We start from the raw sequence: 125,243 nt of genomic DNA, 5'->3' as shown, positions 1-125,243 counted from the left end.
AGCATCATCTTTCAGGATTTGAAATAGCTCAACTGGAATTCCATCACCTCCACTAGCTTTGTTCATAGCGATGCTTGGTGGCTTATTAGTTCTGTATCCCTTATCAGGATCTCCTGTCATAAGACAACTCATGCAAATGGTGCATGGCCAGGGTGGGCGGTTTTAGTCAGTGTGCTTCCCCTAACAATGACATAACTTCAACTGTTATCAATTTATACCCAATTCTGTTTCTGCTATATTTTCCCTCTCTTCTCCCAACCCCCAAAACAGATGACCCCCAACATCTTATTTCATCTGCCAGTGTTTCCATATATCTCTAAAAGACAATGAATCTTTAAAAAATAGAACACAAAATCACCATAATGAAAAAGATGTTAATAACAATTCCCTAATATCATCTCCTATCTACTGTTTAAATGTCCTATCTTGTTTTTGAAATGAATTTTTACAGATAGTTTGTTGGCATCAGGACCCAAATATTGCACTGGGTTGATACATCTCTTTGGTCTCATTTAGTCTTTAGGTTTTTTCTCTCTCTCTGCAAGTTTATTTGATGAAGCAGCTATCGATTTGTCCTGCAGAATTTTCCACAATCTGGGTTTTGAGAGAGTATCCTTGTGAGACTGTGCCTGTTCCCTGTACTTCTTCTGAACCATTAGGGAATTCTAATAACTGGATGAGATTCTGGTTCTAAATTTTGGTGAGAACGAGTTATAGGTGGTGATGTGCATTTCTAAAGAAAGCACAGTTAGCAGGCATGATAATCACTGCTTAGGTCCCATATTTCATTAGAAGTTGCAAATGGGAATATTCTATCATTTCTTCTTCATGTATTAGCAAAATACCTCTATACGGAGAAATTTTTCTTTATCAAGAGTTTGTTTCCCAGGAGTTATAGTCATACAGAAAAGAAAGGATAAATACTTGCTTTTCTTCAGAATGAAGGATTTTTCCAAAGGTGACCAATTTGTTTGTGTGTGTGTGTGTGTGTGATCATTATGAAATAAAGGATTTTAACTTGCTTGATAGGCTTACTGCTTTTGCTATTGCATTGCTAAGTCACTTCAGTCGTATCTGACTCTGTGCGACCCCATAGACGGCAGCCCACCAGGCTCCCCCATCCCTGGGATTCTCCAGGCAAGAACACTGGAGTGGGTTGCCATTTCCTTCTCCAATGCATGAAAGTGAAAAGTGAAAGTGAAGTTGCTCAGTCGTGTCCGACTCTTGGCAACCCCATGGACTGCAGCCCACCAGGCGCCTCGGTCCACGGGATTTTCCAGGTGAGAGTGCTGGAGTAGGGTGCCACTGCCTTCTCCTTACTGCTTTTAGTATTCTGCTTTTGACTTTTTGTTTTGCTTTTGCTTTCAGGATTCTTATTGATGCTCAAACTGCCCTAGTGTTTGGTGAGCAGGAGCTTCTTCAGATTGTCTCCTGTGAGGGCTCCCTCGGTCATGCTTAACAGTTTTGTCGTTTTCAGATATGACTAAATATTTCAGACTCATACATTTGCTGTTCTAGGCCTAGAATGAGCCATTTAGCAAAGGAGAATTTTTTTTCCCTTTTAATAGGAAATAATATGTAGAAGCCAAAGTTTCAGTGCGAATGAGTTTAATTAATCCTAGAATAAGCAACCAAAGTAAAAGTAGGACCTGCTTTGGCACTATGTACAAGTGGTAAACCCAAGGCAAGTGTATTTTGGGCAATAAAAGGGAGTGAGTCTGGGTCTATGGCTGGGGCCTCAGAGTGGTGGCTCGGCTGCACTGGGTGGGCTTCATGGGATGGCCACTGGCCCAAGAAGCCAAGCTGGAAAGCAGAAGGCCCAGCAGTAAGGACATCTTCCTCATGGGCCTGCAGCTTGGTGTCTGGAGCAGAGCTGGCCACCAAGCACGGGAGTGCTCTAAAAGAAGGGGAGGTCAAGGTTACTTCCTCTTCCAAAGCAGTCTGAATGCTGAGACTGTGAAAAGCTCAATGCCCAACTGTCTGAAAGAGTGGATCTGTTTAAGAACACCCTTCCTGGTGCACACTAAAATGGACTAGGATCTATTTGAAAGTGCCTTGCATGTGTGCACGTTCAGTTGTGTCTGACTCCTTGCGACCCCATGGACTGCAGCCTGCCAGTCCACTGGATTTTTCAGGCAAGATTACTGAAGTGGGTTGCTATTTCTTCCTCCAGGGGATCTTTCCAACCCAGGGATCAAACCCACATCTCATGTGTCTCCTGCATAGGCAGGCAGATTCTTTACCACTTAAGCCACCTGCGAAACCCTGAAAGTGCCTTATTATATCCTATATCCACCAAGAATCTGTGATTGATTAGACTAACTACGGGTGGTATTTTATTTTACTTGCACAGAATCTCTCATCTGTTACAGCGTGTGTGTGCGCTAAGTCATGTCAGTCATGTCTGACTCTGTGCAACCCTATGGATTGTAGCTCACCGGGCTCCTCTGTCCATGGGGATTCTCCAGGCAAGAATATTGGAATTGGTTGCTGTACCCTCCACTAGGGAATTTTCTCGACCCAGGGATTGAACCCGCCTTTCTTACATCTCCTGTATTGGCAGGCAGGTTCTTTATCACTAGAACCACCCAAGAAGCCCCATCTATTATAGGCTTATAATATATCCAGTAAAAGACAATGTATTGGAAATTCAGACCCAGTACACGCTGGCTGGGACAGAGTCCAGAAATGATCTTAGATTACTTTGGGTATCTGCTAACACATAAATAAATTATTTGGGGGCAGAAAAGACAGGTATTGGCAGATTCTGTGTTCTCCTAATACCTCTCTCTTTACTTGTCCTGGTTCAGTTTAACTTTGCACAAGACACGTGATATGCATTAATTCAATACCATGCCACACCCCACAGAGAGTCAGGGAATTCTGAAGCTAAATTTCGTTACCTAGTTAGAAGAGAACAGAATGATCAAAGTGAAATGGAGTTTAAGTCAAATGACAATATTGAAGAAACTCATGGTATCATAAGACTTCAATCAGCAGTGCTCTCTCACACTGTCACTTCGGAGAAAGACTATTCATGAATGCTACAGGAGTACTTCATATGCTGCTTAGTCAAATCTGTATGAGACTGGCTGGAAAATGTGGTAATCATTTTGATGATCCAGAGTTCTGTTTAAACAATAAAAATGAGATTCTAGAATTCAAATCCAGTATATGATTTTGCATCAGTTGAATACCTTTTTGTATCTAAATATAAAAGATTACCATCGGGGAGTTCCTTTGTTAGGTGGTTAGGATTCTGGGCTTTCACTGGCATGGCCCAGGTTCAATCCCTGGTCGGGGAACTGAAATCCCACAAGCTGAAAGACACGACCAAAAAAAAAAATTTATCGTGGATCTAGAGATTATCATACTAAGTGAAGTAAGTCAGAGAAAAACAAATATCATATGATATTGCTTACAAGTGGAATCTAAACAAATTATACAAATGAACTTCTTTACAAAACAGAAATAGATCCACAGACATAGAAAATAAACTTATGGTTACCAGAGGGGAAAGAGGGGGGAGGGATACATTAGAAGTCTGAGATTAACATGTACACATTAATATACATAAAATAGTTAACCAAGGTCCTGGTGTCTAATAAAGGGAACTATACTTAATATTTTATAATAGCCTATAAAGGAAAAGAACCTGAAAAAGCATATATATATTTACATATGTAACTAAATTTAAACATACAAAACTGAATCACTTTGCTGTACACCTGAAACTAACACAACAATATAAATCAACTCTACGTCAATAAAAAATATCAACTGTATTTCAATTAAAAATAAATAGAATCAAAACAAAGGGGAGCACAGACATACAGATTGTGGACAAATATGAAAAATTTCAAAACCTAAGCTACAAAACCTAGCACTTACCAAATAAAAGACTTTATAAGAAAAAAAAAGATCAAAGAAGAGTGTTTTGCTGGATGATATAGAGCTTAAATACGACAGCCTCTAGCCACGTGTCTACTTGATTTTAAATCATTGAATGGAAATAAAATTAAAAATCCAGTTCCTTGGTGGCACCAGCCCTATTTAAAGTGCTCAGTAGTTACGCTGTAGAAAGAAATGTCAGACAAATGTGTATGTGAGGACAAAACACTCTGCTAGTTGTTTCAGTTTTTCGTTTCAAGTGTGTAGACATAAACTTAAAAATTTATGGTTTCCTTTCTTTTAACATTTCTCAGCTATGGGAATCAGCATCGTGAAAGACATCCAGAAGACTTTTTCCTGCTCAAAGGCTTTTGGGTAAAAATCCTTGAAAGAAGAAAAGGAATCATCCTTTCAAAAAGCTCAACAGGCTAGGTTCCAAATCTGTTTTGTGTTTGTTATTTGAATTTATATGATGCTGACTCAACAACAAAAAAGCTTCTTAACATTTTATCACTTTCCTGGCACGTTGATACCTTTGCGGTGGGGGTGGGGTGGGGTGGGTGTTGTCTTTCGATCTCTTGTAACCACTGGTTCTGAAATAAACTTCAGAAACCGAAGAGGCCTGGGCAGCCGAGGAGATGAAATCAAAGTGAGGCCAGGATCAAAGGGGCCAACAGCTCTGGGATCTCAAGGTGAAAGCAGAGCCATCGACTCCCCTGGGCTGCCTTTTCCTGGCTCTCTCTTTAATAAACACCCGGGGCTCCAGGGCCAGGTTTGAGGGCAGCGCAGAGGGGAAGAGAGTACTTAGCACTTGGAGAGGAAAGGCAGGCCTCTGTGAAGTTTGGGGGAGTTGGTGACAGGAACCGTGGTAGGAAATGTGGAGCAAGCAGAACAGGACGGTGACCCCGAATGGCTGCATCCTCCCCAGCCCGGCTGCCTCAGAGCCATTGTGGCTCTGGAGAATGTTTTCTGTCTGCATCACTTTTCTATTGCATTTTTACTTGTATTTTACCAGACTTCCCTCTTAATACAGGAAGCAACCTTGAAAATTGTCTGCTATTTCATCTTGCCCTTTCCTGTGTCTCTTTCAACAGGCATTCCTGACAGGCCGAATAAAATAATGGCTCCAAACTCTCAGCACATCAGTCGGTGAGGAGCAGAGCCCAAGTATTGGCGATGGGGAATCAGACCCCGATCTCAGTGATCCTCGTCTTCAGCTAACCCTGAACTTGTCTGCTATTCTGAAACTGGTAAACTGACTTCCTTTGATAGAAAACAAGTACTTTGCAGAGCTTATTTAAAATGTACTTAAATTTCACAGATCATCTACTTTGGGAAAATCACTTGGAATAACTGTTTTTTAAGATATTGCCAACGATCGAGCTCTTTCCACTTTGCATTTGGAGAAACAGGTATAGGAGAAAGAACGAATATTCATTGTGTGCTTGCAGCACAGTAACTGAGTAAGGAATCTAAAACTTGGATTTAGAGAAAACCACTCATGATTTTAAGACTTCTCTGGTGGATCAGATGATAAAGAATCCACCTGCAATGTGGGAGACCTGGGTTCGATCCCTGAGTTGGGAAGATCCTCTGGAGAAGAAGAGGGGAATGGCTACTCATTCCAGTATTCTTGCCTGTAGAATTCCATGGTCAGAGGAGCCTGGTGGGGTGCAGTCCACAGGGTTGCAAGGAGTTGGACACAACTGAGCAACTTTTACTCACTCATGATTTTATAGGTGTTTGTCAAACAAAGGAGAAGCAGAAAATAATTTTCAAGTGAATGAACACCTCAGAGCTTTGCAGAGACCCTCTAGACACTTATAGCTTACTGATATTAGTCAATGAAAATCCAAGAGAACTGGGAAATCCATTCCTACCAGGAAGTTTAATATCTCTTTTCAGATATATTTCCCTGCATTCTTTGCTTCAGTTTTTAAAAGTTAGTTTGTTAAAAAAAATTCAGCTTTTACCAGTTTTTCCACTAATGTTCTAAGGAAATGGCAACCCACTCCAGTGTTCTTGCCTGGAGAATCCCAGGGACGGCGGAGCCTGGTGGGCTGCCGTCTATGGGGTCGCACAGAGTCGGATACGACTGAAGCGACTTAGCAGCAGCAGCAGCAACGACTCAACTCAGAATACCACAGGACATTTAGTCATCAAAAAATTAAGTTTTAAAAATATACTTATAACAACAGTACAGGCCATGATTAAAAAAGTAAAAAAAAAAAAAAAAAGACAGCACTGAAGGGCATACAATGAAGTCTCCATCTCTAATACTTGACTCCAATTTCCAACCCTGGGTTTGCAGCACAGTCTCCTCACTGAAGTTATTTTGTAGGTATATACAAGCACATGCCATTAAAACTTCATTATAGAGCAAAAGGAGGAGAGAAGGGGAAAGGCTGAAATCTTATTTTAACATTGAGGATTCTAATTCCACATAGACTCTCATAGATTCGCAGGAAAAGTCACAGGTAGATAATGCTTGTTTAGTCAGTTTGGAGGATTATCAAGCCACAAATTGGACACTGCAATTTCCTGCCACTAGTTTAAAAGACAGAGAGAAGACTGTCTTATAGGTTTAGATTCCTTCATCAGATCATCACCAGGCACTCCATTTGTCTCTGCAGGTCCATTTTCCTGGCCCACTGTAAAACAGGCAGGCTTGGGGGAAGGGGGAGGGCCCCTCACAGGTGAGCAGACAGCAGCAGAGGAACAAGGCCTGGGCACTGGACTAGTGGGGATTTTCACATAGGCTAGCGAATTCCCATGACTCGACCTCTGCAGAGAGTTTCTGGGTTGCTGGGCCATCTGGCTGTTAGACCTCAGCTGGCAGCCAGCAGCCAAGCCAAGCTCTGCTTTCCCCGCTTGGTTGGCCTAACGGTGCCAGAGCGAAGCAATGGAAGCAGTGGATCTGGCTCCATCACCTCCATCGCCTGTGCCTGGGAACCCTGCAGGCCCATTGTGCCTGGAAGAGAACACCCTGAGGTGGGAGAGGGCCAGGGGCTTCACCCCCCTCTGAGGGCGGCTGGGAAGATCAGCAGGGGGCCCAGGGGTCATGTCTGGAGACTGGCTTAGCACAGTGGCTTTGGAGTCATCTGGGCCTCGTCTAGACTGTGGAGTACTTCTTGATCTGGAAAACTGCGATAGGAATATTGACTTCACAGGTACATATGCAAAGCACAGTCTCGTATAGTGACACTTTATAAGTGGTTTTGAATTAATGAAAGAATGAAGGGACAGAGTAAAATAAAAGGGTCTGACCTCCCATCCCATACAGCCTATGTCTGAAAACCCCAATGACTGGGCTAAGGAATAAGAAGGAAGGAGGAGGGGGGAGAGAAAGAGGGGTGCGGTGGGGTCGATGGAGGAGCAAGCAGGCTGTGAGAATGGTCAGACTGCCTGCAAGAGCCTCTGGGACTGTGTCCCAGACCCCATCTTCCACCCCCACACCCACAGGGAGAGAATCAAGCACAGGGCTCCTATTTGCAGCAGCCCCAATAATCCTTTCTGGGGACTTCCCTGGCAGACCAGTGGTTAAGACTCCATGCTTCCATTGCAGGGGGTGAGGGTTCGATCCCTGGTCGAGAAAGTAAGAAGTTGCGCAGGTGCAACCAAAAGGTTAAAAAAAAAAAAATCTTTTCTGCTTTGACACCTGGAAGGTCCACTCAGGACGAAAATATCCAGCTCTTCCTGAGGTTGTCTCCGAGCATTCTAGAATGGATAGAGACAGGCAGGGGCTGTGGCCTTCTAGCTCAGAGCCCCCCTGGAGCCAATGACAGTACACGGTCCTAGCAAAATCAGGGCTCAGGTTCTGGGAACAAGAAGAGCCGAGTCTCTGAGCAAAGTCTCTCTCTCCTGAAGACTGCACTGTGGTGGAGCTGCTTCTGTTCTGGACCATGAGTTTCGATAAATCGGTTCAGTGGCATCCACTTCTACAGACCTTCACTGAGAGTCTGGCATGGTGCCTTATGCATACATAGCAGTAGACAGACAAAGCAGACACTCCACAGACTTGATCAAGAGAAGTGGCTCCTGCTCCCTAAGCCTTTACAACTAGGAGCGGAGGCAGGTACAGGAACCATGACCACAGTACAAATAAGAATAAAATAGGAATCTTAAGTGAGGCCCTGAGGGCAGAGGCAAGAGGGAGTGAAAACTTCGGGGTGCCCCTTTCATCGTCTCCCTTCCAGCTAAGAGAAGCCTTGAGCATTGCAGGGTATCTCCAGAGAGGCCAGATCAGGAGTCAATACCTGAATCTAGAAAGGCACATTCCTAACTCTGCTGTGTCTAGGGTACCCTTATTCCTAGGCCCACTGGGACATTCCAGACAAAAGGTCTCCTCCCCTCCAAGGTGAGTTTACTGCCTCTCTTTGAGGTCCCTTTATCTGCACCCTCTCCTTCTGATTCAGGATTTGTTAGGGAGGTCTGAAGAGGACAGGGGCTGGGCTGTTTGACCAACCTGGTACTGGGTCTAGCACATAGCAGGGGGCGTAAATAAATACCTCTGATGACTACAGACAGGGCAGCGGGCAAGGCTCTCTGCCTGGCCATGGGAGAGATAGGCGGCTGGCCCCTCGCTGCCCTGCGTGCGGGACCTGGCCCTCGAGGAGGGTGGTTCTGCCCCACTCCGCCCACGCACTCGGCCCGTAGGCACTCTCCTCCAGGACAGACCTGCTCTGGGGGTTGTTGATTGTGGTGGCGGTGGTGGTGGGGCTGGCCCAGCAGATGGACGGGGGAAGGGGCGGAGGGGGCCCAGGCCCAAGTTCACGCCTCCCTCCCTCCATCCCACGGGCAGCGGAAGCGATTATTCCCCACCGGCGTCTGGCGGGGTTGGGGGCGGGCTCGCACCCCAAGAGACACGGGCCTCCCCGCGTACACCGCTTTGATCGCACCGCCACCCCGGGCCCCCGCCCTCGGCCCCGGGGCCAGTATAACTAAAGGCCGTGCTCCTCCCGGCTGTGCACTGGGGTCGGGCAGCAATGGCCACAGCCGAGTCCAGCCAGCTCCAGTTCGAGGAGATCGCCGCGCCCCCCGCCTACCTGCCCGCCCACCCCGGCGGGGCGTTCCTGCCGCCCCCGAACCCCTCCGCTGGCCTGCTCCTCACGGGCCCCTCGGGCTCCGCTCCGGAGCTCGGCGCCCCGGTAGCCTTCGCCGGCTTTCTCGGGAGGGGTCCCGGACCCGCCGCGCCGCCCCCCGCCGGCCTGGGCCCGCCTGCTCCCCCTAAAGGCGCGGCCGTCTCGTCGGCATCGCAGCGCCGCAAGCGCACGTCGTTCAGACCCGAGCAGCTGCAGCTGCTAGAGCTCGTCTTCCGCCGGACCATGTACCCCGACATCCACCTGCGTGAGCGCCTGGCCGCGCTCACCTTGCTCCCCGAGTCCAGGATCCAGGTGAGCGGCCCGCGGCGGGCTGGCGAGTTTGCCGGTGCCACGTGCTTGACGTTGGGCAAGTTATTTCTCTCGAGCCTCAGAGTTCTAGGCTGTAAAATCAGTGTCTATTGGCTACGGTGATGGTGAGGCTTGAATGAAATAATTCAGGCTCACGCTCAATGACTTCTGTCTCTCATTGCTGAGTATAAGGGCTCCTCCCGGGAGGCTAGCTGGTCTCTTAAAATGGTCAAAAAATAAATCCTCAGCAGGAAGGTAATAGGGAGTATTTTCACACTTTTTTCCTTGTCCAGGAAGAAGGGGCAGATGAGGTGCAGTTGGTGTTTCCCCCTGCTGGCTCACCAAGTTGCCCCCCTGGGCCCCTAGGCCACTTCCTTGTCAGGTGTTGGATTTGGAATGTGGGTTGTAAAGGATGTGTCTTGGGGGTAAAGCCTGAAGCATATGGAGTTTCCTGTCACGGTTTGAAAAGTTTAGTGCAAGGTGTGTTTATTGCCTAAAGTAATTTAGATCAGAATCCTGGAGCTTGGTGGTCATAAGAAGCCTGCCTTTTTTGCCTGGTCTGTAGCACCATGGTCTGTACCTAAGAGCAGTTCTAAGTAGGAACCCTGATTTTCACCCTGGGAGAGAGTGGACTTGTTTTTCTGCATCTTCGGTAGAATGCATGTCAGTTTCAACAGCTGGCACAGAAGCTTCCTAAGCAGGACAGGTCCTCTGGTATTTGTTGGGAAATAGTGAGCAAAAATTTTATTCACCTAAGTGAATGAAGTCCGCTGAGAAAAATGTCTCCTTAAATAATTTGACAAGGGAGTACACTTTTGAAAATTGATTCTCCAGATTCTTTTAAGGCATAGTAGCATTTTTTCCCCGGGAGAAGGCAATGGCAACCCACTCCAGTACTCTTGCCTGGAAAATCCCATGGGCGGAGAAGCCTGGTAGGCTGCAGTCCATGGGGTCGCCAAGAGTCGGACACGACTGAGCAACTTCACTTTCATGCATTGGAGAAGGAAATGGCAACCCACTCCAGTATTCTTGTCTGGAGAATCCCAGGGACGGGGGATACTGATGGGCTGCCGTCTATGGGGTCACAAAGAGTCGGACACGACTGAAGTGACTTAGCAGCAGCATTTTTTCCCCTTAAATTTCTAAGTGCTGCTGTTGCTGTGCCCTCATTTTTTCATTGCAGATGTCCCTATATAAAGTAATAAAGATGTCCCTATATAAAGAACTAGGTATTACTGCAGTTTTGCACCTGGGAATGATGAGGTTGAGAAAGCCAGGTGCTCTGATTTTGTGGAGTGTTGTGTGAAAACCATAAGGTTCCAGAGCAGGGAGCCAGGGCATGTTAACTGGAACTTACAGTGAACTATGAAGGTAAAAGTAGCACGAGGATTCCAACCAGAAGCAGTTTCTTTCTTCCCTCTTCCAGGTGTGGTTCCAGAACAGGCGTGCCAAGTCACGTCGTCAGAGTGGGAAACCCTTTCAACCCTCAGCCAGGCCGGAGCTGTTCCTCCACCATTCTGGTTGTGAAACTGAAGCAAAATATTTGAAGGCCCAGCCGCCTCTGGAGGTAGATGTGAACTGCCTGCCCGATCCCAACAAGGTTGGAGGAGGCATCTCTGACCCTAACTCCCAGGGTCAGAATTTTGAAACCTGTTCTCCTCTCTCCGAAGACATTGGTTCAAAGCTGGACTCATGGGAGGAACACATCTTTTCTGCCTTTGGTAACTCTTGAGTCTGGGAGGATTCAGGGTGAGCTCAGAGGAACCATGACTGACAGTCGGGGATGCACATCGGAATACTGTCCTTTCTGGCTTCCATGTTAAGGACTCATCCGTGTTAACCTTGATAATGGTCTTGAGTCATCTCTTACCTGTGAAGCCTCCTCCCCTGTTACCCATGGCCTGTTCCTTCTTCATAGTACACACCACCTAGGAGTTCTGGCATTTATTTTTACCAACACATCTCCAAATATGCACATTCATTTTGGTCTCCTTATCTGTTCCTTCTTACCAACCCTGTTGTAATTTTTTTGAATTAGTTTCTCAGAACTCATTATTTTCACAAGAACTCCTCAGTTTGACTCAATTTCCCCTTGTGCTTGACAGCTGCTGTCTTCATCTGGCTTCTCCAAAGACTAATAACCTTAAACTTATGTTAACCCAGCTCCTTCTACCCTCCTCCTATCAAGATTTACTCCTTTTAAAATCGGGCCTCACATCTTTACACGCCTTCATAGTTCTAGTGATTTTGCATCCAGATTATTCAAGAGACCCCTGCCTCTATTTTCTCAACTTTTAAAAAACTACTCTCTAAAACCTGTAGTAGCTTTCAGTTGCTACCAAATTATAAAGACCTTTTGGTTACTCTTCTAGGTAACTGACATAGATAGCCTACAGGACAGTTGTGCACATCTTAATTTCACCCATCCACAATATATGCCTGTCTCAAAGCCATTTCTTTCAGCTTTGGAAGCAAATGCATAACCTCTGTCTTTCAAAACACTCTAGACCTCCCTATTGCTGTAGGCTATAAATTTCTCTAATCCTGATTTTGTACCTGTTACTTCAGTCACTGCCACATTACCCTTAGCACTTGTTAACTGTACTTCTGTGCAACTTTAGTTTATTATTAAATGTTTCCCACAAATGTTTCACTGTTAATTCTATTTAAATGAGTTCTGTTCTTTAGACAGCTCTTAGTACAGCACTCACTCCGTAACTGCTCAGCATATTCTCTGGCCATGAAAAACATTTCTGTAAGAACTTTCTGCAAATTTAGTTTCTAAAGCCAGTCATTGTTATATCCAGAGGCCACTGTATTGCTTAACTTGGTTAAAAGTCTGTTGAGCTTGTTCAAAGTTTAGTAACATGAATCTTTTGGTTCCAGATTTCTTGTTCCCAATTTATATGATAAGGATGTATACAAATTATTGTTTTCAAGTTATTCTGAGTTATTGTCATTTTGAGGATTTTTAAACGTTTAAAGGCAAAAGGAAACTCTTTGTATATGAGGTAATCACAGGTGAGGTTTTTTTGTAAATTGTACTTTGGAGGCAGCTCATGAGAAACCAGGGCTGGGGCCAGGACTCGGGTGTTTCTGTTTTTTTAATGGAATTTTTTAAAATTTGAATATGCCTTGGCATGGGGCTTCCCAGGTGGCAGTGCAGGAGACAAGAGACGTGGGTTAGATTCCTGGGTTGGGAAGATCCCCTGGAGGAGGGCACGGCCACCCACTCAAGTATTCTTGCCTGGAGAATCCCCATGGACAGAGGAGGCTGGTGGGCTTAGAGTCCATAGGGCTGCACAGAGTCCGACACCACTGAAATGACTCAGCACACGTGACTTGGCATGGATATTAGTTCCCCAACCAGGGATCAAACCTGGGCCATTGGCAGTGAAAGCAAGGGCCCATCAGGGAATTCCCCAGGACTGGACTACCAGGGAATTCCCCAGGACTCAGGTCTTGATTACTAGAAGACTGTGAACTACGCTAAAAACCTGAGATTATACATGCCCGTCACCCTGATTTTCATAGAGGTGTTGAGTGGCCTGTACTTTTCCAAGCAGCAAATCCACTATTATAGGCAACCAGGATATAGTTCAGACTTTAGTAGCAGATGACTTCTGAAAACTGTCTGAAATAAAAAATGGGATGATAAACATTAGGTCTTATTTTCAGTACTTGCTTTGTATTATACATCATGGTTGGGGCCTACTATAGGGTTGACCAGGAGGTCTCACAATCACAGCTTCCTTCGCATTTAGACTTGTGACAAGGCCAAATGAGATAATATAAATGCATTCACAACTGAGAGGCATATCATTTAAACTTAACAGTCCATTAAGGATTACATTTAAAGAAATCTTGTAATAAGCGTATTAATTTTATTATTGTATTTATATTATGTTCTCTTTTCCCCAGTGAACAGTTAAAAAAATCTACAAATGTTCAAGTACTGTCACAATTTTAAATACAGGATCCTCTAAGAGTGGTCTGTACTGCTCTGAAACTCTTAAGAGACCCTAACTGTTGAATGTATTACAGGCATTATAGGTTTAATCCTTAAACTGCCATGTAAGGTAGGGACTGTTATTATTTTAAAAATTACAAAATTAAGCAGTGGTTGAAAGTCACATAGCTAATAAATAATGGCCAGGACTCAAATCTAGGACTCAGTCCACCATTTATTCACCACCATATAATGCCTGTTATATTGGCCTGACCTTTTAGTTAGGACTAACCTAATGATAATATGATAGGTTTAAAGGCAACTCCTTAATCAATATTTGTACATCCAAGTACATATGTCTCATCTTTCAAAGCAATCATCATGAAGGACCCTACTTTTATTCCAGGGACACAAATGTTGCTTAGAACTCCTTTGACTCTTGTTCATTTATTCCACAAATATTTGGTGCCTATGAAAGGCACTTTAGCAGGGCCTGGAAATAAAATGGTGAACAAAACCAGCAACAGTTCCCCACCTAATGGACCCAAGAGCCCAGGATGGAGACAGAAGAAATACAAAATTGCAAATGTGACCAAGTGCTGGATGGAGGAGGCCTGTGAGGACGTGGTGTGGTCAAAGATTATCTTCCTTTTTGAAGATACCTTCAGACAGGGATGCTGAAGGTAAAATCTGCAGGATCATCAGGAGTTACCAAAGTAAAGGGAGAGGGAACACAGAGGGCACCGAGTGTGCAAAGACCCTGGAGACTTAAGGAGCAGGGTGGAGAAACTAGGGGAGGCCAGATCAGGCATGGCTGTGTAGGTCTTGTAGAAGAGTTCTGAATTTGTCCTGAGAGACCTAGGACTTTAGCTGGGGATAACCTGACCAGTTCTTCATTTTAAGAGCATCACTTTGGCTGCTTCTGCGGAGAGCTGAGTGGATGCTGGCAGACAAGTTAGGAACTGACTGCCATGTTCCAGAACAGGGATGATGGCACTGGGCGGACAGTATTGGTGATAGTGAAGATGGAGAAAGGGCTTGAATTCGAGGAAAAAAAAATTAACAGGCAAGTTTGTTTGTAGATTCTCAATGGTAGCAAGTGAATCTGATTTTTGGAACTAATAGAAATTCAGAACCAAATCTACATAAAGCATGATGTACTTGCTTGCTCGCTCAATTTGGCTTTGATAGTTTTCTTTAGGGTTCCATAAAGGTATTAAGCAGTGGCAGCATCATTTAAATTAATGCACAGCCAATCCTAAATGACTACTTTGAATTACATAGATTTCTTCTTCCTTAAAAATAAAATTCAAATATATTCTTAGGCACAGTTCTTGTCATCAACACATAATGGCACTGAAAGATACAGATGATGCTTAATTACATAAGCACAAAACTAGGTATAATTTAAGTGTGACAAGTCAGCCTTAAATGCAGAAGAAAAAATATAAAAAATGCTTACCTGAGTCTAGGCAGAATATATTAAAAATCAACCTTTCTCTAGGTCTATAGTAAGCCAAGTAACTTACATGCTCACAGTGTTTTCCATAGTGATTACTTAGCCATGGGAAAAAAAAAATCCTAATGGTATTTTAATTCAAAATGATTTAGTAATAAATTTGTACTGTCCCTCCTAAAAATATAGTTTAGTGGAAAAGATAATTTTAAAAAACATTTTAAATAGAAGAAATATTTATCAACTTACATTAATTAAATGAAAAAGATCATTAATTTTCATAAATCAATTTATTTAGAATTACAAATATTAAGAATAAAAGATTTATGCATTTCTTAATTAAACGTAACAGTTTAGCTAAATATAAACTCTGCACTAAAGTTCTGCAGTGGCACAATACCAACAAAGAATATGGAAGCATTTTTAAACTATACAAAAATTTCAAATGGAAAATAATCTTCAGTTTTATTATACATTAACATATAAAAAGTCTCATTTTATGAGACATCTAAAAGAATCAAAGCCACTTCTACAGCTATATCTTAAACTCCAAATCTGAAAACAATTTATTATATTTTGACTTTATAATATTCTATTAAAACAGAGAAAATTCCAAATACACACTTTTTACAAGATTAACATCTTAGGCAGGGTTTTCCTTAAAAAACCGAAAACCAAAAAAGCCCACAACCAAATACAAACCTTTTTTCTCCATTTTCTAGCACTGGCTATTATATTTGTTTTCCTTATAAAATTTTTTTACTTTAAAAATTGTGTAACTGTTGGATTTTAACCAGTAATCTGGTTCAAAAATTGTGCAAATAAACAAAAAAATATGAAAATAGTGTGTTATCAGTCTTTTGAAAATAAATCCCATAACAATAGCACTTTTTGCCCTGAATTGATGGGAAAAGACATGCCAAATCCATTTGCTGAAATTTAGCATCTTGCAGTAATGTTTCTTTCCTGCTCCTTCATTTTCTTTCAACAGACAAACAACAAAGGTTTCTTTTATAAATTATGATAAATTAAAATATTTATTATTATAAAATGATCTATAGAACCATGTCACATTGCAAGTATATATCATATATACTTGTAAAGTCCGTATTTCCCACCTATATTCCAGTGGCTTCCTAAAAATGAGGACTTCCCATATCTCATGATGTTATCTTTTGAAGACTGAAGTGGTGATCAACTAAATGAACTGGAGGTGTAATTTTCTAGATGGAGTTTCCACATTGCCATGCATAATGCACAAAAGACCATGTTTCTTCATGTTCTCCACTGCAGTAGTTGTCTGCCTGGGTTGAGCTGAATTCATGCACATTAAAAAAATGGTCAACATATTCTTCCATGAAATTATGTTATGTTCAGACATTTTCAGTTTAAAAATACTTGCTAATAAACATATATAACATAAGCAGTGCTACTGCAGCTGAGTAATAAAATAAAAATAAATATAATGCTGGTCAGCAATGCTGGTTCAAGAAGCAGTAGAGTATATTAAAATGCCTTATTTGGAGATTTAAATTTTCCTTGTTTTCCAGCAGATAGGTTATTTGGTGTTGGAAGCCTATATAAAGGAAGAGAACTTCACAAAAACAATGTCCTATGCAGTTGGGATAATTGAATCTTCTATTCAGTCTCTGTTGGTGTTATTTGCTGCAAAGGCATGTAAGTTTCCCATCTGGCTCAGGCCGCTCTGAATATGTGCAACATGAATTTCTACATTATTCTGAAAGCAACTAAAGAAAGAAGAAACATGGTTAACTACTTTATCTCACAAAATTAAGAAAAACAGTTTTTCTAAAAAGAAAAAGCTCAATTTCAGTTAGGAAATAGCTAAGATAACAACCCCACATAAGTAATATATCTTCCCTTTACATTAGCCATAATTCTATTTCAGTAGTAACTGAGAAGGTATGCTTGAAAGAAGCAAAGAAGCCATGGGAGTACTGGAAAGAGAGGATGGACAAATCTCTCTCTGGGGAAGACTTACTTCAAAGTTAAACCTCTATGCCAAACCCAAACCTAAATATTATATGTCTTTTGATTCCTTTATATAAAAAAATCCATCTGAAAATCCTGTCAATAGACTGCATATAAAATGAAAGCTCATTTACAATTTACTTAAAGGATAAAAATCATGACTAGTTCATAAATATGTACAATTCTTACAGTACTTATACTGGAAATCACTATGAATTTCATATAAAAATAGAGTACATCTAATGAATTACCTGATATTAGAAGCATCTATTGTACTCTTGATATCATTTAGTGAATCTGTAAGTGATTTAAATTCAAAGGAATTCAAGTCTCCTCCTTCTGCTAGACACTAAAGAAAAAAAAATATTTTTCAAAATTTAATTGTACTTCGAATACAGACAAAAACTCTGCTCTAATATACAGTTAAATTTTTTAGCACCAAATTAGCAGTTTGTTTAGGTGTCAAAATGAAGAAAGTATTCTTAATATTTTCTCCAAAAGGTCCTCTGAAATTTACCTTAATTTGTAATAAAATAGCTGTAAGCCTGGAGATTAAGTCTGTCAGATTTTCATTTTCAACACAGGGCTGTCCTGTTGAGGAATTTGCATGCCGAACTATTTCCTGTGCTTCTTCCTCACACCTTCGTCTCATGTCTGTTGGCTGATCTGCAGGCTGGAGCCCTTGGTCTGGAGCAAGCTGAATACAGATGATTAAAACATAAGATATACATTCATAAGGCCATGATGATTTCTGTGTGTTTGTGCCCTGTTTTCAGATTAGGATTTTTATAAAAGTAGCATTTGTATAACAAAAACAATCTCACTCTTACCTTAGAAATTTTTTTTCCTCTAACAGTATTTATTTTTTATTTGTTTTATGTTTTGGGTACCTTTTAATTTTGAGGTACTTCTAAAAAAAGAATAGAACAAAAATTTCTTGATAACCTTTTACCCAGATTCACTAACTGCTTATGGTTTACTGTGTTTGAGTTAACATTTGACCTTTCTCTGTATATAATTTTTTTTCTCTTAACTATTTGAGAATAAGTTCCAAACACTGTGCCTCTTTACTCCTAAATACTTAATAACCACACAGCAATGATCTGATCACAATCAGGAAGTTTAGCACAGACATAATACCATTTTCTAACAGTCTATATTCAGATTTCATCAACTGTCCCAATACCTAGCTACTTTTCCCCCTGAATACATCTGGTTGTCCTGTCTCTCTAGACTCCTTTACTCTGGAACAGTTCCTCAGTCTTTCATAACCTTGATAGCTTTGAAGAATATCAGCCAAATATTTTGCATAATATCCCTCAATGTGGGTTTGTCTGTTTCCTCTTGATTAAACCTAAGGTAATAGGCCTTTGGCGGGAACACCACAAAAGTGATATTGTTCTCAGTTCATTGTGACTAGGAGGCATCTGATGTTTATCTGTCCCACTACTGCTTATGTTATCTTTGATCACTCGGTTAAGGAAGCTATGTGCCTCCATTAGCACAGAGAGCTTCCTTGATAGTTCTTACAGCAGCACACCGCTCCACTATGGGATGCGCCATAAGTTATTCAGCCAATTCCCTATGTATGGGCATTTAGGTTACTTCTAATATTTTCTGTCAGTATCACTGCAATGAATAATCTTGTCTTCTAACACTTAACATTTTTTTAAACTGAAGTATACATAAATATATAATACTCCAAAGGTAGCCACCATCCTGACTTTTATATATATATATTATAACACAATACAGAGCTATATATTATTATATATATTAGTTTTTGCTGGCTTTTGAGCCTTACATAATATGAAATTATACATGATATATTCTTTTGTGTCTGACTTCATCTGTTCAATATTTGCATGTTCTCATATGAACAAATATGTTCACACATTCATTCTTATTGCTAAGAATTCCATTGTATATTATATGATAATTTACTGATTCATTTTAGTATTGATGGGTATTTGGGTAATTTCTAATTTTTGGCTATAATGAACTAATTGTGATACTATGTATGTTCTAGTGTCTATCTTTTGGTAAATACATGTTCATATATCTTTGATATATACACAGAAGTGGAATTGTTTGTTCTTATTTTAAAATTAATATTGTACCTCCTAAGAGCTTTGTGAAAATTAAATTAAATTTACTCCATTAGGAAATGAGTATCACATATGGCCTTGTGTACGCAATGAGATACAAAAGGACATCCACTTCTGCATGTTTTATGCCATCTTGGGCTGCTTGGTTTGCACGTCTTGTGGATGGTTGCTAGTCCAGAGGGAGAACTCTATTTGCTAGGATGACACATATTGCTATGTAGGTAAACGACAATTATCAGGAAAATAAAAATAATAATGGATGGCTAAAGGAATGAGCAAAACATACTCAGAATTTAGTTAAAGCTAATCGCAGTTCATTTCCCTCAGTTCAAGTGGACTGATATCAACAAAAATGGCAGATCTTTGGGACTCAGTGATGAGGCTAGTATCATAAAAAGCTGCTTATCTCACATCACACACAGATGTGGTTGTAAATAACCAATGCTGTGCTTAGTTGCTAGGTCATGTCTGACTCTGTGAGCCCATGGACTGTAGACCACCAGGCTCTTTTGTACATGGAGATTCTCTAGGCAAAAATATTGGAGTGGGTTGCCATGCCCTCCTCCAGGGGTGCTTCCCAATCCAGGGATAGAACCTCTCACACTGCAGGTGGACTCTTTACTGTCTGAGCCATCAGGGAAGTCCTAGACCCACGCACTTATGGTCAATCTACAACAAAGAGGCACAAATATACAATGGAAAAAGGTAGTAGTCTCTTCAGTAAATGGTGCTGGGAAAACTGGACAGCTATATGTAAAATAATGAAATAGAACATTCTCTCAGTTCAGTCGCTCAGTCGTGTCCGACTCTTCGCGACCCCATGAATTGTAGCACGCCAGGCCTCCCTGTCCATCACCAACTCCCGGAGTTCACTCAGACTCACGTCCATCAAGTCTGTGATGCCATCCAGCCATCTCATCCTCTGTCATCCCCTTCTCCTCCTGCCCCCAGTCCCTCCCAGCATCAGAGTCTTTTCCAATGAGTTAACTCTTCGCATGAAGTGGCCAAAGTACTGGAGTTTCAGCTTCAGCCATCAGTCCTTCCAATGAACACCCAGGACTGATCTCCTTTAGGATGGACTGGTTGGATCTCCTTGCAGTCCAAGGGACTCTCAAGAGTATTCTCCAACACCACAGTTCAAAAGCATCAACTTTTTGGCACTCAGCTTTCTTCACAGTCCAACTCTCACATCCATACATGACCACTGGAAAAACCATAGCCTTGACTAGATGGACCTTTGTTGGTAAAGTAATGTCTCTGCTTTTGAATATGCTATCTAGGTTGGTCATAACTTTCCTTCCAAGGAGTAAGCGTCTTTTAATTTCATGGCTGCAGTCACCATCTGCAGTGATTTTGGAGCCCAGAAAAATAAAGTCTGCCACTGTTTCCACTGTTTCCCCATCTATCTGCCATGAAGTAATGGGACCAGATGCCATGATCTTTGTTTTCTGAATGTTGAGCTTTAAGCTAACTTTTTCACTCTGCTCTTTCACTTTCATCAAGAGGCTTTTTAGCTCCTCTTCACTTTCTGCCATAAGGGTGGTGTCATCTGCATATCTGAGGTTATTGATATTTCTCCTGGCAATCTTGATTCCAGCTTGTGCTTCATCCAGCCCAGCATTTCTCATGATGTACTCTGCATATAAGTTAAATAAGCAGGGTGATAATATACAGCCTTGACATACTCCTTTTCCTATTTGGAACCAGTCTGTTGTTCCATGTCCAGTTCTAACTGTTGCTTCCTGACCTGCATCCAGATTTCTCAGGAGGCAGGTCAGGTGGTCTGGTATTCCCATCTCTCAGAATTTTCCACAGTTTATTGTGATCCACACAGTCAAAGGCTTTGGCATAGTCAATAAAGTAGAAATAGATGTTTTTCTGGAATTCTCTCACTTTTTAGATGATCCAGCAGATGCTGGCAATTTGATCTCTGGTTCCTCTACCTTTTCTAAAACCAGCTTGAACATCTGGAAGTTCATGGTTCACGTATTGCTGAAGCCTGGCCTGGAGAATTTTGAGCATGACTTTCCTAGTATGTGAGATGACTGCAATTGTGCGGTTGTTTGAGCATTCTTTTGCATTGCCTTTCTTTGGGACTGGAATGAAAACTGACCTTTTCCAGTCCTGTGGCCACTGCTGAGTTTTCCAAATTTGCTGGCATATTGAGTGCAGCACTTTCAGAGCATCATCTTTTAGGATTTGAAAGAGCTCAACTGGAATTCCATCACCTCCACTAGCTTTGTTCATAGTGATGCTTCCTAAGGCCCACTTGACTTCATATTCCAGGATGTCTGGCTCTAGGTGACTGATCACACCATCATGATTATCTTGGTCGTGAAGATCTTTTTTGTACTGTTCTTCTGTATATTCTCGCTACCTCTTCTTAATATCTTCTGCTTCTGTTAGGTCCTTACCATTTCTAGTCAATCTAATTACATGGACCACAGCCTTGTCTAACTCAATGAAACTAAGCCATGCCACGTAGGGCCACCCAAGACGGGCGGGTCATGGTGGAGAGGTCTGACACAATATGGTCCACTGGAGAAGGGAATGGCAAACCACTTCAGTATTCTTGCCTTGAGAACCCCATGAACAGTATGAAAAGGTAAAATGATAGGATACTGAAAGAGAAACTCCCCAGATCGGTAGGTGCCCAATATGCTGCTGGAGATCAGTGGAGAAATAACTCCAGAAAGAATCAAGGGATGGAGCCAAAGCAAAAACAATACCCAGTTGTGGATGTGACTGGTGATAGAAGCAAGGTCCGATGCTGTAAATAACAATATTGCATAGGAACCTGGAATGTTCGGTCCATGAATCAAGGCAAATTGGAAGTGGTCAAACAGGAGATGGCAAGAGTGAACGTCAACATTCTAGGAATCAGCGAACTAAAATGGACTGGAATGGGTGAATTTAACTCAGATGACCATTATATCTAATATCTAATCCTGTGGGCAGGAATCACTCAGAAGAAATGGAGTAGCCATCATGGTCAACAAAAGAGTCTGAAATGCAGTACTTGGATGCAATCTCAAAAACAACAGAATGATCTCTGTTCATTTCCAAGGCAAATCATTCAATATCACAGTAATCCAAGCCTATGCCTCAACCAGTAACGCTGAAGAAGCTGAAGTTGAATGGTTCTATGAAGACCTACAAGACCTTTTAGAACTAATACTCAAAAAGATGTCCTTTTCATTATAAGGGACTGGAATGCGAAAGTAGGAAGTCAAGAAACACCTGGGCTAACAGGCAAATTTGGCCTTGGAATACAGAATGAAGCAGGGCAAAGGCTAATAAGAGTTTTGCCAAGAGAACACACTGGTCATAGCAAACACCCTCTTCCAACAACACAAGAGAAGACTCTACACATGCATATCACCAGATGGTCAACACCGAAATCAGACTGATTATATTCTTTGCAGCCAAAGATGGAGAAGCTCTATACAGTCAGCAAAAAAAAAAAAGCTGACTGTAGCTCAGATCATGAACTCCTTATTGCCAAATTCAGACTTAAATTGAAGTAAGTAGGGAAAACCAGTAGACCATTCAAGTATGACTTAAATCAAATTCCTTATGATTATACAGTGGAAGTGAGGAACAGATTTAAGGGACTAGATCTGATAGAGTACCTGATGAACTATGGATGGAAGTTCATGACACTGTACAGGAGACAGGGATCAAGAACACCCCCATGGAAAAGAAATGCAAAAAAGCAAAATGGCTGTCTCATGAGGCCTTACAAATAGCTGTGAAAAGAAGAGACGCGAAAAGCAAAGGAGCAAAGGAAAGATATAAGCATCTGAATGCAGAGTTCCAAAGAAGAGCAAGGAGAGATAAGAAAGCTTTCTTCAGCGATCAATGCAAAGAAGTAGAGGAAAACAACAGAATGGGAAAGACTAGAGATCTCTTCAAGAAAATTAGAGATACCAAGGAACATTTCATGCAAAGAACATTCTCTAATACTATATAAAAAATAAATTTAAAATGCATTAAAGACCTAAATGTAAGACCAGATACTAGAACACTCTGACATAAATCACAGCAATATTTTTTTTGATCCATCTTCTACAGTAATGAAAGCAAGAGCAAGAAAAAACAAATGGGACCTAATTAAACTTAAAAGCCTTTGCACAGCAAAGGAAACCATAAATAAAAAGGCAGCCTACAGAATGAGACAACATGTTTGCAAATGATGTGACCGTAAGGGATTAATTTCTGAAATAAACAAAGAGTTTATACAGCCTAATATCAAAAAAACCTAAAGAACCTAATCAAAAAATGGGCAAAAGACCAAAAGAGACATTTCTCCAAAGAAGACATTCAGATGGCCAACAGGTATATGAAAAGATGCTCCACACTTCTAGTTATAAGAGAAATGCAATCAAAACTACAAAAAGTTATCACCTCACATCAGTGAGAATGGCCATCATCAAAAAGTCTACAAATAATAAATGCTAGAGAGGGTAGGTACAAAAGGAACCCTCCTACACTGACGGTAGGAGTGTAAATTGGTACAGCCAGTACAGAGAACAGTATGGAGGTTCCTTAAAAACTAAAAACAGTTACCATTATGATGTAGTAATCGCACTCTTGGAAAAGATGAAAACTGTAATTCAAAAAGATACACGGACCCCAAAGTTCATAGCAACACTATTTACAATAGCCAAGACACAGAAGCAACCTAAATGTCCATCAGTAGAAGAATGGATAAAGAAGATGTGGTATAAGGAAAAAAAAAACAAAGCACAGGAATATGTGGTACATATATACAATAGAATATTACTCAGCTGGAAGAAAGAATGAAATAATGCCATTTACAGCAACATGGATGGACCCAGAGATTATCATACTGAGTGAAGTAAGTCAGACAGAGAAAGGCAAATATCATTATGATAACACTTACTTGTAGAATCTAAAAACATGGTACCAAAAAAAGGATCAAAGAGTGATACAAATAAAACTTTTTACAAAACCAAAATGGACTCTCAGACATAGAAAAGAGGACATAGAAAGGATTATCAGTGGAAAAGGGATGGGGGAAGGATAAATTAGGAAGGTTGGATTAACAGATATACACTACCATATATAAAACAGATAAACAAGGTCCTACTGTATAGCATAGGCAACTATATTCAGTAATAATCTATAATGGAAAAGAATGTGAAAAAGAATATATGTCTCTGAATTACTTTGTGTATACTTGAAACATTGTAAATCAACTGGTCTACAAATAATAAATGCTGGAGAAGGTATGGAGAAAAGGAACCCTCCTACATTGATGGTAGGAATGTAAATTGGTAGTCAGTATGGAGAACAGTATGGATATTCCTTAAAAACTAAAAACAGAGTTACTATTATGATCAAGTAATCCCACTCATGGAAAAGATAAAAACTTTAATTCAAAAGGATACTTTTTGAATGCTAATTCAAAAAACTCTACTTCAAAAAAAAAAAAAAGAGTGGCTTTACTGGAAATATACAACCTCTAAGAATGTAAATGCTGGAGCATACTAAACTCATCACAATCATTTCATTCTTCCTGTAAGAAACTCAAATTTTTGGTGAAACTGGTGAACCACCTTCATACATATAATTATATGTGCATAACAATAATGATAATTCACAAATAATCCTATAATGTATGTGACTGCAGTTCAAGAATCCATAGTTCTAATGTAAAGTTTATTTTTTAAATTTCTATTTATTTATTTTTTTGACTGTGCCTCATAGCCTGTGGGACAGAATTAAGAGTAATTATTTTTTTGGATGTTTCTAAATTATTTTAGAGAGCTATAATCCCTCAAGGTCACACCCCCACAACTTCATACAAACTACCTACCTCATAGCAGTACTGTTGAACTTTATGCAAAACTTTGTTTAGGTCCTTGTTCAGTTGTTCAAGCTCTAAAACAATCGTTGCATATCTCCGTTGAAATTCAATGCCAATGGGCATGGAATATGATTTCTGAGAAGGAAAAAAAGTCAGATTTTGATAAGGTTTTTTTTTTAACAATGCAATTTCAACGATCTACTAGGATACTGGACTTATTAAAAATAGACAAACAGGCTATTAAAACAGACTATGCTCAATGTTATACTACTTATATGTGATAATGGTATTATTGTTATTTAGGTGATTGTTCTTAGGAGTGTCATGATGTCTGTCATTTACTTTTTAAAAAATAGAGATTGTACAGAGAGAGAGAAAGAGTGTGTGTGCAAGACAGATTAAATGAAGCAAAACTGTTGAATCTATGTATGTTTCTTATAGAAATCCTTCAACTTTTTAGTAACTTTATCATTTTCAAAAATAAAAAGTTGGTAAAAAATTATATATATTCATTTGAAGTGTTCTAGTTATTTAATTGATTCTCCATTTGGACTCAATTCAGTATAGCATAATGGATAACAGTTATGGGTGCTAGAATCAGATTACATGTTCAAAACCCAACACTATTACATACTAGCTGTGTGACTTTAAGCAAGTTCCTTAATTTCTCTGTGCCTGTTTTCTCATCTGCAAACGGGGGATAAAAGAACTTCTATCTAATGAGATTATGGCAAAGATTAAATGAAATAATATACGGTAGCATATTGCCTTCCACATAGAAAATATTCATTAAGTATCCGCTATCACCATTGCCATCATTTCGTATCTGCTTCCTACCAGTAAGTGTAAATGGACTTTGATTCCATTTCCTTTCCTGTCTTCATAACACCTCCAATAAATTACACTATCCGTTACACTCCAGCTACAAAGGCTGCAATGAGACTTCTTTAGTCAAGCCAAATTGAACCACACTTCTGGTTGCCACAGGATTTCTGAGAAAGCAGATCATCATGCACTGGGGAAACAAGTACAATTAAGAAAGAAAAATGTGCCTAGACTGGTAGGGACAAACTACTTACACTAGTAACCAATCACAGAGTTTTAATTTGAGCTAACAGAAACCTGGCGATCTTGTTCAGCCTTGTCATTTTACAGATGAGAAAACAGGCCCAGGAAAGTTAAATGTTTTGTTCAACAGCACACACTATTAATAATGTACCAGGTACATTATGTTTAAGAGAATCTCACAGAATCCTTACAACCATCCCAAGAAGGATACTATAATTATCCCCACATTACATATGGAGGAATCTGAGGTCCATGTACCACAACCAATAAGTGGTAAGCATGCAAGATCTGAAGGTAGACTGCATCAGAATTCCTCCACCATGGGATCTGATGCAGTGAAAGAGGAGGAAGGGAAACAATGTCACAGGGAGATAAGGATAAGTCATTTAAAGATTATTTATTTCATAGTTAGTTTTTAAACTGAGGTAAATTGACATACAACATACTATTAGTTTCAGGTGTACAACACAATGATTCTATATTTATATATATTGCAAAACAATCACTACAAGTCTAATTAGCATCTGTCACCATACATAATTTTCCTTGTGATGAGAACTTTTAAGATTTACTTGGCAACTTTCAAATATGCAATACAGTATTATTAACTATAGCCACCATACTGTATATTACATCCCTATGATAGTTATTTTATAACTGTAAGCTTGTACCTTTTGATCCCCTTTACCCATTTCACCCTACCTGCCCCTCTCCTCCATCAAGCTCTGGCAACCACAAATCTGCTCTCTGTACTTATGAGCTTGGTTTCTTGTTTTTTTGTTTGTTTGTTTGTTTTTTTTTTAGATTCTATATCTAAGTGAGATCATACATTATTTGTTGGAAAGGTAAGTTCTATAATAGGCTTCGCAGGTGGTGCAGTGATAAGGCATCTGCCTGCCAATGCAGGAGATGTAAGAGATGTGGGTTCAATCCCTGGGTAGGAAAGATCCTCTAGAGTAGGAAAGATCCTCTAGAGTAGGAAATGGCAATCTGCTCCAGTATTCTTGCCTGGAAAATCCCATGGACGGAGAAGCCTGGTGGGCTATAGTTGATGGGGTTGCAAAAAGTTGAACACAACTGAGCACACACATACAAGTTCTTATACCGGCCCAGAGTCACACCCAGTACATCCATTGGTGATTCCTGAATTCCCATTCCTAAGCTTTAGTTTTTGTGGAGTTAGGCCCACTCTATCAAAAAATTAGTATTTCCTATGCAAGGATAAACAGGACATGGTGAGTTTAACTCCATTTCCCTGTTGGCTGGACTGGGGACACAGTTTAAGTTTAATTTGGTCAAATTTTTTTGAGTGTTAAGTGTGTATTGTGGCAGACTCAGAAGTAGTCAAAATTATTAGAGGGTGAGGGTATCAAAAGTCTTGAGCCTCAATTTTGTGTTCAACATATTCATGAGTTATTTAAATAAAGACATACAAGGACTTTATCTACAGTGAAATAACAAATGAATCATTTTCGAAAAGAATCCTAAATGAAACAGATATCATCCTCTTCAAAATTATCATCTGCTTGTATCTCCAACTTCTCAAATATTGCTGGAGCCCCCTCTTTTGAAACTGCCCTCAAAGTCTTCAGCACTTCTTTCTGAATATCCTAAATGAAGACAAGTATTTCCCTTATGTTTTAAAATGGTCAAATAATTAAGTACTAACACAGAAAATAGAATAATAAATGTACAAGAATGACTAAAGCCATTTTGAAAAAGGACAAACAGGGAACTCATACTGGCAGATGGCAGATTAAACTGTGGAACTGGCATGGGTAACAAATCTTCCAATGGAACAGAACAGGAGGCAGTCTTTAATATATGGTAATTCCTATATGTATATGTATATGTATGCTTGTGTATTTATTCATACATGGGAATTTAGTATACAATAAAGTTGCCCTTTCAAATCAGTGGGGAAAAATAAACTATTATTAAATTGAGACTATGGCTCTTTGTTTGGGGGTAATAAATAAAGGAAATCTTTCTGCAGAAGTTCTTAGAAGTGCAACTGCTAAATCAAAGGGCTTGTGCATTGTGCATTTTAAATTTCAATAGATACTGACAAAATGCCCTTCGCAGAAGATGTACTAATTCATTTTTAAGAATGCTTATTTCCCCACATTCTCACCAATAATTAAAAAAATTTTTTTGGCTGCGTGGTGCTTGGTGGCTTCTCTCATTTTGGAGGCTGGGCTCTAGAATGTGCAGGCTCAGTATCACCGTAATGTTTTGTTACAACTTTTAATTTTTTTGCTAATTTCACTAAAAAGTAGGATCTTTTTTAACTGTTTCTTTGACCACCTTTTCAAATGGGGCTTCTCAGCTGGTGCTAATGGTAAAGAATCTGCTTGTCAATACTGGAGATATAAGAGACCTTGGTTTGATCCCTGGGTCGGGAAGATCCCCTGGAGGAGGAAATGGCAACCCACTCCAGTATTCTTGCCTGGGAAATCCCATGGACAGAGGAGCCTGGCAGACTACAGGCTACAGGTTCACAAAGAGTCAGACACGGCTAAGCAACTGAACACACACACACATACACACCCACCCCTTTTCACATATTTAAGAGTCATTTGTATTTTTTTTTCCTATGAACTATCTATTCACATTTATTTCATTAAAAAAATTCTTAGCTCAAGATCTTAAAATTACTCTCCTAATCACCTCTAGAAGCATCATAGTTTTGCCTTTCACATTTAGATCTAATGTGGCAGTCATCTGGCTATGTTATGAGATTTATCTCCCTCCCCACACGGATATCCAGTTAATCCAGCACCATTATTTCAAAGACCCTTCTTTCCCCACTGCTCTGCAGGACCACCTTTTCATAGATCAAGAGTGTGCACACATGCAAGTCTATTCCTGGGCTCTCTATCTGTTGCATGGTCTATTTCTCTGTTGGGCCAGTAGCACACAGTCTTCAGAAACCCCAGCTTTGTAGTAAGTCTTGATATACAAGAGTAAATCATCCTACTTTATTGCAGTTCCACATAAATTTTAGAATCAGTTTATCAGTTTGAATGCACTTATGCATACATGTGCACACACACACATGCAAAATTCACATGAGATTTCATACAATTTATGGATAAATTTAATGAAAATGACTCTTCAAAAAATAGTTTTTGAAATCATGACTATCTCTTTTTATTTAGGTCTTCTTTAATTTCACTCAACATTTAATAGTTTTCTATACAGAAGTTTAATATATCTTATATCTATATCAAGGTATACAGTTTTAAATGGTATTTTTTGAAATTTCATTTTTAACGGCTTATTGCTGATAGCAGAAAAACAACTGCTTAAAAAAACTGACCTTGAATCTTACAACTTTGCTAAACTCACATATTAATTCTAATAATTTAATTGCATATTCTTTTACATTTTCTAGGTACACAACAACATCATCTGTGAATAAAAGAGTTTCATTTTTTCCTTTCCAATCTTTATAGCTCTTACTTCATTTTGTTTTATTACATTGGCTAGGCGCTCTAGCGTACTATTAAATAAAAGCTGTGATTGTAGGCTCCCTTATCTTATTTCCAGTCTTAAAGAGAAAGTTCTTAACATTTCACTAATAAGTATGATACATGCTATGTTTTCTTGGTAAATATTCTCTATCAGGTTAAGGAATTTTCATTCTATTCCTAGTTCGATAAGAATGTTTGCTTTTCCACCATGAAGAGATGTTTAATTTTGTAAGATGGTTTTTATGCATCCATTGAGATGATCTTGTGGATTTTTTTTACTTTTTCTGGGGGGGTGGGTGGGGCATGCTGCACAGCTTGTGGAGGTCTCTGTTCCCTGACCAGGGATTGAACATGGGTCATAACAGTGAAAGTCTGGAATCCTAACCACTAGGCAATCAGGGAAATCCCCTTCTTTACTTTCTTACATTGTAAATTACACTTAAAAAATTTTTTTTGAAATTAGTAAGTGATTAGCTTTAACAGTCTTATCTGTTAGTCTTTTAAACAAGTTATCTAAGGCAGTTTTATAGTTCATTTAAAGGTGAATAACACATTTTTACAACTTGGATACTTTATAAAACAGATAAAAGGAAAACTGCATCAGACCTGTCTTTTTTTTTTTTTTTTTCCAGATTAGGGACCTCATTTTGTTTCTTTCTTTTTTTTTTATTTTACCTTATTTTACTTTACAATACTGTACCGGTTTGGAAAATAGCCTGGCAGTTACATAAAAGATTAAGGAGAGGGTTAACATGACTCAGCAATTCCACTTTTAGATACATATTCATAGAAATGAAAATATACATCTACACAAAAATCCATACGTGAACATTCATAGTCATCTTACTCGAAATAGCCAGAGTGGAAACAACTCAAATGTCCCTCAACTGATGAATGGATAAATAAAATGTGATACATCCATTCAATGGAATATTATTTGGCAATAAGAAGTACTGATACATGTTACAACATGGATGAACCTTCAAAACATTATGCTACTTGAAAGAATACAGTCACAAATGATTACGTATCACACGATTCCATTTACATTAAATGTTCAGAACAGCTGGAGAGAAATTAGATTATCGGTTGCCTAAGTTTGGGGTGGAAACTGATTTGGGGGAAATGAGGAGTAGCTGCTAAAAATATAGGTTTTCTTTTTGGGATAATGAAAACATTCTAAAATCAACTCTGATGATGCTTGCACAATCTGTGAATTGAACCGTAAACTAAATACCACAAAACTGTCCACATAAATGGGTGAATTGTATGGTATGTGAATAATATCTCAATAAGGTTATTTTAAAAACCTATCCCTTTAAATAAGTTATTATAATTAAGCATGGTTTCCTATCCCTCCTATATAATCAACTAATGAGCTTTTAGGCTGTCACATACAGGTTGAGTGTGGCACACAAAATGGACTCTTTTTTTTTTTAATGTATTCTACTTTCAAATTAATAAGCAGATTTCTGCAGAGATTCATAATTTCAAAAATAAAGAGGACTAACAATCATGATAAGACAATGCTGAGAACATATTTGTAAAAGAACAACCTTCATAGTGGTGATGGAGAGAGGGAAGTACAGAGAAAACAGTATCTAGAGTTTTCCAAAGCCACTAATACAGTTTTAAAAGTGGTTTAAACAGAACTGTCTAGGATAAATCCCCTTCCCTACTTCTGAATTATTATTAATGTCCATGTATGACAAGACAAATTTTCAAAGTGGAAAAGCAATGATCAGAGACTGACTACTTTTATACAGTAGATACTACACTAGTAGTATCAAATCAATTCAAATCTATTTTAGGAAATTCCATACACTAATTAATTTGTATGTGGATGTTCTGTATATGTATTTTAAAAAGGTTTTGATAGTCCAAAATCAAAAAGGTATACTGAAGTTAATAAGCTTGGACAAACCTTCACTGACTTTAACATACTATATAATTAGGTCAAGAAAAGGTAGTTCAAAACTTTAAATCTAAAAGAACTTGACAAAAATTCCTCAGATGTATGACTGAAAACTTTTTCCTTGTTGTATCATAAAAGTGACTAAAGTATTTTAAAGTAATTTTCCTCCCTTTGCTTTGCAAATTGAAAGTCTCAACATTTAATTTCATATTTTGACAAGTTTGCTTTTGCTGGGTAAAGTAAGAGTGAGATAAACATTTAAGTGTTCCAAAATTGAAGGAGACTTTATCAGACCAATGTTCCCATTTTTAATAAATTCCATCAAGAAATAAATTTGTGTCTCCATTAAAAAAAAGTCCCAAAATAATAAATGCTGGAGAGGGTGTGGAGAGAACTTGGGAACACTCCTATATTGTTGGTAGGAATGTAAATTGGTACGGCCAGTATGAAGAACAGTATGGAGGTTCCTTAAAAAACTAAACTAAACCATACAATCCTACAATCCCACTCCTGTGCAGAGAAAAACATGGTCTGAAAGAATACTTGCACCCCAATATTTGGTGCAGCACTGTTTACTATAGCTAAGGCATGATAGCAACCTAAATACCAATGAACAAAAGAATGGAGAAAGAAAATATGGTATATACAATGGAATAGTACTCAGCCATTAAAAAGAACAAAATAATACCATCTGCAGCAACATGGATGGACCCAGAGCTGATTATACAGAGAAACAGAAATATTGTATGATATAGCTTATATGAGGAATCTAAAAAGAAATGTTACAAATGAACTTATTTACAAAACAGAAACAGACTCACAGACTTAGAGAATTGAACTTATGGTTACCAGAGGAGAAGGGTGAGGGTAAAGGATAGTTAGGGAGTTTGCTGCTGCTAAGTTGCTTCAGTCGTGTCCGACTCTGTGCGACCCCATAGATGGCAGCCCACCAGGCTCCACCGTCCCTGGGATTCTCCAGGCAAGAACACTGGAGTGGGTTGCCATTTCCTTCTCCAATGCATGAAAGTGAAAAGTGAAAGTGAAGTCTCTTAGTCGTGTCCAACTCTTAGCCACCCCATGGACTGCAGCCTACCAGGCTCCCCCATCCATGGGATTTTCCAGGCAAGAGTACTGGAGTGGGGTGCCACTGCCTTTTCCATTTGGGACTGATATATACACACTGCTATATTTAAAATGCATAACTAACAAGGCCCTACTGTATACCAGAGGGAATTCTGCTCAATATTATATAACAATCTAAATGAGAAAAGAATTTGAAAAAAATAGATACCTGTATAACTAAATCACTTTGCTGTATATCTGGAACTCTCCCAACATTGTTCAACTATACTCCAGTATAAAATAAAAAGTTAAAAAGAAAAAATATATATATTTGGACAAAGTAGTATGTCCAGTCCTTTGAAGGGCAATATAGTGAAATACTCAGGTCATTTTGGTAAAAACAGAACAGAAATTAGCTCTCAGCTTCAAAATAAAGTTATACTGATTAAATAAAAGTAAGTATTTATTAGAGCAGAGACTGGGTAGGGATCAGTTCAGTTGTTCAGTCATATCCAACTCTTTGAGACCCCACAGACTTCAGCATGCCAGGCTTCCATGTCCATCACCAACTCTCAGAGCTTGTTCAAACTCATGTCCGTCGAGTCGGTGATGCCATTCAACCATCTCATCCTCTGTCATCACCTTCTCCTGCCTTCAATCTTTCCCAGCATCAGGGTCTTTTTCTTCCCATGAGTCAGTTCTTCGCATCAGGTGGCCAAAGTATTGGAGTTTCAGCTTTAGCATCAGTCCTTCCAATGAATATTCAGGACTGATTTCCTTTAGGATGGACTGGCTGGATCTCCTTGCAGTCCAAGGGATTCTCAAAAGTCTCCAACACCACAGTTCAAAAGCTTCAATTCTTCAGTGCTCAGCTTCTTTATAGTCCAACTCTCACATCCATACATGACTACTGGAAAAACTATAGCTTTGAGTAGACAGACCTTTGTTGTCAAAGTAATGTTTCTGCTTTTTAATAAGCTGTCTAGGTTGGTCATAACTTTTCTTCCAAGGAGTGGAAATCAGTGGAAAATCTGCAGTGATTTTGGAGCCCAAGAAAATAAAATCTGTTACTGCTTACATTGTTTCTCCATCTATTTGCTATGAAGTGATGGGACCAGATGCCATGATCTTCGTTTTCTGAATGTTGACTTTTAAGCCAGCTTTTTCACTCTCCTCTTTCACTTTCACCAAGAGGCTCTTTAGTTCCTCTTTACTTTCTGCCATAAGGGTGGTGTCATCTGCATATCTGAGGTTATTGATACTTCTGGCAATCTTGATTCCAGATTGTGCTTCATCCAGCCCAGCATTTCGCATTATGTACTCTGCATACAAGTTAAATAGGCAGAGTGACAATATAAAGCCTTGACGGACTCCTTTCCCAACTTAGAAGCAGCCTGTTGTTTCATGTCTGGTTCTAATTGTTGCTTCTTGACCTGCATACAGATTTCTCAGAAGGTAGGTAAGGTGGTCTGGTATTTCCACCTCTTTCAGAATTTTCCACAGTTTGTTGTGATCTACACAATCAAAGGCTTTGGCAAAGTCAATAAAGCAGATGTTTTTCTGGAATTCTCTTGCTTTTTCTATGATCCAACGGATGTTGGCAATTTGATCTTTGGTTCCTCTGCCTTTTCTATATTTAACTTGAACATCCGGAGGTTGATGGTTCATGTACTGTTGAAGCCTGGCTTGGAGAATTTTGAGTATTACTTTCCTAGCATGTGAGATGAATGCAATTGTGGAGTAGTCTGAACATTATTTGGCATTGCCTTTCTTTGGGACTGGAATGAAAACTGACCTTTTCCAGTTTTGTGGCCACTGCTGAATTTTCCAAATTTGCTGGCATACTGAGTGCAGCACTTTCACAGCGTCATCTTTTAGGATTTGAAAGAGCTCAACTGGAATTCCATCACCTCCACTAGCTTTGTTCATAGTGATGCTTCCTATGGAGAAGGCAATGGCACCCCACTCCAGTACTCTTGCCTGGAAAATCCCATGGATGGAGGAGCCTGGTAGGCTGCAATCCATGGGGTCGCTAAGAGTCGGATATGACTGAGAGACTTCACTTTCACTTTTCACTTTCATGCTTTGGAGAAAGAAATGGCAACCCACTCCAGTGTTCTTGCCTGGAGAATCCCAGGGACGGGAGGGCCTGGTGGGCTGCCGTCTATGGGGTTGCACAGGGTCAGACACGACTGAAGTGACTTAGCAGCAGTAGCAGCAATGCTTCCTAAGGCCCACTTGACTTCACATTCTAGGATGTCCGGCTCTAGGTGAGTGATTACACCATTGTGCTTATCCAGGTCATGAAGATCTTTTTTGTATAGTTCTTCTGTGTGTTCTTGCCACCTCTTCTTAGTATCTTGTGCTTCTGTTAGGTCCATACCATTTCTGTCCTTTATTGTGCCCATCTTTGCATGAAATGTTCCCTTGGTAACTCTAATTTTCTTGGAAGAGATCTCTAGTCTTTCCCGTTCTATTGTTTTCCTCTATTTCTTTGCACTGATCACCGAGGAAGGCTTTTTTTTCTCTCTCCTTGGTATTCTTTGGAACTCTGCATTCAAATGGGTATATCTTTCCTTTTCTCCATAAAATCACTCAGTGAGAAAATCATTTGAGTTTAACAGAAACATTAAATTAGTTCAATGTCACTAACCTGATGTATCACAGAAAATTAGGAAAAAATACATACCAAGAAAATCTGTAATCCATAAAAATGAAAGAACTGTTATACCTCTGAAGGTATTAAAAAATAACAGTTCTGGATATATTAAAAATAAAATCTCCTTATAATACTTAGGATTCTTCCTTCTGTAAAGAAGGAATTAAACTAATTGAATAATTTGTATTTGTCCCTGAAATATTCTACAAAATTTCAACTCAGAAGTGATATATGAAAAAGAATAAATAATAGGTTGTTACGATTAATGGATATAATTTGATTTTTACTACCTCTATAAGGCACTGTACTTATATCAATATAATAGAAATGGCAGTCTCTGAAGATAATTTTCACGTTTTATTTCCTTTTTAAAACTAATCTCAAATCACGTAAGTAAATGTTAGTCGCTCAGTCATGTTGGACTCTTTGCGACCCCAGGGACTGTAGCCCACCAGGCTCCTCTGTCCATGGGATTCTCCAGACAAGAAAACTAGAGTGGGTTACCATTCCCTTCTCCAGGGGATCTTCCTGGCCCAGGGATCAAACCTGGGTCTCCTGCATTGCAGGCAGATTCCTTACCATTCACATACCATACTATTTCCTTTTTGATGATTCCACTTAAATTGAAGGGTATGGTTTATTAAACAAAGACCAAACAATTACCATGCATGATACATGTTATACACAGGACCTACTGTGAATAGAAATCCATCTCTCTCCACCATTTGTTTTTAATGAGTACAAGGATCAAATAACCTTGAATATACTTTTTATACTACTAGCAGTTATCGCTGGGAGTCGGACACGACTGAGCGACTTCACTTTGACTTTTCACTTTCATGCATTGGAGAAGGGAATGGCAACCCACTCCAGTGTTCTTGCCTGGAGAATCCCAGGGATGGGGGAGCCTGGTGGGCTGCTGTCTATGGGATCACACAGAGTCGGACACGACTGAAGTGACTTAGCAGCAGCAGCAGTTGGCAACTCTTCAAAAAGCAACATGATTTGCAATAGCATTCCTTTTACTTGCTACACTGAACAATTTAAATTTCAACTCTTTCGCCAGGCAAGTATGTGATTTATGCTTTTTCTTCTTTGGGGAACAGTTTTATTTAAATGGCAACCCACTCCAGTACTCTTGCCTGGAAAATTCCATGGACTGAGAGGCTCCTCAGAGCCTGGTAGGCTACAGTCCATGGTGTCACAAAGAGTCGGACACGACTGAGCGACTTCACTTTCACTTTTACATTATTCTAAAGCAGTCTGATACTTCATACCTTGATCTTATCCTATAGAACTGAATTCCAGGTTTATGCTTAAATGACAGTCCTTGATACGAGAAAAAAAATAGTGGCATATTGTCCTCCTGTTGTCTGAAAACATAATGAGTATACATGTTTTAAATACTTTATTACCAATGAAAGAACGTGTTATGTTTACCAGCTGGAATAACTTTATTAAATGTTTGAGATTTTTGCACCATAATAACCAAGCTGGACAGCCCCTAAAATCAACTATTTCTTATATAAATGCCTGCAGAAGTTTCATATTTTCTTTGGACATCATTAGATTTCCTAGTTCTTTTTTTTTTTTTAACCTTTTATCTTCTATTGTAGTATAGTTGGTTAACAATATATATAGTTGGTTGTGATAGTTTCATGTGTGAAGGAAAGTGGTTCAGTTATACATATACATGTATCTATTCTTTTGGATTGACATGTTATACACTGCTATAATTAAAATGGATAACCAATAAGGATCCATTGTATAGCACAGTGACTCTGCTCAATATTATACAACAACCTAAACAGGAAAAGAATCTGAAATAATGTTTTAAAGCTTAACATTTTTCGCTTGATGTTTTTTGCTTAACATTGGTATGTTCTGTGAATCCGCCACCCCATTGGAAATGACTCTTTTCATACTAAGTTTTCTTGTAAATCTATCTAATGGAGGAGCTTCTGGATATTTAGGTCATTTTAGCTTACATGTTTTACATTCTATTTTCGTAATCTGTCTGTGGAGACCATCATTATCTTCTGTGGCTCAAGACTCCACTTATTTATTAGTGAATGTTAAACTACCTTTGCATTCCTGGAATAAATCTACCGGCTGGCGTGATGTACCTTTTAAACATTCCCATTTGTTAATACTTTGTTTAGGATTCTTTCACCTACATTCGTAAATGATATTGGCTAGTAGTTATTCTCTTTTGTAATATCTGTTAGGTTTTAATATCAACTTATTCAAGAATTACAAAAAGGAATTGGAAAATGTTCCTAGTTTTTCTCCTATTCTCTAAAGAAACTTTTTGCAAGGTGATGGTAATGGTAAATATTTAGCTGAATTCCCTGGTATGGAAGAATTCATCTGGTGGTGTAGGTTCTTTGTGGTCAAGTTTACATTACAGATTCATTTATAAGGCACTGATGGGACTATTCAGACTTTTTTTTCCATATCAGTGTTACAAGTATTTTTCTAAGAATTTGCCTCCTTCATTTCAATTTTCAAAAATATTTATAGGAAGCTGTTTATAAACTGTATTAGTCCACTTGGCATGCTATAACAGGATACCATGACTGGTGGCTTAAAAAATAGCAATAAATTTTTTTTGTAGTTATGAAGGTTTTAAGTTCAAGATCAAGGTGCTGTCAGAGATGGTTTCTAAACAGAACTTTAGAACTTTATCTGGCTTGCAGAAAGCTGCCTTCTCATGTGTCCTCAGATGGCCTGCCTTCTGTGTATACATAGAGAGATCTCTTGGGGTCTCTTCCTCTTCTTGTAAGGACACCAGTCTTACTAATTTGGGCCCTAACCTTATTGCCTCATTTAACCTAAATTATCTCCTTAAAGGCCCTATCTCTAAATACAGTTACACTGTGGCTTAGGGCATCAATTTATGAATTTGAAGCACACAAAATTAAATCCCACAGTATCCTCTCAAGATCACTTTCATGTCTGTAGGTTTTATAGCGATGTCCCCTCTTTCTTTTTATGGCTGCACTGGACCTTCATTGCTGCCCTGGGCTTTTCCTAGCTGGGGCTACTCTGTGTTGTAGTGCCTGGGCTTCTCACTGTGCAGGCTTCTCTTGTTGCTGCTCTCAGGCTCTAGAGTGCAGGCTTTGTAGTTGTGGCACACAGGCCAGGGACAGAACTCATGTCTCCTGCCTTGGCAGGCTGATTCCCCACCACTGGACCACCCTCTTTCTTAATAGCAGTAATTTGTATCTTTCCTGATTAGCATTTTCAGGATTATCAATTTTATTAGGTCTTTCAAAGGGCTGAACTTTGACTCTATTCATCATCTCTATTTTAGATTTGTTTTCTATTTCATTACTCTTCTCTCTGGATTTAATTTGTTGTTCTTATTCTAACTTACTGAGATAGATGTAACTCACTAATTTTTTTCAGTCCATCTTCAATTTAAACATGCCTTTTATTCTAAAATAGGTGTGGCTGCATAACAACATTTTGATGTATATAATTTTCAATACTACTAAATTAAAAATATTTTCTGGTCTCTGATAACTCATTCTTTGCTTTATGGTTTATTTAGCATTGTATTCTTTAATTTTCAAGCATGTGTTTTATTCTTGGTATCTTTTAGTTAAGAACTGACTCATTGGAAAGAGACCCTGATGTTGGGAAAGACTGAAGGCAGGAGGAGAAGCGGACGACAGAGGATGAGATGATTTGATGGCATCACCAACTCGATGGACATGAGTCTGAGCAAGCTCCGGGAGCTGGTGATGGACAGGGAAGCCCGGTGTGCGGCAGTCCATGGGGTCGCAAAGAGTCAGACACAACTGAGTGACTGAACTGAACTGATCCTTTAGTTATTAACTTCTAAATTTATCTCTACTGTGGTCAGAGAACTTACTTTGGAGAATTTTAATCATTTTGCAATTTGCTGAAATCTCATCTAAGACCTGTGTACAATTAATTTTTGTAAATATTCCACGCAGGCTTGAAAATAATAGGTATCCTACAGTTGGCAGGTATAACTGTCTCCATATGCTAATGAAATCACCTGTTAACTGTGTTTTTCAAGTATAAATTCTGATTTTAAAAAAAATTAATTAATTAACTAATTTAGTTTTGACTGCTCTGGGTCTTCAATGCTACACAGGCTTTTTCTCTAGTGGTAAAAGAGAAGTGCAGTGCACGGGTTTCTCACTGTGGTGGCTTCTCTTGTTACAGAACATGGGCTCTAGGGCACGCAGGCTCAGTAGCTGCGGTGCACAGGGTTAGTTGCTCTGCGGCATGTGGGATCTTCTTGGACTAGGGATTGAACCCGTGTCTCCTGCAATGGCAGGTGGATCCTTTACCACTGAGCCATCAGGGAAGCCCTCTAACTGATTTTTGACTATTTGTTTTATTAGTTACTAAGAGGGCTATGGAAACTGTGTTGCTACAACAGTGGATTTGTATTTTTCCTTTGAGTTTTGCCAATTTTTGCTTTATATATTTGGATGCTATGTTATTAAGTACATATAAATTTCAAGTTATTATTTTGAAATTATACCTTTCATCATTAAGAATCACACCTCTTTATATCCAGCAAGATACGGTGAATTAAACTTTTCTTCATTAGAAAGCATATCTCTCTATATCCAGTAATACCAGTAATATCTGTTGCCCTACATTTAATTATCAGATACTAATATAGTTACATGCTTTTCTGTTGTTATTTTAAAATTTGTATTGCTGGGGTTTCCCTGGTGGCTCAATAGTAAAGAATCCAGCTGCCAATGCAAGATACATGGATCTGACCCCTAATCTGGGATGATCCCTGCCACTGAGCAACTAGGCCCATGTGCCACAGCTACTGAGCCCATCTACCCTAGAGCCCTGCTGTGCAACAAGAGAAGGCACTGCAATGAGAAGCCCGTGCACCACAACTAGAGAAAAGCCTGCAAAGCAACAAAGACCCAGCATAGCCACAAATAAATAAATAAACAATTGTAGTGTTTATCTTTTCATACATTAACAATTTTATCCTGGATTCTCTTATATTAAATGTGTCTCTTTCAAGAATCATAGAGTTGGGTTTTTTTAAAAGTTGTAGTTGATTTACAACTATTTAAACTAATATAAATTAGTTTCAGGTATACAACACAGTGATTCAATATTTTTTATAGATTATACTTCATTTAAAGTTATTACAAAATAATGGCTAAATTTCCTTGTGTAGTACAAAGAATTTCTTTGTATAGAATCCTTGTTGCTTATTTGTTTTATACATAGTAGTTGTTTGTAACTCTAAATCCCCTACCTCCATCTTGCCCATCCCCTTACCTTTTTCCCACTGGTACCCACGAGTTCTTTATATCTGTGAGTCTGTTTCTGTTTTGTTATATCCATGTTTGTTTTATTTTCTAGATTCCACATTTAAGTAATAACACAGAGTAGTACTCATCTTTCTCTAACTTCTTTCACTAAGCATAATACCCTCTAGGTAGATCCATGTTACTGCAAACAGCAGCATTTCTGTTTTTATGGATGAGTAATATCCCACTGTGTGTGCGTGTGAGCATGTATGCTTGCATGTGTGTGTATGCATGTACACACATATATACAGATTTCATCCTCTTTATCCATTCATCTGTTGATGGACACTTAAGTTGCTTCCACACCTTGGCTACTGTAAATAATGCTGCTATGAACACTGAAATGCATGTATCTTTTTGAATTAGGGTTTCTGTTTTCTTCACATACATACCCAGGAGTGGAACTGCTGAATCATATGGTGGGAACTGGGCTTTATTTTTCATCCAGTCTGGCGATCTGTGTTTTTTATTTAAGAAATTTAGTCCACTTATACTGGATGCTATTTATCAAAATGTTTAGATTTAAATCTACCATCTTACTATTTTCCTTCTATGTGTCCCACTTGTTTGGTGTCATTTTTTTCTTTCCTTTGTTGCCTTCTCTTGGACTGAGTGAACACTTAATTGTTCCATTCCCTCATGCAGCTCCCCCTGATAAGCTTAGTAGTTATTAATCTTTTAGCATTATCTGAATAGGTACCTTAGAGAATAAAATGTACATTCTTCATTTTTCAAAATCCATGTGGAATACACACTCCTTACCCTAACCAACAAACAAATGTTGGACTCTATTATTTTTAAACCTTTATATTTTAAATGCTGCAAGATACAGTTTTATTATTTTATATGGCGACACTTAGGCTAATGTACATATTCATTCTTTTTGTTGTTTTTCATTCCTTTTTGAAACTTTAACTGTCTTAAGCCTCACCCCCAACCCCCGCTTGAACAAAACCTGTATTATTTCCTTTACTTACAGGTATTCTGGTAACAAATTCTATAACTTGCCTGCAAATGTCCTTGTATTAAGTTTACCCTTACGAAATTTTCACTGGATATAGAAATCTAGGTTGGCAGTAATTTTGTTTCAGCCCTATAAAGATGTCATTCCATTCTCTTATGTCCTCTGTGTTTTCTGTGGAGAAGTCAGCTGTCAAACAAACTTACTTTTTTTGAAAGTACTTCCCCATCTCCATCCTACTCTGGGTACTTTAAATACCTCCCACTTTGTGTTTAGCTTTCTGCGATTTTACTATGATATGTTTTGGAGTCATTAGCTTTTTATTTACCTTATGATTTATGGGGGTCTTGAATTTGTAGCCTGTTGAATTTTGAGAATTCTGAAAAATTCTGTTATTATCTCTCAAAAATTCTCTCGCCTTTTGTCTCATTTTTCTTTCTCTTCTCCTTCAGCTACCCTATCAGACATGTTAGACTCCTCACTATATCCCTTATTTCTTATTCCTCTCTTCTGTACTTTCTATCCATCTTTCCACGCTTAATTCTGGACATTTTATTCTGATCTGTTCTCAAATACTAGCTCTCTCTTCAGCTGTTCCTAATTTGCTGTGTTATATCTACCGATTGAATTCTTCATTTTGATTACTGTAGTTTATTTCCTGAGTTTTCGTTAGGTCATTTTTGTTGTTGTTTCTAGCTCTCTTCTAAAACTATGTTTTGTCTCATCTCGTTAAACAAAGTAAACATTCAAAATCTATGTCTAAAACTGACATTCCCCTTAATCTGCCCTCTGTTACACCTTCTTGTGTTTCTTATCAGTGTTACCATGTCTCCTACTGTCTCTGGGATTTAAAATTGAGTATTAGATACTGTATGTTAACACCTGTAGAAATAATTTCAGGTCCAGTATGATATTATATTCCTCTAAGAGGATTACTTACTTCTGGATGGCTGCTTGGGGCCTGTGTGTGTTAAGTTGCTTTACTTGCGTCTGACTCTTTGAGACCCAGTGGACAGTAGCCCGTCAGGCTCCTCTGTCCATGGGATTCTCCAGGCAAGAATACTAGAGTGGGTTGCCATGCCCTCCTCCAGGGGATCTTCCCAACCCAGGGATCAAACCCGCATCTCTTATGGCTCCTGCATTGGCAGGAGAATTCTTTACCACTAGTACCACCTGGGAAACTCCATAATCAACTTAGTTCAATTTCAGAGATAATAATCTGAAGCTGGGCCAATGTAGCCTTTTTGGGGTCCAATCCAGAATATGGAAGGAATTTGCCAATTTCTCTCAACCCTTGCTGGTTCTCTGAACTCTAATTTTTGTCCTCCCCACTCTTGTAAGCCCTCTGAGAACATCACTCGGTTTCTCAGCCATCTTTTCTGAAATTTTGCATAAGCCCCTAAGGAAAAAGGTATCCTAACTGCCAGAACCCTCCTTCTCAGTTTAATTCTTTTCCTAGATTCTATCCCTAAAATTCTTAAATATCTTATTAATGCTCCAGTGTCTTTGGCTTGTTTTTACATTTTATTCCAGAGGCAATAGCTGTTCTTAACTATTTGGATTAGGAAGACTAATCCAAATTATCTAGCCTACCATTACCAAAAGCAGAAGCACATTAACTTTTCCCAAGCAGTATGTTCAAATTCTTTAGAGGAGCGTCAGTTTCTTTCTCTCCTTTTAACTTGGGTAAAAGCCACATTTACATTCTGTCACTCGGATGAAGATTGGAAATGTGGAAACAAATTAAATCAATTCCTTTTAAAGTATAGCATCTCACTTCTGCATTCCTCTATTATATTTGCAACTCTTGGCCTGGAGTCTCTACAGGGTTCCAACATGCAGCCTCTTTTAGCCAAGGTTTTAATTTAATCCAACACGTCAGAAAATGTAAAAAAAAAAACAAAAACCCTTTCATACATTGTTAAACAATCTGTTTCCATATATTCTATTTACTTTTTTTTCGTACTTATTTTATGTGGAAATTGTAAGGGACAAGAAGAAAACACATGTCCAGCCTACCATCTTAAGTTAGGCATACAATTAAATCTTTAAAATGCTCATACATTTTGACCCTGCCACTTTCTATACAAAAAACCAAACCAAACCAAATCAAAATGGTTTAAATGTAAGCCCTGAAACCATAACACTCTTAGGACAGAGGCAGAATACTCTGACAGAAATTGGCAGCAATATTTTCTTGGATCAGTCTCCTAAGGCAAAATAAATAAAAGCAAAAATAAACAAATGGGGCCTAATTAAACTTAAAACTTTTACATAGCTAAGGAAACTATCAACAAAAGAGAAAAACTGTGGAATGGAAGGAAATATTTGCAAATGATGAGGCTGACAAGCGTTCATATCCAAAATACATAAACAGCTCATACAACTCTAAGAAACCAAACAAACAATTCAGTCCAAAAATGGGCAAAACACTTGAATAGACACTTCTCCAAAAGGACATGCAGATAGCTAATAGGCACATGAAAAGATGCTCAACATCGCCAATTATTAGTGAAATGCAAATGAAAACCACAATTAGGTATCACATCACACCAGTCAAAATGGCTATAATCAAAAAGTCTACAGAAAACAAATGTCAGGGCGTGGAGAAAAGGGAACCCTTGTACATGGCTGGTAATGTAAATTGGTAGAGTCACTACTGAGAACAATATGGAGGTTCCTCAAAAAGCTAAAAATATATAGGATCCAGCAATTTCACTTCTGGGTATATATCCGGAAAAAATGAAAACACTGATTCAAAAGGATACATGCACCCCAATATTCATAGCAGCACAATTTAAAATAGCCAAGACAATGGAAACAACCCAAGTGTCCAGCAACAGATTGGTTTTTGAAGACACACACACACACACACAAATGAAGTATTACTTAGTCATAAAAAAGAATGAAATAAAACCATTAGCAGCAATGTGGACAGACCTAGAGAATGTTATGCTTAGTGAAATAAGTCAGACAGAGGAAGGAAAATACTACATGATATCACTTATATGTGGAATCTAAAAAGCAATGCAAATGAATGTGTATGCAGAAAGAAACAGACCCACAGATACAGAAAACAAACTAGTGGTTACCAAAGGAGAGAGGAAAATAGGGAGGGATAAATTAGGGGTATGGGATTAACAGATATAAACTATTACATACAAAATAGATAGACAACAAGAAAATACTGAATAGCACTGGGAATTACACCCAGTATTTTATAACAACCCATCATGGAATAGAAATCTGACAAAAGCACCAAATCAGTATGCTGTATACCTGAAACTAAGACAATACCATAAATCAACCATACTTCAAAAAACAGAACAAAATATGCAAGTAAATGCATGGAAGAAGAAATCCATATGCTAAGGCATAAAAACATATTTATATCATATACTGCTGCTGCTGCTAAGTCGCGTCAATCGTGTCCGACTCTGTGCAACCCCATATATGGCAGCCCACCAGCCTCCCCCGTCGCTGGGATCCTCCAGGCAAGAACACTGGAGTGGGTTGCCATTTCCTTCTCCAATGCATGAAAGTGAAAAGTCAAAGTCAGTCGCTCAGTCATGTCCAACTCTTCGAGACCCCATAGACTGCAGCCTACCAGGCTCCTCCGTCCATGGGATTTTCCAGGCAAGAGTACTGGAGTGGGGTGCCATTGCCTTCTCCAATACCATATACTAGTTTCACAATATTTGAATTTTTATAATAGAAAAGATTTCTAATCATAAATAAAATTATAAAGTCTATCAAGAAAATTAGATTTCTGTAGAGTTCCCACATGCTAAGAAGCCAAGCCAACATCAAAATAGGCCTTTATTTAAAAGTAGGTAACATTAATTTGGCTGAGTCAAATCTAATACGTTAAGGTGTGAAACCCAGCTACAGGGAAAAGTCCTAGCTAGTGGTATGAAAGTAAAATAATTTGATTATGCATGAAGATGAAATGGCTTCCCTAGTGGCTCAGACGGTAAAGAATCTTCTTGTAATGCAGGAAATTCAGGTTCGATTCCTGGATTGGGAAGATCTTGGAGAAGGGAATGGCAACCAACCCCAGTATTCTTGCCTGGAGAATTCTACGGACAGAGGAGCCTGGTGAGCTACAGTTCATGGGGTCACAAAGAACTGGACACAACTGAGGAACTTAAACACTTTTTTCAAGATGGAGAAGATGATGTGATCAGAGGAAATGCAGCGGGGGAACATTGAAAAACCATAGAATAAAGGGCAGAAGTAGGACTAATGGAAACCAAGATAAGAATGAGAGTCTAGTAGCAAAGAAGCAAGCACATTAATATTATTAAGTTTAGGATATACAACAGCAATATGTTATGCCTAATTTTTTTCTATCTTTGATAGTCTGCGTATCTGACAATATTAATTTTATAACATGCCTACATGAGTTAAACTGGGACCAAGAAGCCTGTTTTGGTATCTGTACTACTAAATAGCAGCAAAATCTTACGTCAAAATCCCTTGACATCTTTGGTCTTCAGTTTTCAATTCCATAAAAATGATGGGTTTGAATTGGATAATTCAAAGCCATGTTCAGATTTCAAAAAACGCCTACAAGAAGACTGTTCCTCATTCAGTTCTCTATCTACTTGTCCAGCTGTTTATTCACACCTACCCCTCACACCATTCCATGCAAGAGGTGATTAATATTATGACAACTCCCTATTCTTGTACTCATGACAGACACTGTAATTAGCTAAAGCCCTTTGCCTCCAAGTCTAGTCACTGAGCTATCCTTTTCTTTCATATTTTCTAGCACTCATTTCTAATCAGTTAGAGATGGCATTTGAGATAAAAACTATTTACCATCCTATAAAATCATAACTATGACTTTCATAGTTATGAAAATCATAACTATGAACCAAACTCATCAACTGGAAAACAAAGCCAACAAATCAAGCATTTATCCTGCCTTTCCTATACAAACTATGCCATTAGGTAACCAAATAATAGATTTGGGGAAGTTTTTCCTCACAGAATGATTTCAGCTAATCCACAAAGAACAAGAATTGGCACCATTTTGCAATCCTAATGAATGAATGGATCTAGGCACTGATTAAAAAACTTTCTTAGTGAATATTTTCTACATCTTAAAAAATTCTGATAATTCTCTCCTATGATTTAAATTGATTCTCATATTTTATACTCATTAGATTGATAAAATAGGATATAAGCTTTGTCAAGATAACCTAAAGATACCAGCCTACATATTTCTTGATTTATTCTGAGCCATTTGAATAACCTCTGCTAATATGATTTCCTTAGTTAGAAGCACCAAGGCTAGGAATTCTACACTTATGTAAACTGTCTAAGAATCTAATATATATCCATTAATCCTATTCAATGACATAAGGAGGTCTAGAGTAATGAACTGTACTATATTGCTAATTAAGCATGTGTTCAGTATAATAAAACATAGTGAGAGTAAATCAGGATTTTAAAATAACAGTTATCTCTAGGTTTTCTTTCATAAAATATTTTCAACTCTTAAATATAGAAGCCCCCACCATTTGAAAATGAGACAAGTAAACAAAAAAATATCCTTACCAGTTTTTCTGCTTCTGTGTTCATTTCCCTTAATTTCTTGATATGTTCCTTTTTAATCATGAGAATTTTTGATAGTCTGGTCTACAGACAATGAAAAAGAGATGTTTTGGAATAAAGAGAGGCACTTAAATATACCAGGTAGACATCAAACTTGTAAGTTTCCACTAAGATATTTTAGCAGATGTGTTTCAATATAAATATAGCACAGACACTATTTTAGAAATCTGACTGGCTGAGAGGAAGATATTTTAAAATCCACTGTAAGCAGGTACATCAAAACGAGTAAGAAGTCAACCGGAATAAGCTTTCACTGGAACAACGTGTGGACCAATCAGAATAATAACTAATTAACTGAAGCACAAATAGGTTAAAATCCATGCATTCAGACCGATATTTAAACAAAATTAACCACCGTTGGAGAACACTAGGAACCAAACTCATCAACTGGAAAACAAAGCCCACAAATCAAGCATTTATTCTGCCTTTCCTATACAAACTATGCCATTAGGTAACCAAATAATAGATTTGGGGAAGTTTTTCCTCACAGAATGATTTCAGCTAATACACAAAGAACAAGAATGGCACAATTTTGCAATCCTAATGAATGAATGGATCTAGGCATTGATAATTTGTAGCAGCTAACATTATATTTAAAAAGAGATAAAAAATAGGGGTATCCTATCAGGGCTTTCCAGGTGGAGCTAGTGGTAAAGAAATCGCCTGCCAATGCAGGAGACACAAGAGATGTGTGTTTGATTTCCGCTTTGGGAAGATCCCCTGGAGTAGGAAATGACAACCCACTCCAGTATTCCTGCCTGGAAAATTCCATGGACAGAGGAGCCTGGTGGACTATAGTCCCCGGTTGCCAAGAGTTGCACATGGCTGAGCACTACTACTATACATCCTATCAGAATACAAAAGTATGCATAAAAGTAGTCATATAAAAACAACTATACCAATCAAATAAAAAACCCAAATCAAATCAAACCTTTATAGTCAATGAGCAATTTACATGAAGTACAAAGACAGAAGAGTATACTGGATGTTATTACAAAGACTCAGTCAGCAAAATCCAGACAGTGGGAGACTCCATGGACAAATAATACAGTTTATTCAACAAAGAGGTTAACGGGAGAAAAGAAGAACCAATATTTAAGAGCCAACTAGACAACCGGAATGCTGACTGGATATGTGATGTTATTAAGACATGTTTTTATTAACTTTTTAGATCTAATAATAATATTACAGTTATGTCTCTTTAAAAAAAAAAAGGGCCCTTACCACTTAAAGATACATAACAAAATATTTACAGATAAATGATATGATGTTTAATTTCTCAAAAGAGAGAAAGAGGGTAGGAGTATATATGAAATAGAAATGGCCAGGAGTTTTTGATAACTGCTACAGCTAGATAATGGGTTCAGAGAGGTACATTATACAACTGCCTGCTTTCATATGTACTAAATTTTTGATAATTAAAAAAATAAAAATAAAAAAACTGAACTAAGTTGATACAGGTTGAGGGAGGGCCTGGTAAGATATGTTACATACTTGTTCACACTGACCCTTATTAGTAGGTCCAGAGCTCTGGACTGGTCTCCTGTCTTTAGTTGTTGGGTTTTATGGAAATCTGTGTGATTCTACTGAGTAAGAAACAGTAAAAAATGGACGAAGGCAACATCTTTCTCCCATTTTTAGTTTCTCTTTCAGTTTTGTGTTTCTTGTTAGTTTTTGATAGAATATCATGCTGTTTCCTTCTCATTCTTTTCAAAACTGAGTCCTCTCTTAGAGAGGGCCGGTCAGTCTTTTTAGATTCCTCAAAATCCCTAACCCCAAGAAAAAAAATTCATTGCGAACTATGAATTATGAAACTAGCAAAAAATGATGTTTATTTTGTCATAAGAAAAAATAGTAACAGACAAAGACAAGAATGTATCTTACAGCTCGATAAGAGCAAACTTGAGTTTCATAAAACTTTAGATATTACAAAAGACAAGTACATAAATGGGCTTTTATTTTTACCTGCTAGAAAGCTTAAAATAATGAAAGCAGTGTTTCAACTAGGCATTACACATAGATTTTGAAGTTAAAATTAAGCACTGCAATCAAATCATCTAAGCAGCAATAAAAACATTAATCCTTTAGAAGTAGTGTATTAGTATTTAGCTTCTGACTCCCTCTGCTGGTGGATCTCTTGCTCCCCATTCCTCTTCCTCTTCACCCTCCTTCCCCATCTCACTCTACCCCTTGCCCAAATATGACATATCAGCTTTGTTTTTACTTCCAGTATTTAATAAAAGAAAGAATGTCTTAAAAAAAAAGTGTCCTAGTTGCGAAATGATAAGCCTTGGCTCTTTTCCTATTTTAAATTTTTCATATAAAAAAATCTACCTTTGAAAGTTAAAAGGTGTAATTCTGTAGTCCAAGGATAATTAACAACATATAACTAAGGAATAAGAAATGCCATACAAATGACAAGACTTTTCCTCAAAATAACATTAATTGTAAAAGGTAACACTGAATATTTTAATGGCTTATGTTATAAACATTTTTATTTATAAAGACTTTATCTATCCCAAGCCAAACAGCTTTATTTTCAAAAAAGAAAAAGGAGAGGAAAAGAAAGAAATCAAACATCATTAGACCATGAGTCAAACTAAATAATTTATTCAACCTAATTTTCAAAACAAACAGCTCATTATATTAAGAATTAGGCTATTCAAGAAAACTGTTGTATATAATAATTGCTTTTTGTTTCGCTTTAGCATTAGATTTCTTTGTGTCTAATAATTAAGTACTTAGCAAATGAATAGCTATTTGTAGTCTCAGAAAAAAACTAAAGTTCCTCTTAACCAGAGAGCTGGCCAACACACCTTGGGTTACTAAATAAAAACCTTTATACAATTTATTAACAGCTAACCATTCAATTTCATAGAGTGTATGCTAGAACACTTATGCTAGAGTCCCTAACATAGCAAAATAATAAGAACCAAACCCAAGAAAAGCCCAACAAAAATAGACCTCTGAGTCTTTTTTGGCTGTTATAACTTAATTTCAAGCTTTGTTGGAAATAACAGAGTTCTTAAAACACAATGATTTTAAAAAGTGTAAAAATATTTGGTCCTAGGAAAATTTTCAACTTTAATAACACAAAAGATATTGAATTTTTTTTTTAACAAATGAGCAAAATATTTAGAGCAATTCTTACCACTTGGATAAGGAACTCTACTGGAAAACCACCTAACGTTTCAGTGTCAGAGCCAGAAATTTTACTTCTCCAAGGTGACTGTCCTAATAAGGGATCATTATCCTATGGGAATAAAAGGGAACCATTTAACCACTGACCTTCAAAAGGAAGCATTTTAATTTTTAAAAACTTTATTTTATTGAAGTATAGTTGATTTACAATGCTGTGCTAACTTCTATTGTACAGCAAAGTGATTCCTTTCTACATGTTACATTTTTTAAATGTTCTATTTCATTATGGTTTATCACAGGATATTGAACACAGTTCTTTGTGCTACACAGTAGGAACTATCATAAAATTTTGAATAAAGAGCAAATTCTATTATAATTAATATTCTATTAGAAATCCTATAAAAAGGAAAATATTTCCAAGCTGAAGCAACTATTTTATTTACTTTATTAGCTTTTTATTTAACATCTGACAACTCCAAATAATGCGGGCACCACCTAAAGTTACTACAATCAATCAATGTATATTTCGTAAGGACATAAGTTTACATTCATAATAATCATTTAAATTACTGGTGATATTTAAAAAATATTACTTACTGTAATCGGTGACTGGAGAGGAGGAGTATAATGTAACCGTGGTGGAGTCATAAAAAATCGAGAAGGCCGCTGTTTTTGTCCAAAGGCAGCAATTGGCATCGTCTCATGAGGCTCATTACTCTTTGGGAAAAGAGAACAGGCCCCCAAACTTGAAGAACTTTACCAATCATTTTAGCTTTATAAAAATTCTATTTTAGCATTCAATGTATACTAGTTTATTATGATTTATCATAAAATATATTAACTACAAAGATCAAAGGGCTAGAACTTAAATCAGAGTATGAATACTACTTGGCTCCTAAGATGCTGAACCCACAAAAAGAAGAAAGTGGTCTATGGCCACCCTTGGCTGTCTCTGTGTTAAAAGCTATTTGAATATTACCCACTGTAATTAAAGGCAATTCTTATCTCTAAAGGGAGAGATGTTTTGGTGATCTCATAGGGGAAATTACATTAATGCAACAGAAGAGTAATTTTTCTCTTTTGAAATGGGAGGTTTAAAGATTTCATCCTTTAATGAAAATAATAAAGACTGATATACCTTGCTCTATATTTAGTCCAAACTGTCTTTCTCTTCTGCTGCTGCTAAGTCACTTCAGTCGTATCCAACTCTGTGCGATCCCATAGACAGCAGCCCACCAGGCTCCTCTGTCCCTAGGATTCTCCAGGCAAGAATACTGGAGTGGGTTGCCATTTCCTTCTCCAATGTATGAAAGTGAAAAGTGAAAGTGAAGTCGTTCAGTCATGCCCGACTTAGCGACTCCATGGACAGCAGCCTACCAGGCTCCTCCATCCATGGGATTTTCCAGGCAAGAGTACTGGAGTGGGGTGCCATTGCCTTCTTCGGTCTTTCTCTCCTACTCTTCTCTAAACTATGTTTGATAAGGAAACTCTTACAATAAGCAGAGTCACAGTTTTTTTAAAAGTATGAAGCAGAAAAACAGTCTATTTTTATACTAAGGAGATAAAGAAATTTTGATTTTTAATTATAAGTTCAGAATCCTTAAAAATCAAGTTTATAACAAAGGAATGAAGAGGCAGGGGGATTAATGTAAATAGTTAAATGTCCATTATACTTAGAGGCAAACAATTTTTTTTCAAAAAGTTTTTACTCATTAAAAAAACTATCAGAGTTTTATTTACTCTTTATATTTTAACTTATTAGGAAAGTATATAATCTCCATTACCTTGCTAAATTAAGCATGATCATGAAATAATGGTTCAATAATTTAATGGACTATATCAGAAGTTCAAAAGATCTGGATTCAAGACTCAACCTGGCAAGAATCCATCTTGAAAGCCTTGAATAAATTACCTAATGTACTTATGTCTCAGTTTCACCTTACGAAAAGTGGAGGTTATTAACATCCACCTTGTATATTCTAAGGATAAAACAGGAACATATAAAAATATATATATTTCAAAGTACAAGATGTTACTTCAACTTTCAAAGTTGTTTTACAAAACAACTTATTTTCGTAAACTGGAACAACTTGTTTCAGTTGTTTTATAAAAACAGCTGAAACGCAAGTGTTGTATAGCTATTCCCCAGGTGCAAGTATTGTGCAGCTATTTAGTCAAGACTGATCAGTTGCGTCACACTATAATTTGGTGTAAGGAAGGCAGAGGGATGCTAGATTCTGGAAAATGTAGAAGAAAATTAGAGTTCTGCTCCAGGAGTTCAGGAGGCAGGGCTAGGAACCCCTAAAGATCTCTTCCTTTGAGACTTGAAATCTTCATTCTATCATAAATACAACCCCTAAGAAAACTCTACAAAACATATTTTATAGGCATAAACCAAATATGTGTTGGGAAATAAATACTCACAAGAACTTCATAGTCAGGGATAGTATGAGTTCCAAGCCCTGCCCTATCAAATGTTACTCTATAAGTAGCATTAAGAGTATCCACAGCATCTATTTGTCCAGTGAAGAGACCATCATGAACACCACGTAATCGAGCTGAAAAAAGAAGCAAAAGGGCATTATGGTACTTAGGACACAAAAAACTCCCTCGTACAGAACTGCTCCAAGCATGTACCTCAAAGTAGAGAAAGTACAGTACTGCTGTCTAATAAAGTTCCCAAGAAAGTTATGTACTAATACTTTATTTTAGGTTTAGAAGAACAATTTAAAAACTTTTGAAACAAACAACAAAACTATAAATGGTGATCCTTAATTTGATAAATGAATGAAACCATATATCTACCAAACTAGGAGGAAAATACTTTTTTAAAAAGTCAACAAAAGAAACTTGGTCTTTATACTCATGAATGAAGCACTAGGAATAATTCAAGTGAAAAAAAGACAAGGTTGCTAAGCAGAAAAGATTTACTAGGCTTCAGAATGCTATCCTTAGAAAGGGTCGCCTACAAGGTTGACTTCTGGGAGCCTGAACAGTAGGAGAGTGTTCCCACCTGCTGCCATACTAAGAAAGGTGGTTAACTGTGCCCAGATTGTTTGTGCAAACAATGTGGTTACCAGCTTTCCAATTCTTGTATATGCCAGGCAAAAGGTGCCTACATAACCAGTCCCCTATAAAAACCTTGAGTAATGAGTTTCCCTGGTAGATAACATTTCATCAATGCGATTACAACTTGCTGCTGAAGGAATTCTGCAAGTCCTCTGTGACACCATAGGGAGGGGACTCTTGGAAGCTTGCACTTGTTTTCCTCTAGACTTTGGCCCCATGTACTTTTCCCTTGGATCATCGAAAAAGCAAGAGAGTTCCAGAAAAACATCTTCTTCTTTATTGACTATACCAAAGCCTTTGACTGTATGGACCACCACAAACTCTGGAAAGTTCTTAAAGAGATGGGAATACCAGACCACCTGACCTGCCTCTTGAGAAACCTGTATGCAGGTCAGGAAGCAATAGTTAGAATTGGACACGGAACAACAGACTGGTTCCAAATAGGGAAAGGAGTACGTCAAGGCTGTATATTGTCACTCTGCTTATTTAACTTATATGCAGAGTACAGCATGAGAAACGCCTGGCTGGATGAAGCACGAGCTGGAATCAAGATTGCCGGGAGAAATATCAATAACCTCAGATATGCAGATGACACCACCCTTATGGCAGAAAGTGAAGAGGAACTAAAAAGCCTCTTGATGAAAGTGAAAGAGGAGAGTGAAAAAGTTGGCTTAAAGCTCAACATTCAGGAAACTAAGATCATGGCATCTGGTCCCATCACTTCATGACAAATAGACAGGGAAATAGAAAGAGTGACAGACTTTATTTTTGGGGGGCTCCAAAATCACTGCAGATGGTGACTGCAGCCACCATTAAAAGACACTTGCTCTTTGGAAGAAAAGTTATAACCAACCTAGACAGCATATTAAAAAGCAGAGACAAAAAGGCAGAGGTCTATCTAGTCAAAGCTATAGTTTTTCCAGTAGTCATGTATGGATGTGAGAGTTGGACGATAAAGAAGGCTGAGTGCCAAAGAATTGATGCTTTTGAACTGTGGTGTTGGAGAATACTCTTGAGAGTCCCTTGGACTGCAAGGAGATCCAACCAGTCCATCCTAGAGGAAATCAGTCCTGAATATTAACTGGAAGGACTGATGATGAAGCTGAAACTCCAATACTTTGGCCACCTGATGTGAAGAACTGACTCATTTGAAAAGACCCTGATGGTGGGAAAGATTGAAGGCAGGAGAAGGGGATGGCAGAGGATGAGATAGTTGGATGGCATCACCAACTCAATGGACATGAGTCTGAGTAAACTCCAGGAGTTGGTGATGGACAGGGAGGCCTGGCGTGCTGCAGTCCATGGCGTCGCAAAGAGTCGGACACAACTGAGCGACTGAACTGAACTGACTTTCCCCTTTGCTTATTTTGCTTCGTATCTTTTTCTGTGATAAGCCATGGCCATGAATACAACTATTTGCCAAGTACTCCTGAGTTTTTCTGGGGCTTCCCAGGTGGCTCAGTGGTAAATAATCCACCCGCCAATGCAGGAGATGCAGGTTTGATATCTGGGATAGGAAGATGCCCTGGAGGAAGAAAGGGCAACCCAACTCAGTACTCTGGCCTGGAAAATCCCATGGACAGAGGAGCCTGGTGGGCTACAGTCCATGGGGTTGCAAAGAGTCGGGTACAACTGAGTGACTGGTCACATTTGTACACACACTTGAGTCTTTCTAGTGAGTCGCCAAACCAAACCTGGGTGTGGTCTTGGGGATCCCTCACATAGATGAATTCTTGTTCCACTATTATTTAAATTCAGTTTGAAGTAACATCAGGAAAATCCAAAGAAACAACCAGCACGGGTGAAAAAATAAGAACATTTAAGGTGTTAAACTAGGCAAAATGACACATTTTGCTGTGTGCTGTGCTTAGTCGCTTAGTTGTATCCAACTCTTGGACTGTATAGCCTGCCAGGCTCCTCTGTCCATGGAGATTCTCTATTTTTATACACAGAAAAAATTATATTATTTTAATAGAACACAAATGTTCATTGCAAAACTGCTTGAAACAATCAACTGATTAAAAACTCACGTGCAGAAGACTAAAATATCATTTTCAGTCTTTGACCAATTAAGGGAAAATTAAACAGGTATATAGAATACAGGAGCAATAAAGTTGAATAAACAGAGAATTAGAATTTCTAGTTATGGCAGTATGAAGAGGTTGGTGATTCTTCTCTGCAAAAAGACTTGTATAAACCTGTACAAGATTGTCAAAGACTACCATTTCAAGGTACTGGAAATGGACTAAATGCAGAAAACAATTAAGAAATGAGCACTGTTGGAAAATTGCTAGAACTTCAGGTAAGGATTGGTGATCTCAGTGGCCCTTTTGCAAAAGGCTATTCACACTCCACCATCACCAACAGCCTGACTGGTGAAAGGAGTTTTTCTAGTGTACGGTTGGCCATGGAAACAGTGCTGTTTGTTGCCAGAGGGGCAGACTGGTTGTGGACCAGTGAGTAAAAACCTGTGACTGTGTTAGCTAAGCGTGGTGAACTCAATGAGGAAAGAATAAGAAAACCCTACAACTCTGGAAGCCTAAGATGCAGTCCTTTCTGAGGTGAGTGGCAGAATAGGCAGGAGTTTAACAGGGAGATCCTGTAAAATAGAGAGCCATAAAAAGACTGAAATAAACTCTCCATAAATTTTTGCCTAAATGGAAAACTATGTGATTTGGTGGGAAAGACCCAAGAGTCTGGTAAAGAGCAAAAACTAAAGGATGACCTGGAAACTGACATCAACTTTGTATGTGTTACCCAACTCCACACACAGATTAGTCTAAGGCCTATCTGGATTAAGATGTTTGAGTACAACCTCTGCCTAAGTCGCTGGCTGACCACTAAGTCTGCATGAGTTTATTTATTAAAAATAAATAAAAGAGCAAACAAAAACTGAGCAGAGATATTGGTGGTTGCACAGTGAAAGTGTCAGTTGCTCAGTCATGTCTGACTCTTTGTGACTCCATGTGTGTCCATGGAATTCTCCAGGTAACAATACTGGAGTGGGTTCCCATCCCTTCTCCAGGGGATCTTCCCGATCCAGGGATTGAACCCAGGGTCTCCTGCATTGCAGGGAGATTTCTCTACCATCTGAGCTCCCAGGGCAAGTTACTAAAGGAAATACAACAATTATCAAAAAAAAAAAAGAAAGAAAACAGACTTGCTATAATACATTATCTAAAACATCTAGTTTTCAACCAAAAATTACTAGACATGTAATAAAGTAAAAAAGAGTGATTCTTACCCAGAATAAAAGTATAGTAGGAAGAAAGTGAAAGAGATGATATATCAGCAGAGTCTTCAAAAGTAGGTTTCATAAATATGTTCAGAGAATTAAAGACAATGACTCAATAGGAATCTCACAGAAACTGTACAAAAGAACCAAACAGAAACTCTAGAGTTAAAAAGAAGATATGAAAAAAAGCATCAGGGAACATTTTAGATAATATATGGTAATAAGTTTGGATTCTGCTCTATTAAAGAGAGATCAAGATAGAGATTATCCAATCAGAAGAACACAGAACGAAACACTAAAGAAAAATGAAGACAGCCTCAGAGAGCTGGAGAAAGATATCAAGTGTACCAGCGTATTTGTAATGGAAAGGGAAGGAGAGAAAGCAGCAGAAAAACACTATGGCCAAAAATCTCCCATATTTAATTTTCAAATTAAATCCTACTAATCAATGAAACTCAATAAAGCTCAGATAGGATAAATATAAAGAGCATCAAATCTAGACACAACATAGTGAGATTTCCAAAATCCATAGACAAAGAAAGAATACTGAAAGCTTCAAGAGAAAAATGACTCATCACATGTAGGAAACTAGCAGCACAATGAACAGGTACATTTCTCACTTCTCATTAGAAATGATCAAAGTCAGAAGGCAACAGGGTGACATATTCAGGGTGCTAACAAGAAAAAACTGTCAGTCAAGAATTCCATATCCTGTGAAACTATTTTTCACAAATGCAGGAGAAATGGAAACATTTTCAGATAAACAGAATCTGCTGCTACTAGACAAGATAGAAAGAAATACTAAAACACATCCTTTGTTAATAAAAGGAAACAATACCAGACAGTAACTAAAATTCACAGCAAGAAAAGAAAAACACCAGAAATGGTAAATATGTGGGTGCATATAAAAAACAGTGTATATAAAATACAACACTTTTTCTATATTCTTCATTTCATTTTTAAAAAGCTAAGATTATTTAAAGCAATAATTGTAATACTATATTCTCAGATGATCACAGATATAATCTAATGCATTTCATGATGACAGTAATAAGAAAGTGGGAGAAAATGGAGCTATATTGGAATATTGGAATAAATTTGCAATATTTTATCAGAATGAATTCAGTATTAATTAGATTGTGATATGTTCAAAGTTCATACTGGAAAAAAAAAACCTTCATATTGTATTTCCCAGAGCAACACACACACACAGAACTTCAAAAAACATCTAAAAATAACAACAGAGAAATTAAAATTGTATACTAAATTTGTACACTAATATACAAATCCTAACTATGTAACTATATTAAGTAAAACTGGTATACTAAACAGTACTTAACACAAAGGAAGGCAGCACAGGAGGTATAAAGGAACATGAAGGATAAGAGACACTGTAAACAAACAGCATGACAGGCATAAATCCAACCATATCAACTACTACTTTAACTGTGAGCAGACTAATCACCGATAAAAAGCAGAGGGTGAGCGGGGTCAAAAATTACAAACTTTCAATTCAAAAATACCTGGATTTCCCAGGCAAGAATACTGGAGTGGGTTGCCATTCCCTTCTCCAGGGGATCTTCCCCCACCCAGGGGTCGAACTCAGGTCTCCTGCGTTGCAAGCAGATTCTTTACTGTCTGAGCCACCAGGGAAGGAGTATAAAATAAGTTAAGTCTATATAAAATAGATAACCAACCAGGACCTACTGTATAGCAGAGAGAACCATACTCAATATTTGGTAATAACTTATAAAGGAAAAGAATCTAAAAAAGAACATATATATATATACACATGGACACATCCACACAAACACACATATAACTGAATCACTCTGCTATACATCTGAAACCAACCACTGTAAATCAACTGTATTTCCATAAAATTTTTTAAAATTGTAAACATAGAAAAAGTCATGTACAAAACGTACAACATGGTGACTATAATTAATACTGAATTTTAAACCTGGAAGTTGTTAAAAAAGTAAATCTTTAAAAAGTTGTAACTTTTTTGAAACTATGCGTGGTAATTGTTATTAACTAGAATTATTGTGGTGATCATTTCATATGCTTCCCTGGTGGCTCAGATGGTAACACATCTGCCTGCAGTGTAGGAGACCTGGGTTCGATTCCTGGGTCAGGAAGATCCCCTGGAGAAGGAAATGGCAATCCACTTCAGAACTCTTGCCTGCAAAATCCCATGGATAATTTTATATATTATATAATCATAATATATACAAATACTGAATCATTATATTGTACACCTGAAACTAAGTGTTAGATGTCAATTACACCTCAATAAAAAATACAACTAGATAAAAATTTCTCAAGATTTTAAAAAGGCAGAGGTTTACAGACTGGCTTCAAGAGAGCAAGACTCAACCATATGCTGTCTATATGTTTCTACATGTGTCTGAGACACACTTTATTTTATTGTTTTTAAATTTTTAAATTAATTAATTTTAATTGGAGGCTAATTACTTTACAATATTGTGGTGGTTTTTGCCATACATTGACATGAATCAGTCACAGGTATACATGTGTCCCCCCTGCCCCAAACACCCCTCCCACCTCCCTCCCCATCCCATCCCTCTGGGTTGTCCCAGCACACCAGCTTTGAGAGCCCTGTTTCATGCATTGAACTATTTCACATATGGTAAATACAAGTTTCAGTGCTATTCTCTCAAATCATCTCACCCTCGCTTTCTCCCAAAGAGTCCAAAAGTTTGTTCTGTACATCTGTGTCTCTTTTGCTGTCTCATATATAGAGTTGTACTTACCATCTTTCTAAATTCCATATATATGCGCTAATTCTTTCTGACTTACTTCACTCTATATAATAGGCACCAGTTTCATCCACCTCATTAGAACTGACTCAAATGCATTCTTTTTAATAGCTGAGTAATATTCCATTGTGTATATGTACCACAACTTCTTATCCATTCATCTGCTGATGGACATCTAGGTTGCTTCCATGTCCTAGCTATTATAAACAGTGCTGCGATCAACACTGGGGTATGCGTGAGACACACTTCAGATTCACAGATACAAACAGGTTAAAAGTGAAAGGATGGAAAAACATTTACCATAGTAACAACAGAATACTGGGATGGCTATATAATAAAAACTGAAGATAAGGCATGAGCTTCCCTGGTGGCTCAGCGGTAAAGAATCCGTTTGCAATGCTGGAGATGTGGATTTGATCCCTGGGTCGGGAAGATCCCCTGGAGAAGAAAATGGCAACCCACTCCATTATTCTTGCCTGAAAAATCCCATGGACAGAAGAGCTTGGGTGCACTACAGTCCACAGAGTTGCAAAAGAGTCGGACATACACATACACACAGAGTCAGACATGACTTAGCCACTAAACAAAACAAAGTGAAAGTGAAGTCGCTCAGTCGTGTCCGACTCTTTGTGACCCCATGGACTGTAGCCTACCAGGCTCCTCCATCCGTGGGATTCTCCAGGCAAGAGTACTGGAGTGGGTTGCCATTTCCTGGGTTGCCATTTGCTTAGATGGTAAACAAAACAAAGGTAAGTGATAATATCAGAAACAAAGAGGAACATTTCATAATGACAAGAGAGTCAATGTATCAGGAAAATATGACAAATATAAATAAATATGCACCTTAACAAAGCACCAAAATACCTGAAGCAAAATATGACAAAATAAAGTTAGAGATTTTAATATTCATCTCAGTAACTGATATAACAATAAAACAGAAAATCAGTAAGAATATGGAAGATATGAATAACACTATCAACCAATTCGACCTAATATATGGAATGCTCAACCCAACAGCAAAATACACAGTTCTTTGAAATACACATGGGACATTCTGCAAGGCAGACCAAATGACGGGCCATAAAACAAGTCTCAACAACTTTAAAAGAAGTAAAACTATACAGAATACTTTCTCCAGCCAAAACAAAAAGAAATTAGAAATTACTGAGTCTTCATCAAGCAGACTTTGTTATATAAAATAAACTGAGAGAATACTTATAACATGAATACTGTAAGAACTCAAATATATTCTGGACAGAGGACCATCTTATGTTCTGACATATATTGTATACTTAGATACACCAAACTTTAGAGGGAGATTTATAAAACTTTAGAGAAAACTCTCTTTCTACACTTTGTGGTATTTTTGTTTTGTTTTGTTTGCTTTGAGAATGTATTGCTTTTATAAATCAACAAAAAGAAGACATTTCCATAATTTTTATGTGGATGTATTTATGTCCCTCTACCACAGACCTATGTTTGAAATCAGGTTCCCCTACTATTATAGGAGTATCTATCAGTTCGAGTGATGACTAAATTCTAACCAGTTTTACTTAACTGGTTCAAAGATTTTTAAAAATATTTAAACTTCTTTATCTCTAAGGCAGCCCTCTCATTAACAGCCATTTCTGTGCTACATTACTTGTGTCGACAAAGCAAACTTAAAAAACAGAAGCAAAAGAAGTAATGTAAGTTAGTATATTACACATGATAACTCAGGGTGAAAAACAGACTCTTGGTCAGGAAAGTAAGAAAAAAATATTGTTGTTGTTATCAGCACTTCCTTTATCCTAAGGTTTTGAGAATACTTTACAATAAGAAATTACAAAAACATCAGGTAGAATAAATCCCGTTAATCCATAAATCATACTAGACAATGTCCATTTACACTTGTTACCCTATCTCAGTTATTAACAGCACCTCTTCCTCTATTCTCAGAAGATGCTTATTTGGGTGATAAATTACATGGCCACCCTACTCCTCTGACTGTTTATAGGGTCAAATACACAATGCAAGAAAAAGAGACTTAGATAACCTACATTACTTTTTAGGACAGTTCTAATTCTTAAAATTTCTTAACAAGCCAATCATATAAAAAAATCTCTTCTTAAACCCTGACTTCTCTGACTACACAGAGTTTTAGAACTACTCAGAGCAAAAAGGACAACTGATGAACAACTTCTTAAATTAATACAATGTGGCTAAAGTATGATGTCTAGACATTGCCCCTAAACTTCTCCACTATTCAAATTTTCCATCATTTTGGTGTCTATCAAAACCCTTGGGTTCTTAATTGTGTATCTAAGAATCATCTACAGTCACTTTTTACCTGTTGCCTTTCCACTTACTGCACAATCTCAAATCAGTTACTTTAAAAATTCCTTTTGTCGTTGTTTTTGAGGAAAATTCTGTCTACTACACCTTCTTTACTAAAAATTTTCTTCAATAAGGAGTGTGAAATTTTGCTTGATTATATACTTTTTCTTTCTGGGTAACATTTACATACAGTAAAATGAAAATGTAAGCATATAATTCTATAAGTTTTGACAAACGATATCATCCATCCTTATCAAGTCATGAAATATTCTTATCCCAGAAAGTTCCCCCTTCCCAGGCAATCCTTTCTTCAGAAGTGATCACTCTTCTGATAATATTTTTCTACCATAAACTAATTTTGTCTGTTCTACAACTTCATATAAATTGAGCCATATAATACACATTTTTTAGTTTTCAGTTTCTTTGCTGAGCATACTGTCTGAAGTTAATCTATACGTTAGTAGTTTCTTTTTATTGTCAATTTATATTTCACTGCAAGAAAATACCATGTTATGTTTATCCATTCGCCTGTTGTTGGTGCGAATCTGGGTTTTGGCTATAAAATTAGAACAAAGATGCTATGAATATTCTTGTACATATCCTTCTGTGAATAGTACTTTTCATTTCCCTTACTTAAATACCATGCAGCAGAACCGGTGGGCCATAGGGCAGGAATAAATTTAATTTTATCAAAAATTGTCATGCTTTTACTTAGCTGTCCATCAGCAGACGAATGGATAAGAAAGCTATGGTACATATACACAATGGAATATTACTTAGCTATTTAAAAGGATGCATTTGAATCAGTTCTAAAGAGGTGGATAAAACTGGAACCTATTATATAGAGTGAAGTAAGTCAGAAAGAAAAACACCATACAGTATATTAATGCATATATACGGAATTTAGAAAGAGTAACGATGATCCTATATATGAGACAGCAAAAGAGAAGCAGATGTAAAGAACTTTTGGACTCTGTGGGAGAAGGCGAGGGTGGGATGATTTGAGAGAACAGCACTGAAACATGTATACTACCATATGTAAAATAGATCACCAGTCCAGGTTCAATGCATGAGACAGGATGCTCAGGGCTGGTGCACTGGGATGACCCAGAGGGACAGGATGGGGAGGGAGGTGGGTTCAGGATGGGGGTCACATGTACACCCATGGCTGATTCATGTCAATGAATGGAAAAAACCACTACAATATTGTAAAGTAATAAGCTTCCAATTAAAATAAATTAATTAAAAAAAATTGTCCTGCTTTTTTCCAAAGTGGTACACCATCCTATTAGCAATGAATTACAGTAGATCCACATCTTTGTCAACATTTGATGTCATCAGGAGTTTCAATTTTAGCCATTCTGGTATGTGTAGTGGTATTTCATTATGCTTATAATTTGCACTTCCATGATGATTAATTGACGCTGAGTGTTTTTTCATGTGCTTATTGGCCATTCATATATCTTTCTCTGGGAAGCCTCTACACAAGTATTTTGTCTAGTTTTTTTAACTGAATAATTTATATTTCTTTCACTAAATAATTGAGTTATTTATGTTTTCTAGATGTAGTCCGTTTTCAGATATAAGATTTGGAAATATTTTTTCCTAGTATATGGCTTGCCTATTTGTTTTTTTGGTGTTGGCTTTTAGTGGACAGAAGTTTTAAATTTAAGCTCAATGTAAAAATCACCTTTATTTTTGTTAGATCCAAGAAATCTCTCCCTATTTATAGGTCACAAGATATTTTCCTGTCTCTGCTTACTGAAGTTTTATAGTTTTAGCTTTTACATTTAGCCCTTTGGTCCATTTTAAATTAAGCTTTTTGTATAGCATGAGGAAAGGTCAAGGCTCATTTCCATATAGATATCTAGTTGATCAGTCATTATTTATTTGTATAATAATTTTTTTATTCTTATTGCTATTTTATCTATTCTTTTTTGGCTGCACAGCATATGGGATCTTAGTTACCCAATCAGGGATCAAACCTGTACCCCCTGCAGTGGAAGCGCAGTCCTAACCACTGGACTGCCAGGGAATTCCTGCTCATTTCACTTCAGCTTCAAATAATATTCCATGTGAGGATGTACCAGTTTATTCATCTAATGAAGGACACAGTGGTTCTTCCAACTTTTGACAATTACAAATAAAGCTGCTGTAAACATCCATGTGCACTTTTTTGTGCAAAAATAAGTTTTGAACTCATTTGGGTAAACAACAGGGAGCGTGACTGCTGGATTATGTGGTAAAATATATTTAACTTTGTAAAATACTGCCAAACAGGTTTCCAAAGTGGCTGCACCATTTTGCATCCTCACCTGCTGCTCCACATCCTCACTAATGTGTGGTGGTGTCAAGCTCTTGATTTTGGCCATTCTAGTAGGTGTGTGATGGTATTTCACTATTTAATCTGCATTTCCCTGATGACGCATGGTTGTCTAATGTTGATCTATTTTTTGGCACTGCATCTTCTATGTCTTCTTCCTTATTTTTCTGGCACTAATTCGGAAGCAATCATCTCCATCAAGTTGCACTGTTAATTCCTCTGGTGTGGTGTTTATTAGTTCTTGAAAATATATGCATCTCAAACCCCTTCACCCCCAACCTTTCCCCCCCCTCACCCCATACAGCTACAATCTCTTTCATGATTTCCTTGACTGGCTCTATCAGACTTTTTCTATAACAGCAATGACATCTTCAATGATAGAATCCTTCCAGATTTTCGTGATGTTTTCTCTATTTGCATTCTCTTTCACAGCGTTGACAATCCTTTTCATAGAGTACCATGTGTAACAAGCCTTAAAGGTCCTTAAGACTAGAGGCTACAATTATAGATGTTGTATCTGTGTTCAATGCCTTCAGGGCTGAACTCATGGGATTCCGGGTAGCCAGGGGCGTTGTTCAATATCAAAGAACTTTAAAAGGCAGTTCCTTACTGGCAAGGTACCTCCTGATTTCAGGGACAAAATATCAATGGAACCGACCCAGAAAAAGGGGTTTTGTCATCCAGGACTCCTTGCTATACAACCAAAAGACTGGCAGCTCATGTTTATTTTTCCCCTTCAAGGCTCCGAGATTAGCAGTTTTATATATAAGGGCAGTCTTGATCATAAACCCAACTGCATTTGCAGTTGTTAGCCTATCTCTTTCTGCTTTAAATCCCAGTGCTTGCTTTTCTTCCTTACTAATGAGGCTTTTTTTTTTTTTTAAACCCAGAATAGGACACTTGTTGGCAGTAAAAACCTGTTCAGGCAGATACCCTTTCTCTTCCATTATTTCCTTAAAGGCATTTGGAACCTGTCTGTTGCCTCTTGGTTGGCAGAAGCTGCTTCTCCTATCATCTTGATATTTATTAAACCAAACCTCTTTTTAAAATTATCAAATCATCTTTTGCTGGCGCTAAATTCTTTAGCTTTAGATCTTTCAATCCCTTTTGCTTTGTTGCCCATAGGTCTGTCTTCCTTATATCGATCCTGCACTCACAGAAGAGCTACATTTTCATTATGAGATAAAAAGATATTTCCAAAAATGCATGGTATTCATACCTGCTGGCATAGCTGAAGCTATTCACAAATTTCCTTTTTTTTTTTTTTTTTTACACTGGTCCTTATGTGGATTCATTTATCTTGAAATAGTGGGCAATCATAGCTGAAGACCTCAATCTACAATACATATCAAGCAATTCAACTTTTTCTTGTAATGTCATAACCTTGGGCAGAAGGCAATCACATGCATTTTGCTGCAGACAAACTGATCACATAGAGATGATCACTATTACACAGCATTTTAAGCAGATGCTTGAAACACCTGAGCTCACTGCAATAGCAACAGAAGGTTACTATGAAATTTTTACAGCAGTGCAGTGTGTACTACAGTTAATTTTGAGAAGTTACAGTTTAATACAGCATCCTTATGTTTGCTTCCATTTATCTCAACGGTAAATGTATAGACTATGTTTGTGGGAGTAATTTTTGATAAACTTTACTGTTGTATTTTATGGGAAGCAAATGATAAAATAGACTATGTCTACATATATCTTCTGCATTCATGACATATTAACTTTAAAAATTTTTTTTCAATATTTCAAGGCTAAGCAATTCACCTGCAAGTTCTTTCACACTGTCAAATTTCCCCCCAAATTGTCAATGTTTATTGAAAAAAAAAATCCACAAATAAATGGATTCACACAATTCAAACATGTCAAATCCATGCTGTTCAATGGTCAACTGTAGTTGAGTGTAACTTAAAAAAAAAATTCAGTTTGATAATCTCTACTTTTTTAGTGTTCAGTTCATTGAGATTTGATATAATTTAAAAAGAGTGAGATATAAGTCTACCATCTTGCTAGTTATTTTCTACTTCTCTGTACTTTCTTTTCTGTCATCTTTTCACTTAACTGAGAATTTGTCAGTATGTCAATTTAATTTCTTTATTGGCTTTTTAGGTGCCTCTCTCAATACTTTAAAAAGTAATTCCTTCAACTTGGACAGCCAGATGCAAAAGATGAAACTAAACCACTATGTCACATCATATAGAAAAATCAACTCAAAATGGATTAAAGACTTGAATGAGAGACCTCAAATAAAACTCCTAGAGGAAAACACATGTTGTATGCTCTTTGACATTGATCTTAGCAATATCTTTCTGGATATGTCTCCTCAGGCAAGGGAAACAAAAGCAAAATTGAATACATGGGATCATATCAAACTAAAAAGTTTCTGCACAGCAAAGGAAACCATCAACAAAGTGAAAAGACAACATACCAAATGGGAGAAAATATTTGCAACTCATATATACATTAACTGGCTAATATCTCAAATATATAAAGAACTCAACAACAAAAAGACACACAACCCAATTAAAAAATGGGCAGAAAAGCTGAATAGACATTTTTCCAAGGAAGACATATAGATGGCCAACAGGCACATGAAAAGATATTCATCACTAATTGTTAGGGAAATGCAAATCAAAACCACGACACGAGTAAAAAGAAAAAACCACAAAAAACCACCAAACAACCTAATCGTGAAATGGGCAAAAGATCTAAATAGACATTTCTCCAATGAAGACACCCAGATGGCCAAAAGGCACATGAAAAGATGCTCAAAATTGTTAATTATTAGAGAAGTGCAAATCAAAACTGGAATGAAGTACCACATCACACTGGTCAGAATGGCCATCATTAAAAAGTCTACAAATAAAAAATGTTGGAGAGGGTGTGGAGAAAAGGGAACCCTTATACACTATTGGTGGGAATGTAAATTGGTGCAGCCACTATGGAAAACAGTCTGTAAGTTCCTTAAAAAACAAAATAGAGTTATCACATGATCCATCAATCCCACTCATGGGTATTTATCCAGGAATGAGAAAAACTCTAATCTGAAAAGATACATGCACCCCAATGTTCATCAGCATTGCAAATAGCAATATTATTTGCAACAGCCAAGACAGAAACAACTCAAATGCCCAGCAATAGATGATTGGTTTAAGAAGATATGAATCTCTCTCTCTCTCTCTCTGTATATATATATATATAAACACACATATATCTCACACACACACATACACACACACACACACACAAGGGGATATTACTCAACCATAAAAAAGCATGAAACATTTGCAACAACATGGATGGACGAGAGAATATCAGTAAGCGAAGTAAGTCAGACAAAGGCAAATTATATGATATCACTTGTATATGGAATTGAAAGAATACAAATGAATTTATACACCAAACAGAAACAGACTCACAAACATAGAAAACAAACTTACAGTTACCAAAGTGGAAAAGGAGGTGAGAGGGAGGTGTAAATTAGGGGTACAGAATTAACAAACTACTATACATAAAACAGACAAGCAACAAGGATTTACTATATAGCACAGGGAATTATATTCACAAAATTGTTTATTAACTGTACTTCAAATAAAAAAAAAACCCACAACGAGATATCACCTCCCATCTGTTAGAATGGCTATTATCAAAAAGGCAAGAAATAACAGGGTTGGCAAGGATGTGGAGAAAAGGAAATCCTCATACACTGTGTAAACAGATGCAGTCACTACAGAGAAACAGTCCCCTCCAAATTCAGATTAGAACTATCACATGATCTATTGATATCTATCCCACTTGTGTATTTATCCAAAGAATACAAAAATACTAATTCAAAAAGATATATGCACCTCTATGTTCATCACAGCTTTATTTAGAACGGCCAAGATATGGAAATAACCTAAGTGTCTATCAATGAATGAATGGAAAAAGATACGCTACACACACAGACACACATACACACTAAATACAGCTTCACTGTAAAAAAAAGAATAGTGATTACCATAAATGGTACCACTCAGCCATAAAACAGAGTAGTCATTACCAGAGGGGAAGGAGTGGGATGGGGCGGGGGCGGGGGGTGGGGAGCTAAAACAGATAAAGAGGATCACCTGTATGGTGAGAGATAAGAACTACATTTTTTGTGCTGAGCATGCTACAGTGTAAGGAGAAGAAAAAATATACACATGAAACTTATGTTATAAACCAAAGTTACCTCAATAAAAATTAAATTAAAAAAAAAGAGAAAGTAATTTCTTTACTAGTTCTCAAAGTATAGCCTACTCCAGCAGTGTCAACACCTAATACTTGGAAACTTCCTAAAATGCAAATTCTCAGGCTCTACCCCTGACTCTCTTGAATCAGAAACTCTAGGGCAGGGGCCAGCGATCTGTCCTTTATAAAGCTCTCCAGCTAATCTGATGTACACTAAGGTTTTTGAACCTTAACATCCTAAGGCTTATAATGTGCACTCTTCACTTATTACACTCTATTAATAATTAATACTACATGCCCTCACAACAAACTTAAGAAACTTGAAACACAACAGTTACATTTTATGCATGTATTTACCATTTCTGGAGTTCTTACTCTATAGTCAAGGCTCCATTTGGTATCATTTCCCCTCAACCTGAAATTTTCATTTGATGTAACATCTATCGTTCTTTTCCCATGAGAAGTCAGCAGCTATTTGTATCACTGTTCCTCATATCTATTGTTTTCCTAAGATTGCTTTCAAGATTTGCTCTAACTGTGGGGTTTTGTATACATGTGGGTTGTATGACTTGGGGTTTAGAGTACTAAGGTGTGATACGTGTGTGTGTCACTCAGTCGTGCCCGACTCTGTGATCCCATGAACAGAAGAGCCTGACGGGTTACAGTATCTTTTCAGGCAAAAATACTGGATCGGGTTGCCATTCCCTTTTCCAGGCGATCTTCCCAACCCAGGGATTGACCTCTGGCATCTCCTGCATTGGCAGGTGGATTCTTTACCACTGAGTAACCCAGAAAGCCCAGAGTATTAAAGACCCGTACTTTTTTTTTTTTTAATTAAATTTGAGTAAAGTGGCCAAAATGGCGGCGTAGAAAGATCTTGAGCTCACCTCTTCCCAGTGGCACAACAAAATTTAACTATTACAGAGCAAGTATTGATGAGAAAGACCAGAAGGCAAGCAAAGAAGATCTTCTACAACTAAAGACATAAAGGAACCACAACCAGACAGGAAGGAGGGACAGGGACGCAGTACAGTTAAGAACTATCCCTCCACAAGGGTGACCCACAAAGGGGGGGATAATCACAACTGTAGAAGTTCTTCCCAAGGAGCAAGGGATCTGAACTCCACAAACTTCCAGTTGTGGCTCTCCAAACTGGAAGTCCTGCACTGGGAAAACAAACCCCACAAGGTTTGCCCTTGAAGGCCAGCAGAGCATACATTCAGGAGAGCCAGAGTGCTGTGGGAAAGAAACTCCATTCTTAAAGGGTGCACACAAAACCTCATACATTCTGGGACGCAGTGCAAGAGCAGTAATTCAAAAGGAGCCTTGGTTAGACCCACCTGCTGATCTCGGAGAGCCTCCCTGCGAGGCAGGAGCCAAGTGGAGCTCATCCAGGGGAAAAAGACACTTGTGGCAGGCATTTCTGGAAGCTTGTTCAACCATGACACTGGCGCTGGCAAGCGCCATTTTTTAATCCTCACTCTAAGGTAGTAGGCTCAGGCCCGGCCCCACCCCCCAGCCTGTCGGCGCCAGTGCTGGGACACCTCAGGCCAAGCAGCTATCTGGGCGGGAACACAGCCCCGCCCACCAGCTGGCCAGCAGAGAGTCCCTGAGCCCAGAGCCGCTTCAGGACCTGGCCTTATCCACCAGAGGGCCCAGGACCGACCACTGACACCAACGCACCCCTAGGGCCCTATAGCCAGGGACTTTGGGGCTGGTTTTGCCCACCAGTGAGCTGGCACTAGCCCCAAGGCAGAGCCTCACCCACCCGTAGGTGGGCACCAGCTCCAGTGTCCCAGTCCTGCAGATGGAGGATCCAGGATCTGGCTCCACCTATCAAGGGGTGGGCACCAGTTAGGGGATCTGATACCCTGTCTCATTTTCCACTGGGTGGACGCCAGCCCCAGGACCACCACAGCCCTAGGGCCTGCTATTTCAGGATGCAGCTCACACACCAGCAGGCTGGCACCAGCCCCAAGACCCACTGAGTCCTGGCACTGGCCACCAGCAAGCTAATACCAGCTCTGGGACACCTCTGGCCCCTCAGCTAGCTACGCATGGTGGAAATGCCCCAGGCCCCCAGTGGTGGGACACTAGGCCAGGGAATACCAGGGGCTCTGGTCTGCCAACAGCAGGCTGATAGCTGCTACTAGATGCTCTGGACCCCTCAACCAGTAGCCCCAAGATCCAGATCCCTTGACACAAACTTTGGGATATCCTAGACCATACCCCCACTCCCAGGCAGCCATGCCAGGAACTGGCCCACCCACCAGCACTAGATCTGGGACCCCAGATCTAGATCTGCAACCACTCACCCCAAAACCAGCTCCGCCCACCAGTGAGCCAGCATCAGTTCCAGGACTCTCCACCCCTTTCCACAACCAGCCACCTGATGACCTAGCCCACACACAGAAGCCTTCCACAAGGCAGAGCCTAGCAATCAACCAGAAGGGAGGGTCAGCCATACCTACCAGACTGCCCATAAATAGTCCACCACAACAGAAAGATCCAGGCAGCCCACATAGGGGGCACCCGTAGAGAATATAGCTCTGGTGACCAAAGGGAAGTGAGCTGCTGGGAAGCACAGGAGTTCTCTTACAAAAGGCCACTTCTCTGAGGTCAGGAAATGTTGTGGATGTAAGTTAAATCTTTATGACCTATACTTGACTCGTGTGTTTGTCTGTGCTGTGTACGTGTGTGCGTGCACATGTGTTCAGTTGTGTCCAACTCTTTGAGACCCCATGGACTGTAGCCCACCAGGCTTCTCTGTCTATGGAATTTTCCAGGCAAGAATACTAGAGTAGGTTGCCATTTCCTCCTCCAGGGGATCGTCCTGACCCAGGGATCGAACCCACATCTCTTGTGTTTCCTGCACTGGCAGGCGGATTCTTTACCAACTGTGCCACCTGAAAAGCTATAGTACTGTATGTCAATGATATCTCAATAAAACTGGAAGAAAAAAAAATCAAATCTTTTGTCTTTTTACATGCCACTGTGCCTCTCTTTTTTTAAGAACACTAATTATATGTTTATTTGCTTAATATTGTCCCACAGGTCTCTGAGTCTCTATTGAGTGTTTTTTCCACTTTTTTCCTCCATGTTTTCACAATGGATCATTTATACTGATTTATTCTGAAGTTCACTGACTCTTACTTTTTGTTGTTTTCAATATGCTTTTAAGCCCATTTAGAAATTTTCTTTTCAGACACTATACTTTTAACTTTCTATTTGTTTTATATAAGTAATTTCCATTTTTCTACTGTGATATCCCCATTAATTATGACCATATTTACATGTAAGTTCTTGAACATGTTTAATAACATATATTTTGAAACTAATTCCAATATCTGAGCCACCCTAGCATCTAATTCTGTTGACTGCTTTTGGTCTTAATTATAGAACCTGTTTTCTGTTTCTTCATAGGTTTAGCAATTTTTTATCATATGCTGACGCCTCCCCTAGACCAAACTGAAACTTTCAAAAGTTTGTTGATTCCTACAAACTTCTTTCATATCTTGATACATCTAGTCCCCCTATTCTGCACTGTAAAAAAGTACCTACTTATTGATCCTCTGTAAAATTTTCAGTTGTTATCAAATAATACCACTAGTCCTTAAAATTCTGGAGCAATTAACTTTTAAGGATTTCCTAATTGGGTCTATGAGTCACTCTATTCACGTCAGCGTTTCTCTGATTAGTCTACATTGTAGACTTTGTATGTGTACTTATTTATATGGGGTTTTTAGAACTAATACATTTTTTCAGGAAAGCTATCTCTTCTTCACTCTATCTCCATCCTCATCCCAGACTAATTTTGTTAAGGGAGAGATCATATATATCACCTATAACTTCTGTACATGGTGGGTTATGACTAAATGCATTCTTGTCTTTTCCAACTGCATTTCGTATGCATGATATAGCCTTTTCCCTGTTGTCTACTTTTCCTCTTCACTACCCATTTTCACAATATATTGAAAAAATGTACCACTTTTATAACCAGGAAAAAATGACATAAATATGTAATTCAAGGCTCCCTTTCCTCCAGAAAATACTCTCTGATTAATCCAATGATTTTTTTCAACCTTTAACTCTATCTACTCACTGAACACCTTGCTATTGCTTGTACTGCATAAAATGTAATTTTAGATCACCAAATTATTAAGGATTAACCTAAACTTGAGATTTTAGTGGCACTTTCCCTCCATGTTGTAACTGAAGTGACCATATAGAATCACTACCTACAAATTGACAGAATTTACATCTTTACAAAATTTTGAGCAAACTAAATTATTCAGTAGGTAGTTTAGTCATTTAGTCATTAGAAATGGAGTATTTATAAACCCAAAGATCACAAGAACAATGGTGTTTGTGAACTAACCAGGTAAGACTGGTCAGAAAAGAAAATCAATATAATATAGAAGCAAAAACCAAACAAAATTTTAACAATTTAAACATTACACTTAATTTTAAATTTCATCTTTGTGGCAGTTTACGTTGTGGAAGACATTGCTTTGAAGATGTACACTTTTATGCAACTACTTTAAAAAACAGACTTCATAGATGAAGAACAGTAACCTCTACCGAATATTGCTACAGAAATATAGTTTAAGCTTTCTAAATGTAAAGGCCACTTGTCTAATAAAGGTTTATCTTGGTGAAAACCCACAAGTCAAAATAGTAATAAGCGTATCTTTACCTACCAGTAACTTTGGTTCCAATAACCAGGGGCAAAGGAATTTCGTCTGGGAGATCTTTGAATTGTGAAACATCTGCAACTTTCCTTTGTTGTAAGAGCCTTATTTTCTGCCGTTTCTGTTTTAATGCTGATCTCTCTTCCTCAAAAAATGCAGAAGAACATCTAGAATAAATTATAAAAACCATATAAAGTGATAACTGTCCTATATAAAAACTTCAAGTCACACCATCCATATCACTAATCCTTTTATTTCTTTCATTGAGTACTGTATTTAAAAACGGGTTCTTAAAAACAACAATTTTCTCTTCAAAGTAAATTACCTTTATGTTGTTTTAAAAATAAGATCTTGCAAGATTGAAAGATACATAAGCGAGTCTAGATTGCTTTTTCCTACAAAGCAGGTGGATCTACTGTTCACCATCCTTTGACAAAACTGCATCTGGATCCCAGGTCCTCTCTTAAGAACAAAGTTCAATTTCAATATTCTATTCAAAAGAACATGATACTTTCCCTGTGACCTAGTGAGTGTATCAATATAGGAATTAAAGATGAGACCTGCCGCCATGTAAACTTTTAATCATATTTTCTATCTTTAAGTATGAATACTGAATGTACTTTTATTCTTAGGGCCCATCTTATTTCTATTTTCAAATTCTAGGATGAACCAAAGGTATTTAAACATAGCTTTCATGCCATAAAATATATATCCATAAAACTATCACTACAGTCAAGATAATGAACATATGAAGATATCAATCAGCCTGGACGGGATAGGAATTTGGGGGAGATGGATACATGTATATGTATGGCTGGGTCCCCTCGCTGTTCACCTGAAACTATCACAACATTGTTAGTTGGTTATACCCCAAGACAAAATTAAAAGTTGAAAAAAAAAAAGAAAAGAAGAATGAGCTCTAAAATCATGAAAAGACATGGAGGAGCCTGAAATGCATCCTACCAAGTAAACAAAGCCAATCTGAAAAGGCTACACTTTGTGTGATCCCAATATATGACATTCTGGAAGATGCAGGGCTATGAAGACAATGAAAAGATCCATGGTTACCAGCAGTTGGTGACCTGGTAGACTTGGAGGATTTTTAAGGCAGTGAAAATACTCTGTAAAATACTGATATTATAACGGTGGCTATGTCACCATTCGTCAAAACCCACAGAATGCACACCACCAAGAGTGAACTCTAATGTAAACTGTGGACTTTGAATGAGTATCATGTTTTGATGCAGGTTCATCAACTGTCACAAATGGACCGCTCTGACAGAGGATACTAACAATGAGGGAGGCCACATATGTGGGGGGAGGGGCAGTAAATGGAAAATCTCTGTACCTTCCTCTCAATTTTGTTGCAAATCTAAAACTGCTCTTAAAAAGTCTTATAAAAAAATAAAGGGACAGGAACTGCCAGTTTTTTCAAAGTGGTTATACCATTTATATTCCCATCAGCAGTGTATGAGTTCAAGTTTTGACACAGATTCACCAACACTTGGCATGCTTAGTTGTGTAAATTTTTAAACACTGTGGTTTTAATTTGCATTTTCCTAATGATTAATTATGTTTAATATCCTCTTATTGGTTTATATGATATCTCTACATCACTGATCTATTAAAAAATTTTTTTTACCAATTTGTTAAATGGGATGTTTGATTCTTTTTATTTTTGGGTTGCACCACGCAGCATACAGAATTTAAGTTCCCCAACCAGGGATCAAACCTGTGCCCTCTGCAGTGAAAAGTGTGGATCCCTAACAAGCAGACAACCAAGGAATTTCCCTGTCTGAGCTTTATTACTGAATTTTCAGAGTTCTTCATACCTTCTGGATACAATACATACTTTTGGCAATAGATTATTTAAATAGCATTTTTGCATAATAAATACATTCATAGGCTTCTAATTTAAAAGGTTCAAAAGGCATTGAAAACTCTAGGGCTTCCCTTGTGGTCAAGCGGTTAAGTGTCTCCTTTGCAATGCAGGGGACACTAGTTTGACCCTGGTCCAGGAAGATACCACATGCCACAGAGAAACGAGGCCCATGCAACTGCAACTACTGAGCCCACACTCTAGAGCCCGCGCCCTCAGCAAGGGAAAACTGAGAAGCCTGTAAACTGCAAGGAAGAACAGCCCTGGCTCACTGCAACTAGAGAAAGCCCATGTAGCAATGAAGACCCAGCACAGCCAAAAATAACTAATTAAATGAGATTAAAAAAAGAAAACTAATATTTTTGTCCCTCGGTTTTCTATCCTGTCTTCCAGATGATGACAATAAATTTTGTACATCCCCTTTATTGATATTAAACTTTAGAAATATACATGCAAGAAATACTTATGTTCCCTTCCTATTTTTCTCAAATAGCTTCACTGTGCTCTGTTGTGTTTTCTGCTTTCTTAAAGTATCTTAGCAGTACATAAGAAACTTTCTCTGATTTTAAATTAAATGATTTCAGTTTTCTCCTATATTGAGGTACCCTACTTTAATTAGTCATTCCTCTATTTATGGACACTTAGGTTTTTAAAAATCTTTTGCTTCTATAAATAGCACTGTACATGTCATTTCATCCATGTATAAGTACTCAGAGAAGTACTAGGTCAAAGAGTATGGGAATTTGTAAATTTGCAGATATTACCAAACTGCCCTTCACAGAGATTACATAAATTTACTCTCTCACCACCAGTGGCTTTTTCACCACATCACTGCCAATCCAATATATTCAAACTTTAGGAACTCTGTTCTGATAGCTAAAAAACAGGATCTTGGCATACTTTGATTTTGTATTTCTCATTATAAGTAAGATTGAACTCTTTCATCTGTTTAGAAGAGCCACTTCTTTCTCCTTTCTTAGGTACTGTTTGTATAAACAGACATTTTTATTACAGGTTATTTGATATTTTTTACTGATTCGTAAAGATTATGGATGTGAGAGTTGGACTGTGAGGAAGGCTGAGCACCGAAGAATTGATGCTTTTGAACTGTGGTGTTGGAGAAGACTCTTGAGAGTCCCTTGGACTGCAAGGAGATCCAGCCAGTCCATTCTGAAGGAGATCAGCCCTGGGTTTCTTTGGAAGGAATGATGCTAAAGCTGAAGCTCCAGTACTTTGGCCACCTCATGAGAAGAGTTGACTCATTAGAAAAGACTCTGATGCTGGGAAGGATTGGGGGCAGGAGGAGAAGGGGACGACAGAGGATGAGATGGCTGGATGGCATTACGGACTCGATGAACGTGAGTCTGTGTGAACTCCCGGAGATGATGATGGACAGGGAGGCCTAGCGTCCTGTGATTCATGGGGTCACAAAGAGTCGGACACGACTGAGTGACTGAACTGAACTGAACTGAAAGATTGAGGGCGGGAGCAGGGAACGACAGAGGATGAGACGGTTGGATGGCATCACTGACTCAATGGACATGAGTTTGAGTAAACTCTGGGAGTTGGTGATAGACCAGGAGACCTGGCATGCCGCAGTCCATGGGGTTGCAAAAAGTCGGACACGACTGAGAGACTGAACTGAACTGAACTGATTTGTAGTTCTTCACATATTTAGACATTGGTTCTTTGTGGCAAGAATTATAAATATTTCTGTCACTGTCTTTTGACTTTATGGGGTTTTCTGGGGGTGAGTGATACAGAATGCTTTTTTTTTTTTTTAATAAAATCAAATTTATCAATCTTTTCTTTTATGATTCCTAGCTCTGAGGACTATTAAAAAGATCTTCCCCAATTCAAGATTAACCCAAACTCTTCTACAGATTCCTCTAGTAGTTTTACTGTTTCATTTAAAAAAATCTGAACCTTTGATCCTTTTAAATCTTTCCTGGTGTAAGGTCTGAGGTATGAAATCAACTTGTGTTTTCTTAGATTGCTTCAGAGTGGTCTCAATATCCACTGAATAAATAATTTAATCTCCTTCTCCCCTGTATGCCTGAGATGCAATCAGTGTTATTATGTATTAAAATTCTGTGCACATCTTTGATTCAATAAAGATATTTTAACTTTACTGGAGTATAACTGATTTACAGTGCTGTGTTAATTTCATGGAATTTCTCTCCTTTTCATCTTTTTATTCAAGCACCACTATGACATCATTTTGATTATGATCATGTTATATCAATGTTAATATGAGATAATACATACTACAAACGTATGTATGATACTACATAATCTCCCCTTATTACTTTTTTCTTCAGAATTTTCCTAGTTCTTCCTGCTTGATTTCTTCTCTTTATGTGAAATTTAGAATGAGTTGGTCTAGTTTTTTTTTTTTTTAAAAACGGCTACTGATATTTTCACTGGGACTGATTTTAGAATGCTAAGTATTCTGCACATTTCCTGCTAAGCTCTTTCCTGGCTTCTTTTTTTTAGGATATTTCAAAAAAGTATGTCATATCAATAATTTGTAGTGTACATCAGCTTCCTCAAAAAAAAAGAAAAACTACAAACTTTTGCTGATAATAAAGACTTGATTTAAACTGTTAATTTATCTTGATGAAGTAAAGAACTCTAAGATTCAACAATGTTATGGTAACCCTATTAACAGAGGATAAATTAACAAGAGAAATAATGACAAACTGCAGAATTACAACTAAACAATAAAATAGTGACTAATACCTCATTCTGACAATAATCAGAAACAGTGTGGCTCAATTTACTCAAACATGTAAAGTTACAGCAAAAAGCCCCCAAATGGCCTAATTACCAAAGACCATAAATTACCTGTGTGAAACACAATACACATCGCATTTTAATTTGTTCTTATAAATGAGGGAAATACTTAAAACAATAGCAGCAGTGACACTTTTTAATACAATAGCTAAAATAAATGTAAACCAGTTCAATGAAAAGTTCTCCTTGAATTTCATTATTATCTACAGAAATCATGTAAACTAAATTCCAGGTCTATTTGTTCAAGTCACTTTATATTTCAAGTCTCCCCTAAATCTTCCTACCATTTAAAGTGAAAAACTCTTAAACATGCTTTTACTAGGCTGACAGATCAAACATGAAAACTAATGATATATAGTATAACATTTCACTCAAAAGTAATATAAGATTTTCTGATATATTAAGAAAGGAAGATAACACTAGAAAAGGAAAGGTAGTTTCACATAAAAGGTAATTTGAAAAGCAATTCTCAGGATGTAACATATTAGATATATTCACTTGATTCATTTTTATATAAAGTAAAACATGCATTTGTGGAAAGGATAATAAGTGGATCACTTATTATCTTGAAGCAATAATAAGAGTTTTTAAAAAGGTAACAATAATGTATGTATAATCTCACAGCTTCATTAAATGCTTATGAGGGCATCCTTAAATATTTTCTGGGATCTAGTGGGGCATCAGTTTCAATTCAGTTGCTCAGTTCTGTCCGACTCCTTACAACCCCATGAACCACAGCACGCCAGGCCTCTCTGTCCTTCACCAACTCCCGGAGTTTACACAAACCCATGTCCATTGAGTTGATGATGCCATCCAACCATCTCATCCTCTGTCGTCCCCTTCTCCTTCCTTCAATCTTTCCCAGCATCAGGGTCTTTTCAAATGAGTCAGCCCTTTGCATCAGGTAGCCAAAGTATTAGTTTCAGTTTCAACATCAGTCCTTCCAATGAACATCCAGGACTGATCTCCTTTAGGATGGACTGGTTGATTCTTCTTGCAGTCCAAGGGACTCTCAAGAGTCTTCTCCAACACCACAGTTCAAAAGCATCAATTCTTCGGTGCTCAGCTTTCTTCACAGTCCAAGTCTCACATCCATACACGACTACTGGAAAAACCATAGGTTTGACTAGATGGACCTTTCTTGGCAAAGTAATGACTCTGCTTTTTAATATGCTGTCTAGGTTGGTCATAACTTTCCTTCCAAGGAGTAAGCATCTTTTAATTTCACGGCTGCAATCACCATCTGCAGTGATTTTGGAGCCCAGAAAAATAAAGGTAGCCACTTTTCCCACTGTTTCCCCACCTATTTGCCATGAAGTGATGGGACCAGATGCCATGATCTTAGTTTTCTGAATGTTGAGCTTTAAGCCAACTTTTTCACTCTCCTCTCACTTTCATCAAGAGGCTCTTTCATTCTTCACTTTCTGCCATAAGGGTGGTGTCATCTGCGTTTCTGAGGTTACTGATATTTCTCCCTACAATCTTGATTCCAGCTTGTGCTTCTTCCAGCCCAGCATTTCTCATGATGTACTCTGCATATAAGTTAAATAAGCAGGGTGACAATATACAGCCTTGACATACTCCTTTTCCTATTTGGAACCAGTCTGTTGTTCCATGTCCAGTTCTAACTGTTGCTTCTTGACCTGCATACAGGTTTCAGGTGGTCTGGTATTCCCATCTCTTTCAAAATTTTCCACAGTTTATTGTGATCCACACAGTCAGAGGCTTTGGCATAGTCAATAAAGCAGAAATAGATGTTTTTCTGGAACTCTCTTGCTTTTTCCATGATCCAGCGGATGTTGGCAATTTGATCTCTGGTTCCTCTGCCTTTTCTAAATCCAGCTTGAGCATCTGGAAGTTCACGGTTCACGTATTGCTGAAGCCTGGCTTGGAGAGTCTTGAGCATTACTTTGCTAACGTGTGAGATGAGTGCAATTGTGCAGTAGTTTGAGCATTCTTTGGCACTGCCTTTCTTTGGGATTGAAATGAAAACTGACCTTTTCCAGTCCTGTGGCCACTGCTGAGTTTTCCAAATTTGCTGGCATATTGAGTGCAGCACTTTCACAGCATCATCTTTCAGGATTTGAAATAGCTCAACTGCAATTCTATCACCTCCACTAGCTTTGTTCGTAGTGATGCTTTCTAAGGCCCACTCGACTTCACATTCTAGGATGTCTGGATCTAGGTGAGTGATCACGCCATTGTGATTATCTGGGTCATGAAGATCTTTTTTGTACAGTTCTTCTGTGTATTCTTGCCACCTCTTCTTAATATCTTCTGCTTCTGTTATATCTATACCATTTCTGTCCTTGTCCTTTACAGTGCCCATCTTTGTATGAAATGCTCCCTTGGTATCTCTAATTTTCTTGAAGAGATCTCTAGTCTTTCCCATTCTGTTGTTTTCCTCTATTTCTTTGCACTGATCACTGAAGGTTTTCTTATCTCTCCTTGCTATTCTTAGGAACTCTGCATTCAAATGGGTATATCTTTCCTTTTCTCCTTTGCTTTTCGCTTCTCTTCTTTTCACTGCTATTTGTAAGGCCTCCCCAGACAGCCATTTTGCTTTTTTGCATTTTTCTTGGGGATGGTTTTGATCCCTGTCTCCTGTATAATGTCACGAACCTCCGTCCACAGTTCATCAGGCACTCTATCAGATCTAGTCCCTTAAATCTCTTTCTCACTTCTACTGTATAATCATAAGGGATTTGATTTAGGTCATACCTGAATGGTATAGTGGTTTTCCCCACTTTCTTTAATTTAAGTCTGAATTTTGCAATAGGAGTTCATGATCTGAGGCACAGTCAGCTCCTGGTCTTGTTTTTGCTGACTGTATAGAGCTTCTCCATCTTTGGCTGCAAAGAATATAATCAATCTGACTTCGGTGTTGACCTTCTGGTGATATGCATGTGTAGAGTCTTCTCTTGTGTTTTTGGAAGAGGGTGTTTGCTATGACCAGTGCGTTCTCTTGGCAAAACTCTATTAGTCTTTGCCCTGCTTCATTCCGTACTCCAAGGCCAAATTTGCCTGTTATTCCAGGTGTTTCTTGACTTCCTACTTTTGCATTCCAGTCCCTTATAATGAAAAGGACATCGTTTTTGGGTGTTAGTTCTAAAAGGTCTTGTAGGTCTTCATAGAACCGTTCAACTTCAGCTTCTTTAGTGTTACTGGTCGGGACGCAGATTCGGATTACCATGATACTGAATGGTCTGCCTTGGAAATAAACAGAGATCATTCTGTCGTTTTTGAGATTGCATCCAAGTACTGCATTTCGGACTCTTTCATTGACTATGATGGCTACTCCATTTCTTCTAAGGGATTCCTGCCTGCAGTAGTAGATATAATGGTCATCTGAGTTAAATTCACCCATTCCAGTCCATTTTAGTTTACTGATTCCTAGAATGTCGACGTTCACTCTTGCCATCTCCTGTTTGACCACTTCCAATTTGCCTTGATTCATGGACCTAACATTCCAGGTTCCTATGCAATTTTGCTCTTTACAGCATCGGACCTTGCTTCTATCACCAGTCGCATCCACAACTGGATGTTGTTTTTGATTTGGCTCCATCACTTCATTCAGAGAAGGCAATGGCAACCCAATCCAGTACTCTTGCCTGGAAAATCCCATGGACAGAAGAGCCTGGTAGGCTGCAGTCTATGGGGTCGCAAAGAGTCGGACATGAATGAGTGACTTCACTTTCACTTTTCACTTTCATGCACTGGAGAAGGAAATGGCAACCCACTCCAGTGTTCTTGCCTGGAGAATCCCAAGGACCAGGGATCCTGGTGGGCTGCCGTCTCTGGGGTTGCACAGAGTCGGACATGACTGAAGTGACTTAGCAGCAGCAGCATCCCTTCATTCTTTCTGGAGTTATTTCTCCACTGATCTTCAGTAGCATATTGGGTACCTACCGACCTGGGGAGTTCATCTTTTAGTGTCCTATCTTTTTGCCTTTTCATACTATTCAGAACATGGGGTTCTCAAGGCAAGAATACTGAAGTGGTTTGTCATTCCCTTCTCCAGTGGACCACATTCTGTCAGACCTCTCCCCCATGACCCGTCTGTCTTGGGTGGCCCCACATGGCATGGCTTAGTTTCACTGAGTTAGACAAGGCTGTGGTCCATGTGATCAGATTGGCCAGGTTTCTGTGATTGTGATTTCAGTCTGTCTGCCCTCTGATGCCCTCTCTCAGCGCCTACCATCTTACTTGGGTTTCTCTTAGTGGGGCACAGCTAATATAAAAAAATTATGTTCAAGGCTTGTGATCTGAAGAAAAATGAAATTGTGTATTTAATAACAAGTTGCTTAAGTATAAAAAGCATCTACATTAACACTGGTCAATAGAATATATTTAACATATAACTACTCTGGAAAGTTATGTTTTGGTACTAGTCTTTTAAACAAAAACATTATTTTTACCTCCGTGGTTTCCCCATAAGCCTCCTGATTTTTCCCCATTCCACTCTTGTTAATTTTCTTGTTTTCAAATTAGGAAAAGATTCCTTTAGACATACACAGAAGTCATTGTCACCTTCAAAAAGCGGTCTGTAAAAGAGAAATGGTATTTTAAGTTAATATACAGCTTGAGACATAAAATGCAAAATATGCATTCCAATTTTGAGCATCAATCAATCCCAAGACACCAAACTTTCACTTCTACCCAAAATATATACAAAATGGGCACAAATTCCAAGTGTTAAAATTAAATTAAATCGTTTACATTTATAAAACAAATAATGTATAAAAGTTACTCAAGAGGTACTGTCTGTGCTTGAGATTCTAGGAGACACTGATTTTCATTAAATCTCCTATCCTTTGGGAAGCTATTTTAGCACTATCATTGTATCTGGTGAGGATAAAGAATGTAAACTACAAAGTATCTTTGTCCCAAAGATAATAAATACCATCACCAAGGAGTTTGCTTTGATAGTAAATTAGTTTTAGGAAACTAGGGGACTCTAAAGAGTTAGATTAGTTCTTAGGAAATGCAGAACACAGATTATACTAGGACACCCTGAGAGCTCTCTTAATTAAGATAATGAAAAAATTTGTGGACAAAAATAAGACAATTTTATTGATGAGTTTGAGAAACGAGGAATCAGTCTTAGTAATGACACATGAATGTCTTGGGCTTAAATATGAATGTTCTTGAGATTAACAAGGTTCAGAGTAGGCAACTGCTAATAATAGAGAAAGGAAATAAAGATAAGTAGCCAGCAAAGCAAGTACCACCGACAAGCATGGGTTAGATAAGAATAGATTGCAGTGGATGAGAAATCAGAATCTTTCCTCAATGAATTCTGTTGTTGAATAATTGGATTTCACCCAAATCTCTTACTATGTTCTAAACAAACACTTAACATATAACGAAAAAGTGCATGAATATCATCCCCTAAATAGAAAGACTCTTAAAAATCTTCCCGAATCACTTTTACCATTCACAACTGTTTCTCTACTACTATACTAGCATTTAAAATCTTAAGATTTATAAAACAAGTCCCATTCACTGCAAAATAATGGTGCTTTGTTTTCAGGGTATCTCCACTGCATAGTCTTTGTAAATTATAATATAGAAATTATACTGTCATTTGATTTTTCACAAAAAAGAGGAAGCAAGAAAAGCATGAACAACAGAAACAGATCAAACAAGAATGAGGAATAGGAAAAGAAATTCAGGAAAAAAACAGAATCAAAATAGACCTCTAGAAAAAGTTGAGGCTTTTAACATGTGAAAACCTTAAACTTCTGATTCAAATGATATTTATGATATGAGCCGTGATACTTACTTATCTATATTTGAGTAGAACCACTCATATATGCACCATTTATGTGCTTTGGGAAGCTTGAGTAAGTTACGTAATCGAAAACCAATCTTCTGTGAGGCCTTCTTATCTGGTGTTGACATTGTTGCTGTAAATTTCTATACAATAAAAAAAAGAGAGATTAATTACAGTCCCATTAAGTAAAAGTGAACATCCATAATACTGACTACACTTGTAAAAAGGTAAAGATTATGGTTAAGTACTCAAAAAGATTCAACAATATACAAAATAAATTTGTTATTATTTAACAAATACACATTGTGATTATTTCTTACAAAGTTAAAGCCTCCAGTTTCAAAACAAATTTTGACAAGGAGGGTGAAATATTTGCCCCCACAATGTTTGCTCTACAGTACAATTTCAATTTAGGTATATAGGAAGAAGATATTTAGGAAACTATTTCCGCAGTTCTTGGCCTAGAAAAGACCAGTAAGGACTCTGATACAATTGTGAGCGAGATTAAGAGAAAGAACATGCAGGAAATATCACTAATTTATATGAATTTTAAAAATGCTGGCAAAGATGTTTTATATTCATGGATTGGAAGAATATTGTTAAAATGTCCATAATACCCAAAGCAATCTACAGATTGAATGCAATCTCTATTAAAATTTCAATGGCGTTTTTCACAGAAATAGAAAAAGCAATCCAAAAACTGTTATGAAACCACAAAAGAACCCTGAGTAGCCAAAGTAATCTTGAGAAAAAAGGACAAAGCCAGAGGCATCACACTCCCTAATCTAATAATATAGATTATAAACTATATTACAAAGCTATAGTAATCAAAATGTGATAGGACTAGCATAAAAACAGATAGGTTAGGCCAATGGAACAGAACTGAGCCCAGAAATAAATGCATGCAAATATGGTCAATTGATATTTGACAAGGTAACCAAGAATACTCAATTGGGGAAAAGATGGTCTCTTTGATAAATGGTGTTGGAAATGGTTTTCACAAGGAAAAGAATAAAACTGGCTACCTGTCTTACATCACAAAAATAAACTCAAACAGATTAAAGCCTTAAATGTAAATACAAGACCTGAAACTATAAAATTCCTAGAAGAAAATATAGGGGAAAATCTTGACATTGGTCTTGGTGATAATTTTTTTGGAGATGACAACAGAAGCAACAATCAACAAGTAGGACTACATCAAACTAAAAAGCTCCTGCACCACAAAAGAAACAATAAACAAAATGAAAAGGCAGGCTACAGAACGGGAGAAAATATTTCCAAATCATATATCTGACAAGAGGTTAATACCCAAAATATATAAGGAACTCATACAACTCCACGACAAAAAGACAATCTGATTTAACAATGGGCAGAGGAGTTGAACAGACATTTTTCCAAAGATGAAACACAAATGGCAAAAAGGTACATGAAAAGGTGCCCAACATCACTATCAAGGAAATGCCACAGGAAGAATATTACCTCACATCTATAAGAATGACTATTATCAAAAACACAAGAAATAACAAGTGTTGGAGAGCATGTGAAAAAAGAGAACCCTGGGTAAACTGCTGGTGGAAATGTAAATTGGTGTGGCCAGAAAGCAAAACAGTATGGAGGTTGCTCAGAAAATTAAAAATAGATGTACCACATAATCCAGCAATTTTAATTCTGGGTGTTTATCCAAAGAAAATGAACTCACTATCTCCAAAAGATACATGCACCCTCAAGTTCACTGGAGAATTATTTACAATAGCCAAGGCATGGAAACAACTGCTGCACACACTGACAAATGAACAAATAAAGAAAATGTGTTATATATGCAGATGGAATATTAGTCAGTCATTAAAAAGAAGGAAATTTTGCCATTTGTGACAATGTGGATAGGCCTTGAGGACATCATGCTAACTGAAATAAGTCAGAGAAAGATAAACACCATATACTTTTACTTATATGTGTAACTTAAAAAAAAAAATCACTCCTCTCCCCTCAAAAAACCCAACTCAACAGAGAACAGACTAGTGGTTGCCAGAGAGGGTAGGGGGACAGATGAAATGAATAAAAAATGGTCAAAGGATACAAACTTCCAGTTATAAAATAAGTATGTTATGGGTATGTAATGTACAGCATGGTGACTATATCATACCATATATCTGAAAGTTGCTAAAAGAATAAATTTTTGGAGTTCTCATCACAAGAAAAAAAAATTGTAACTACAGGGATGGATGTTAACTAGACTAGACTTTCTATGATGATCATTTCACAATATACACAAACAGTGAAATTATCATATTGTATACCTAAAGGTAATATATCAATTATATTTCATTTTTTAAAAAGCTTAAAAAACATCATCAGAACATCAAAAAAATACAACACAACCAAGTGAAATTCATGTCAAGAATATAAAAAAGGGCCAGTATTAGAAAACTATTAGTGTAACATGCCATTATTAATAAATGAAATAATGAAAATCATATGATCACTTCCACTGATGCTAAAACACTTGATAAAATCCAGTATCTACTAAAAAAAAATCTTAATGGAATAAAAATAGACAAAATGACTGAAAAAAACACAATATGCCAAAAGTTAAGTGATACAGCTAAAGCAGTACCTGAAAGAAAAATTTAATTCATTGGGTAAATGCTTGTACTAGAATAAAAGAAAAATTTCAAATATGACTTATCCTTCCACCTTAAGAAATTAGAGAAAAAAAAGAACAAAGAAAACTCAAAGCAAGTAGAGGAAGAAAATAATAAATATCAGAGCAAAAATAATAGAAATAAAAAACAAAACCAATAGAAGAAAATTCAATACAATAAAAAATTGTTTGAAGAAAAAAATCAACAAAAATTAATAAGCCTTTAATTATACTGACCAAGAAAATAAAAATAGATGAGTACTTTCTTAACCTTCAAAACACATTTCTCGGGCTTCCCTGGTGGCTCAGTGGTAAAGAATCCACCTTCCAATTCAGGACACATGAGTTCGATTCCTGATCTGGCAAGATCCCACATGCCACAGAGCAAATAAACCCACGTGCCACAACTATTGAGCCTGTGCTCCAGAGCCCGGGAATCGCAACTACTGAGCTCACGTGCCACAATTACTGATGTTCATGTGCCCTAGAGCCCATGCTCCATAACAAAAGCTACTGCAATGAGAAGCTTGTACCCGGCAACTATAGAGTAGCCTCTGCTCTCCACAACTAAAGAAAAGCCCATGCATCAAGGAAGATCTAGCACAGCCAAAAATAAATAACACATTTCTCCCCAAACCAATCCAAAAGTCAGGATCATATTCAGCGTTAAAATTGTGAACATTTCTCATTAAAGGAAGGAATATGATAAAGATGTTGATTATACTATTTTTGACGTTGATTTGATGGTGGAATTAGCCAACTGAAGAAAAGGAATAAAACTGTAAATTTGCAGGTGACATGACCTCCCCAGAAAACTCAAAAAAATCAACTATAAGAATTTAATAAAGCAGGAGATAACAAAGCTGTTATCCAAAATTCTCTATTTTTAAAAGATATTATCTTCTCTCTATATAAATGAAAACAGATTAGGCAATAAAACAAGAAATATATTGTTTATTACAGCAAAAATGGTGAGAACAAAGTATTAAACACCTAGGAATACACTTAAGAAATGTGCAAGATTGACATGGAAAAGAAATTTAAAGTCTGGAATCAAGATTGCCAGGAGAAATATCAACAACCTATTGGCAGATGACACCAACCTAATGGCTGAAGGAGAAGAGGAACTAAACAGCCTCTTGATGAAGATGAAAGAGGAGAGTGGAAAAAGTTGGTTTAAAAACCAAATATTCAAAAACTAAGATCATGGCATCCAGTTCCATCATTTCATGGCAAACAGAGAGGGAAAAAATGGAAACAGTGGCAGATTTTATTTTCTAAAGCTCCAAAATCACTGTGGATGGTGACTGCAGCCATGAAGTTAAAAGACGCTTGCTCCTTGGAAGCAAAGCTATGACCAACCTAAACAGTGTATTAAAAAGCAGAGATGTTACTTTGCCAACAAAGGTCTGTCTAGGCAAAACTATGGTTTTTCCAGTAGTCATGTACAGATGTAAGAGTTGGACTATAAAGAGCTGAGTGCTGAAGAATTGATGCTTTTGAACTGTGATGTTGGAGAAGACTCTTGAGAATCCCTTGGACTGCAAGGAGATCAAACCGGTCAATCTGAAAGGAAATCAGTACTGAATATTCATTGAAAGGACTGATGCTAAAGCTGAAACTCCAATACTTTGGCCACCTGATATGAAAAACTGACTCCTTGGAAAAGACCCTGATGCTGGGAAAGATTGAAGGCAGGAAGAGGTAAAGGGGGCAAGAGAGGATGAGATGGTTGGATGACATCACTGATTCAATGGACATGAGTTTGAGCAAACTCTGGGAGATAGTGAAGGACAAGGAAGCCATATGCTGCGGTACACGGAGTTGAACATGACCTAGCAACTAAATGACAACAAAAAAGGGGCAAAAAAAGCTTGAATAAGTGGAACTACAAGCAGTTCTTGGATGAGTAGTCCCAATGTTACATGTCATATTCCCCAAATTAATTTATAATATTACTGCAATATCAATGGAAATCCCAACAGACTCTTTTTCCTAGTCAAGTTGATTCTAAAGTTCATAAGGAAAAATAAATGTGAAAGAATACTCAGGAAAATCTTAAAATAAAATAAGTAATGTTATATCAGAGGCTAAAACACAATATAAAGTCACATTAAAATAATTTGATACTAGCACATAGAGAGATATACTAGATATAAAGAGATAGGAAGTCTAGAAATAAACACAAATATATACAGAATTTAGCTTGTCATGCAGTTGCATTATAAACCAATGTAAAAAAGATGTATTATTCAGTAAATGTTACCAGGACAACTGAACAGTCTTCTGGAAAAAAAATCTGGTTGCAGTCTTACCTCATTCCTTACTCCAAAATAAATTTCAGACAGTTGAAAATTTAAACATTTTTTTTTAAAAAATGAAATAATAGGGAATTCTAAAACTATAAATTTTAGACTAGGGAAGGTTTTTCTGATCATATAATCAAAAACTCATTAAAAGGAAATAGATATATTTGACCTATAGGATCTTTTTCAGTCCTCTTTGGTAAAAAATACAGAAACAAAGCAAAAGACAAACTATTATACAAACTCTGAAAAAAATTATAATATAAATAGCCAAAGGACTAATATTCTTAATATATACAAAGTTCTTACAAATTAATCAGAAATGACCAACAATTTAACTTTTAAAAATGGGAGAAGGACTTCCCTGCTATTACAGTGGATAAGAATCCACCTGCCAATGTAGGGGACACAGATTTGATCCCTGGTCCAGGAAGATTCCAAATGTTGTGGAGCAACAGCCCATGAGCTACAGCTACTGAGTCCACACCCTAGAGCCTGAGTTCTGCAACAGCAGAAGCCACTGCAATGAGAAGCCCGCACACTACAACAAAGAGTAGGCCTTGCTTGCTGCAACTAGAGAAAGCCAGTGTGCAGCAACAAAGACCCAACACAGACAAAAATAAGTAAATAAATGAATAAAGTTTAAAAATAAAAAAAAAAATAGGAGAAAGTTTAAAACAAAGGAAAGAACGTTTATAAATGTATATGAAAAGTATCTCACCATCACTCACAGATGACATACCAACTAAAACAAATGAGATGCTGTTAGGAGAATAGCAAAAATCTAGCTGTTTGGTTATATACTGGGTTGATAAGCATTAGATAAAATAGGTACTGTGATATATTACTGGTTGAAAGTATAAGCCAGTACAATTTCTTTGGAGAATAATCTGGCACTACTTTAAAAACTTTAAATGTGCATATCCTGTGATCCAGTAAATCCACATTTTAGGCATCTGTCCTAGAAAACACTTGCAAATTTATAAAAACATGCTTGGGATGTTCACCACAGCATTGTGTGTAATAGTGAAAATTCAGAAACCACTTGAATGCCCATAAATAGAGAACTTATAAATAAATTATGGTATAAGGTTGAATACTACAAAATAGCAAAAAGAAATGAAACACTGAAGCCTGTCTAAATCAGTCAGCATGGCCAGATCTCAAAAACAAACTTTTGATTCCACTGCAGGGGGCCTAGCTTCAATCCCTGGTCAGGGAACTAAGATCTCTACAAGCCACAAGACAAAAAAAAAAAAAAAAACAAACCAACAGACTTTTGAGTGAAAAGATAAATTACAGAATGATGACTGATACAATATCATGAAAATACTACTATAAATGTAATTTTTAAACTACATACAGAAAACAATACTATATATTTTCTATGAATATATATAGAAAGGTTTAGAAGTATTAAAGAGGTCTAAAATTGGTTGGTTACCAATGGAAGAGGGAAGCAGATCTGAAGGGTAGATGAAGGTTAAAATTAACTTTTTATTTTTAAATATAAAACTTTACTTTGGAAAGACTGTAGATTTATAGAAAAGTTGCAAAGACAGTACAGAGTTCCCACATGCCCTTCATCCAGCTTTCCCTAGTGTTAACATCTTATACAACCATGGTTTGTCAAAACTAAGAAATTAACACTGGTATAATACGATTAAACCATAGACTTTATTTGGATTTTTTCAGTTTTTCCATTAACGTCCTTTTTCTGGCCCAGAATCCAATTCAGGATACCATATGGTACTTAGAAAGTTGACTTTTTAATGTAAATAAAAATTATATGTCATGAGTCATTTAGCATAAATAATAACCAAATTATCATAAAATATTACTATCAGAAAGAGTGCTATTCTTATTTCTATTGAGTTATTGGTGGCTCACTGGACATAAAACTGTATTGAAGATTCCTCTGTTGAGTATGAAGAAATACAGTCAATTTGTTAGTGGAAATATAAGTTATTACAATTGTTATAAATAGATTATTCGGTAGTATCTTCCAAAGTTTAAGTGTAAATACCCTTGCAGCAATTACACTTCTAAGGGTTTATTCAATAAACAGAAAATGGAGAGTGACTACTACTGCTTTTTCTTTTTTTGAGATGATGAAAATGTCTTAAAATTGGCTGTGCTAACTGTTGCACACGTCTATGCATATATTTAAAGCATACTGAATTGTCTGCTTTCTTAATTACATCTCAATAAAGATACAACAGAAAAAAGAAAGGCTCTGAAGACAGGCTGTCTGCCACTCAGTATCAGCTTTCACTTCCCAGCTTTATGATCTTAAACAAGATAACTTCTCTGTGTCTGCTTTCTCATCTGAAGAATGTGAAATAAGTAACCTAACTCATGAGGAATTTGAAGATTAAATCAAAGTATTACATACGAAGTGCTTAGAACAGGATCTGGAACATATTAAGGACTCAGTAAATTTGGATTTTAGTAATTTTTCAGCTCTGAGTGGTGCTCTTTAAACAAAAAGAACACAACAGATCAGAGGCTGTGACTAGGAGGGTAAGAAAATAAGACATATCATATAAATGAAGACTGAATGAACTAGGCATGTAAGACTAAAAAAGAGAAAACTCAGAGGATATAAAATTTTTTCACATATTTGAATAAGTCTCATATCCTATCTGTCCTATGTTACATTTGTTCTGTATTGCTCAGAAGTTGAAAGGTCTTTGTAAACAGTCCCAGAAGGAATGAAATGTGCCTGGGGAGGGCTTTGGATAGACGTGAGGGAGGATGGTTTCACAAGTCACAAAGATCAGAGTTCTCTGTATGTTTGAAATTTTTCCTAATAAATAGCTGAAGAGAGATTAAAAAAAAAAATTAACTCCATGTTTGGAAACTTTAAAAAAAATCTAAATAGAATTAAGGCATCCAAATTATCGTAATAATACAGCTCTTCCAAGGTCAACACAGGGGACTTCCCTGGCAGTCCAGTTGAGGCAGGAGGTAGATGGGACTCCCGCCCAGGGTAAAGCAATAGGAGATTCATTCCCTGTGGACTGAAACTCCAAGATAAGAACAGCAGAACAATTAAGAGAGGAGAAATGGACCCTGCCCAGACCACATATTTCTCATTCTTGAAGTCAGGAGATCTTCCTGACCACGTATGTGCAGAAAGGCTCCTTGGAGGTCAAAGCAGAGTGTTGCTAACTGATACTCTACCCATATGTCTCTTTGGTGGGCGAATCCTGAAATATGCCAAATATGGACTCTGAACCAGGCAAATCAAAATGACTGGCCAAAGGAAGACAGGAAGAAAAGCCGATAAGTGATTCAAACTGCTGTGAGGGGATGACTCTCTCTCTGAGTCTGGCCATGTGTCTGTCCACTGTACTTTTTTATCCTCCTAATAAATACTCGTTTCACTATTTCCCATCTTTGTTGGAATCCTTTTTCTGCGAAGCTGAATGGCCAGGGCCCTTGTCACTGACCACTGGTCTAGCGGTCAGTATTCAGTGCTCTCATCAGTGCTACCAGCCTCAATCTCTGGCTGGGAAACCAAAGCCTCATTTCAAGATGCTGCAGGCTGAGGCCACCCAAGATCACAGTGGTTAAGACTCTGAACTTCCAATGCCGGGGTGTGGATTTAATCCCTGGTCGGAGAACTAAGATCCCACATGCCACATGGTGTGGCAAAAATTTTTTTTTAATAAATAAAACACAAAGTCAATACAAAAATAGTTGTTGACTATTCTTTTTTGTTGTTGTTATAAGCCTTTTATTTCAAAACTATACATAGTGCATAGTTTTGATAAAAAATAAACTCTTCTTGCCTGGAGAATCCCAGGGACGGGGGAGCCTGGTAGGCTGCCGTCTATGGGGTCGCACAGAGTCGGACACGGCTGAAGTGACTTAGCAGCAGCAGTAAACTCTTAACAAGGTAAAAAGCAGGAGGAATTCTGATGTATTACAAAGGTTAAAAACCACAGCAATGTCCATAATAATACTAATAAGAACTAGATGGCAGGGTGGAAAAGAAGTTAAACCACATTATTTTATTCTCAAGGCCACTGATTATTGCCCCTGCTGTTTATATGGAATTCTCTAGATGATAAAGAAACATTATATTCCTTCCCCAAAATAATAGTTCCTGAAAAGTTGTTGACTATTCTTACATTCATTCAACCTGTACCAACATCTACTGAGCCAAGCTACGCATGTTGTGTATTAGTTTAAATTGGTTCAAATTTTTAAGTTGAAATTTAGATGCTTATGTACACTTGTCCTTGATGTTAAAAAAAATTCATAATTTTTGTTCATTTTATAGATAACAATATATTTTACTATTTGAAATGACCATAAAGGTATGTAAAAGCTCTTTGGATTTTTTTGGTAGGGCGTATTGCTGGTAATACTTCTGATTTATTTGATGCCAAATCTTTGGTTAAGAAAATTACCTCTACTATAATATATCCTACTAGAAAATCTTAAAATGCTTTTGAAAAAAAATGAAGGTAGGGAATAACTTTATCAAAAATTTTAAGTTTCATAGGAGAAAATTACTTTATTTTTAAAGTTAATATTTCCTTGTCTAATTTTCATTCATTCCTTTGATTCTTATATGTCTACTATCACTTTTTTTTTTTTTTTTAAAGATGTCAAAAATGAAAAAGCAAATACGATTTTTCACTATACATTTTCCTCTTCTGGATAAAGAAAGTTTTCAACATACTTCCCTTAGTGATAAAGTAAAATGATTTTTCCTCTCTGAATATCATGCAAAATGCCAAGCTGATCCCAATTTGCCAAATTCATCTGTTTAATGTCCACTCTCTCCATGCTTAAAAGGAGTGTACATGGGCCTTCCCTGGTGGTCCAGTGGTTAGGATTCTGCACTTCCACTGCAGGAGGCACAGGCTAGATTCTTGGTCAGGGAACTAAGATCCTGCATGTCGTGGGGCAGAGCCCCTGCCCCCTAAAACAGAAGAGTGTGCATTTGTAAGACTGAGGATTGGCTTTCTACTCTGGTTTAAAGTTTATCAATAAAATAATGCCCCTTTTCAGGTAACTAAAACAGAGCTGAGCCAAAGTAATGATTTAAGGAAAAGAACTTGTCACTCAAAATGTGATAGAATGATAAATATAAACTTTATTATGCTGAGTGATTGTTCATTTCCTTTCAATGAAACAAAATTTTAGCACACACATACCTGTGGAACCATTGCTACCCTCTGGTTTCTTTTAGGTGATCTTGTATTTATTTGTCTGTCATCTTCATCAGAAAAGAGCCGACTTCGTTTTGAGTTTCTGAAAGGCTATGATACAAATTTTTTATTTAATGAAATGGCCAAACATATCTCATTTTTGTTCCAAAGCACAATTCTACACTTGGAAAATATAGCTAACTGAATTATCATCAGTACTGAAGAAGGAAGAATGGAAAATACAAAGCATACAAATAATCTTAGATTTTATAAAGTAGAAATATACATATTTATGCAATTTGTTTAAAAATGAAACACCCAGCTGATAATTAAAACTAGAACCCAAGCCTTCATGTAATATGCTGGTAGTCTTGAAAATTAAGTTCCGGAAATTCCAGTTCTCATTATGTTGGTGCTTGGATTAACACCAACCAATTGCGTGTTTCACATGGTGTGTCTCCTGTGTAGAACTGGGTTGGGACAAATTTACTAGACTTTGAGTACATTTACTCACTTTAGAGAGTAAATCTAAAGGTATATAATATTATGCTAGATCTGCTATGAAAAATTGTTGACAAATTTCCATTTAATAAAAAGAAGAGATAATAACAGATGCTTGATAAGTGCATATGAACTAAAAACTTTTAAGTATCCAAAATATATTACAAACTTAAGGATCTGTAATATGAAAAAACTTACAGTCCATCCTAGGTTCAGAGTCTTTATTAATAGAGAAGAACACCAGAAATAATATCCCAGTAACATCCACACCCTTTTCAAATCCTTCTTTCATCATTCAAGACAGTTCCTTGCCTATTTTGAACTGAAGCAGGGGCAGTGGGATAGCAACATATGGGAAGCATCCAACTGAAATGACACTAGAGGTATGGACCCTTGAAATTAAACCCACTGAGAGCCTTAACAACGCATAGCCCTAACAGGAAGTCCCCTCTACCCTGCTTCCCTCCCCTGACCGTGGGTAGAGAGGAAGAAGAAAATGATGATAACAGGATTGATAAGAGTAAGGCCAACTATCCAGGCTACTGAGACAGCTACCGTCTAACCCAGCTCTGTGTTTCATGATTAACCCCTAAAATTTCCTGGGGCTAGGGGAGGAAGAAAGGCCCCCAAAATTGTTAGTTATGCCAATTAGTGCTCATCTCTACTTCCCAACTTAAATGCATTTACCCTTGACCTCCACAAGATTTCAATATCTTACCACTTATCTAGAAATCTTTTTGTAGGGTCTGGAGTCACACACATTTTTTTTATTAAAAAAAAAATCTATTAAATCATTAAAAATCTATTAAAAGTAAGATTTGGGGTTGTTGAGTTTTTTTGGTTTGCCTATTTAAAGCAAGAATTACTTACAAATGCTTAATGATGAACAGATATCACAGATTATTTATCTAGATATGACCAAATACTATTTAATGACATTTAAAGAAACAAATGGTTGGAACTGGGAAAAAACCTTAGAAAAAGTTTTATAGTGCTATAAGAATGTGTATAGGACAATAATACAAACAATTTACCTATCATATTCTAAAGAGTAAGAAAAACTAATTCCTTACCATTTCCACAGCAGAGCCTGTATTCCTGCCTTTCCAAACAGGTGTTTTTTGTAAAGAACTGTACTTTTCATTCCATGTGTTAGACAAGCTTCCCTCTGTAATAAATAATTATTATTTATGATACTAAACTTTAGTTCAAAGGACTTATATTATAAATATGGCCTTTTAATAACAGCAATATATCTGAAATATTTACCAATATGGAAAAAATATACTGCCCATAATAATTTTAGTTGATTACAAATGAAAAAAATCTCTTCTGTATTTTCTCATCAAACTTTCTAAATAATTTGACAAGCCGATTCTACTTGAAACTATTACATTTTCATATTAAAACATGTGTGGGTTATTTCATTTTGGTTTTCAATAATTCCTCTATTCTAATTTGCCAAGAACTGTCTCAGTACAGTCTGACTGAAAGCAGGCAAGGAAAAATGAGAAAAATTTTAACTTTGAACTTAGAGCATACTTCTAAACGTTTTCTGCTTCAACGTGTAAAACCCTTGATATCCAAAAATGACATATGTGGTATTTTTTTTTCATTAATTCTGTGAAACATCTTCAGAGTTGTATTCAACCAGAAAAAAATCTGATCAACTGATTAAATATATTAAACATGAAAACTGTGAAATTAAAGAATGTGAGTTTAATTTTTATAAAAATATGTTTATTTAGAGAGAGACAGAGAAAACTGAGATGAGTATACACAAGATAGTTGTTTCTATTTCTTTTTAATTACCTGATAGCATTTTCTAATTTTCCTATAAAAATTTTATGCTCCTTGTATATATTTAAAAAGAGACATGGCTTTAATATTTCGAGAAAAAAATAGTGGAGTCGTTTTTCTGACATATATTTTAATAAGTACAAAAGAGATCAGATGGGGTTGATCCTTCTAGGCAAATAAATGAAGATAATCCTGGAAGATAATGTGTTCTCAAGCCAGAAGGACTTGATCTGGTACATCACCCATCCAAGGTACAACATGGTAGCTTTAAAAACTAAAAGTACTAATGAGCCTATGAGAAGATTTAGATTGGTTCCAAATGTACTTACCCAGTAGAACCTTTGCTCAAGAGATAAAATTTCAAAATTACATTAAAAGGACTGGTCTAATCTACTCATACAAAGAAATAGCAAGACCAAGGAACAAGTCTAACTTTTTCTCAAAATAACACTATCACTGTGTTATCTCGAGAGAGTTGCATTACTACTTAGCTCACAAAATTCTTTAAAAATAAACAACGACTGGGAAGCCCTCAAAATACAGCTTAGCCCAGTTGTTAATACATTATTTAAATCCAGTAAGAACTGTTCAGAATGTTTAGTTACAAAGTACTTTAATCAATAATTCTAGAGGGAGAAAACCAAGGGCCAAATTCCCATATGAATTTAAAAGTTATCATCAGTGAAAACCAGTATTTAAAAGCTATAGTGAATCGTAACTTAGAAAGAAAAGACAATACTATAACCAAATTAATTTAATGAATTAAATTCCTAGTTTATGCCATATCTAAAGAATCAAGCTCTGATTCTTACCTTTTAAACTGACAAGTGCTTTTGCTGAAGAGCCTGCAATGAAAACAAATCAGTATTACTTCATAATCAGAGTGAGAGAAAAAGAACTTGGTGATCCACTTAGTTTTAGCAATGTTGAAGTCATAGTTGAACATGCAATTAGAAATAACTAATAGACAGTTCAAGCTATTAACCAGAACTCAGACAACATATGGAAGAACTGGAGACATCTGGGAGTTTTGCTTGAAACTATGAGAACTGGTGAACTTTGTAAGATAAAAAAACATAGAAAGAGAGGAAAGAGGAGGAGTAAGGACAGAAGCAAGTTTTGATCCTCAACCAAAAGTGTGCTGGTTCTGGAGAAGGAAAAGAAAAAAGGAACTGACATTTATTGAGGCAAAGATCAAAAGTGGTAATAGAGTTTTAGAAAAGAGAAAATGGAAATGATCCAGGGACTGTCATAACAGTCTAGAATGGAAGTCTATGAATGCAAGTATGTACGCTTAAAAGATACAAGTCTGACTAGGGCATTCAGAGAAGCCAAGAAGGACTAGCATAAGGCTGGAGGGATTCACTAACTAAAACAGTGTATAGTAGAATAACCCGGAAGCTCCTCCTGCACAGAGAAACTGAAGGATTAATAAAGGCCTTCAGGGGATTCTGTTGTAGGTAACTCTCAAGCCCATAATGAGAAACACTAGACTAAAGATTCTGGTGTAAATAAAGAATACAGGATATTTGGGTGAGGAGCTGTAGGCAAACTGATAGACAAAGAAGCTTTTATGGGAGAGGGAGAGCACTAAATTGAAAATCTCAGAGTTGGATATGTATACTGCAAAGAAGATCAAGTCATTTGAAAAATAATAAAGTATGATCTCTCTCACTTATATGGGACATCTAGAAAAAATAAAAAATGGACTTCTCTGGCGGTCCAGTGGAACTCTGCACTTTGACCGCTGAGGGCCGGGGTTCAATCCCTGGTCAGGGAACTAAGATCCCACAATCCACCCTGCATGGCCAAAAAAGAGTAATAAAATTTTTTTAATTTAAAAAAAAAAAAAACCCTACCAAACTGACAGATACAGAGAACAAATTGGTGGTTGTCAGAGGCAGGGGTGGAGGATAGGCAAAATAGGTGAAGGGGGTCAAAAGGTACACACTTCCAGTTATAAGATAAATAAGTCCTGGGGATGTAATATATAGCATGGTAACTAAAGTTAACAATACTGTATTATATTTCTGAAAATTGCTAAAAGAGTAGATCTTAAAAGTCTTCATCACAAGAAAATAATTGTATCTGTGTGGTGATGGGTGTTAACTAAACTTACTGTGGCAACTGTTTTGCAATATATACAAATATCAAATCATTATACTCATACTTAAAACTAATACAATGTTATATGTTAATTATATCACAATAAAAGAAAGTAACAGGGAGGAAAAAACCTTTCTGTGGTCCAAAATAGAAATTATTCATAGAATTATTAGTGAGCAAAATCTCCCTTTTTAAATTTAAAAAAGTGTTTAGAACACCTTTTCTTTTACTATAGTCATTCCTCATTTTAAAATTTATTTTATTTTAGAACCAATTATTTTTCATCTGTTACTGTGACATCCATTTATGCTTAAAAAATATATAATGTAAGACCAGGCAGTAGTGATGTTATTTGAAAGGTTAGCCATTTACTTATATTGAGAAAAGGCAGGTTTCTAAGTGGTTTGTTATAAATGTCTGTTGGTGATTGCAGCCATGAAATTAAAAGATGCTTACTCCTTGGAAGGAAACTTATGACCAACCTAGATAGCATATTCAAAAGCAGAGACATTACTTTGCCAACAAAGGTCCGTCTAGTCAAGGCTATGGTTTTTCCGGTGGTCATGTATGGATGTGAGAGTTGGACTGTGAAGAAAGCTGAGTGCTGAAGAATTGATTCTTTTGAACTGTGGTGTTGGAGAAGACTCTTGAGAGTCCCTAGGACTGCAAGCAGATCCAACCAGTCCATCCTAAAGGGGATCAGTCCGGGTGTTCACTGGAAGGACTGATGCTGAAGCTGAAACTCCAATACTTTGGCCACCTAATGCGAAGAGCTGACTCATTGGAAAAGACCCTGATGCTGGGAGGGATTGGGGGCAGGAGGAGAAGGGGACGACTGCAATGGCTGGATGGCATCACCAACTTGATAGACATGAGTCTGGGTAAGCTCCGGGATTTGGTGATGGACAGGGAGGCCTGGTGTGCTGTGATTCATGGGGTCGCAAAGAGTCGGACACGACTGAGAGACTGAACTGAACTGAACATCTAAAAAGAGCCAGTCCATTATGATATTACACAAAACACAAAAATAAATAAATAAATAAATAATGATCTCAGGGGATAAAGTAGAAGATAGAAAAACATGAACTAAGTACAAAAATCAGACAGAAGCAGCAATGATTTATTTACAACTCATACAAATGGACAACAGACTTTAAATGCGAAGTAACAGATAAAGTATCATGGTTCTGCCTATGAAACATTTTTATGCATCTCAGGTCTCCAAACCTCAACTCACTTCTCTTAGAGGCAGTACTCAAGAGGCTTATAGAACAGACAACCCACCAATATCAAAGCCACTCTTGCTTTCCACCTATTCTCTTGCCTAGACGTGGAGAACGGCTAAAAGGGCACCTTAACAGCTTCTGCGTGGCAAACTGAAGTTTAACCACCAAAGGCAGTAAAGCTGTAAAGGGAAAGGTGGAGGAGAAGGGCCATAAGGTCTTGCTAAGAAGGATCAAACAATACAACACAACTGGGAAGCAACACATATCCACCTAGCTACCAAGAAAAACAGGGTTCATCTGAGAAAAAGCAGTAACCATTCACTCATTCAGAGAGTATGACTGCATCCTGGCCCCTGTAGGCACTGGGGACACGGACAGCATGCAAAACAAAGTCCATGCTCCTGATGCTCCCCTGGGAATTTACATCCTACTGAGGGGAAATAAACACATACACACATATCAAGGGAAGATAAGCACCACTGGAAAAAAATAATAAAGCAAGATGGGTGGGAGCTGGTGGAGGGAAGACTGTTTCTATAAAAGGTGCTCATGATTAGCTTCTCTGAAAGGTAATATTTGAGCAGAGATCTAAAGGAAGAGATGTGAGCTGTAAGGATATCGTTTCTGCTCCATGAAGGCAGGGAGTGCATCTTGCAGATTCTGGCCTACTACCTTTAAGCTTCTTCCTTTCTTGAGAGATAGTATAGCACTAGCCTCTGTTCTCAGGAAGCTTACAGTGTAGCAGGAGGAGGCATACCTTAAACAAGAACATAAAATGATAATGACAATGGTGGTAGCTGCTGTAAAGGAAATAAGTAGGGGATCGCAGTGTGGAGAGTAACTAACTTTATATATGGTAGTTACGGAAGGCTTCTCTGAGAAGGTAACTCATGAAAAAGACTCGTCATGAGATAACAGGAGGTCAAAGCAACAAGTCAGGGTGGTAGAAACAGCAAGTAAAAAAGCCCTGAGGTAGATCACTTAGAATACGAAGGAAGGGTAGGGGACAATATTATGCTTGCGGACTCCTTGGCAGGAGAAGGGTGGTATGAAAAAAAGAGTGGAGAAAGAAACCAGCTGTCAAGCATGAAACTGCAAGCTTGAAGAAAAACAGAAATGGCACCTTCTCTGGTAGGGCTTCTAACCAAAGGTAGCAAATGTAAAGCTGCAATTGTGACAGCTGCCACTAAGAAATTACACAGTAACATGAAAACATTTAATAAGAAGATGTATCGTCTGTCAGGGAGGACAGAAGCCTAAAATGGGATCTAAAGGATAAAGTAGAAGTTAACTGGAAGTGAGGGGAAGGAAGAGCGCTCCATGTAGACAGAATAGCATGTGCAAAGACCCTACAAAAAAGAAAGCCAAGGGATTATATGGATTGAAAAAGGTCCAGTTTAGCTCAAAGGGACAGAATGAGAGGGAGAGTAGTTCAAAATAGTGCTGGAGAGATGGGGGATGGCCAGACCACAAAGGGTCTTGTAGTCAATAGAGTTCTCAGCAATAGGATGACATACATATATTTCGAAAGGATCTCTGGCTGTGTGTAGGCTGAGGGGGAGGGTTAGGGTGGTGGATTAATGGGAGGCTGAAGTCAATCATGCAGAAGAGATGGTGACAACTTGGATGAGGATGAAGGTAAAAAAAGTAGGGAAAACTGAGAGATATTTAAAAGGTAAAAGTTACAAGATTTAGTAAAAGCTTAAATATGGGGAGTGAGCAAGGTAACTTCAGTCTAGGTTTTAGCTGATTGCAGTGGAGCCATTCATTCAACCAGAACCACGGAAACGCTCTCTGTACTGGGGTAGGATGATGAGGTCGATCTTGAACCCATAAAGCCTGAGGGGCCTCTAAGATGATGTGTGAAATGAGCAGGAGCTGTTTAGCACAGAGGCTCACTGGAAAGTTCTGGGCTGAAGACAGCCTCAACTACCTCATTAAGAGTACTTACCTGAACTGGAATGAGGATTAAATGAGCAAATGTATCCAATATGCTTTGCACAGCATCTGGTGCATAATTAGGACTAAATAAATGGTAGCTTTTTCATTGATAATGTTATACATTCTACTGGATAAACTTATAACTAGCCCCCCTTGACCAAATCTGGCAAAGAAACATATTGCTACTTCTAGTATCAAACTGAAATCACTTCTGCTCCAGTCATTAACCATGCCTCTTACCCTACATTCAATTCCATTTAAATTAAGCATATATACACACACACACACACACACACCTGACTTGTGGCACTGTGTGACAAACCAGGTAAATCAATCCCTGCTTTCAACAACCTCTGGTCAAGCTAAACAAGACATATACTGGACAAGCTAAGGTGCACGCCACACACACCCTAGTGTACCAGAGATGTTACAAAGTACTATAAATGACTACAGTATACAGTGTAGCTGGAATCTGAACCCTAGTGTGTCATTCTAAATGAAAGTTATCAAGTGGCTGGGACTTCTAAGAAGTGATAAAAGATTATGACAAAGAGAGCAAAGATTTCCAGATGATGAGTGCACTGTGTAGGCCCATCTTTATTTAGGAGCATCCTAAATCACAAAAGTATTCTCCATACAAGAAATAATAATATTCATTGGTGGTCTATGGTTGTGCCTTGTCTAATACAGTGGTCAACAGCCATATGTAATTATTCAGGCTTAAATTAACAAAAATCAAATGAAATTTAAAAGTCACCGTAGCCATTTCTGAAGAGTTCCAAGAGCTAGTGGCTACCCTACTGGACGTTGCAAAACAGAACAATCTCCATCGCTGAGAAAGTTCCATTGGAATTCAGCACTGGTCTAGAGCAAATCTGAAACACAAACTCTCTTAATACAACTTTTTACCAGTTTGGCAACTTGAACTTTCAGCTTTATAACACATTAAGATTATATGACCACACGAGGAAAACAGAATTGGCTGTTTTCAGCCCTCATTTTAAGGGTCTTGCACAGACAGATTTAACAGTGATTGTTAAATCACTTTTGTTTTCTTTATACTAAAACTCTCATAAATAACACGGATACATAAACTGGATAGTGAGTGTGAATCAGGTCTCTTCTGTGATTAACTAAAATATCTGCCTTTATCCTGTATACTTTATACAACATTGTAAACTACAAAATTAAGTTCTATTGTGCTTAAACTACGAATTAGTGCTTTTACTTACTAAACACAAGTGAATATCAGATGAGTAAACACGGTTAAGGGAGGCAATGCACAGGGTGGGAGTCAGGGAAGAGTACTGTATGTGCCTGGTGTGATGGTCACATCCCTGCATAAAGGTACCCCCAGGATTCCTAAGACACACACGCACAGAAGAAAGTCAGTCGGATGGGGGCTCCCTCAACCTTGTGGACCCAGTCTGTATTACCTCTGGAAAGGTCCACAGCCACCTGTGGTCCCAGGGGAAGGGGCCAGCCCTTTGACACGGAAACGCTTCTAGGGGTGGACACACAGGAGGAAGATAGGAAGGGCAGTGATGATCAGAAGTGCCCGCAGCGGCAGAAACTGTGACAGGACAGGATCAGAGACCCGGGCAAGAAGAAGGGCTGTGACCACCCTCTTCCCCAGCCCGAGACCTTCTCGGCCCCCGGACAACGAGTTACATAACCCCGTCAGGCGTCTCTCCGCGCCAGGCGAACGGTGCAGGCGGCGAGGACAGCCCCCGCGGCCGGGGGCCGCTCTTCCCCCACCGCGGCCCGGGGCCCAAGCAGGGCCAGGGAAGCTGCCACTGCCTCCGCCTCTCACGGGCTGGACCCCTGGGCTTTCGGTTTCCGGCCCTGGCGCTCACACACCCCAGAAACCAACACACAGACACCATAACAAAGGCGGCGACGCGGCGGCAACACCAAGGTGGAAGGACTAGGGGACCGCGGCGGGGCTGGCAGTCAGCGCACTTGCTCGGCAGAGGGCACGGCCGCCCGTCCCGGCCGATGCAACCCGGGGGCAAGCGGCAGGCGGGAAGAATGGGGGTGCTTTGAGGTGCTACTCACTCTCATCAGGCAACTGGTCGAGCTCCGCCATCTTGAACGAGCCGCGCCGCTTTTTCAAAGGCTGCCCGCCGCGGTGCATTGTGGGGCGGAGACTGTCTTTGCGAGGGAGGTTCGAATGCGGAGCTCGCTGCCCGCGGCGCAGCGCGGCGTTGCTCCCGCCGCGGCCGGCTGAGGCGGGCCCGGCTCCGCCCGCTCCTGCCTGGGGAGGGTATACAGCCTAGTGGGGCCGCGTCTCGCCCCTCCACCCCCGCCCCCGGCCGGGCCGGAGGGAGGGGGAGGGAAGCCGCGCGGACAGGCCCGTCTCGCGCCGCCCCTGCCCGGGCCCGGCGCCGGAGCGCGGGGGGAGCGGCGCGAGCTGCTGTGTCCCGCCCGGGCCCGCTCCCGGCCCGCGCGGCCCTCCTCCTCCGGGGCTCGCTCCCGGCGCGCGTTTCGCGTCTCTCGCTGCAGCCGCGGGAACTGTAGGCTGTTTATTCCGAGTGGGGAAAAGGAGGGAAGGTGGGGAGGAGGCCCGGGCCGGTTAAGGAGCGGGGATGGGAGGCATCACCTGTGGGCCTGGCGCGGGGAGAGGCCTCAGGTTCTTGGCCGTCTTCCCCTAGGGGGTTTTACTCGTAAAATTTTCACGGCTCCCCAAGCCCACGTTTCTCCCGCGTTTCCATCCCCTCCCTTCTCCGGAGAGCTGGAGGGAGGGCCGGGAAGGAGGGCTCGGACCGCCTCAGCCCCACAGCTTGTCTGCCCCGGACTCGCGGTGCCCGGAGCCCCTCGCTAGCCAGGGCCACTCCTTCCAATTGCGTGGAGCTTGGAGGTGAGACCTTGAGAGGTCATGAAGTTAGTCACTTGGGTCGGCAGCCGAAGAACTGTTTTGCTCAGCCCTTTGATCCATTCACAGTAGAACATGTAGTGAGCTGGGAGAGAATTCCAGAAACCAGGAAGTGGAGGCTTGGAGAGGATACAGACAAAACCCGACAGTAACACTTCAAGATGAAGTATCCTGATGGAAATGTTATGAGAACACTGAATGAGAAATCATCCAGTTTTGAAAGAAACGCAGGGAAAGATTTCACCATTTCAGACTTTATTTGTGCAATAATAAACCACTCTTGCCTTTCAACAATTCATCTAACAATGTTACTGAGCGCCAGTCCTTTCTTTCCAGGGATATGTGGGGGAGGGGTGGGGTGAGGGAGATGGTTAAGCAATGAGAATACAACATGGGTGAATTCCAGGAACTAAGAAGTTAAAAGGTAGTAGACGGAGGTAGGTGGTAGAGATGACAACCGCAAAACACAGGCCAGCCTGGGCTAAGGAGCTGAACTTGCCAAGAGCACGGGAGCAATGGATAGGTGGAGTTTTAAAGTGTAGGGCTGGCATGTTTCCATTTGTGTTGTAGAATAAAAATGTGGAAAACTGAGTGTGACAACCTGAGAGTTCTGGAAACCAGTCAGGAGGAAGCCTTCTGGGACAGGCAGGCAAAGGAGAACAGATAATCAGTACCAACCACCCTAGAGCTTCAGACAGTGGACTCGGGAGCCCCAAGGCCTGGGATTCTGGCTGCTAGTTGTATAATCTCAGGCAAATTTCTTTCTTAACTTAATTCTCTGTGCCTCAGTTTCTCATAATAACAGGGTTGTTTCGAGGATGAACGACTTGATGAACCTAAAGCCCTCATAATACTTCCTGGAACACATTTTGGCTCAAATGTTAGCTATTGCCACCACCACTTTAGAGAGAGGATCACTGGATGCCAACTTTGTGCCTTGGATAACTGGGTGCTGCCGCTTGTTGACGTAGGAAGAGGTGAATCGGTGTAAAAGGAAAGGGAGTGACTAAATTTTACAAGTAATCCCTCTTTCCTTGGTAACTTAACCCCTTCTGTGCCATTTAATCACATTCTGATCTACCTTCTACAAAGAATAAAACAACTTATGGCAGGCAAACGAGGTTTTAAGGCAGTTTTCACACATACACATATACACAACAGTTCAGTTCAGTTCAGTTGCTCAGTCGTGTCCAACTCTTTGAGACCCTGTGAACCGCAGCACACCAGGCCTCCCTCATCACCAACTCCTAGAATTTACCCAAACTCATGTCCATTGAGTCAGTGATGCCATGCAACCATCTCACCCTCTGTTGTCCCCTTTTCCTACTGCCTTCACTCTTTCCCAGCATCAGGGTCTTTTCAAATGAATCAGCTATTCATATCAGGTGGCCAAAGTACTGGAAGTTTCAGCTTCAACATCAGTCCTTCCAATGAACACCCAGGACTGATCTCCTTTAGAATGGACTGGTTGGATCTTCTTGCAGTCCAAGGGACTCTCAAGAGTCTTCTCCAACACCACAGTTCAAAAGCATCAATTCTTCGGCACTCAGCTTTCTTTACAACTCTCACATCCATACATGACTACCAGAAAAACCATAGCCTTGACTAGACCTTTGTTGGCAAAGTAATGTCTCCGCTTTTTAATATGCTATCTAGGTTGGTCTTCACTTTTCTTCCAAGGAGCAAGCGTCTTTTAATTTCATGGCTGTGGTCACCATCTGCAGTGATTTTGGAGCCCAGAAAAATAAAGTCAGCCACTGTTTCCCCTGTTTCCCCATCTATTTGCCATGAAGTGATGGGATCGGATGCCATAATCTTAGTTTTCTGAATGTTGAGCTTTAAGCCAACTTTTTCACTCTTCTCTTTCACTTTCACAAGAGGCTCTTTAGTTCTTCACTTTCTGCCATAAGGGTGGTATCATCTGCATATCTGAGGTTATTGATACTTCTCCTGGCAATCTTGATTCCAGCTTGTGCTTCATCCAGCCCAGCGTTTCTCATGATGTACTCTGCATATAAGTTAAATAAGCAGGGTGACAATATACAGCCTTGATGTATACTCTTTTTCCACTGGTAATCTGCATTTTAAATAAGAACCCTAAATGAGTCTTCTCACACTCCTAAGTCTGAAGCTGTATCTCAGCCTCAGATCTACCACTTACTAGCTTTGTGACTACACACAAGGAATTGAACTATTTATTATTTTCAATGAGATTCTTTACTGGATATTTATATGAGGATGTTTATAATCATTGCTTACTTGATCCTTCCAACAATCTGGTGACTTGTTCAAGGACAACATTGACTGGGTGATAGAATTAGGAATCTAGCCCACTCTCCGAGCCTCAGTTTTTCCCTGTATGATGTGAGGATAATACATCCATCATGATGTTGTTAAATTTCTTCCAATTGTGTATTCCAATTTAAAATGACATGATTATATAAGTCATTGTTTCTTATTTATTTAAAACATTTAAAAATTTATTTTTAATTGAAGGATAATTGCTTTATGATGTTATGTTGGTTTCTGCCATACAACAATATGAATCAGCCATAAGTATACATATGTCCCCTCCCTCTTGAACCTCCCTTTCACTCCCACCCCTCCAGGTTGTCACAGAACACTGGGTTGAGCTGCTTGTGTTACACAGCAACTTCCCACTAGCTATCTGTTTTGCAATATGGTAATGTATATGTTTCAAAGCTATTCGCTGAATTCATCCCACACTTTCCTTCCCCCACTGTGGTAAAGAACCAGTCTACCAACACAGGAGACGTAAGAGATGTGAGTTCGATCCCTCGGTTGGGAAGATCCCCTGGAGGAGGACGTAGCAACCCACTCCACTATTCTTACCTGGAGATCCCATGGACAGAGGAGCCTGGCGGGTTATAATCCATAGCGTCACAAAGAGTCGGACATGACTGAAGTGACTTAGCATAGCACGTAATCTTCCCCCACTGTGTCCACAAGTCTGTTCTTTGTGTCTGCGTCGCTATTCCTCCCTTGCAAATAGGTTTATCAGTACCATTTTTCTAGATTCCATATATATGTGTTAATATAATATTTGTTTTTCTCTTTCTGACTTCATTCTGTCTCTAGATTCATCTACCACACTATAACTGACTCAAATCCTTTTTTTTTTTTTTAATGGCTGAGCAATATTCAGCTGGGAGTCATTGTTTGCTTGAAGGAAAAAAACCCTAAAATTTCACAAGGACAATAGTCATGAAAATAAGTCATAAGGAAAATAAACATGGCCACATTTTAGGGATATTGTTTGATCATTTCCAGTCCCATGGCTCATTTATCAAATATTGAGTTATTTTTGTATTAACTTGTGTACTTCAAGGGCTTCCCAGATGGGGCTAGTGGTAAAGAACCCACCTGCCAATTCAGGAGACATGGGTTTGATCCCTGGGTCGGGAAGATCCCCTAGAAGAGGGCATGGTGGCAACCCACTTTAGTATTCTTGCCTGGAGAATCCCTGGACAGAGGAGCCTGGCAGGCAACAGTTCATAGGGTAGCAAAGAGTAAGACACGACTGAAGTGACTTAGCACTCATGCACAGGTACTTCAAAGGACACTATCAAGAAAGCAAAAAAAAAAAAAAAAAACAGCCCTCAGAATGGGAGAAATATTTGTAAATCACATGCTTAATAAGGAACTTGTGTTCAAAATATATAAAGAAATCTCACAACTTGATAATAAAAAGATAACCCAACTCAAAGATGGGCAAAGGATCCAAAGAAGATATAAGGCAATAAGCACATGAAAAGATGCTCAATGTCATTAGGGAAATTTAAATCAAAACTACAATGAGGGGCTTCCCTGTTTGTCCAGTGGCTAAGACTCTAGGCTCCCAATGCAGGGAGCCCAGGTTCAATCCCTGGTCAGGGAACTATATCCCACATGCCACAACTAAGACCCTGGTGCCGCCAAATAAATAAATAACAAATATTAAAAAAAAAAAAAACCCACAATGAGATATCACTTCACATTCACTGAGGTGGCTATGCTCAACAAGACAGATAATAGCTAGTGTTGACAAAGTCATGGAAGAATTGAAATCTTTGTATACAGATGCTGGGAATGTAAACTGGTATAGCCACTATGGAAAATAGTATGGTGGTTCCTCAAAAAAATTGAACAGCAAAATCATATGCTCTAGTAATTCTACTTCTTCTGAGTGTTGAAAGCAAGGTCTTGAAATATTTGTAGACTTATGTTCATACAAGCATTATTCACAATAGTAAAGAGGTGGAAGTAACCAAGGTGTCCATCAATATTGAATGGATAAACAAATATGGTAAATGCATACAATGGGATATTATATTATTCCTCAGCCTCAAAAAGGAAGGAAATTCTAACATATGCACAATATGGATGAACTTTGAAGACATCATGCTAAGTAAAATAAGCCAGTCACACACTCACAAAAAAGTATTGTATAATTCCTTTTACATGAGCTAATCAGATTCATAAGGCTTCCCTGGTGGCTCAGACAGTAAAGCGTCTGCCTGCAATGTGGGAGACCCGGGTTTGATCCCTGGGTCAGGAAGATCCTCTGGAGAAGGAAATGGCAACCCACTCCAGTACCCCTGCCTGGAAAATCCCATGGACAGAGGAGCCTGGTATGCTACAGTCCATGGGGTCGCAAAGAGTCGGACATGACTGAGCGACTTCACTCACTCACTCACTCACATTCATAGAAACAGAAGGCAGAATGGTGGTTGCCAGGGACTGGGAGAGGCGGAAATGGGGAGTTACTGTTTAATGGTTATGGAGCTTCAATTTGGAAAGATAAAGTTCCGAGATGGATGGTGCTAATGTTTGTGCAGTGTATGAATATACTTAATGCTACTGAACTGTACACTTAAAAATAGTTAATATGGTAAGTTTTATATTATGTATATTTTACCACTATTAAAATACACGTTGTACAAATAGGATACACAATGTGATCTCATTTATAAATACACATGCAGAGACTAAAATCTGAAACAAAAGATAGACAATGGTAGCTGTCTCTCAGTGGTAGGATTATGAGTGATTTTTATTCTCTTTATATCTGTATTTATCTTTTTTCTACAGTAAGATTTTGTTACTTTCATGATAAAACCAGTTGTTGAAAAAAGTGGTATATAATAGTAATAGTAATAATGGGACATTACCTAGAAATAAAAAGAAATGTACTAATGCATGCTAAACATAGGTGAGCCTTAAAAACATGCTAAGTGAAAAAAGCCAGTCACAAAAGACCACGTATTGTATGATCCCATTCATATGAAATGTCCAGAATAGGCAAATCCATAGTGAGAGAAAGCAGATTAATGGTTACGTAAGGCTGGAGTTGGCAAATGTGGGAGACCTGGGTTCAGTCCCTGGGTTGGGAAGATCCCCTGGAGGAGGGCATGGCAACCCATTCCAGTATTCTTGTCTGGAGAATCCCCAAGAACAGTGGAGCCTGACGGGCTGCAGTCCATGACTGCAATCCATGGGGTTGCAGAGTCTGACACAACTGAGTGACTAATCACAGCACAGCACAAGGATGGAGTCGAGGAGATAGAGGAGGGATTGGAGGTGGGGGAGAATTGAGAATAACTACCCAAGGATGCAGCGCTTCCTTTTGGAGTGAAGTAAATGTTCTAAAATTGACTTATTGCAGTGATGGCTGCATACCTCTGTGCATGTACTACAACTCACTGAATTATAAGTTTTAAATAGATAAATTTCATGGTATGTGCATTATCTCACAATAAAGTTGTTACATAAATCTTATTTTCAGACTCTTTGGGTTTTACCTCAATCTAAAATCTTTGGTAGTCACTGAAAAAAAAAAAAGGTTTATTTATTTATTACTTTCGGCTGTGCTGGGTCTTCGTTGCTGCACGCAGGCTTTCTCTAGTTGTGACAAGCCGGGGCTACTCTTCATTGTGGTTCCCAGGCTTGTCGTTGCGGTGGCTCCTCTTGTTGCAGAGCACAGGCTTCAGTAGTTTCGGTTCTTGGACTCTAGAGCCCTGGCTCAGTAGTTGTATCGTTTGGGCTTAGTTGCTCCAAGGCATGTGAAATCTTTCCGGTCCAGGGATCAAAACTGTATCCCCTGCACTGGCAGGCAGATTCTTTACCTCTGAAAAGAAAGAAAGTGAAGTCCTTCAGTTGTGTCCGACTCTTTGTGACCCCATGGACTGTAGCCCACCAGGCTCCTCCATCCATGGAGTACTCTAGGCAAGAGTACTGGAGTGGGTTGCCATTTCCTTCTCTAGGGGATCTTCCCGACCCAGAGATAGAACCAGGGTCTCCCGCATTTCGGGCAGATGCTTTACTGTCTGAGCCATCAGGAAAATCCCCCCATAGTCACTTTTTGTAGAATCCTTTTCTAAGTCACTCAGTGAAGATGCAAAGTCAACTGCCCTCTGCTGAGCAACTTTAAATGATAGATCCAAACAAAAGACCGATATTAAATGCTTTCCTGTCCACTCTGTCTTTTCTGCCAAACATTCTACTTCCTATTCTGCAAACTATGCTGGAAAGAGAAGCTGCTTTTCCTGTTCAACCCAAGTGACTACAGGAAGATGCAAGTTGAATTCTTGACAGATCCTATTTCTTTAGAATGACCCTTAAGAGGGTCATCCAATACCAATTTTTCCTGAGACCCAGGTAAAAGTATCATTTAGTTTAAAAACAACAACAGAGGAGGGGATCATTAAACCTATTTCCTAAGGCTGTACTATGAATTAAACGAGATCAGTTCTGTAAAACACCTGGCCCATATCCCAGCACAGAAACACCATCTCCTGCCACTCTTTCCTATGTCCTGTTTCCTTAACTGTACCAAGAAGAAACTAAATGTTGTGAGTTGTATTTATGAGAAACTACTTCTAAAGACATTATGCTCAGCAAACTTTAGTAGCATATCCCAGTTTTTTTTTTTTTTTTTTTAGTGAAGATCTCTTTGTTTTTCATTCTACAGAATGGAGTCAAGCCTAAGGAAAAACATCACTTCCTTGAAGGAATAAGAGCAACTTCTTTCACCAAGTATCTTTCATAACAAACTATGGAAAAAGTTGTACTAGATTATCCCATGGGAGGGAAAGTAGAAAAACATACTCCCCACAGAAATGAACATACTCAATCATTGTCTAGAATTTTCTAAATGAATTGAACATCAACTAGGGGGCACATGGGATTAGACTACCCAATAAGGAGTGCCACGTCATCAATGCTGCCCAAACCAGAAAGATGGCTTCATGAAGTGGATTTATGAATTCTAGCCCCCAAAAGATTGTCCCTTCAGGACATGTATATGTCTATGGGATGTGAAGACATTAAGAGTTGGATAATCATTGATTTTGCTTTCATTTCTAAACCCTCAGATTCTAAGCAATTCAAAAGGGTGAAATTATCCAGTAGTTGATGAGCAAATATTTATTAAGCACCTAGTGTGACATGCTTTAGGTTACATTCATTGTGACATAGTGCCTACCCTTACAGGTTGTGTGGACTAGTGGAAGACACAGATTCTTCCAGCTATTACAGTCAGGTGATGAGTGCTATGAGGTTGAGGACAGGATGCTATAGAAGCATACAGGGGCAGGGAGCAGGAAAGTTTTCATAGGGAAATGGTGTCTGAACTGAGACCTGAAGAACGAGTAGAAGTTAGGGGAAGGAAGTGGAAGAAGAAACTAATAGTGTTAATGGCAGAGGGTCATGAACAGAGGCCCAGAGGTGAGAAAGTAAATGACTTTTATTCCAGGATATTTAAGTAGTTCAGGATGGCTGGAGAGTTTAAGATATGGCAAGAGAGCACTTCCCTGGTAGTCCAGTGGCTAAGACTCCACATTCCCAATGCAGAGGGCCTGGGTTTGACCCTTGCTAGCTAGGGGAACTAGATCCCACGTGCTGCAACTAAGACCTGGCACAGTCAAATAAATTAATTAATTAAAAAAATTTTTTAAAGATATGTCAAGAGGAAAAACTAGAGAAATAAACATGGGTCACACAAGAGTCAGAGGGAGCTTGAAAAACTTTTCCTGAAGTGACTTTTGCTAGCTATGATAATAGATGCCTCGTAGATCTCCAGCTGTGAGGAATGTAGTTGGTTGGCGAGCCCCCCTGCTGCTTCCGAAGGTCTGCTCAGCATTTCTGCTGATGCCAGGCTCTCCTCGGGCTGCTGCTCCTAGCCAGTAACTGAGCATGGCAGAGCTGCCAGAGCCAAACCATTTGTCCTCAACATGGGCCTCCTGTATTGGGCAATCTTGGCTCTGGGGCTCCTGCATGGCATGGTCTGGATTGGCCGCATACTCATCTAGCTGCCTGCAACATGACGGTGACCCTTGGCAACACTGTGGAACATAATAAATGATGTTCTGTGACTGCTGGTCTTGGGGTGCAAGATATACCAGCTTGTCAGCATTGATTAATAGTTGTTTCTTTGGTGGAGTCTTGGGGATTTCAGTGATTAGAGCTGGCCATGGAGCTAGAATATGCCTACACTATCAGCTCACTCTAAGTGATCTCCACCATGAGTCAGTCTTAGACTCCTTGGTACACAGGAGCTAATGGTGGTTTGAGACCTGGAGACAAAGTGCATCCTGTGGGATCCAGCAGTGGGTGAACAAAGAAGCCCGTACCTGAGATCTCCAGCCCCTTCATTGCATAACTTTGCTGGGGACTGGGAATTCCTTAACCACTGGTGGCCCAGTGGTTAAGACTCCACACTTCCAATGCAAGGGACATGGGTTCAATCCCTAGTCAGGGAACAAGGACCCCACATGCTTCAGGGGACGGCCAAATAGTAAACAAATAAAAAATAAAAACGAATAGAAAAATTGTCCTGTACCAAGAGTGAACCCTAATGTAAACTGTGGACTTTGAGAGAGAATGGTGTGTCCATGTAGCTTCACGAGTTGTAACAAATGTACCACTCTGGTGGGAGATGTGTAAACGGGGAGGCTGTGCATGTGCGGGGGACAGGGAGTGTATAAGAAACCTCTCTACCTTCTGTTCAATTTTGCTACTAAAATTGCTCTTTAAAAATAAAGTCTAAAAACACATAAACAAAAAAACTATGAGTGTAAGCTGTTGGAGTCCTGTGAGTCCTTCCAGCAATCAAACATTGAAAGTGATTAAAGTATAGTTAACACAGTCTCCCAACTGGCCTGCTCAAGATGGTCCTGGAGCTGCTTTACAATTGGAGCCTCCTCCTATGAGAAGCTCTTTCCTTCCTTTCATCTCCTTTTATAGGTGTCAGACCTGGAGTCTGCTCTGAGGCTCTCCTCACACCCTCTTGCTCCCTCTCTGCTTTATCTTTCAAAACTGTTTCCCCAAATAAATCTTCTGCATATCTGATTCCCTCCTGACATCTGCTTCTCAGAGCACCTGAACTGGAACTGTATGTATTAGGAAATAGTCTGGAAAAGCAGGTGTTACAATGAACTTTGAACTGGATAACTCATCATCCGGCTGGCAGGGAATATCCCAACCCAGGTGGAATGTGGGACATAATTCTTGGCACACTGATAACTGAAGATTTCATTTGTGGTGTCCTAGAAAAATATCCCATGGGAGGGGAACACCTTCGCTGATGCAATGATTCAGGCACTGAAAGAAAAGGGGGAAAATGGTGCTTACAAGGACAGTGGATTGGCTGGTTATTACTAAGTTGTACTGATGTCTTGCATAGGAATAACGAAAAAAGAGTTATCCAACACCTAAAAGCTAAGTGGAGAGCCAGAGGGTTCTTGGCTAGCTTATTAAGAGGTCTTTATTGCCTCCATGAAGAAAGAACACAGCAAAAGAGTAAGAGTAGGATTTAATAGCTAGAGTCATTGAGCTCCAGAGACATGTAAATGCTCAGGCAGGACAGGTTATGTCATGCCTAGGTCACAGTCCTAGGTGAGAAAACCTGGAGTCCTTTGACAGGGCTTCCTCTGGCAGCTCAGATGGTAAAGAATGTGCCTGCAATGTGGGAGACCAGGGTTCGATCCATGGGTCTGGAAGATCCCCTGGAGAAGGAAATGGCTAACCATTACTCTATTCTTGCCTGGATAATTCCATGGACAGAGGAGCCTGGCGGGCTACAGACCATGGGATTGCAAAAGAGTTGGACACAACTGAGTGACTAACACACTTTCTTGGGAAGGAGACTTGTAGAGGGATGTTCCTGAGGATATGGCTGTGCAGACTCTCCTGAATCCTCGGAGGTGTAGAGGAATCCAGCCCTCCTTTTAGAGCTAGTTCTCTTCCCACTCAGGAAGACACTGAAGCATCTTCTCTCTGACAAAACAATAGGGTTCCCCGACCCCAATCACACTCTTGATTGCTAGGCTGATAACCAAGGTTAAATCCCAGCTTAAGACTGAAAAAGGAGAGAGATTACACCAGATGGAGCTTCCAGAATTACCCAGCACATACTGGTAGAAACCAGGAGATTTTGAATTAGACTTTTAAAAAATTATTGACTGAGTTGGCTGCACTGGGTCTTAATTGTGGCATGCAAGATCTTCCAGTGGTGGCATGTGTGATCATTAGCTGTGGCACGTGGGATCTAGTTCCCTGACCAGGGATTGAACCTGGGTCCTTTGCATTGGAAGCATGGAGTCTTAGTCCAGGGGGACCACCAGGGAAGTCCCTAGATCGGATTTTGAAGGCTACTGATCAGGAAGACTGAGTGAACTCCGGGAGATGGTGATGGACAGGGAGGCCTGGAGTGCTGCGATTCATGGGGTCCCAAAGAGTCGGACACGACTGAGCAACTGAACTGAACTGAACTGAACTGATATAATATTAAAATATTAAAAATAAAAATTTAAATAAATAAAATATTTATTTTATTTAAAATAAATATAAAATGGATGAGGAAGGATTCATTGACCTGGGGACTTTCTTTTGGGATGTAGGATTTAATGTCCTGACAAAAATCTCAAGGGTTACTACAGTATCACAAAGAAGCCTGGAGAAAGCAATAGTCTACACTGAATGAAGTAGAAATACCTGAGTTGCCCTGGCAGACTAGAGGAAGGAATAAATGGGCTCAGAGAGGTGGGTGTGCTGCAATGGATACTTCATACAAGCCAGAATAATCAGCAGAGAAGTGTGCTATTTGGGAAAGCCCAGGGGACGTGTCAATCAGAACGTGCTAGTGTGGAGAAATTCAGCAGTGGCTCTCCCATGAAGGCCAGGGGTGACCGCAGGAGAGGCAGTCGCAGGCTGGTCTCCTTAAGAGTGCTGGGAATGATGTGGGGCCTATTGAAAATAATAGCAGCTAGGGACTTCCCTGGTGCTCCAGGGGTTGAGAATCTGCTTTGTAGTGAAAGGGACATGGGTTCGATCCGTGGCTGAAGAACTAAGATCCCACATCTCACCGATCAACTACTGAGCCTACAACTGAGAACTGATATAGCCAAAACTAAATATAAAAGAATTTTTTTTAAATAACAGATGCCAGATGGCAGTGCTTAATCATGGGAAAGCAGTGTGGGTGGGGGATGCTTCTACCACAAAAACTGGCATGGTTGAAGGGACAGCCAAGGGAGTTGACCCACAGAAACATGTGGAAATGGAAATAGTTAATGAGATATGGTGTCTCTATGGGCAAAATAGGTGGGTAGCCAACAAAACAACTACTTAATATCTACAGTCAAGACAAGGTTGGAAGAGTAGGAACAGGAGGGCAGTCACCCTAATAAAAAGTCTTGATGCCTTGCTCATTTTCCAACCCTTAGCTAAATTACATACAGATCTGGGACCCACTGATGGAAGAGCTGGCCAAGTTCTTAGGTGGAAGCACCCTTGATCCGTATGGCTAGTGAACACCGATGATTCCTAGTTGTTCCTCAAAGGAACCTGTTTATTCAAGTGACAGCACACTGAGGAAAAGCGGATACCTAAACGTTTCAAGGACTATTGAACACACATCTGAGTTTGATAGTCACAGGCCTGAGGTCATCATCAGTCCCTTTTAATGTGGACCAGGTTTTCAGTACTTGTAAAATCATTTGTGAACTTTTATATTCATGTTTTCTAAAGTTCAGTGAACTGATTCAAATAAAGTTACCTCAACATGTGAAAAGAAAAATCTGTGAGATCATTTTAAACCCAGAAGTTATCTTGATTACACCACTGGCTGCAGAAATCTTCTTGTTCTCCCTTGGAGATAACTTAATTGCTCTTAATCTCACAGGCATTGGAATCTAAAGCTATTAATACATTCTTCCTCACAAGCAAAATGCACCTAATTTCACCCCAAATGTCATCAGATTGCAGTGAATTCTCATTAGAAAATTGTCTTTCAACTCTCAGAATGGAAGAAAATATTTGCAAATGAAGCAACCGACAACAAGGGGTTAATCTCCAAAACATACCAATGGATAATGCAGCTCAATATTGAAAAAACAAACAATCCAATAAAAAAATGGATGGAAGATCTAAACAGATATTTCTCCAAAGAAAACACACGGATGGTTAAAAAGCACATGAAAAGATGCTCAACATCACTAATTATTACAGAAATGCAAATCAAAACTACAACGAGGTATCATCTCACAACAATCAGAATGGCCGTTGTCAAAACAAAAAAATCTACACAGTAAATGCTGGAGAGGGTATGGAGAAAAGGGAACCCTCCTACACTGTTGGTAGAAATGTAAACTAGTGTAGTTGCTACGGAGGTTCCTTAAAAAACTAAAAATAGAGTTACCATATGACTCAGCAACCCACTCCTGGGAGTATATCCAGAGAAAAACACTATCCAAAAGAATAATGCACACCAATATTCATTACAGCACTATTTACAATAGACAAGATGTAGAAACAACCTGAATGTCAAGCAACCGAGGAATGGATAAAGATGTGGTGCATACACACAATGGAATATTATTCAGCCGTCAAAAATGACGTCATGTCATTTGCATCAACATGGACGGACCTACAGATTGTTGTACTGAGTGAAGTAAGTCAGACAGAGGAAGACAGTACCATATGATATTGCTTATATGTAGAATCTAAAAAGAAAACTATCAATGAACTTATTCATAAAACAGAAATACAGTTACAGATGTAGAAAATAAACTGGTTACCAGAGGGTGTGGGGGAGGGATAAATTGGATGATTGGGTTTGACAGATACACACTAATATATGTAAAATAGATAACCTAAATAAATAATAAGTAATAAGGACCTACTGTATAGTACATGGAACTCTTCTCAATACTTTGTAGTGGCCTATATGGGAAAAGAATCTAAAAAAGGATGGATATATGTATTTGTATAATTGAATCACTTTGCTGCACAGTAGAAACTAACCCAACATTGTAAATCAACTATATCCCCAAAAAAGTTTTTTAAAAAGGACTTCTCTAGTGGTCCAGTCATTAAGAATCTGCCTTCTGATGCAGGGGACTCAGGTTTGACCAGGAGAAGGGGACGACAGAGGATGAGATGGCTAGATGGCATCACTGACTCGATGGATGCGAGTCTGGGTGAACTCCGGGAGTTGGTGATGGACAGGGAGGCCTGGCGTGCTGCGATTCATGGGGTCGCAAAGAGTCAGACACGACTGAGCGACTGAACTGAACCGAACTGAGCTGGGAACTAAGATCCCACATGCCTCAGGGCAACTAAGCCCACATACTTCAACTACTAAGCCCACGTGTCACAAACTAGAGAGAAGCCCATGTGCTGCAATGGAAAAGATTCCGGGGCTGCAACTCAGACCAGACACAGTCAAAAATAAATAAAAATTAAAAAGTCAGTATCTTCTGGGGAAACCTGTGCCATGGAAATCATTAATTCAGCTTTTAAAGGCCTCTGTGCTGCCCTTCGTATTTCAATTGCATTATTTTCTTCAAGTTCCCCTTTATGACTTAATGGATAACTGCAAGTGCTGGTAAAACAAAACGGAAAGGAAATTTTACCATCTGATCTCTGCTGTATCAGGAGTTGATTTTCTGTGTTGAATAAGATGATGCTTAAGGCTTGATGCAATAGTCTTTTCGCAATGTTTTTTCAGCCAAGTAACAGTTCATTTTGATTCTAGGTCTAATTTTGTTGTCATTTTCATGGATAAGAATATACATCATTGCCAGAAATGGAAATCACTGCTCATCAGAATTGTCGATATTTGTTTCAGGCACTGTTAGCACATGTCTATCCTGTCCTAAATATCCTTTGCTCTGGCTGCAGCAGAAGGTCCCAGGGCTGAGTCAGACAGCAAGAACCAAGAAAGCACAGCTGGACTTGAAACGTGTCTCCTCTAGGACTTGCAGGTCACAGGTTGATGGGCTCAAAAGTAACTCCTACCTGAGATTTGCTTTCTCTCACTTTGCCACAGGTGATTGGTTCAAGAATAGGAAACTGAATCAGTGATTCTCTCCTGTAAGGATTGTGGAATGGGGTCCAAAAGAGTGGACTTAGTCACTTGCCAAATGGTTACACGGTAGGGCACAAATGTGTCCTTTTCTTTGCCTGTGTTTTCTTCCCTGTGGCTAGAAAAAGCCAGTCCACAGAAAAGAAAGTGGTGGACTCAAGGTGCAGAGAGAGGTTGAGCCCTAGCAGTACTCTCAACAGAAGGGTCATTGATTTACAATACTGTGTTAGTTTTCCTTTGTTTGTTTTTTAATTCAGCTGCAGCACGCAGGATCTTTTTTTTAGCTGCAGTATGTGGGATCTTTAGTTGCAGCATGTGGGATCGAGTTCCCTGACCAGGCATTGAACCCAAGGCCCCTGCATTGGGAGCTTGGAGCCTTAGCCACTGGACCACCAGGGAAGTACCTTTTGTGTCAGTTTTAGGTGTACAACATCCTGACTCAGCATTTTTGCAAATTATATTCCATTGTAGTTTATCGTATTTTAAAAATTTGATTTTAGAGTCAGTCCTTTATCAAAAATGAAAGGATTAGACGAGACTGACTACAAAATAAGAATTACATATGTGTGTCTGTACATAGAATATCAGCATAATCTCTGTATTTATTGCATGGCATATATTCATACCTATATACAGACATTCATACCGAATACAGTGCAGGCAAAAGAAATAGAATGGTTAGTTCTACCTGGTGGTCTCAACTATGAAAATACTTCAGACTAGTGAGTTTGCTTGAACTGAACTGAGATAGAAAAGGCCACATGAACATCTAATTGGATGAGATTTACCCTGGAAGGTGAAGATATTGTCAGTTTTTTTTTATTTGTTGTTGTTGCCATTCTGATTCTTTTATGGTCAAAGAACATACTCTACACTGTTTCAGTCCTTTTAAATGTGAGACTTGTTTTATGCCCAGGATATAGACTATCTTGGTGAATGTTACATTTGCACTTGAGAAGAATGTGTATTTTGCAGTCATTAGGTGGCATGTTCTATAAATAACAGTTAGGTCGAGTTGATTGATAATGTTCAAATCTGCACCTATTGATTTTCTCTCTACTTAACCTATCGATTGCCCAGAAAGAATTGTTGAAAATTGAAACTGTCATTGTGGATTTATTTCTCATTTCATTTTTGGTTTCCTCTATTTTGAATTTCATTTACTAAGTATACACATACTTAGGATTCTTATCTTCTTGGACTGTCCTTTTTGTCACCATGAAAAAATGTTTAAAATCTCTGGTAGTACTCCTTATTCTGGAATTTACTTTGTCTGATATTAGTTTAGATTGCTTATGATTGGTGTTTGCATTTTTTCCATTCATTTATTCTAGAATTGATGCTTTTGAACTGTGGTGTTGGAAAAGACTCTTGAGAGTCCCTTGGACTGCAAGGAGATCCAATCAGTCCATCCTAAAGGAGATCAGTCCTGCGTGTTCATTGGAAGGACTGATGTTGAGGCTGAAACTCCAATACTTTGGCCACCTGTTTCAAAGAGCTGACTCATTGGAAAAGACCCTGATGCTGGGAAAGATTGAGGGCAAGAGGAGAAGGGAACGACAGAAGATGAGATGGGTGGATGGCATCACCGACACAATGGACACAATGAGTTTGGGTAAAGTCCGGGAGTTGGTGATGGACAGGGAGGCCTGGTGTGCTGCGATTCATGGGGTGGCAAAGAGTCGGACACAACTGAGCAACTGAACTGAACTGAACTTTGATTATTTTTAGAATATCATTTTTTTCTTCTCTATTGATTTCTAAGCTATACTTCTATATTATTTATTTTTTTAGTGTTCATGCTAGAATTTATAATACAAAATTTAACCACATGTTTTTAAATACTGTTATCCTACTTTACATACAATAAGTTTTAATAGTATACCTCCACTTTCCCCTCATGAACTTTATGCTACTGTCTTAATATATTTTATTTTTATATATGTTACAAAGCTCAAAATATATTTTTATTTTTATTTAAGTTATCAATTGTCTTTTAAAGATTTTTTGAAACTATTTGGTATTGATCCATGTATTTATCATTTCAGCCACTCTTAATTTCTTTGCTCTGACTTTTCTATTTGGTATCATTTTCCTTCAACCTGAGGAACTCTTTTAAAAGCATTTCTTAATAATCCAATTCTGTGGGAAATTACCCTCTCAGCCTTTGCTTATCTGAAACTATTTCTGTTTCATTAGATTGGTAACTTTTTTTCTTTCAGCATTTTACAGATGGCATTTTGGGGGCGGGTACTTGCATTGTTTCTAATGAAAACTGTTCGTTCCTCTAGATGTAATGTATCTTTGTTCTTCTCTACTTTTAAGATCTCTATCGCTTGTTTTCAGCAATTTGATTATAATGTCCTTTGGCATGTTGTCTATTTGAGTTTTTTCCTGCGTCAGGTTCATTAAGCTTTTTGGATCTTTAGTGTACTTCTGCATTGCACCCCAAATGTCCATTACTGGGAAAAGACCTAAGGTTGTGTAAAAAATAAGAGTCATAATCTCTATGGCAGAAAGTGAAGAAGAACTAAAGAGCCTCTTGATGAAAGTGAAAGAGGAGAGTGAAAAAGTTGGCTTAAAGCTCAACATTCAGAAAACGAAGATCATGGCATCCAGTCCCATCACTCCATGGCAGATAGATGGGGAAACAGTGGAAACAGTGGCTAACTTTATTTTTCTGGGCTCCAAAATCACTGCAGATGGTGACTGCAGCCATGAAATTAAAAGACGCTTACTCCTTGGAAGGAAAGTTATGATCAACCTAGACAGCATATTAAAAAGCAGAGACATTACTTTGCCAACAAAGGTCCATCTAGTCAAGGCTATGGTTTTTCCAGTGGTCATGTATGGATGTGGGAGTTGGACTTTATAGCTTTCTTTATAGAAAGCTGAGTGCCGAAGAATTGATGGTGTTGGAGAAGACTCTTGAAGAGTCCCTTGGGCTGCAAGGAGACCCAACCAGTCCGTCCTAGAGGAGGAGCTCAGTCCTGGGTGTTCATTGGAAGGACTGATGTTGAAGCTGAAACTCCAATACTTTGGCCACCTGATGCGAAGAGCTGACTCATTGGAAAAGACTGTGATGCTGGGAGGGATTGGGGGCAAGAAGAGAAGGGGACAACAGAGGATGAGATGGTTGGATAGCATCATCGACTCGATGGACATGGGTTTGGGTGGACTTCGGGAGTTGGTGATGGACAGGGAGGCCTGGCATGCTGTGATTCATGGGGTCTCAGAGTCAGACATGACTGAGCGATTGAACTGAACTGAACTGAACTGAATCTAGACATGATCCTGTTTTGCCACATGTGCATGAGAGAGTATTCAAATCAAATAAAGCTGGTTGACCTTAAAATGATCTCCTCAGTCTTTAAATAAACTTCAAGCAACCTGCATCCCTGTTAACTCATTTACTCATTCATTCATTCAGCCAGAGTATCCTCAGTCCTGCCCTGATGTCAGGCACTTACCTGCTTAGAGCTGAGAGAACAAACTTGAATCAGACGGTGCCCACTGTCTTCAAGAATCACAGAACAGGGTGAAGAGCATTACTGCCCAAGGCAGACTGATACTTCAGAAACCCCACTAATGAAGGTTTTTCTGCAAATTCAAAAACAGCTTTTCTGCAAATTCAAAAACATTAATAACAAAGAGCTCTGAACACTGTACATGGACAGACTTAGAAATATATCATTGATTTGAAGGTGGTAAATTTTAAAGAAACGTAGGATGCAAAATTGTACATGTAGTATGGTTACAACCAAAACATTTTATATAGAGAAAAGACTGGAAGGAAATATACCAAAATGTCAATAGTAGGTAACTTTGGTTATTTGGTGATTATTTCATAATTATTGGTCATTACTTTTTTCTTTTTTCTGGCCCACTTGGTTTGAACCCTTAGACTGTTTTGCATGCCTGTGATAATTGTTATTGTGCATTTATATAATAATTTTTTATTTTATAAAAATTTTATATAATAAGGGTAGCCATTCCCTTCAGGCAAGAGTACTGGAGTGGGGTGCCATTGACTAGTAGCTCTTATTTCCAGAAAAGGCAATGGCACCCAACTCCAGTACTTTTGCCTGGAAAATCCCATGGACAGAGGAGCCTGGTAGGCTGCAGTCCATGGGGTCGCACAGAGTCAGACATGACTGAAGAGACTTAGCAGCAGCAGCAGCACATACTAAGTATTCTTAAATAAGAGCTGCTGCTGCTGTTGGTGCTGCTAAGTCGCTTCAGTCGTGTCTGACTCTGTGCGACCCCATAGATGGCAGCACACCAGGCTCCGCCGTCCCTGGGATTCTCCAGGCAAGAACACTGGAGTGGGTTGCCATTTCCTTCTCCGATGCATGAAAGTGGAAAGTGAAAGTCAAGTCGCTCAGTCGTGTCTGACTCTGTGCGACCCCATGGACTGCAGCCTACCAGGCTCCTCTGTCCATGGGATTTTCCAGGCAAGAGTACTGGAGTGGGTCGCCATTGCCTTCTCCAACTTAGTATGTAGCAGTCATTAATTAGCACTACCTTCATTTTTCTCAGTTAATTCTCACAGTCTATTGAGAGAAGCGCTACTATTATCTTTATTTTACTGATGTTCCTAGAGTTTAAAAAACTTTTCATCATCACATGGGTAGCAAGAAGCAGTCAGGCAGCTTACGCTCCTCATTTCAGAGTGACTATGACAGCTTCAATTTCTTAGTGACACAAGCACCAAGCTTAACAAAGACTCTCTTTCAGTTAAGCTTCTTTGTGGTGCCTGTTTATTAATTAAAAAATGCAAGAACTGCTAACATTGAAAAGAGTGGCACAAAGATTATATTAGTCACTCAAGTTTTTTCATACATTTTTCTGTTTGAATGAAATCCTTTTTACTTTTTAAATTAAAAACAATTAGTCACACATTCAATTCTATTGCATTGATAATATGCTTGTCTCTGGATCATAATAATAGGACATATTTAGACTGCAGCAACTGCCAGGCATCTATAACTAAGAATTTAATGACCCACCACAATATCATTAAGTCTCTACACATTTTTCCATGCCCAAATAAATTCTCTATAAATTTCAAGACCCAGTTCATATATTTCATGGTCCCTTCCAGAATCACTCTAGCCACTCTGCTAATTTTCCTTTCCCTCTGCTCCAAAGACACAATAACCCTAACCCAATAATTTGCTTCTTGATCAAATATTGTTCCTAATTAATTCAAGCAATATTTATTGTGTGCATCTTATGTGCAGGATAAAAGGCTCTCCATTGCTTTTTTTGAGAGAAAATCTTGTACTTTGGCTGCAACTGTTCTTGGCTTTATTGTGTCACCTGCATGAGCAAACACAGAGTGGGTATCTAATAGGTATTTTTGCATTTGCTTCCTCTCACCTGGTCCTAGAACTGATGCTTTCTCCTACTACCTTAGTCCTTTAATTCCTCGTCCTTTCCCTGGACCTCTGTATTTGAAAACTATATTGCCTCTCCATTAATCATCAGCATTTTAAAATTCCCAAATTTATTCAGCACCTCCTCTTAATTTCTTCCTGTATCATTCTAATTCCTCTTCTAAACATAATCTCCTCTTGAACGATATATATGGGTTTTTGTCTATGTTTAGCTCTTGGCTTCTTATTCCCCTATCTTCCTCTGCCTTCCTGTTCTGTTTCATTTGTTCCTTAGATGTTGCTGTTCCCTTGGGGCAAACACACATGCAAGCGCACACACACACTCCCCACTCCTGAGCTTTCCCTCCAATGAGGAATATCTTTCTAAAGTCCTTTATGTTGCTGTTGTTCAGTTGCTAAGTGGTGTCCAACTCTTTGTGACTCCATGAACAAAAGCATGCAGGGCTTCCCTGTCCTTCGCTATCTCCTGGAGTTTGCTCAACCTCGTGTCCGTTGAGTCGGTGATACCATCCAACCACCCCATCCTCTGTCGTCCCTCTTCTGCCTTCAATCTTTCCCAGCCTCAGGGTCTTTTCCAATGAGTCGGCTCTTTGCGTCAGGTGGCCTTTATGTAGTGAGTCCGGTATATACTGAGAATTCTTAATTGTATCAGTTAGGATCTTTGCAAGTAACAGACTACCCTCACTAGAGTGACTTTAAACAATAAAGTAGTACTGTCTCAGGTAACGAGACTGCTGGAGGAGGGCAGCCTCAGGCTGGTGGGTGTGCAATTTGGGGAGATTAGCAGGGCCCTGGGCCCTTCTCTCTTCTTGCTCTGCCTTTCTCAGCACATCACCTTGTCCCTGAGAGAGCTCCTCTCGTGGTGATTGATGGTTACGGCACATCTAGGCATCCAGACTCAGAGCACTCAGGGCAAGGCACCCCCTCTTCTACTTCTTTCTTCATTTATCTATTATTTTTGGTTGTATTGAGTCTTCACTGCTGGAAACAGGCTTTTTCCAGTTGCGATGAGTTGAGGCTGCTCTTTGTTGTGGTACATGGCTTCTCCTTGCAGTGGCTTCTCTTGTTGCAGAGCACGGGCTCTAGGGTGAGCAGGCTTCACTAGCTGTGGCTGCTGGGCTCTAGACCACAGGCTCAATAGTTGTGGAGCACGGGCCTATTTGTTCCTCAGTGGGATCCTGCCAAACCAAGGATCAAGCCTGTGTCTCCTGCGTTGGTAGGTGGATTCTTTACCACTGAGCCACCAGGGAAGCCCCTTGCCTGGCATTCTTATTCCACAAATGCTACACAGAATATGCACTATCTTTTGGAGCTGATATGTTCAGAGTAGCAAGAAACATTTTACTAGTTAACAGGGATCTTTAAAAACAATGAAGAAGACAGGGCAGAGGAAAGCTAAGTTTGATAGGGACTGAGGAGCTGGAAAGGACAAATGAAAATACACAGGTCACCAGCCACACAGGCAGGAGCTCAGGCAGTAGATTTTGGCTCAGTACAAGTCATTGTTGGAAAAAAAAAAATAAATGAACTGAGTGATGTTATGAAGTAGGAATACTGGAGGTATCCAAGTAGTACATGTTTGACCTTACCCAAGATGTTGTGGAAAGGATTTTTACCTAGGTTAGGAGGCTGGACTAGAACCAGGGTTCTTAAACCTTTTAGGGTCAGGTGCCCCCAGGAACCCGAAGAAAGGGAAGGACCTTTGTTTCCCTCTGAAAATTCACATGCTCACTGAACTGATTACTTATGGCTGCATAATAAATCACCCCTGAGAACTTAGTGGCTTATTATCTCACAGTTTTTGTGGGTCAGGGATTCAGAAGCAGTTTAGCTGGGAGATTCTGGTTCATGAGGTTAAAGTTGAGAAGTCAACCAGGGCTGCAGTCATCTAACACAGTGGCTGTCAGCTGAGGGTGACTTTGCCCCTCAGGGGACATTTCACAATGTCTGAAGACATATTTGATTATCACCAA

The 125,243-nt window shown here is 38.7% G+C and overlaps 2 protein-coding genes across 2 annotated transcripts; one reads left to right on the top strand and one right to left on the bottom strand.

Annotated features, from left to right (window-relative positions):
* The first annotated feature begins 8,876 nt into the window (after window positions 1-8,876).
* On the top strand, window positions 8,877-11,013 carry MIXL1 (Mix paired-like homeobox). Its single transcript, XM_040262846.1, has 2 exons — window positions 8,877-9,284; window positions 10,708-11,013. Exons 1-2 carry the CDS (start codon window positions 8,877-8,879, stop codon window positions 11,011-11,013), a joined length of 714 nt encoding a protein of 237 aa, XP_040118780.1.
* A 3,941-nt stretch (window positions 11,014-14,954) lies between these two features.
* Window positions 14,955-102,870, bottom strand: LIN9 (lin-9 DREAM MuvB core complex component). The gene is made up of 15 exons (XM_040263657.1): window positions 102,690-102,870; window positions 96,171-96,203; window positions 94,632-94,726; window positions 93,064-93,168; window positions 82,952-83,085; window positions 81,585-81,710; window positions 72,501-72,658; window positions 52,278-52,411; window positions 50,451-50,570; window positions 49,864-49,965; window positions 46,656-46,736; window positions 24,629-24,754; window positions 17,196-17,375; window positions 16,930-17,027; window positions 14,955-16,434 (listed from the first exon to the last, which is right to left on the bottom strand). The coding sequence occupies exons 1-15, from the start codon at window positions 102,766-102,768 to the stop codon at window positions 16,329-16,331; spliced, it is 1,677 nt and encodes a 558-aa protein (XP_040119591.1). The 5' UTR covers window positions 102,769-102,870; the 3' UTR covers window positions 14,955-16,328.
* Window positions 102,871-125,243: the final 22,373 nt, after the last annotated feature.

Source organism: Oryx dammah, unplaced genomic scaffold, assembly GCF_014754425.2.
Source record: "Oryx dammah isolate SB20612 unplaced genomic scaffold, SCBI_Odam_1.1 HiC_scaffold_21, whole genome shotgun sequence".
In the NCBI taxonomy this organism is placed as follows: domain Eukaryota; kingdom Metazoa; phylum Chordata; class Mammalia; order Artiodactyla; family Bovidae; genus Oryx; species Oryx dammah.
The sequence above is the reverse complement of the archived record's forward strand: the minus strand, read 5'-3'. Positions and strand labels throughout refer to the sequence as shown.

Bases quoted from the DNA above. Each gene is read 5' to 3' on its own strand.
- MIXL1 (XM_040262846.1), top strand. From the start codon at position 8,877: ATGGCCACAGCCGAGTCCAGCCAGCTCCAGTTCGAGGAGATCGCCGCG. The intron at 9,285-10,707 runs GTGAGCGGCCCG...TCCCTCTTCCAG, and splicing joins TCCCCGAGTCCAGGATCCAG to GTGTGGTTCCAGAACAGGCG.
- LIN9 (XM_040263657.1), bottom strand. From the start codon at position 102,768: ATGCACCGCGGCGGGCAGCCTTTGAAAAAGCGGCGCGGCTCGTTCAAG. The intron at 81,711-82,951 runs GTAAGTATCACG...TCTCTTTTACAG, and splicing joins TTCTACTCAAATATAGATAA to ACCGCTTTTTGAAGGTGACA. The intron at 17,028-17,195 runs GTAAATTTCAGA...TTTTTTCTTTAG, and splicing joins CTATTTTATTACAAATTAAG to TGTCTAGCAGAAGGAGGAGA.